The sequence below is a fragment of the Neodiprion pinetum genome, chromosome 1 (assembly GCF_021155775.2).
Source record: "Neodiprion pinetum isolate iyNeoPine1 chromosome 1, iyNeoPine1.2, whole genome shotgun sequence".
Classification (NCBI taxonomy): Eukaryota; Metazoa; Arthropoda; class Insecta; order Hymenoptera; family Diprionidae; genus Neodiprion; species Neodiprion pinetum.
In genome coordinates this window covers 19,478,845-19,600,740 of record NC_060232.1, presented here as the reverse complement: position 1 = coordinate 19,600,740, position 121,896 = coordinate 19,478,845, and the positions used below count along the sequence as shown (strand labels likewise).

General features: G+C 38.7%; 5 protein-coding genes and 1 long non-coding RNA gene across 9 annotated transcripts; 4 read left to right on the top strand and 2 right to left on the bottom strand.

Moving 5' to 3' along the window:
- Window positions 1-1,292: 1,292 nt before the first annotated feature.
- On the top strand, window positions 1,293-33,509 carry LOC124224763 (uncharacterized). Its single transcript, XM_046636968.2, has 5 exons — window positions 1,293-1,432; window positions 20,029-20,096; window positions 20,487-20,557; window positions 21,279-21,555; window positions 33,452-33,509. Exons 2-5 carry the CDS (start codon window positions 20,059-20,061, stop codon window positions 33,507-33,509), a joined length of 444 nt encoding a protein of 147 aa, XP_046492924.1. The 5' UTR covers window positions 1,293-1,432; window positions 20,029-20,058.
- On the bottom strand, window positions 8,543-10,788 carry LOC138190773 (uncharacterized). The gene is made up of 4 exons (XM_069135054.1): window positions 10,630-10,788; window positions 10,356-10,520; window positions 9,005-10,199; window positions 8,543-8,602 (listed from the first exon to the last, which is right to left on the bottom strand). Exons 1-4 carry the CDS (start codon window positions 10,764-10,766, stop codon window positions 8,543-8,545), a joined length of 1,557 nt encoding a protein of 518 aa, XP_068991155.1. The 5' UTR covers window positions 10,767-10,788.
- Window positions 12,361-14,301, top strand: LOC124218755 (zinc finger MYM-type protein 1-like). Its single transcript, XM_046625548.2, has 2 exons — window positions 12,361-12,714; window positions 13,219-14,301. The coding sequence occupies exons 1-2, from the start codon at window positions 12,384-12,386 to the stop codon at window positions 14,286-14,288; spliced, it is 1,401 nt and encodes a 466-aa protein (XP_046481504.1). The 5' UTR covers window positions 12,361-12,383; the 3' UTR covers window positions 14,289-14,301.
- Window positions 33,510-50,519: 17,010 nt separating the features above from the next.
- LOC124218864 (uncharacterized) lies at window positions 50,520-56,124 on the top strand. Of its 4 annotated transcripts, XM_069138080.1 has the most exons (4): window positions 50,526-50,646; window positions 51,036-51,729; window positions 52,567-52,739; window positions 54,070-54,537. In XM_069138080.1, exons 2-4 carry the CDS (start codon window positions 51,210-51,212, stop codon window positions 54,148-54,150), a joined length of 774 nt encoding a protein of 257 aa, XP_068994181.1. In that variant the 5' UTR covers window positions 50,526-50,646; window positions 51,036-51,209; the 3' UTR covers window positions 54,151-54,537. The 4 variants fall into 4 exon arrangements, 2 of the variants coding, with proteins under 2 accessions (XP_068994181.1, XP_046481702.2); XR_006883223.2 differs by lacking the exons at window positions 51,036-51,729; window positions 52,567-52,739; window positions 54,070-54,537 and adding exons at window positions 55,752-55,900; window positions 55,984-56,124 and having other exon boundaries at window positions 50,520-50,655; XR_006883224.2 differs by lacking the exons at window positions 51,036-51,729; window positions 52,567-52,739; window positions 54,070-54,537 and adding exons at window positions 55,752-55,900; window positions 55,984-56,124 and having other exon boundaries at window positions 50,572-50,646.
- An 11,596-nt stretch (window positions 56,125-67,720) lies between these two features.
- On the bottom strand, window positions 67,721-69,413 carry LOC124224762 (uncharacterized). The gene is made up of 3 exons (XM_046636967.2): window positions 69,215-69,413; window positions 68,752-68,822; window positions 67,721-68,031 (listed from the first exon to the last, which is right to left on the bottom strand). The coding sequence occupies exons 1-3, from the start codon at window positions 69,250-69,252 to the stop codon at window positions 67,721-67,723; spliced, it is 420 nt and encodes a 139-aa protein (XP_046492923.2). The 5' UTR covers window positions 69,253-69,413.
- Window positions 69,414-95,881: 26,468 nt separating this feature from the next.
- On the top strand, window positions 95,882-96,481 carry LOC124218933 (uncharacterized). The gene is made up of 2 exons (XR_006883247.2): window positions 95,882-96,028; window positions 96,386-96,481. It is a non-coding gene; the product is annotated as an uncharacterized lncRNA (long non-coding RNA).
- The last annotated feature ends 25,415 nt before the right edge of the window (window positions 96,482-121,896 follow it).

Below are 121,896 nucleotides of genomic sequence, written 5' to 3'. Positions count from 1 at the left end.
ATAGTCATCTAGAAGTCCCGGGCTATCGTGGACTCTAATATTCTATCTCTGTACTAAAATTTGGAATAAGCTCTATGCTTGAATTTACTTTCCTATCCTCGTGAAGTTCGATAACGCTCTCTAGACGAGAAACGCTTCGTTATAAAATTGACGCAGCTCGGCGCTTTGCCGGACAACTGGTCCCCTAGCTGTGATTACCCCTTTACACCGTGACGCAGATCGGCGCTTTGCCCGGCAACTGGTCTAATAATTTTGACTATCCTACTCTGTGACGCAGTTCGGCGCTTTGCCGGACAACTGGTAACCGCTCTTCGTGGTGCGCCAGTTTTATAATCTTCCGGAGCTGTTGTTGGATGATCCTGTCGACGTCATTTCTCTATTTGTGTGTCCCGTTGTGGGTCGTCGTCCTGGTATGCGTTGGTCAGCGTCCGTCGTCTTTGTTTAGTATTTTGAATGCTAACAGGTCACGGTCGCTGTCGATGGTCGTCTCGATCAGCTGTCTGTGTCAGTTGTTGACATGTTTTGTACATGTCACGGGCACTGTTGGTGTTGATGCGAATTTGAACCACTGCCCGTTACATTATATATATATATATATGTATATATATATATATATACATTGTAACGTGGCATTTCGGTTAGGCCTGCCCGTTACAAGAGACTCCTTGAACCCTGGGCGGAATCCAGGAATCAGGGTTTCGAAAATCGAGTCGCGGAATAATCCTAGAGAGCGCCAGAACTGGAGTCACGCACCCGAGCTTCGACAGGGACGAAATAGCGCATTACGAACAAGATATTACAGGCTTTTGGTTTTTTTTTATTTTTTTTTTGAGTGCACCGGCTACCCTCCAGCGACCAACTCCGACGCCGAAGATCTTTCGAGGCAAGGCGAAACCGCGGAGATCTCGCGGGAAGGACACCGAGGCTGCGTAGGGGGAGGCATCCAAGGCGGACGCGATTCCCGCTGGCGGCCGGCGCGCCGCAGCCTCCCCGCTCACCCCGCCTACGCCCAACCGAGGCAACAGCGAGAGACCAGCTAGCGACGAGGGAGCACCACCCCGCCCAACCCCAGGACCCCGTAGAGCTGCGCGGGAGACGACATCGCGATCTAGCCTTAAGTTCTGCGCCGCGTAGCGACGACAGGTGCGCGGCAAGTTGCGCAATCCCCAAAATCGATGACAGATCGATTGTTGCGCATTCTTAGGGTGATGACGTCAAGAAGGATTAGCGTGACGAGATCGGCGATGCGGCCATCCAAGATCACTCGAGTTCTGGCGAGCAATATCGAAACACGTGCGTCGCGAAGTACTCTGTGTACGAGTTTTGGTTGGTTTTGTTCTTCTTGTCGAGTGGAAGGAAGTATCACTTGCGAGGGGAATGGCAACCCGGGACCACGAGGGAGTTGGCCCTTTTGTGGCGTGGATGTGGGGCGGTAAGCGCTGTTAACCTTCTTGCGAGAGAATCTCGAGAGATAATTAGTAAAGGCTTGCCGAGGACAGATAGCCAGTGAGGATTGGCGTTAGCGACTGTACTCGAGATTCTTTAGCCGATACATCTGCTTGGTGACCGTAGCCTGAGTTGCGCGTAAGGAAGTAGCGTTAATTTCGGGTGATCGAGGAGATCGAGTCGAGTCACGGGTTGAGCCGAGACATTATTGCCTCGAGTTTGAGTGTAACTGAAGTCCGTTACACGGGGTCATTTTAACTTCATCCGATACAGCCTCAGTTCTCGTATAGGTCGCGAGCAGTCTCACGGGGAGCATTCGAATTCGCGACCGCGTCCCGCCGTCGCAGAGAAAGCGGAGCTCGGGTGCGCGCTAGTAAAAAGATTCTTTGGTGGAGGATAGTCGCGGGTGACGCGACGAGCCTCGTTTCCGTTTGGTTTTTTTTTTTGCATAACCCGTTAGTATTAAGTGGCGATTAGCGCCATTCTGTAGAGGACGATCGTGAGCAGCGCGTCGGGTCCTATTTTGTTTTTGGTTTTTTTTTTGTGTGTAAATTAGCGGTCACGATTAGTATAGCGACTAGCGCACGTAGGCCGTAGAGGTCTTCTGGATCCCTTAATTTTTTTTTTATTGATTATTTTGTTTGCTCTTTCCTTTTTTTTTAAAGCTAAGCGTTTGCGTTTGGGATTGCGAGGACAAACTTTCGCAGTATTGTTATTATTTTTATTTTTTTTTGTATTATCGCTATTTTGAAATATATTGTCTAATTTTATTGCTGCTTTGTGAAATAACTAGTTGGCGTACGTGTGGCGTATCTCTCTCTACCCAAAAATTACCCCTCCCCTCTCCGCGGTACTGAGCTACCGAGCATATGGTCGCGGTATATCGTATTACCGACTTCGAGGCGTGTTGATCACGCCAGGCGCCCAACAAATTTCGCGGTATTATTTCAGGTTCAGGGGACATCGTGGACGCCGAATTATTGTGCGCGTGGTAAGTTCTCGGTCATCTTCTCCGAGTGACCGAGGAGCGGGAAAAATCCACGTCACAATATGTATATAAATATAAAATGAACTATATTACGTATAACATCAAATAAATTTACGTATGGGTACAATATGTATAAAAATGCATGTACGTATATATATATATAATTTATAGTTCATTTTATATGTTTATATCTTTAACATCTTCCGATCTCAAATTCTCATGTGTGTTGATATTATATCTGCGTAGTCCTCGTTTCTAATATGATCGTTCAAAATAAAGACTCTTTTTTGTTTCACTTTATTCATATACGCACAAATTCATATATTATAATCTCTCTATCTAATAAAAAAGTTCTGAACAAATGAACAGGTAAAAAAGATTATAATAACAATAGTATAAAGAAGATTATAATAACAATAGTATAAAAAAAATTATAATAACAATAGTATACGCATGAAGTTGGCGGTGGGGTGAGATGCCGAAAACAAAACAAAAAGCAGAGATGAGTAGGGAGATCTCCAACGCTCGGCTTTTCGTGATACCAGCTAGATTGGAGCGTCGACGTGACACCTAGGCGGCCACGCACCGAAGGTGGCCCATTTCCGACCTGACACCTAGGCGGCCATGCACCGAAGGTGGCCCACAATCGTGTATAGGTATATAGATATACTCGGTCGCTCGAGCAAGTGGTTGCCAATCGCATCCTTGTCCCCGCTCGCACATATGTTTCCAGGAATGCAAGAATTGGGATTTTTCTTGTTTCAATTATGAATGTCAGTGAATAAAAGTATCTCCAGATTTGATAAATTTTGGATTCAATTAGCGGACGCTGAACCAAAATAATTAACCATTCCCAGCCCGAATACTTATTTTTTTTTGTTTTTAATAAATATTATTTTTTTATTGATATGAAAATATGTGACGCCTGGTGTTCTCGAATATTTGTACACGCAGTCTATGTAAAAATATACGAAGCCAGCTCGATAACATTTATGCAAAATGTGCAATGGGCAAGTGGTTGGGGGAAATTATTTTTTTCTCGAACTGAATCTTCCAAAGAATCATCAGCGAATTCCGAGCAAGCTCCGTAAACATATCACGCAAACGCGCGTACACGGACGTAGCTGTAGCGCAGCTGAGTGGATACCTCATGAGGGTGGGGTATTGCGGGACACGGGTTCGATCCCGAGTCGCTTTTTATTTTTTTATTTTGTTTTTTATTTTTTTATTTTGTTTTTTATTTATTTATTTTTTTCTTTTAGAAGAGAACAAATAATTGAAACAATAAAATACCGAGAGTGAATCGATTTGTTCCCCGTTTTTGGCGCCTCATTTTTTTACTTAATCCCCGCCCCTTTTTTATTACGGGTAACTCAGAAGAGAGAAAATAAATGAAAGTGAGAGTGGACCGACTTTTTTTTCCTTACATTTTTTTTTATTTCATATTCTTACTTAATCCCGCTTTCTTTTTTGTGTTTTTGACAACCGAGAAGAGAAAAAAAGAATGAAAAAAAAAACAATTCCGAGAGTGTGTAGATTTTTTTCCATTTTTTTTTTTCCGTTTCGTTATTTGGTAAACCGGATGAGAAAAAATCTGAAGAAAAAAAATGGAGACCGGGTCGATTGTATAAAAACTCTCTTTCAGCTGTTTAATAATATTACCCCCATTCAGCCGTTTCCCCACCGAAAATCTTGAATCCAATCATTGTTTAATGAGATCATGCACAGTATTTCAAAACCCGTAGAAAAATCTGATTTTTGGAGAAATATTCAAAAATGACTGTACAAAAAGATCAGGCGGGTTCCTGAACATTTAAACAAGAAAATAATTATTCAAAATTAGACTTTTTCATGGCAGCAAATGGACCGTGACTTTCGAAAACAATTGAAGAGGTCGTAAATGCTGGGAAAAAAGTGAAATCACCTTCGCATCCGATGAACATTATTCTTGTTATGAGTCTTATAAAAATGTTAGCTAGCCGCAACTTTGAGGGCAAAATCATGAATTAATTACCGTTACGACTCATGACTTCCGGTCTCGAGGTGAGGTTATGCACTTGATAGCTGGCAAATTGACGTTGCCAAATTAACAAGTAAACTAGTCAAATTTATACTAATAACCATATTTTTTTTCATGCAACAACTAATTACAATAAACTAATTTATCATTTATATTAATTTTTTAATCTGCATATTTTGAGGGGATTATCACATCAATCCGCAACGATAAAAATATACTACAGTTGTTCAATACACGCGTGGTCAGCATAATCTCATTAATGAAGGCGTAATGGGATTTGGGGAGGAAACAAAGTGAAGGTAAAGGCATGTAGAATTGTCAGATGAATGTCCGTAAGAGTTTGTTTTTTCCAAATATTGAAGCACTCATGAACAAATACTATTCAAATTTTTGTGACTGAATAACGTCTGGATTTCACAGAACGTCAATAAGAAAAGTGTTGAAAGAATTCTGTGAATCATACTTTTGTTGATTGTTTAGCCGAGTGCACTATAATTGGAATGAAATTAATAATATTCCAAACTATTCTTGAAACAGGATAATAAGCATGAACATGTAACTTGGTATTCAGCAAGAAAAATTAATGCACTCGTTTCCGGGGGGCACCACGAGAAGGCAATCAACACCACCCCCCGTTCCCGTATTTAAATTTTTGGGTTAAATATAGAAACATTATGTATAGAGCCAGTGATTCGCCAGTTAAATCATTATAGCATGTAAACTAGATAGCCATTAGGGCTATATGCCATTTTCCGATATTCACCCAAAAAATTTATATACGGGTTGAAGCGCAGCTCGCAGAGCCTCTGTTAATTGCCAGGTACGACTTCAAACCAAAAAAAAGGAAATACATGAAGCGCAGCTCATAGAGCCTCTGGTAATTGCCAGGTACGACTTCAAAAAAAGGAAATACATGAAGTGCAGCTCATCAAGCCTCTGGCAATCGCCAGGTACGACTTCAAACCAAAAAAAAAGGAAATACATGAAGCGCAGCTCATAGAGCCTCTGGCAATCGCCAGGTACGACTTCAAAAAAAGGAAATACATGAAGCGCAGCTCATAGAGCCTCTGGCAATCGCCAGGTACGACTTCAAACCAAAAAAAAGGAAATACATGAACCGCAGCTCATAGAGCCTCTGGCAATCGCCAGGTACGACTTCAAAAAAAGGAAATACATGAAGCGCAGCTCATAGAGCCTCTGGCAATCGCCAGGTACGACTTCAAACCAAAAAAAAGGAAATACATGAACCGCAGCTCATACAGCCACTGGCAATCGCCAGGTATGACTTCAAAAAAAGGAAATACATGAAGTGCAGCTCATCGAGCCTCTGGCAATCGCCAGGTACGACTTCAAAGCAAAAAAAAAGGAAATACATGAAGCGCAGCTCATCGAGCCTCTGGCAATCGCCAGGTACGACTTCAAACCAAAAAAAAAGGAAATACATGAAGCGCAGCTCATAGAGCCTCTGGCAATTGCCAGGTACGACTTCAAAAAAAGGAAATACATGAAGCGCAGCTCATAGAGCCTCTGGCAATCGCCAGGTATGACTTCAAAAAAAGGAAATACATGAAGCGCAGCTCATAGAGCAACTGGCAATCGCCAGGTACGACTTCAAACCAAAAAAAGGAAATACATGAAGCGCAGCTCATAGAGCCTCTGGCAATCGCCAGGTACGACTTCAATAAGAGAATACTTAAGCGCAACTCACTGAGCCTCCCCGGGTACGTCTTCACAACAGAAAGTGTCATGAAGCGCAGCTATGGAGCCTCCGGTTGACGTCAGGGTACATCTTCGCATTAAGAGCTTTCGATTCAATTTAAATACCTTTAATTTTTTGTAACTTACTGTTCGGCTTGTGTATAGTACGAGCTGATCCGGACTGTCGTACTGCCCGATTGTTGAATGTAGTCTGAGCGAAAACCTTCACTTTGACCATAAAGCGTAGAAGCTCTATGCGATGCTGAAGGCATTCATCACGTTCGTGAAACCAGTCAGGATACGATCTGGCAGTATCTGTAATAATATCATCTATAAGATTGATCAAAAGGCCTTCGCAAGCCCAGTGCGTCTTCCACAATCGATAAAAAGCTTCGAGTTGCGATCTGACGATGCTTTCGAACTTGTCTGTGGGCCGGCTCAGATATGACACCGATGGCGCATTAGCGTCAGCATGTTCATATTCCCGAAGTTCAGTATTCGCTAGGTGCGTGACCCCAGCGCCACCTTACGATACAACTTACGGTGGCTCTTTTTAGATATTTTACGTGTACTAAATGCTAAATAGATGTTTAAAAAATTAAACAAAGTTGAAAAAAATATTATTTATGTTAAAAATGTAAAATTTTACACAGAGCGCATATTAAATTATAAGTTTTTACCTGGATCAGCTGAAAAAAGTAAGTAAAATTAACACAATAACTAAAACAAGTCTCATGTGAATAAGGTTAAGCAGTGTTAAAATCTGTCAAGAAGTTTATTGTTAAATTAATATTGAATGAAAAATAAGTATTAATATTAAATATATAACAATCTGAAATTATATAAAAAATAAAAAATATTTCATTTTGACATAATTACATATTTACGAAAATATCTAAAATTTTTATTTTCTTCATTTAATTTTTCAGATAAAAATGGAATTTGTGTTAAAAACCGGCTTTCAATCTATTACCCACAATATTATTTTCCAACCACAAACTTTAATAAAAGGTAAAAATTTAGTTCTGGCTGAACATGTGAGAGATGTTGAAGAACATCGAAAATTAAATCAAAGTTATTTAATTAAAGCGCGCGTCATTAGACAAGCATCGGTAAATTCAACGCCTTACACAACATCATTGAATGTAATAACACTTACATACTACAATTATCATTGTTTGGATTTTTTTTTAATTTTATTTTTATTGTTTTAATATTTCAGATTAATGAGACACGACTTGTGACAGATGTCAAGTGTGATTGTGTATACAATCAGAGCAAGAAATGTAAACACATCGCAGCATTAATTTATTTCATCAATAGTGAAAAGAGTGCAACAAAAACAAGTAATGAACAAGTATGGGGAAAACCTAGTGCCCGACAGTTTGCAAAAGATAAATATGCTAAAGGTAAACAATTTGGAGAAATGTTTCCCGCAAAAAGAGAAAAATGTTATGAGGCTCCAGAAATAGATATTTCTCAATTGTTAGAAGAATCTCCTTTACAACAGGTGATGGTAGCAAAAGCTAAAAATACAAATATACATACGGTCAAAAGAGTCATGAATTCATTACTGCAACAAGTCGAAATTAATTTAGAAAAGGAAGACTGTGAACAATGTGCAATTAATTTTCTAATTTCTTGTGATAAAAATACGCAATATAAAACAAATTTTAAGTTAGATAAGAAGTTAAAAGATTTTTACGTCGAAAAAATTGAAATGTCCGAAGAAGATATCATAAAACTATGCTGTGAAACTTTGGGACAATCTACTTGCACTGAATGGTATGCTGCTAGACAACTAAGATTGTCTGCTAGTAAAAACGTGCACAGTATTAAAGTAAGAAAAACTAAAACTATTGAAAGTCTGGTGTATGAAATATTACATCCAAAAAAAATTGATTGCGCTTCTACTAAGTATGGTTTAAATAATGAATCACTTGCAAGAGAAAATTATGAAAAAGTTAATAACTGTACTGTGAAACGTGTTGGTGTCACAGTTTGCAAATTTCAACCTTGGCTTTGCGCGAGCCTTGATGGAGTAGTTGTACTAGATGGATGTATCTCAAAACTAGTCGAATTTAAATGTCCCATTTTATGTAAGGATAAACCTGTGATAAATATAACTGATAATTTGTGTAATGTTAAATATTTAGAACTCATTGATGGTGCCTGGGAACTGAAGAAGTCTGATAGTTACTACACTCAAATTCAAATACAATTGTATGTGAGTGGGATGAATATTTGTGATCTTTTTATATATTCACCAATACCAGGTGGTTGTTGTTTAGTTGAAGTGCTTCGTGATGAAGATTTTTTAAAGAAAGTTATTTCACAAAGTGAAATATTTTATTTTCGAGATTATTTACCAGCTCTTTGTGCGGCAATGACTAAAGAACCAAGTACAGAGAATGATGAAAACATTGATACATCAAATACTGATAGTTGTGCTGAAAATGAAATTTACGTTGACAATAACAATAACAGTGAGGAAACCTCACCAGTGCGAATTTTTACAGAAAAAAAAAATTAATCCATCAGAATAATTATATTAAAATAAATAAGATGTTTTATTTTATATTATTAAAAGTTTATTATATCATTATATTACATTATTTTAATATTACATAAAAAAAGCTTTATTACGTGTTGCTAAAAGTTGAAATATGATTTATTAATGTATATTTTATGCCTAAGAATATGTATTTAATATATAATTCAGTTGTAATGTTAGTACATGATCCAAAAAATTTAATAAATTAACCAGTTCATTAAAAAATATCAATTATTTTGAACCATTAATTATATTCTTCATTTTTTTTTTTGGAAATTATTGGTGGTTGTAAATTTACCAAAACACAGCATACATGTATGATGTCATCTACACAATGAAATAGATTTTCAGGAAATTTATTTAATACTTGATAAAGTCTTAATCGTTGCATTATGCGTTCAATATGAATTCGTACTTTTGCTATGCTGTACGTTTCTTGAGTTTGTTGTGTTGTAAATTCAGATTTTTTCTCTAAAAAAGGTGGCATAACCATTTTTAATTTTTTTCCACTTGCATCGATAAATGTTTTAATTTCCGGAAAACCTTTGTCAGCCAAAACGACGTCACCATCTTCTAGAAGATCTAATAAACCTGATTCAATTGTCATTTGAGAGTCAGATTTACGACCACCAGCTACTTTTGATTTCAAGGAAATAAATCCTCCTGGAGTGATACCTATGAGAACCTTCGCAGTAAAATTTTTTTTATAATGCGAATAACAATAAACCCGATGATCAACATTAGCAGGAATTTCAATATTAAATTCAGTACAATCGATGATTACTCGAGTATCACTGTAATCATGATGAAAACACTCAGGCATCGTTGCTTGAACAACATCAATATCCGGCCAAAATACTAAATTAGCTGTCGTACTAGCTAATTGCTCCAAAATGTCGAAAAAAATTCTTGAAATCGTTGTTCTATGCACGTTAAATAATACGCCAAGAGCCGAAAAAGTGAGTCCTGTTTTTAATTTCATTAAAAATATGAACAGTCTATCTTTGTAACCAATCGTCGATTTTTTAGGAGGTTTTGTTCTGTCTAATAAAAAATTAAAATTATTAAATGTTACACCAGCAAGATCTATGAGTTGCTCGTTTTTTTTAACTGATGAAAATCCTTCAAACATATTGGTTACTTGAGTTTCATGATCAGCAAACGTTCTATGTGGTGTACCGCACTCCTTGTTAACATATTTTTTATTATTTGTAATTATTTTTGACGTCGACGCTTCCAGAATCTCTGTTTGTGTCTCAGCATCACATTTGTTATTAGTGATATACCGATTACAAATGAATGTTTTTGATGAAACATTGGAGGTAAAATATATATTCGCTTCACATGCCTGCTCCACCGTTTGATTCATGAATGTATTATTTTGATCACCTTCAGCTATTTCAGGCGGTTCTACAAAATTCATCACCGGATGTATCTCAGCCGTTGACGATAATGACTTTTTCATTATTCTTCTCTCCATGAAGCGTTTGTGTCTAGATGAATTAATTACGATAACAGAAATAAAAATTAAATTAACTATAATAGGTATTGCTAAATTTTTAACTATACCGATTAATGTGACTTAATTTTTTAGTCGATTATTTCGATTAATCTAAATATATTAATCGAAACTAAATTCTTTTACGTACCTATTCAAAACGGCAGATTCGTTGACTTTACGTCGTCTATAAGCTGATGGAAAAATAGTTGGAGCGAAGTTGGGACTTGATTCAATATCTGATTTTTCACCGCTAATGAAGTGTTCACTGCATATAACATCCATAGGTTTTGGAGACCATAACGATCCATCAATACTTTACAAAAAAAAAATTAAACTATTACATACTCAGATTTCTTATATGATATACACATGTACATGATATTATTCTATAATATATGGTTATAGGTTATAGTAATACTTACTTTTGCCTTTTAACAGCAGCGATCCATTTTTTTCGCTGATTTAATTTCCAATTGGCAACCGGAAACTTATAAAATTTACAATTGCTATTTCGACTTGTATTTTTGCAATCGACTACACAACAACTTTGATGACCCATTTTATTTACTTTATTTAATTTAGTTGACACACGTGTTATTTTAATAGCCTTAAGTAAAAAAGAGCCACCCATAGTTCTATATTGTCCGCAGCGAGCGCTGACATCAGTTCTGTGTCCCCCACTATGCCTTACGCACCCAGCGAATACACCTCATTCGGCGATGACGCTTCCATCGGAGTTTTAACGGTTTCAAAACGACATCGATCGCACGGAAATTTGCGCAGGTTGCGCTGAGCTACGTAACCAGCAAAATAATTGATTGCACAAAGTTCGTAGCTCGGTAACTTCGTTTCTTTCGACGTCTCTGCGTTCGCCATTTCTGTTTCCTGCTCTTGCCTCAGAGCTTCCACAGCATTTTCAACTTCTGCCGTATCCTCGTCGAATTCGGGTTCGCTGGGATCCGCAGGCATACTCTCTGGCGTATCGAAAGCCCGAGCTACCATCGTGCAGGGTTCTATTAAAGCAACCAGTGCCGGCGTTAGGGGGGGCGCGATGGGGCGATGGCCCAGGGCGCTAAATTGTGGGGGGCGATTGGTGGAGGTGGGATACTTCCCCCACCTCCCACCCTCCACCAAACTGGAACGCGTGGTGGATGGTGGGGATAGCTAAATGTTCGAGAGCGGGGCGCGAGGTCGCCGATTTGTATACTTGGTCCTTGGTCTCTTGTCTCGAGCGGCATTCAGCGAAAAAACCGAGTCTACTGGCGGCTCCGACCGTTTACTTAACATTTTAACTTTTGAATGCTACAGAGGACACAACTCTCCGCGATATCGCCTTTCCGCCCTTTCCAAAATAGTTTTTCGAATATCCCAAATCTTGCATTACTTTTTTTCTCCATTCAAAAATACTCCTGCATTTCTCTTTCAAATTTTTTTATACAATTCACAATTGTGAATTTTTCCAGAGTTCTTGTACTGTTTTAAGTTAACTACAATTCCAGGTTATTCCCATGATGATTTCTTAATTTCTTAAAAAATGTCGGATCAAAAGATAAAAAAAAAACCTGCCGGTGCGGAATATCGGAAACGTAAACGGGAATAGGAAAAAGAGTTTCTCAAATCGAAAAAATTAATGAACATTGAAAAATACATTTCAACGACATCGCAAAAAGAGCATGAGTCCGTCGCAGAAAAATCTTACCCTTCCACATCTTTCGGAACGAACGAAAACCAAAACGAAGACAAGTACGGTGAAAATAAGACAACTAATGAATCCGAGCTCTCTCACGATAATCACGGTACTTGCGACGTGAATTCTGATTGTCGGTCATTTATAAATGATTTAGAAAACACAAATTCACAAATAGTGGATTTATCCGATGTAGGGAACTGGCCGGATAATCGGAATGATAAAATGGTTGACCATTTGATAACTGTCGGTCCGACGCAGGTTCAGCGATCCAACTTTCCGAAAGATGAATCCGGTCGTCATTTTACAAGTTCTCAGTATTTCAGAAAACTCCCAAATAATGAGACAATCTTGCGTCGTTGGCTGGTGTATTCACCTTCGAAAAATCGAGTTTTCTGTTTTTGCTGTCGACTTTTCAACAGTGAATTGACATCGAATTTAACATCCGAAGGATTTGATAATTGGAAACATTTGTCTGAAATACTAAAAATGCACGAAAATAGCGCGTTGCATAAAAAGTACTACCATCAGTGGTTTGAGAGAGAAATCAGGTTGAAAAGAGGAAACACAATTGATTGCGAAGAACAAAAATTGATTAGTCGTGAAACTTTGCGATGGAATAATGTTTTGACTCGTTTAATGAACATTGTTCTTTATCTGGCCGAAAATAACATGGCCTTCAGAGGTAGCTCAGACAAACTGTACACACCAAACAATGGCAAGTTCTTGGGATTGGTACAATTGTTGCGTAAATTCGATCCGGTTATGGAGGAGCATTTGAAGCTGGCAACAACAGGCGGCATTTCTGATCACTATTGTGGTAAGGATATCCAGAACGAGTTGATTGATCTGATGGGCGAAAAAGTTACGTCTGAGATTATTTCGCGAGTCAAAAACGCTAAATATTATTCAATTATAGCGGACTGTACTCCCGACATAAGTCACGTCGAACAATTGTCCCTGACAATTCGATTTGCAGATTTGACAGATGCCAATGTCGCTATCAAAGAGCATTTTATAGAGTTCATCCCGGCAAATGATTCAACAGGTGCAGGACTTACCGAAGTCATTGTAAGTATTCTCAACAAACACGGACTTGAAATAGCGAATTGTAGAGGTCAGGGGTACGACAATGGAGCGAATATGAAGGGAAAAAATCTTGGGGTGCAAAAAAGAATTTTGGATTTAAATCCCTTGGCTTTTTATGTGCCATGTGGCTGCCACAGTTACAATCTTGTACTGTGTGATGCTGCTAAATCGTCAGTCAAGTCTGTAAGGTTGTTCGGGCTTTTACAAAGATTATTTACGCTATTTTCTGCTTCAGTGAATCGGTGGAAAATACTTAGTGATCACGTGGAGCTCTACAGTTTGAAAAAGCTAAGCGATACGCGTTGGGAAGCCAAAATAAATAGCGTAAAATCTGTTCGTTATCAAATTTGCGAAATTCATGATGCTTTAGTGACATTGGCTAACTTAACAGAAAAAACCGATCACACCACCTCACATGAGGCAAGCACATTAGCAGAGCAACTGAAAGATTTCAGTTTCATTGTGTCTTTGGTGGTTTGTTATGAAATTCTGTTTCAAATAAACGTTGTTAGCAAACCACTGCAGTCCAAAGATATCGATCTCGGTAAATCTGCAGAAATGCTCGGTAATTGTTGTAATTTCTTCGAAGAATACCGAAAAACCGGATTCAAAAAAGCTTTATGCACTGCAAGCGATCTCGCAAAAGCGCTTCAAACCAAACCAGAGTTTGCACCTGCGAAACGTTTACGACGTATAAGACGTCAGGATGGCGAAATGGCTACGGATGAGCCGATTGAATCTCCAGAGAAAAAATTCGAAGTGGAATTCTTCAACAAGTTGCTGGACATCGGTTTAATGTCATTAAAAGAAAGATTTCAGCAATTGAAAGACTATTCGCAAACGTGGTCATTTTTACACGATATTAAAATAATTCCGGAAAGAAATCAACTCGCAGTATTATGTGCCAATCTTCAGCAAAAACTCACTGTTGGTTCTAATTCCGATATCGACGGAGGCGCACTTTGTGACGAGCTCATAAGTTTGCAACCTTTTCTCCCAGATGAGAATATTTCGTGTATAAATGTTCTCAACTTTATACGACAGCGGAATATTCAAGAACTTTATCCAAATGTATGGATTGCATTCCGGATTTTTGCAACGATTCCGGTTACAGTTGCAAGTGGAGAACGCAGTTTTTCTAAACTAAAATTAATAAAAACGTATCTCCGATCAACAACCTCTCAATCGAGACTCTCTAACCTGGCTACTCTGTCGATTGAAAATGAAATCGCTGAACAATTGGATTTTTCTAGTTCAATTCGTGTATTTGCTGACAAAAAGGCCCGAAAAGTAAAATTTTACTAAAGAACAGCACAAAAAAAAGGAAGAAAGTTATTCAAAAATTAACAAAGTATTAAATCAAAATGAAGAGTAATTAAAATATAAAATGTGCATTGAATTCATGCAAAAACAAATTTTGGATAACAAAAAAAGAAAATCAACAAAAAAATGAAAAAAAAAACAAAAAAAAAAATAAAAAAGAGGAGCTACATAACTTTCTACGTCCACGTCGTTAGCTCTGGGTCACGCTAAAGGAAAGATAGAATTCTTAATACACGTTCACATTGGTTCAGAAAAAAATTAACTCTCGATTTTGATTTCCTTAAGTGGGCGCCAAAATATTCTTGCCCAGGCTGTCAGTCCCTCTAACGCCGGCACTGAAAGCAACGACGTCAGGACATTGTACATTTCCTCTGCTGCCGCTGCCGATGTATTCGGTAGAAAGGATGTGTCTCAGAGACAAGCGAACCATCCGAGCCGTGGGATTTGGGTTGTGACCACCTCGCTAGCGAAATTTCGAGAAGAGGTGTTCGACAGAATCTTGGTTGCACAGTCCGGCTGCCAACTCGAATCCGGGATACTTCTGTTTATCGTCGTATACGTAAGTAGAATAGCTCTTACGAATCGATGACTTTATTCATACGCTCAGCAAAAGCTGCGCTAGCCTGCCACGTTTCCGTGTTGAGCCCGTGCGGATCCTTGCTTGCAGTTGTTATTGCCGCTGCAAAACGGCGGCTCAAAATTTGAAAAGCACGCTTAACGTTCATCGCCTGAAAGGACGATGGAAACAAGTGCGCCTCGGAGATGTGAGAGAGTAGATTCGAGGTAGTACTGCAGTTATCGTATCTCCAAGTTTTTACAAAATCTTCGTACGAAGCGATAATCTGCCCCCTCCAGTACAGTATTTTGTGTGTTCGCAACGTGCTCAAAAGACGTTTTATCAAATGAGGAAAGTCGAATGAAGCAAAGTAATTTCGGCCACCGCTCATAAAGCACGGACTCTCCTCTGACACTTTGAAACAAGAATTGAACAATTTTTGGTTCGAGGGACCCTGATCACATGTCACGAGGTGAACTACGGCTCCAGCTTCATGCAATCGACGGAGGCATTCATCGACCAAGGTATGAATCTCCTCGGCCTTCATGCCAGTCCCGGGAAGAAAATACGCGAGTTGTTGCCGCCATGATTGATTTGCGTTCAAACTGTCGAGGCAAAAAACGAAGACGTAGCGCGCGCGTTCATCCCTTCGACCGAGTGGGCCAAGATCAACCAGACCTTCGATGCAATCGAATTTCTCCGAATATTCTTCAAATTGTTTGATTGTCATCTCGTCCCATTTTAGAGCGCATACCCTATTTTCGATAGGCAACTCTTCAATTTTGACTTTCAACTTCTGGAATATGAAATTGCAGAAGCCGGGTTTTATGTCAACCTCCGAGATCCAATTGCGCACGGTACTTTCCGCCGGAAACATGCATCCTGCATCTCTCAAACGCGTATACGCAGACGCTGAGTAGTAAAAAAGCTGCTTTGCAAGATCTTTTTCTTCCTCCGAATAAGGAGCATTTTTCCGGTGCAATTGGAGCTTCATCATCGTTCTTGCTGGCGGCCGCAAACTCTTCTACTGATCAAGAAAACTATCGAGGGACAATTTTTTTCTCTCCACACGTGCACCTGTCCTCAAAGCTCGTTTCAGCTTCTGACGGAGTTGTCGAATCGTTTTCGTCTTCGATGCATTTTCCCGTATCAAAGCGGCATTTTGTTTACGCAGATGACGCAACACTTTTGCGAGGAGTGACAGATCACCCACACATGACATGTGTCCCTCAGGCGTCTGACATGCAGGGTTACTATCATCGGGTTGCGGTTCTACGCTCATCTACGTGCAATTTTCGTCATCCGAATCAGCAAAGCTCACCACTGTCTTCCTATACTTACGCGCATGCTCCGAAACGTGCAAATCTTCTTCACCTACGCCCGTAGGCACACACGCCGATGCCGACGAGTGAACCGTATCAAAGGCGGACTCACCTGTGCTTTGTACCTCTACAGATTCACAAGGCATAACAAGCACCGTTTCCGTCAAACCCGAGGAAACGGTACCCGCCGTTATGACAGAGTGGTTAGCCGCAAACGCGGAAATGAACGGCACCGGTTCATCGGCAGAATCGTTGAGAATCAACGACTCGAACTCGACCGGGTGCGGCGTTGCGAGAGAAATTGCATCACTTACCATTGTACGGACTGCGCAATCATCCACTGGACCTTCCGCATATGTGGATGAAGTTCGGACTTCCGGGTGGGCCTTCGAATCGTCAACACTCTCGAGAAACATAAGAGGAATCGCATGTTGCGAAAGTCTGTTGCCAATGAACTACATCGGGCTGAAATGCTCCCGGCATAACCCCCACGTCCGTAATGTTTCCGGTGATAAAGTCAGCAAGTACTTATTGCCTGCGATTCCGGAAGAAATGTACCTGCATTAACAAGTGACTCATCTGCGCCTAACCGCGCCGTGTGAATATATTGAATTTGAAACTCGATAGAAGAGTTTTTTTTTCCTACCAAAAGTGAGTTTTGGTGATAATTTTGAGTACTTTGCGATAAGGTAAAAATCAGTAAAAAAAAAACATTCTGCAGATGCGAAGAACATTTTTTGTTGTCATCATAAAGTGAAAAAGTTTGAAATCAATCGTTTAAAAAAATGTTGTTCAGAAAACCTCTAGAAAACTTTATTTTTTCTACTATTAAATTAATGTAAATATATTTGCAAGCAAGTGCAATGATTTTTTTTTTCATTGTCTCTTTTCGAAAATTTCTGTTTTCGAGAATTCATATAGGTTTAATTTCTGATCGTTTAATACCCCGCATACTTCTTAGATGCAACACGGAATATTTCTCCGAACATATATCAAAAATTCACCCTTCACAAGTTTACAGAAATTATAAAAATTGAATTTAAAATGGAGTGAAAATTTTGAACAATTTCATACATGTTTAGAGAAACGAACGAATTCATTCTATAATATAAGAAAAGAATATGAACGGAAATTTGTTCAACAATTTTTTCCCACCATAATTTTTTTACAAGTTTTTGCATTATCCAGAGACACCGCAGACGTTTCTCGGCAGACGTCTGCCACAGGGTAGACGTTTCTCATGATGCATGAAAGCACTCATTTTTCATTTAGGAAATGGAATTTAAAAAAAAAAAAATTTGTATGCTGGATAGAATCGGAAAAAAAATGAAAAAAAATTAATAAAAAAATTAAGAAATAAATGTACCACGCATTCTTCAGTACATCCTTTTTCGCATAGCGTTAGTTATTTTGGATTTCGCTGTTCTCCCAGATTCTTGCAATTTTCCATTTCGAGAAAAAATGCAAATAATTACAATGCAACACTTACCGGTATTTTTTACCCACGCATCAAGGCGGCAATCTCCTGCCACAGGAAATCTGTATAGTTTTGTTCCCGTAAATTTCGAATTCTTACAACCACGGTAAGCGCAGAGATCGCGCGCACGTTGCGGTTTGTTTTTATCCATTTTTGTATGTTTTTCGACGCAGCAAAGCACATACAGAAGCCACTCCCTTATTACGAGATTACGATGTTGAGTATTCGTAACACGAGTTGCGACTGACGATCGAAAAATTGGTAGCTAGATTTGGGGGAAGCCGTGATCGCATACAAAGTAATACATTGTAAACTTCGTCGTTTCGGGATATATTTCGAGATATACATGCAAATTTTCTCATAAATAATTGGATCGAGAGTCTACCGGCGAAGTCGAAGTATAATGCAAAAAACAATAAACCGAGTCGATTGTGATAGAAAAAAAATCAATGAGCTTTCAATTTTTGGATCCAACGTTTTCGGTCGGTAAACGACCAAAGGGGGGTATATTAGGGTGCTTTTTTTTCGACTATTTTTTTTTTCAGTCCCATCAGGAAATTTTTTTGGAAAGACAAAAAAAAAAATTCCCTGAAAGTTTGAGCCCTTAATATTGATATTAAGTCCTAGACCAAGGCGTGTAAAGATTTCCCATTGAAAATACACGGAAACTCGGATTTTTTATCTTTAAATTTCTATAGCTCAGCGGCATTTCATGGCATTGCTTTGACCATAGACAAGTATTTCTCAGAGTTAAACGCTCTACAAAAGCGCCCATTGCGGAAAAGTCGTAACTCACACCGGCGAGGTAGTACGGGCCACTAAACCTGATTTTTCTATGAAATTCGCGTTTTTTCGCATTTATCTCGTAAACGACAAGAGATACAGAAAATTATTATTAAAAAACAATACATGTGTTTTTAGTAATCTCTATTTTCCATTACTGTCAAAACTGTAGATGTATTTTATACTTTATTTAATTTTCCTTGAATTGGCAAAGGTTTTTATTTTTGATTGTATAGGAAGAAGATGTGTGGGGAATTCCCTTCCAATGCCCAAGAATATAGTACACATTTTCGATTATTTTTTCTTTTTTTTCTTTTGGGAAAACATTTTTCTCAATTTCCAAATATCCTTAATTTTTTGGTATTCAAATCGATTCTTGACAATTTTGCGCACAGGTGGGATTTTTTAAATAATTTTTTCCGTAATCCTGAAGATATTTCCTATCTGAGACCACTGTCAATAGGCAAGATTGCGGAAATCATAAAATTCCCTTTTTTTCTGATTAAAAAGAAAATCACTGACCAATAAGGCCACTAGAAGCTCGAAATGAAAATTTGAAAAAATTAGAGATGGTTTTTTATATTCGAAGCCATTAACGTAAAAAATCCATTTAACGACCATCCTAATAGATATATATTGTATATGGGGCATTCCACGTCAAATTTACAACCCATGTTCCTCACCCTCTTCGATTTTGATCATTGTATGATGTTGCAACCACGATTTCAACCGACTTAAAACAGTGTCGGAATTTTTTGCAGATTTCTTTAGCCACCACTGAAATAGAAAAAAATTGAAAAACCAATTCCGAAAACGCTTCTTTTAAAATTCTGAGAAAATTCACACTGATTTTATAATTGAAAATATGATTTGTAAGCACGACACGATAATGGGATCGTATTTTAAATCAGTGTGAATTTGTTCAGATTTTTAAAAATGTCGTTCTCGAAATTAGTTTTCCGTTTTTTTTTAAATTTCACCAGTGGCTAAAAAAATCTGAAAAAAATTCCGAGACCCTTGTGGATCGGTTGCAAGATCCTACTAACAAATTATCAAAATGAGAGGAGGTGAGGTACATTGGTTGCAATTCAATGTGGAATGCCCCATAGATATTAGATTGGTTGTTAAATTGCTTTTTTGCAATTTCAATGTTAGATTGTCGTAGATCGGCTTCGAATATATAAAAAAAAATTTTTTAATCTCTTTCAGATTTTTATTTTGAGCGAAGAAAATTACGGGCCAGCAGGGTCACTAAGGGCTCAGAATAAAAATTTTTGAAAATTAGAGATTTAAAAAAAATATATTTCAAGCTGATCTACGACCATCCAACATTGAAATTCCAAAAAAAGCCATCTAACGACCACCCTTGTGTACATAGTAAAACGAAAGTAATTTTCAGACGAACGGTAAAATCGCTAACCCGCGTACGCAAAATCGTAAGAGTTGAGATAGAATATCCTGTATCAACATTCCAGTATGCGTTGTCGATTAGCATTTTAATCGTTCATAGGACGAAACAATGGCAGTCGTCATAAACTGAATGCTGCAAACAGAATTATCTCATATTCCTTGTCTTATGTACAGACGAATCCTGTTGACAATTTGGCGACTGAGATGGAGGCGTTAAACCGGATCGTCAACCAGGACGAAATGTAAGTACGCGCACAAATCGCTTTGGAAATCCCAAATCAGCGTTTGTTGGTAACCGTTTAACAATCATGTCATCAAATATTCACATCGGAATGTAATAAATTGTGGAGATGCATTTTTTTAAACAAAAAAAAATATTTCCTCAACAACGCTTCCGACAATTTGTTACATACCAATTTCAATTTTTCTAACACGCCGATTGAAGCATTTCGAACAATCTATCGTTTCGGATTGTAGATACGACTTTTGTTTCCATAAATAAAAAAATGTTAAGGCCTCTATGCAGAGTCCCCCTTCCTCAATAACAATTGACCCGACATGTTCGCATCCCGACTTATTCCGGTCTTATTCCCTACACCCCATCTGTACAAAGAATATTTTATTCATTGCAGGATGGATGAAAGTACAACGCCTCAACCTGGTGTTGCCTCGGACAGCGCGGAGGTCCCAAAAACTCCGAATCGTAAGTACTTGTGTGATGCATGCGGTGCGCTTTTTTATTCACCATTTCAATATCGGCATTCCAAACATACAGTGGAGCCTTACACATACATAGCTTACACAGACAATGCTGGAGAAGGTTGTAAGTTTTCCATTCGGTATTGCCAAAGAGTAAGAGGTATAGCAAGCCCTGCTCGCGGATGGATACTTTATGCAATTTGCATATTTAGATTGTTTTTTTAATACAAAGAATACACTTATTTTGTTACCAACTTTAGTAAATCTTCGGCCAAATGTTTAGATTCAGTAAAAGAATCGTCAGAATGCAGTCGTTTAGGGTTGTGGAGTCTAAAAAAAACATTGTACAGTCGCCTGATTTGATTTAGAATTTACTTTTTAAGTCCAGAACTCTAGGCGGGCCCGATCTGGTGATTTTTTATGGAATCTTACGGAAAAGTGGTCTGTCTGGAGAAAACAATTTAAAAAAAATTGTTTCATGGAAAATAGAGTTTACAGGGCCGTCAAAATTATGATGCCAATGTTATTAAAAAGAAGATCGAAAACTACAACTTTTACTTTCAATTTTTTTTTTTACAAATACTTCAAAGAAAGTTAAAAAGAAATCGGGTGAAGTCATATACGACCTTGTGTGGTTTTTTTTTTAATTTTCCACGCGGACCAGCGTAGATGATTGTAGTGGACTGCAATAGGTTACTCTCAGTTGTGTTGTTCTGCTTTTACAGCTACCCCGAACGAGAATAAAAAGAAAAAAAAAAAATTGGCGATGGTGGGACAAAAAAAAGGCCAGGAAACAAAAAGAAAAAACGTCCGCATCTGCGTCAGATACTCCGCAACTACACAAGGTGGCCGAATCCACCTCGATCCAGCGGGACAAGCGAGTGTCTCGGAATCCGCGGTTCCGAAAGACTCGCACCGACGGTCCGTCGAAGCAGACGTCTTCGGACCCGCGGACGACGGAGGAACGAGCGTTAGCAGTGGTGGTGAACACGATACTCAATCGTATGTAACAAAAATTGATGCGGTAAAAATAAAAACCATACAAAAAAGACTAATAATAATAATGATGATATTCCTGATAGTAATAAGAATAATAATAGTATTGGGTAATGACAACATTTATTCTATTTTCTGACGTACGTTCGTTGATTGTTTGGCCAAGTGCACGTCTTCCTAGTGATTGTTCTGTTTGAAATGACAGCACAAGGAGTGGACATGGTGCATTCGACTCCATGTTGACCATTATCCCAACACAACCAGCTTTCGTGCGACATTCTTTACATTGGTCACCCTTTCGTATAGAGCATACGTATTTCATTCGTGGTGCCTACTAAAGAATCCATAAAAAATTCAAGGATATTTTCAGAACATTTTCAGGGTATTCAATGATATTTAGGAAAAGTAGAAATCAACTGCAATGACAATTAATGATTGCAGTTGAATGATGAACGTGGGTGATTCTACTGATTCCAGACACAAGTCAGGGTCCTTGATATTTGATTCAAACTTTTATGGTAATACATTGTAAACTTCGTCATTTCGGGATATATTTCGAGATATACATGCAAAATTTCCCATAAATATTTGAATCGAGAGTCGACCGGTGAAGTCGAAGTATACTGCAAAAACAATAAACCGGGAATATATATATATATATATATATATATATATTAGGCTGATTCAAAAAAAACGGCCAATTTTTTTTTTTCAAAATCCTCACATAAAAACTTCCGAGAAGGTGTGAAAAGAAGCCTGTAAAAAGCAGAGCCCTTAATATTATTATTAAGAGGTCGCGCATCGGGAATTTCTATTTCCCGTTTAAATAACACAGGAATAAATTTTTTTAAATTTTGCAATTTCGTATTTTTGCAACGGCTCATTGAATTAGCGGACCAAAGCATATTTTTGTAGGAAATTTGACGCTCTACAAAAAAGGTCCTTACAAAGTTTTCGATAGTCACACTCCTTCAAAAGTTATTCGAGGTCAAAGTTGAACTTACAAAAAAATTCAATGTTTTTTTTTTTTTCGATGATACTATGAATCTTTTCTTATTATTTTGTTATAAAGATATATTTAATAAATATATCTTACTCTAATTGGGCTTTTTCAATCATTAATTTTCCCATCGAGTCAATATAAAGTTACCTTACAAAAATGCGATGTTAAATAATAAACATGTTGTCATGGAGAATCCATAACTGATGCACTTGACTATTTAAAAATGTAATTTTTCCGAAATCTATCCTCTTCATAACAAAATAATGAGAAAAGATTCATAGTATCATCGAAAAAAAAAAACATTGAATTTTTTTGTAAGTTCAACTTTGACCGCGAATAACTTTTGAAGGAGTGTGACTATCGAAAACTTTGTAAGGACTTTTTTTGTAGAGCGTCAAATTTCCTACAAAAATGTGCTTTGGTCCGCTAATTCAATGAGCCGTTGCAAAAATACGAAATTGCAAAATTTAAAAAAATTTATTCCTGTGTTATTTAAACGGGAAATAGAAATTCCCGATGCGCGACCTCTTAATAATAATATTAAGGGCTCTGCTTTTTACAGGCTTCTTTTCACACCTTCTCGGAAGTTTTTATGTGAGGATTTTGAAAAAAAAAAATTAGCCGTTTTTTTTTAATCAGCCTAATATACGTATATATATATATATATATATATATATATATATATATATATATATATTCACTTCTAAGAGCACGCGAGGATTGATCAGCCGACGCATGATTACGAGAGAGATAGCTGAAATTTTTCTCATCCGGGTTACCAAATAACGAAACGGAAAAAAAAAAATGGAAAAAAATTTACACACTCTCGGAATTGTTTTTTTTACATTCTTTTTTTCTCTTCTCGGTTATCAAAAACACAAAAAAGAAAGCGGGATTAAGTAAGAATATGAAATAAAAAAAAATGTAAGGAAAAAAAAAGTCGGTCTACTCTCACTTTCATTTATTTTCTCTCTTCTGAGTTGCCCGTAATAAAAAAGGGGCGGGGATTAAGTAAAAAAAAGAGGCGCCAAAAACGGGGAACAAATCGATTCAATCTCGGTATTTTATTGTTTCAATTATTTGTTCTCTTCTAAAAGAAAAAAATAAATAAATAAAAAACAAAATAAAAAAATAAAAAACAAAATAAAAAAATAAAAAGCGACTCGGGATCGAACCCGTGTCCCGCAATACCCCACCCTCATGAGGTATCCACTCAGCTGCGCTACAGCTACGTCCGTGTACGCGCGTTTGCGTGATATGTTTACGGAGCTTGCTCGGAATTCGCTGATGATTCTTTGGAAGATTCAGTTCGAGAAAAAAATAATTTCCCCCAACCACTTGCCCATTGCACATTTTGCATAAATGTTATCGAGCTGGCTTCGCATATTTTTACATAGACTGCGTGTACAAATATTCGAGAACACCAGGCGTCACATATTTTCATATCAATAAAAAAATAATATTTATTAAAAAAAAAAAATAAGTATTCGAGCTGGGAATGGTTAATTATTTTGGTTCAGCGTCCGCTAATTGAATCCAAAATTTATCAAATCTGGAGATACTTTTATTCACTGACATTCATAATTGAAACAAGAAAAATCCCAATTCTTGCATTCCTGGAAACATCTGTGCGAGCGAGGACAAGGATGCGATTGGCAACCACTTGCTCGAGCGACCGAGTATATCTATATATACACGATTGTGGGCCACCTTCGGTGTATGGCCGCCTAGGTGTCAGGTCGGAAATGGGCCACCTTCGGTGCGTGGCCGCCTAGGTGTCACGTCGACGCTCCAATCTAGCCGGTATCACGAAAAACCGAGCGTTGCAGATCTCCCTACTCATCTCTGCAAAAAGCATCTAGCAAACAAAACTTTCTTTGACAGCTGTCATCGGCTGTTTATGACAGTCTTTGACAAATATTTTTATAGGTATCTGTTTCTGACACGCAAAAAATAAACATGCAAACGAGAATTATCAAGATGATTCCCGACGGGAATTGTCTTTTTCGCGCGCTGGCGTATTGTGTATACGGCACTCAAGATCGACAAGCAGAGGTGAGACTGAGTATCGTTTCAAATAAATCATAATGGCAAACATGTCAGTAGAAGTACTCACACAAGTAGAAATAGAACTCGACGAGAGTTATATCCCGTAAATCCTTGATTCGGTTAACCACTAAGTAAGGGCCTTCCCAGTTTCTTTGTAGTTTCGGACATCGTCCTTTCTGTCTTCGAGGTTGAAAGAGCCAGACAGAATCTCCGGGATTAAATTTTGTATCCCTGACTCGAATATCATAACGAGTTTTTAATTTGTCTGAAGCCATAGAAATTCTACTTATAGCAAAGCTATGAATTTCTTCTACTATAGGGAAAATATCAACTATAGCAAAATAAGTCGCCAAATGGAATTGGGGATGCATGGCATCGGGGGTTTTGTACATGTGAGTGGATTCGTTTACGAAAACAATCTGAGCAGACCTGCATAGGGAGCCAATAGCAATGTCGGGTTGATCGGAAACAACCGATCAACAGTTGCGGACCTGTCATCAAATCAGCACAAATAAATTCACCTGTCTAACAGATAGTGTATAAGGAAATAGTGAGGCGCGTAGCGCCGAGGTGGGGTTGGCGCGCGAAGCGCGCAGGGGCGAAGCCCCTAGTCGAAATATATATTATAATCGAAGTAGTTACACGATATTTGTCTTTTCATTCCCATTCAACTCTGTCGATTGTCAATAATTATATAGATAGTTCAGAATCGGAGAGAATTAGCTGCACTTAAAAAAAAAAACTACTTGTGTCTACCAAGTTGGTAATATTAAAAAAAATATACCGACTTTTTAAAGAAAAATCTATCCTTTAGAAGCAAATTTATTGCACTCAGGTTCTATAAACTATCCTTTAAATGTATAATATAAAATATCATTACTGTAGATTGAAAATTGGAACGTCGCGTCGTCTCGAAGTCTCTAGAACCTCCGTTGAGCGTGCCGTGAGACGTTCGAGTGACGTTCGAGAGAGTTCCGAAATCGGGACATAGCAGGTTCTAGAGACCTTCCCGCGTCTTTTCTGGGACCAATCCCGGGACGTCACAATCGTAATGTGAGCTCCCTGCGACGTTCAATGGATGTCTCATTACTGTGTGGGATTGTTGAAGAAATATCCGAAAGAAATAGTTGTTATAGAGATGAAGAAGCGGAAAATAGTGAAACCTTATGCCGGCTTGCACTCCAACATATCGATTTTGAAATTCTCCAATAGTTAGGGAGCTGGCTTCCATTTTGGTAAATGATTTGTTCGTTTTTCATATCGATATGAAACATGTAAAAACAAAGGGTACTAAATCATGTGTTCGTGTCGGCCTCTTGAACTGATGGTCAGAATCATCCTCAAAACGTTGAAAATCCAGAGGCAGACATGCAGGGCCCTGCGTTATCACGGGACGTAGTTGTAAAAATGTAAAAAAAAGCTCTACTAAATCATTTGTTCGTCGTTCTAGTTGCATCCATTCGATTCGATAGGACTACCCGAATATAAAAAAAAAGTTGGCAGATATTTTGGTCACTGATTTTGAGGTGTACCATTTTTTGAAGTTCACGCAGAATCAAGGGAAAGTGGGTATTACGGCTATTTTTTTGTTGGTATTAATAATTTTAGTATTATTATATTGTTGAGTGTTTTTTATTGGATCTAATAAATAAAAGAAAAAAAAACAGTTTATTACAACCTCAGAAGACGCAACGTCCCAGCCAAAAATTGTATACGATCAGACTTTTCGTACTTTGTTATTTAATAAAAATCTGTAAAAATTCAACAACATTCGGCATGCTATGAATAACAATCATGAATAATAATACTGCCCAAAAGTTATTAACAAATTGTTTAAACTAATAGTTATTTAACAATTCATTATATATGTATAGGTATATACTGTAACGCTAAATTCTGTTACCTTCGGATGAGGACTTACCGTTGACACTTTGGCGCGATTCTCTACTTATTCACAATATCATACTATAACAAAATCAATTACGTTGGGCGCCAGACGCGTTAGCGTCGATTTTCAAACAATAATACAAATCAATAAAAATAACACAAAACCGTACAAAAGAGATAAATAGAGAACCCGTTGTATGGCTGGCTAGGCTCAGGTACGTACGCGTACATCCCGGTAGAGTCGCGGTATTCAAGGCAGCTAACAGTAATTCCAGAATTAAAGAAAATAACAAAATAAAGAATAAACTCAAGTCAAAAAGAAAATGAACAGGTCAATCGATCATATATTGTCGAGAAGTTTACATGGTTGAGACAGGCAAATAAAATGGTATCGACAGCGGTAGTTACTAAAATAAACAATCGTTGTTCACAATAATTTCGGAAGAATAGCAGTAAACGGTAGCTTTAAAACAAGAGACGGTAGTTAACAGAGAAGTAGTACAGCAAGGAGAGTTCTGAGTACAAACACCTTCTTTACTGACCGAACCGCTCCGCGCAGCCCAGACGCAAACCCGTAAAGGTTACCCCCACTCTCATTAGATAAGACCATGCAACCTTACCGACAGTTGTATCGGTCGACGGTGAAAATCGCACTGCTTTGCCGGCAATTCTTATCGATCGAGGGTCAAAATCGTGCTGTTTTACCGACAATCTCACCGACCAAAGGTCTGTAGTGCTCGCCTGCCAACGGTAGAGGGCGCAGCGGAGGCGAGAACTTTTTTACCGTCCCGCATTCTTTTCCCACGGTAGGACTGCTGATGTGTAACATCAACCACCCCCACATTCTTTTCCCACGTTATCAACCATGTGACATTCCAAAATTAATGGTTCCGAGAATTGTTTGGCTCAAATTCAACGTCGCACCAACACGGTAGGACTGCTGATGTGTAACATCAACCACCCCACATTCCTTTCCCACCTTATCAACCTAGCGACATTCCAAAATTAATAGTTCCGAGAATTGTTTGTCCCAACGTCGCACCGAAATCCTTTGACCGCATACCGCTCGCCGTCGAAACTTGTCGAACGCATTGTTTTGTCTAACCACCTTACCAACCACGTGACATTCCAAAATTAATGGTTCCGAGAATCGTGTTTCACTTATTCGGATGTCGGTTTGATATCAACCACCTCACATTCCTTTCCCACCTTATCAACCACGTGACATTCCAAAATTAATGGTTCCGAGAATTGTTTTTCACTTACTCGGATGTCGGTTTGATATCCAAGGTCGACCGATAGTCGCGGTACAGAGCCATGGATCTGCGGTGTCGGGTTACTATCGCTCTTGGAATGCCAAAAGGTGCGCGCGCATCCGTACAGCTGCCCTATAAAAAGGACGCTCATCACTGCAAACGATTATTACGTCACAAGCTGTCAAGCATACGTGAGGAAAAAGCTCAAGATGGAATCCGCGAAGTGTTTGAGATTGATCGATATTATGGAATCGGCGTTCAAGATTTTATCGGAAAAATCGTCGCCGGCAGAAATTGCAAAATGGATTCGACTCGGAACCCAAAATATCAGGCTTTTGAATAAAATCTTACGCAACAACGCCTCAACGATCGGGGAGAAGACAAGAATTTTGACTACAATTGGAATTCTGAAATCGTTGACAGTCAAATTTCAACAATTGCAGAAAGTGGGTGACGGATTACGAAGCCGACGAAGAAGCGATCGAGTACGGTGGGAAGATTTGGAATCAGCTTTCGAGAGTAGAATTCGAACTGGATCCATCGTCAATTTGAAGCATAAAGATGTGGAGAGATTTCTAGAAGACGCAAAGGTACTAGCTGTGACGAGGCTGAAAAACGCTCTGAAGAAAGACAGGAGCTTGAAAGCCAACGTTATCCTGGCTTGTAAATTTGAACTCAGAAAAGTTGATCGCACGGTGGAAGAGATCAAATTTTTTAATACGAGAAATGAAATCATCCTCCAGACAACGGATATCAACGAATGGTTCATCGAAAACGCGACGGAGCGTTTGTTGAAAAAGGTGGAAGATTTCCAGGAAAAGGATTCGGGCTGGTCGCTGACCGAAATAATCAATTTGACTGTGAATATCAACAAGTACGTGCCACTACGAGGCGGTGTCTTCACATACACACCACTACCCAAAGATATTCAAGATAAGAAGGCTGTCGTCAACATCCGTAACAGCGACTCGTATTGCTTCCTCTGGTCGGTCACCGCAGCTCTGTTCCCAGCCGACAACAACAATCCCAGCAAAATTACTTCGTATCCACATTTCAGCTCAGTGCTACAATACGACGATTTGCATTTTCCAATGTCTTTAGACAAAAACACCATTTCAAAATTTGAGAAGCTTAACGGTCTTTCAATTAACGTTTACGGTATAGATAGTGCGGAAAAACAAAAGCGCAGTGAAATCGTACCCATTTATTTAAGCCGAAACAAGTCTGATAAGCCTACAATCCATCTTTTAGTAATAGAGTCTGAAAACGACGATGACGATGATAGTATGGAAAATATTGAAAAGAATGTAACACATCATTTTGCATGGATTCGGAATTTATCGCGGTTGACAAGTTCTCAAATTTCGAAACGCAATGGTCGTACTTGGTTATGTGATAGGTGTCTATCACACTTTCAATCTGAAGAGTGTTTAACAAAGCACAATGTAGATTGCATGAATTTAAACAAAACCAAAGTTATTCTACCTACAGATGAGGAAAAATACTCAAATTCAAAAATTTCAAGCACAAAGAAACCGTTCCATTCTGCATTTACGCGGATCTCGAATGTTTACTGCAACCCACACATGAAAGTTTTGGGGAAAATAGAATAATTTATCAGAAGCATCTTCCGTATAGTATAGCTTACTATCTGCATTGCGCGTTTGACGATTCGCTTTCAAAATTCAAAATTAATCGTGGAGAGACTTGCGTTCAATGGTTTGTGAACGAGTTAGCGGAATTGGCACATTCGTTGGAAGTTTATTTCAAGACTGTTGTACCGATGGAACCACTAAATTTCAATCAAATCAACGAATTTCACTCAACAACAGTGTGTCACATTTGTGAAAAACCGTTTACACTCGCAGACGTGAAACATCGTGATCACTGCCATTTCACGGGAAAGTACCGTGGTGCTGCTCACCGAGGTTGCAATCTAAATTACCAAAATTCGCACATTATCCCAGTGATATTCCACAATCTGTCGGGTTACGATTCACATTTCCTGATCAAAGCACTGGCCACATCGTTCGAGGGCACAACTGAGCTTCTACCCGTGAACAAAGAAAAGTACATTTCATTTACAAAATACGTCGAGGGGACAGATATAAAGTTTAGATTCGTAGATTCGTACCGCTTCATGCCCAGTAGTCTTGAGAAATTAGCAACGTATCTCGGTGATGATCAGAAATCAATCACACGAAAATTTTATCATAGCTCAGATAAATTTCAGTTATTGACCAGAAAAGGAGTGTTCCCGTACGAATACATAGACAGTTGGGAGAAGCTCGAGGACACACGGTTACCATCCAAACAACAATTTTACTCAAAATTAAATGATCGGGATATATCAGACGACGACTATGCACATGCATGTAAAGTTTGGCAAACTTTTAACGTTCAAACTTTGGGAGAGTATTCGGACTTGTATTTACAGACGGACGTGTTTTTACTGGCCGACGTTTTTCAAAACTTTCGACAGAGCTGTTGGACGACGTACAAACTGGACCCGTTACATTACTACACAGCGCCCGGTCTGTCGTTTGATGCAATGTTAAAATGTACAGGCATCGAACTCGAGCTTCTCACCGACATAGACATGGTTATGTTTATCGAAAAGGGTATTCGTGGTGGTGTGTCACAGTGTTCGAACAGATACGCAAAGGCCAACAATAGATATATGGGAGAGGAATTCGATCCTGAGGTCGAAGAATCTTATCTCATGTACTTTGACGTTAATAATTTGTACGGTGCTGCTATGAGCTTTGCTCTGCCATACAGTTCCTTCGAATGGTTATCAGACTTCGGACAATGCGACGTTCTTACCATCTCGGACGACGCGGAGTTTGGTTACATACTGGAGGTTGATTTGGAATATCCTGAGGAACTGCATGAAATTCATAAGGATTTACCACTGTGTCCGGAGCACTACATACCTCCGATCTCGAATAGTAAGCAACCGAAATTGACACCCACGCTATTTTCCAAGAAAAACTACGTTGTTCACTACCGCGTTTTGAAACAATGCTTACAATTAGGCTTAAAATTACTCAAAATTCATAGAGTTCTCAAATTCAGACAAACCCGGTGGCTCAAAAATTATATAGATTTAAATACCGATTTGCGGAAAAAATCTCACAACGAATTTGAGAAAAACTTTTACAAACTGATGAACAACGCAGTTTTTGGTAAAACTATGGAAAACGTGCGAAAGTATAGAGATGTCAGGCTGATCACGAAATGGGATGGAAGATACGGTGCTAGAGCTACCATAGCCAAACCCAATTTTCACAGCTGCACCGTTTTCGACAAAGATATAATTATCGTTGAAATGAGTAAGACGAAAGTCAAGTTGAATAAACCATTGTACGCAGGTTTCTCCATCATGGATCTGGCTAAAACATATATCTACGATTTTCATTACAATTACATTAAGCAGAAATTCGGCAACCGAGCAAAATTAATGTACACGGATACCGACAGTTTGATTTACAATTTTACCGTCCCCGACATATACGAACACATTAAGGAGGACTTGCACAAATTCGACACGTCTGATTATCCTCTTGACAACGTTTATGGAATGCCTCTAGCGAACAAAAAAGTTCTCGGCTTGATGAAAGACGAGAATAACGGGAAAATCATGCTGGAATTTGTAGGGTTACGAGCTAAATTGTACGCATTCCGAGTCTTGGGAGACGAGACAGACAATAAACGTGCCAAAGGTGTTAGAGGATCAACGTTAAGAAAAATAACCTTCAACGATTATTTGGACTGTGCGTTGAAACGTGAAAATCTATCGTCAAATCAGCATTTGATATTGAGTCGAAAGCACGAGGTATACACCGTAGAACAGCAGAAAGTAGCATTGAGCTGGAATGACGACAAGCGGATCGTGTTTCAAAATACAACCGACACGCTTCCGTGGGGCTACAAGCCTACACCTTAGCTCTATAACTGTACCATGATGTATAAAATATTATTGTTATGTAGGATAAGAACGCTCCGAAATATAAGAAATTGTACAACGATGCATATGTCTGTCGATTGTCTAAAAAATAAAGACGCATACTTGTTGTGTGTCGGATATAAAATAAAGAGGGACATACGTTTTTACAAAAAAAAATTCATTTATTCTGGGGGAACGTTATATAAGCGAAAAGTGAAAACTTCATCGCCAGTCTGAAGCTGTTCTTCTTGCAAATGAGAAGTGCTCTGGAACAACAACGTGAATTGAAGAAACGACTAGAACTGCTCCTCAAGAATATTGGAGAAGTAAAACATCTGCTGAAAATCAGATCTGACCTCAATCAACTCACAAGAGATTTCGAGCACATACAACTCGACCGTAACGATCATGGACTTTTCAAAAATTGAACGAAGTCGCTCGCCTGGAGACACTTCTGCCCTTGAAAAAAGCTTTCGGACCTCGAAGTATACTTCGAATACCGGGTCAGTGGCGTTCGTCGGGTTAAAACGAAATTTGGAGACAAAATCGTTCTGGACTTGGATGACTCTTTCACGATTTTTCTGCCCAACCGACTGACCAAGGCCCTCCACGAAAATGAAGATTTGTTCCAGAAGGTGACGACAGCCAGTAAGGAGATACGGTTGCATATACGCTATCTTGGCGGACCCTACGGTCAACTTTAATTCGTATACGTATAATCTGAGTATCGCATTCGAATATCCAATGTTCTGTGTAAGTCTTACGTTCAATAAACAAAAAAAAAGATTGAAATTATGAATATTTTTTCATTTATCCATCATGTATACCTTTGATCCTACGTACGTTTTGTACCTTGTAGTTGTATCTAGAATTAAGTCTCAAAATCTAAGAAAATGCTACTCCGAACACCACTTAGCAACGATGGAGGGTTTCGAGCTGCGTCATGTAATGTGAACTCTACGATGAGTATTTGGACGGGTTCAGACAAGACCAGAGTGCAAGGTCGGCCGATAGCCGCGGTACAGAGCCAAGGATCTGCGGTGTTGGGTTACTATCGCTCTGGGAATGCAAAACATAACTCGGTTTGAGTACAGCTCGGTCAAGGATGGAGAGCAAGGTCGAATCTTACATAAGCTTCGTATTGAAAAAAATTCTCTCTCAAGAGCTAAGGTGAAGGTATAAAATTATTTCATGAATATTCTTTGAAAAAAACAGTTTTATTACATCTGTCGCGAACAGAAATAATAAAATAATGTACTACTCAGTCATAACAAAATTTAATATGGAAGGTTTAGGTAATAAGCAGGGATGTTTTAAATATATCGTTCTGAGGAGGACCCCCATCACGGCTGAAACGTAAACATAAAAACAGTGTTTTGATGTTCACGACCTTCATATCCAAGAATAATATTATTCAACAATTCACCAAGGTCAAGAAAAATCGTCTTCTTCACTATTCCAGAATTTCCGAATTGCCTGGCTTTTACGGGTCTCAAGATTTTTGAAGTTACAGCATTGTTCAGCTCTGCGGGATCTGCGACATTGCACAGTCTCTTGTTCCGTTTATATATAGATCCCGCAGAGCTGAACAATGCTGTAACTTCAAAAATCTTGAGACCCGTAAAAGCCAGGCAATTCGGAAATTCTGGAATAGTGAAGAAGACGATTTTTCTTGACCTTGGTGAATTGTTGAATAATATTATTCTTGGATATGAAGGTCGTGAACATCAAAACACTGTTTTTATGTTTACGTTTCAGCCGTGATGGGGGTCCTCCTCAGAACGATATATTTAAAACATCCCTGCTTATTACCTAAACCTTCCATATTAAATTTTGTTATGACTGAGTAGTACATTATTTTATTATTTCTGTTCGCGACAGATGTAATAAAACTGTTTTTTTCAAAGAATATTCATGAAATAATTTTATACCTTCACCTTAGCTCTTGAGAGAGAATTTTTTTCAATACGAAGCTTATGTAAGATTCGACCTTGCTCTCCATCCTTGACCGAGCTGTACTCAAACCGAGTTATGTTTTGCATTCCCAGAGCGATAGTAACCCAACACCGCAGATCCTTGGCTCTGTACCGCGGCTATCGGCCGACCTTGCACTCTGGTCTTGTCTGAACCCGTCCAAATACTCATCGTAGAGTTCACATTACATGACGCAGCTCGAAACCCTCCATCGTTGCTAAGTGGTGTTCGGAGTAGCATTTTCTTAGATTTTGAGACTTAATTCTAGATACAACTACAAGGTACAAAACGTACGTAGGATCAAAGGTATACATGATGGATAAATGAAAAAATATTCATAATTTCAATCTTTTTTTTTGTTTATTGAACGTAAGACTTACACAGAACATTGGATATTCGAATGCGATACTCAGATTATACGTATACGAATTAAAGTTGACCGTAGGGTCCGCCAAGATAGCGTATATGCAACCGTATCTCCTTACTGGCTGTCGTCACCTTCTGGAACAAATCTTCATTTTCGTGGAGGGCCTTGGTCAGTCGGTTGGGCAGAAAAATCGTGAAAGAGTCATCCAAGTCCAGAACGATTTTGTCTCCAAATTTCGTTTTAACCCGACGAACGCCACTGACCCGGTATTCGAAGTATACTTCGAGGTCCGAAAGCTTTTTTCAAGGGCAGAAGTGTCTCCAGGCGAGCGACTTCGTTCAATTTTTGAAAAGTCCATGATCGTTACGGTCGAGTTGTATGTGCTCGAAATCTCTTGTGAGTTGATTGAGGTCAGATCTGATTTTCAGCAGATGTTTTACTTCTCCAATATTCTTGAGGAGCAGTTCTAGTCGTTTCTTCAATTCACGTTGTTGTTCCAGAGCACTTCTCATTTGCAAGAAGAACAGCTTCAGACTGGCGATGAAGTTTTCACTTTTCGCTTATATAACGTTCCCCCAGAATAAATGAATTTTTTTTTGTAAAAACGTATGTCCCTCTTTATTTTATATCCGACACACAACAAGTATGCGTCTTTATTTTTTAGACAATCGACAGACATATGCATCGTTGTACAATTTCTTATATTTCGGAGCGTTCTTATCCTACATAACAATAATATTTTATACATCATGGTACAGTTATAGAGCTAAGGTGTAGGCTTGTAGCCCCACGGAAGCGTGTCGGTTGTATTTTGAAACACGATCCGCTTGTCGTCATTCCAGCTCAATGCTACTTTCTGCTGTTCTACGGTGTATACCTCGTGCTTTCGACTCAATATCAAATGCTGATTTGACGATAGATTTTCACGTTTCAACGCACAGTCCAAATAATCGTTGAAGGTTATTTTTCTTAACGTTGATCCTCTAACACCTTTGGCACGTTTATTGTCTGTCTCGTCTCCCAAGACTCGGAATGCGTACAATTTAGCTCGTAACCCTACAAATTCCAGCATGATTTTCCCGTTATTCTCGTCTTTCATCAAGCCGAGAACTTTTTTGTTCGCTAGAGGCATTCCATAAACGTTGTCAAGAGGATAATCAGACGTGTCGAATTTGTGCAAGTCCTCCTTAATGTGTTCGTATATGTCGGGGACGGTAAAATTGTAAATCAAACTGTCGGTATCCGTGTACATTAATTTTGCTCGGTTGCCGAATTTCTGCTTAATGTAATTGTAATGAAAATCGTAGATATATGTTTTAGCCAGATCCATGATGGAGAAACCTGCGTACAATGGTTTATTCAACTTGACTTTCGTCTTACTCATTTCAACGATAATTATATCTTTGTCGAAAACGGTGCAGCTGTGAAAATTGGGTTTGGCTATGGTAGCTCTAGCACCGTATCTTCCATCCCATTTCGTGATCAGCCTGACATCTCTATACTTTCGCACGTTTTCCATAGTTTTACCAAAAACTGCGTTGTTCATCAGTTTGTAAAAGTTTTTCTCAAATTCGTTGTGAGATTTTTTCCGCAAATCGGTATTTAAATCTATATAATTTTTGAGCCACCGGGTTTGTCTGAATTTGAGAACTCTATGAATTTTGAGTAATTTTAAGCCTAATTGTAAGCATTGTTTCAAAACGCGGTAGTGAACAACGTAGTTTTTCTTGGAAAATAGCGTGGGTGTCAATTTCGGTTGCTTACTATTCGAGATCGGAGGTATGTAGTGCTCCGGACACAGTGGTAAATCCTTATGAATTTCATGCAGTTCCTCAGGATATTCCAAATCAACCTCCAGTATGTAACCAAACTCCGCGTCGTCCGAGATGGTAAGAACGTCGCATTGTCCGAAGTCTGATAACCATTCGAAGGAACTGTATGGCAGAGCAAAGCTCATAGCAGCACCGTACAAATTATTAACGTCAAAGTACATGAGATAAGATTCTTCGACCTCAGGATCGAATTCCTCTCCCATATATCTATTGTTGGCCTTTGCGTATCTGTTCGAACACTGTGACACACCACCACGAATACCCTTTTCGATAAACATAACCATGTCTATGTCGGTGAGAAGCTCGAGTTCGATGCCTGTACATTTTAACATTGCATCAAACGACAGACCGGGCGCTGTGTAGTAATGTAACGGGTCCAGTTTGTACGTCGTCCAACAGCTCTGTCGAAAGTTTTGAAAAACGTCGGCCAGTAAAAACACGTCCGTCTGTAAATACAAGTCCGAATACTCTCCCAAAGTTTGAACGTTAAAAGTTTGCCAAACTTTACATGCATGTGCATAGTCGTCGTCTGATATATCCCGATCATTTAATTTTGAGTAAAATTGTTGTTTGGATGGTAACCGTGTGTCCTCGAGCTTCTCCCAACTGTCTATGTATTCGTACGGGAACACTCCTTTTCTGGTCAATAACTGAAATTTATCTGAGCTATGATAAAATTTTCGTGTGATTGATTTCTGATCATCACCGAGATACGTTGCTAATTTCTCAAGACTACTGGGCATGAAGCGGTACGAATCTACGAATCTAAACTTTATATCTGTCCCCTCGACGTATTTTGTAAATGAAATGTACTTTTCTTTGTTCACGGGTAGAAGCTCAGTTGTGCCCTCGAACGATGTGGCCAGTGCTTTGATCAGGAAATGTGAATCGTAACCCGACAGATTGTGGAATATCACTGGGATAATGTGCGAATTTTGGTAATTTAGATTGCAACCTCGGTGAGCAGCACCACGGTACTTTCCCGTGAAATGGCAGTGATCACGATGTTTCACGTCTGCGAGTGTAAACGGTTTTTCACAAATGTGACACACTGTTGTTGAGTGAAATTCGTTGATTTGATTGAAATTTAGTGGTTCCATCGGTACAACAGTCTTGAAATAAACTTCCAACGAATGTGCCAATTCCGCTAACTCGTTCACAAACCATTGAACGCAAGTCTCTCCACGATTAATTTTGAATTTTGAAAGCGAATCGTCAAACGCGCAATGCAGATAGTAAGCTATACTATACGGAAGATGCTTCTGATAAATTATTCTATTTTCCCCAAAACTTTCATGTGTGGGTTGCAGTAAACATTCGAGATCCGCGTAAATGCAGAATGGAACGGTTTCTTTGTGCTTGAAATTTTTGAATTTGAGTATTTTTCCTCATCTGTAGGTAGAATAACTTTGGTTTTGTTTAAATTCATGCAATCTACATTGTGCTTTGTTAAACACTCTTCAGATTGAAAGTGTGATAGACACCTATCACATAACCAAGTACGACCATTGCGTTTCGAAATTTGAGAACTTGTCAACCGCGATAAATTCCGAATCCATGCAAAATGATGTGTTACATTCTTTTCAATATTTTCCATACTATCATCGTCATCGTCGTTTTCAGACTCTATTACTAAAAGATGGATTGTAGGCTTATCAGACTTGTTTCGGCTTAAATAAATGGGTACGATTTCACTGCGCTTTTGTTTTTCCGCACTATCTATACCGTAAACGTTAATTGAAAGACCGTTAAGCTTCTCAAATTTTGAAATGGTGTTTTTGTCTAAAGACATTGGAAAATGCAAATCGTCGTATTGTAGCACTGAGCTGAAATGTGGATACGAAGTAATTTTGCTGGGATTGTTGTTGTCGGCTGGGAACAGAGCTGCGGTGACCGACCAGAGGAAGCAATACGAGTCGCTGTTACGGATGTTGACGACAGCCTTCTTATCTTGAATATCTTTGGGTAGTGGTGTGTATGTGAAGACACCGCCTCGTAGTGGCACGTACTTGTTGATATTCACAGTCAAATTGATTATTTCGGTCAGCGACCAGCCCGAATCCTTTTCCTGGAAATCTTCCACCTTTTTCAACAAACGCTCCGTCGCGTTTTCGATGAACCATTCGTTGATATCCGTTGTCTGGAGGATGATTTCATTTCTCGTATTAAAAAATTTGATCTCTTCCACCGTGCGATCAACTTTTCTGAGTTCAAATTTACAAGCCAGGATAACGTTGGCTTTCAAGCTCCTGTCTTTCTTCAGAGCGTTTTTCAGCCTCGTCACAGCTAGTACCTTTGCGTCTTCTAGAAATCTCTCCACATCTTTATGCTTCAAATTGACGATGGATCCAGTTCGAATTCTACTCTCGAAAGCTGATTCCAAATCTTCCCACCGTACTCGATCGCTTCTTCGTCGGCTTCGTAATCCGTCACCCACTTTCTGCAATTGTTGAAATTTGACTGTCAACGATTTCAGAATTCCAATTGTAGTCAAAATTCTTGTCTTCTCCCCGATCGTTGAGGCGTTGTTGCGTAAGATTTTATTCAAAAGCCTGATATTTTGGGTTCCGAGTCGAATCCATTTTGCAATTTCTGCCGGCGACGATTTTTCCGATAAAATCTTGAACGCCGATTCCATAATATCGATCAATCTCAAACACTTCGCGGATTCCATCTTGAGCTTTTTCCTCACGTATGCTTGACAGCTTGTGACGTAATAATCGTTTGCAGTGATGAGCGTCCTTTTTATAGGGCAGCTGTACGGATGCGCGCGCACCTTTTGGCATTCCAAGAGCGATAGTAACCCGACACCGCAGATCCATGGCTCTGTACCGCGACTATCGGTCGACCTTGGATATCAAACCGACATCCGAGTAAGTGAAAAACAATTCTCGGAACCATTAATTTTGGAATGTCACGTGGTTGATAAGGTGGGAAAGGAATGTGAGGTGGTTGATATCAAACCGACATCCGAATAAGTGAAACACGATTCTCGGAACCATTAATTTTGGAATGTCACGTGGTTGGTAAGGTGGTTAGACAAAACAATGCGTTCGACAAGTTTCGACGGCGAGCGGTATGCGGTCAAAGGATTTCGGTGCGACGTTGGGACAAACAATTCTCGGAACTATTAATTTTGGAATGTCGCTAGGTTGATAAGGTGGGAAAGGAATGTGGGGTGGTTGATGTTACACATCAGCAGTCCTACCGTGTTGGTGCGACGTTGAATTTGAGCCAAACAATTCTCGGAACCATTAATTTTGGAATGTCACATGGTTGATAACGTGGGAAAAGAATGTGGGGGTGGTTGATGTTACACATCAGCAGTCCTACCGTGGGAAAAGAATGCGGGACGGTAAAAAAGTTCTCGCCTCCGCTGCGCCCTCTACCGTTGGCAGGCGAGCACTACAGACCTTTGGTCGGTGAGATTGTCGGTAAAACAGCACGATTTTGACCCTCGATCGATAAGAATTGCCGGCAAAGCAGTGCGATTTTCACCGTCGACCGATACAACTGTCGGTAAGGTTGCATGGTCTTATCTAATGAGAGTGGGGGTAACCTTTACGGGTTTGCGTCTGGGCTGCGCGGAGCGGTTCGGTCAGTAAAGAAGGTGTTTGTACTCAGAACTCTCCTTGCTGTACTACTCAGAGAAAAATGAACGTACGTCGGGAGATGCGATATAATGCAAGAATTTACTTAAAACTACACGTCACTGGGCGACGTGATCTTACCCAAATTGCAAATGAAGCTACGAAAATTATTATTCTGTCAATCAGAAACGAGAGAACTTTACTGCGATCGGTAGAAAACAACGTAACGATAGTTCGGTAGATAATACGACGAATTTACCATAAATTATAACCAGTACGAGAGATTGACATTCATCAACAATTTACATAGTCGGCAAACGATCGACTAGATAGCTTTCGGTATAACTATTCATAAACGGTAGATTCGATAATTTATAATTACTACGGACTTGAGGAATTAAATAATGAATTCCTAAACATAACTTTCGACAGAATACAAAATACAAAATTATGAGAGAGTGAGAATTTCGGAGAGTTTACAAAATAAAGAAATACACTAAATACACCGCAGTACAGAAGAATAATTCGCAGAACTTAATTTAACGAAATACAGAGAAAAGAATAACAGGCAAAAATAATATAAAATTGCCAATAACAATAAAGAAAAAGTGCGGTAATATCTAGGGGCTGATTCTACGCTCGGTTGTACTCCAAGGAACTCGATATATGATACAATAGGCACAAGTATAAATAAAAAATATAATAAGCGATAACAGAAATAAAATATGAAGCACACTACTATTACAAAAAGAGTATGGCATGAAATATGAAGCCAATAGGGCTCAAAATACGATAGAAAGTACAGAAGCAGGCTAATAGTAATTCACAAATAATCAGAAAAATCATAAATACAGAAGAAATAATTATTCGGCAGTTACGAGGTCGCTCAGATACGAAAATAATAAATTACTGAAATCATGCAGTCACACGGCGGCTTACTGCAACTCTAGACCGTGGACCATGATTCACACAAAACTTGCATCACACGATGCAACCAAGAAACAATAAATATAACACAAATGACCGAAATCATGCAGCCACACGGCGGCTTACTGCAACTTTCAGCCGTGGACCATGATTCACACAAAGTCGATAAATACCATAAGAAAGAATAGAAATTATGAGCAACTTCGTAACGATACAATACAGAGGCAGAAGCCTTACCTTGGCTGGTGACTTCAGGCACACAAACTGACTCTAATTTAAATCAAACTTAGAATAATCAAACGAAAGTAGAAAGGAAGGAAAGGACTTGAATTTACAGGAAAAAGTTAACGATAGTGCAACGATAGAGGGTATGAAGAAACGGTAGATAAAATTACGGTAGACGAGAGGAAGAAGAATCGGTAGCTTAAGATGAAAGAATACTCGGGAGGATATGGAAAACACAGCTGTCGCTCAGCAGGTCAAGCGTAGAATAGAAGGAGGTCGTAGTTAGGGATGGGCGATATGCATCGATGTTTCAACTATCGATTGTTTTCGGGGGAAACATCGATATTTTTAGTCGATATTTTTTCTAGGTCAAAATATCGATAGTCGATGGAATGATTTGAACTATCGACATCGTCGAGTGATTTACCTGCAGAGGGTATACTCCTTGAGAGTGTGAATTATAATTTCTTTTTTTATTATTATTATAATTTTTATCGATGCGAGCAAACTAAAAACGCGGCAAACACATTGTTAAACTATCTTATTAGTATAAATTAAATACTTCTTTCTTTGATTATTTTGTGAATTTATATATTATTATTATTGACATGGCTGCTAATAACATTAACGTCGTTCAAGTACCTCGTAAGTACATTTTTTTTTATAATATAAATTATGATATCACTAAATCTGAACTTCATTTTTTTTTACTTTGAAATTGATGTAGTTTAATTAATAACTTATTTGTACTTTGGGTTTGTTTAGATAATGCTGGGGCTAGAAGATACAATTTATATTTCCAAATCGATCAAGAACCTTTGTTTTTGATTCAAAATTTAGATTTTCACACCTATTTACGAATTAAAAGTACGTATAACCTATAAAAATTAAATTTATAGTAATGTTAATAATTAATTATTAAAATATTTTTTTTTTATGTAGCTAATGACCAAGAAGCTTACAACTTTATCCAAAACTTAATTGCTACTGGCCAGTATCCAGTTCAAAACCCAGCGTGGACAGTGCTGTACAGAAGTTTGGACGCAATTGATTTCTCTCCAGTTAATTAAAGTTGTGTTCTCTTATAAAAATAATTGATTACTATAAATTAAAAATAATTTAATGATATAATAATAAAAATAATTATCCACTCATTAATACTTGTATTTATTTTTTTTCTACACAAATTTATCATTTATCATATATCTATTTAAATTTAACCGCGGATTTTTAATTATTCTGCTAAGTTCGTTGGTGTCGCTGCTGAAGCGCATAATAATAATTGAAACATCAACCAATAGGATTGATTGCATGAAAATTTTAAATCTTAACGGTTTTTTCACAAACTCACAGCAAGCCGTGTAATGTAAACACTCGAGTGTTAATTTTAACTTTTAATTAACTCTTATAAGTTTATTAAATACTTGTAGCTCTTATAATTCAACTGAGGCTTTAAATTTAAGACGATGGAGATGGATGACTCTGACGACTGTCAACGTATGTACTTTTGTATAACCTAAAATATCTTGTGTTTATTTTCTTTATTTTTTATACGAATTTTATAAAATTTTTACGTCGTATTATTTTTTTTCTGGAATCTGAAGATACTAGATCATTTCATATGTGGTTTAAAATTAATGATCAAAATTCAGAATCGTGGTTGATTTCCAATCTCAAGACATCAGAATATGTAAGATTGAAACGTACGTATACAGTGGTTATAATTTATACTAATAATAGATTTTTAATAATATTTTTTACATTTACAGATAATGATAAATATGCGTACGAATTTATCATGGAAATCTTGAATAAAGGCAGACCATTAGTTAAAGATAATCTTCCCGAATACATCTGGAAATCGATTGACGATGTAGATTAGTAAGTGAATTTCAATACTCTTTAAAAACATTTTTCCGTCATTTCATACTCATGTACCTGATGTAACTAATCATTATTTTTCCTATTTTCTTTTTTAAGTACTCTTCTCAATTGTCCTGAATTGAATCCTAATGACAAAGGCGACAAAAGTAATGAAACAGTGTCAATTTCTGACAATTTAAATCAGCCTGTCCATCCCAAACTTAATAACCCATCCAGCAAGCCTCTACTATTGAATAATTCTATACCAGTTTCCCAAAAAACAATTTCTAATGACAGTGGTAAATGTTTTTCTCTATCTTCATGCATTTTAATTCATCATGAAGAGTTAATTAAAAAGTCTTTTTGTTTATTATCCTTTCCTAGTTAATGGTTCGTTGAATTGTAATCCTGATAATACATCCAAGTACGTTATATATTTATTTATATTTTATCCAACATCAATTTTATTCTTATCTACTATTTTAGAGTAAAAAATATAATTATGTACATACTAATATATTTTTGCTTTTTACAGTGTTAAAAGTAAAAGTAAATTTTGGGAATATTTTACGCCAATAGACTCAACTTCGGCACGATGTAAATTTTGTCAAACTGTTATTAAAACGTCGGGAAATACATCAAATCTTCGAGCTCATCTGAATTCTAAACACAAAATGTTTATACCAGTAGAATTACAAATAAATACGAAAAAACGTCCTTCTGTTGTGATTGAAGAGCATTCTGATGATTCCAGGGGGCTTGAATGTAAAAAACCGAAAATTCCGACAAAAGTTCAGCAGGTTTGTATAAAATATTGTACTCTAAATTAATTAATAAGACGAAATAACTTAGCATTTATTTAAAAACTTTTTTTCAGAGCAATCCCGTTCTTGATTTATTTAAGCGAGCAAATTCTTACGCAGGTTAGATTTATATTTTTGCTATTATTATTACTATTATTATATATACTGCAAGTGTTTATTCATACTGATTGTATAATTTTATTATGCAGAAGGTGGTCTTGAAGCTGAAAAATTAACAAACTCTCTACTATATATGATAGTAGTTGATCACATGCCTTTCCGTAGTGTGGAAAAAAAAGGTCTCAAGCAGTTCGTAAAGACAGCTAGACCTCAGTACTCTATACCCAGTCGTAGAACTTTAACAAAGTTAATTAATGATAAATATGACGTTTTGAAACTTAAAATAATTCAGGACTTAAATGAATCTGCGTTTTATTCTATCACTTGTGATATCTGGACGGATGTGTCTCAGAAAAGTTATTTAGGAACAACTGTCCATTATTTATCGTCCGATAACTTAAAAATTTTAAGCACGCATCTTTGTGTTAAACCATTAGATTCTGAGCATAATGCAACTTATACATCAACATGTTTATTAGAAATTTTTAATAATTTTAGTTTACTTAAAGATAAAATGACAGCTATTATAAGTGATAGCGCTGCGAACATGATAAAAGCTATTGATAATGTGTTTGATTCTGACGTAGATAATTTGAGCAACGGAAACATTGATCAAAGTAAAAAGAACAACAATAAAAGGCTGCCCTGCTTTGCCCATCGAGCATCTCATATAGTTCCGAAAGCTATTGCAAAAATGCCACATATACAACTTGTGATTGATAAAGTTGAAAGAATTGTCATGATGACAAGAAAAAGTGTTCCGGCTGCGGATGAACTAAGAAGACTGCAAGAACGTGACGGCAAATCGGAAGGAACCATACTTAAGTTCATTGAAAGCGTTGACACCCGCTGGACTTCAACCTATGACATGCTGGAAAGGTTTTTATTATTGGAAGATTACGTTTATCCAGTGACTTCGAAGTGTGCGAATCCACCACCGATGTTAAGCCATGAAGAATTGGTGATTTTGAAAGATATCGTGAATTTAATAAAACCTGTCATGATAATCATAACCGAATTGAGCGGGGATTCCTATTTAACTTGCAGTATTATAATTCCTGCTATTGCGGTCATGAAAAATGAAATAATGCTCTCGAAACCAAAAAACTGAGGATGGAGTTCAATTCAAAAACCATTTACTAAATTCTCTAGATAATCAATTTTATGATATTGAGTCGTATCCAACATTAGCAATTGCAACTATTCTGGATCCTCGCTTCAAGAAACTTCATTTTCAAAGAGCTATGCATGCCGCAGATGCGGTTGAGCACATTCGTAAACAAATGAACTCTAGTATCACTCAGACTTCTACATCTATATCAGTTTCATCTACTGTAAATTTTGAAGCCCAATTAAATAAAAATAATATTTGGCGTCATCATGATCAGCTTGTTGCCAAAACAAGTGCAGTAACTTATTCACTGGATGGTGTGGCATTTGAGCTGAAACAATACCTTACGCAGCCTGTCATTCCAAGAAATGAAGACCCTTTGAAATATTGGCAACTTCTGAAACCTTCCTTCCCAAGTCTTTTCCAAATTGCGATGAAGTATTTTTGTGTAGTAGGAACGTCAGTTCCTTGTGAATGACTTTTCTCTGAAGCTGGAAATATAAAAACTGATGACCGAAATCGTCTTACTGGGAAGAATTTAGATAAGTTACTTTTTTTGAGTAGTTTAACTTCAGAAGATTGGGGATATCGATCTACACTAAGGTACTGAATTATTATCATTAATTTATTATTATATATTTGTCTATTATATAATTAATCATCAGTCATTATCTTAAGAATTCTATTGTGATAGTAGATATAAAAAAATTTTAGTCACTAAATAGTTTAATCACTAAAGTGATTACAAATCAAATTATAATTGTTAATTTAATTATAAATTTGTGTTGTTTTATAAATAAAATGTTTTTAACTCCATCTATGATAAAATTACTTATGTTATAGTATAAATGCTTTTAATTATTTGAATAAAAAATAAATTGAAAATTGGAATTATTATTTTTGTATGTTTATTTTAGAGATAATTATAATTTTTTTAAATTTTCGCGCTCATTTTCAATATTGATATCGACAATCGATGTTTCGATGTTTTTCTAAGAATATCGATGGTTCGATAGCGAAAATTGAAAAAATATCGATAGTTCGATGTTGATGTTTTTTACTGATATCGCCCATCCCTAGTCGTAGTTCGGCTCGCCGATCTCGCGGTTGTCGTGAGGTGATTCTTCTTCTTTGATTGGTTGGTTGACCCCCACCGCAAATAGGCCATCCCCCTGTGGCAAATATTGGTTACGACGTGGTCATACGTTTTCCAAAATTACCGATAGATAGATGTGGCGTAATGTGCTGCTCGCGATTTCGTCGTTGACACCAACTCGTACGATTTTGTAGCTGCTTCGGTTTACGGTCCAGGCTGCCTATCACCGGGGACTTCTTTGACAGAGGCATACACAGGGTGCCTCTCGGCCAAAGTTACCGAGTGGAGAGTGACGCCTCATTGTTCACCTCCACCGGCTTTTTGCACAGACAGTAGCTAGCTGCCTGTACCTGAGGTCGTGCAGTCAGACGGTTGGCCAAACCGTGGACCACGACTCACACAATTAGTCTTTGTCGATAGGAAGGCAGCGTCGATCCTCGGAACGATGGCTTTATCAACCTGAACGTAGTGGTTTGGGGTCGGTCCGGCACCAGGCCGGTAAGTCGGAAGATGGCAGGCTATGGTCTGCCCTCCACGCCATCCTTACGGCATGCGATAGAGCTGGCGGCTGGTTCCTCTTCGAGAAACGGTGCCCTCGGCCGCCGGGAGGATTTTTATCTCCCTGTTCACCGGCAGTCGAGGCGATACGGAAGGTTCGGGTGGATGCTACCCCAGGTGTATATAAAGGTGCACCAAGGTAGCCAGTATAGTCTGATTAGACCGTCGGTAGGCGAAGTCGTCGAGAGCTGAAAACGGTAGCTAGTGGTCCCTCGTTGGTCGGGATCGTTGTCGTCCAAGTACCTTATTAGCTTGCGCCGAAGCGCGAAATAAAGAATTTACAAAAAAAAAATTAGTTAAAAGTAGTTATTGCCTATTTTGTATCGAGTTCGGTTGGAGTACCCTGCTGAGGACGCGTAAACTAGAAATAATAACGGTTGTGTGCCCTTGTGACGGGCGACTTTGAAACGCCACGTTACAACTCCCTCCCCCCAGGGGGAGATCGGGCAGGTCTTCTACCTAGGTAATGTCACGAAGGCTCTTATCAGAAATTATGGAGGCTGACCCGTAAACTGACGAATAAGTGGTTTCGTTGTCCATTGACAACACTAGCCAAAAGAATTAACGGAAATTACGTAAGAGACGGTAGAAACGGAAAACGCGTAAGCTTCGGTAGTTTTTAACGTATGATAGTGTGCGCTAGTTAATAAAATATGAAAAGTATGGTAAAAGATCACACAAAAGGCGAGTCAAGTAATTTAGGCTTGTATATCCGAGCGTTGATTGTTAGTTTTTGCTTTTGGTTCAGGAGTTTTTGCCCTTACCTCAGTCAGTGACGGTTTTTGGGAGAAATCAGTTGATATAGAGGGTTGTTTAGAGTGATCACGAGACAGGTAACGTCGACGGAATAAGTCAGAATCGGAGTTTTTTCGCGGTAGCTTAAATCGGTAGGCAAGATGTTAAATTTCCACGACCGCTCGGAACGGTAGAACTGAAGTAAAGTTTTGACGGTAGCTTAAAACGGTAGAAATGAAGTTTTGCATTTGAGGATAAATCAGACGGTAGAAATAAGGTAGAATTTAGACAATGACTCGAACGGTGAAGGTAGAGTTAAGTTTTCCGATAGCTTAGCGTTACGGAAATGAAGTTAGACCTTTACGGTAGGTTGACGGTATCTGAAGACGGTAGAGAAGTTAACGAACGGTAGATAGACGATAGCAAAAACGGTAGGAAATGTTAACAAGCGGTAGATAAACGGTAGATAAGAAAAATCGGTAGTGAAAAATGAATTTAAGTGGATTTAGCAAAAACTGGAGGGTCGAAATAGAATTTTGAATTAGATGGGCCGAAATAGAATTTAGAAAAAATCTTTAACCGAGGAGGCACTTAGGGTGGCGGATCCTTAAGCTCACGGTGCTGATACGGGCCCGCTAAATGGTTGTTGTCTATTGTAAGAGATAGTTTGAGGATGGGAAGCAGGCTGTGAAATCAACGTAACACCAATTCAACTGAAGAGATATTCAAAAACAGATGTATTTTATTCTTTGTACTTTCTCACGCACGTTCTAAAGATGACTGCCTTTTTGCGAACGTGGCAGTGACCGCAGTCTCTCACACTCTCACGCATGCGCGCTCTTTGAGCTCTCATTGGCTCGTACAGGGTGAACGCACATTAAACTTATCCAATACTTCCACCGTTTATGCGCGTTCCACACACACACTCATACCAATGTTTTCTCTTAGCATACAGAATCGCTCTCTTGGTAGAGCTTTTGTAAAAATATCGGCTTTTTGTTGTTTTGTTTGAACATACTCTATTTTTAGTGTCTTTTCTACAACTTTTTCACGAATGTAGTGGTACCGAATATCTATATGCTTTGTACGTTTATGGAAATCAGGGTTCCTGACTAGTCTAATTGCACTTTGATTGTCCACAAATATTGCAGTAGCATCAGCACATGGATATTCAATATCCAGCAACAATTTTCTTAACCATATCGCCTCTCGAGACGTCACCGAGGCAGCAACATATTCTGCTTCGGTTGTGCTTAGTGTAACTAATTTTTGACGCTGACTCGCCCATGTTATTGGACCACCTGCGAGCTGAAAAACGTATCCAGTCGTTGATCTGCGCGTTTCTGTATCTCCAGCGTAATCGGCGTCCGAATAACCGACGAGCTCGCTTCCACTGCCACGAAACTCAATACCGTAACCAATTGTTCCTGATAAATACGCCAGTATACGCTTTACAGCTCGCCAGTGCTCGTTACTGTGGTTGTTTAAGAACCTGCTCACTGAGTTTACCGCATAGGCTGTATCTGGACGTGAAACTATTGCTAGGAACATTAATGATCCGACTGCTTCTCTGAACGGAACCTTTTCGGCCTTCTCTTCTCCCGCAATTATAGGATTTAAAACTACATGTGGATCAGCCGGCACACTCAAAGACTTTGCATTGCTCATATCGAATTTTTCAATCACACGCCTTGCATACACACTTTGATGTATAAACACCGACCGCTCGCTCCGATTTCGCTCAATTTGCATACCCGCATACACACTCGAATCACCAACCGTGATTTTAAATGTTTTTCCAAGATGCGTCAATACGCGCTCGAGAATCTCATTCGATTCGGCAGCAATGAGGCCATCATCAACGTATAACGCTAAATACACTTTCGATCCGCCTACGTCACCGACAAAAATGCAATGATCTGCATTGGTTTCACAGAACTTGAACTCTCGGAGAAACGAGCTGAACTCGCGGTTCCAGCAGCGCGGCGCTTGCTTTAAGCCATACAGAGACTTTTCTAGTCGGCACACAACACTTTTCACTGAACTGCCCTCGATGTTGAGACCCTCCGGGACTTCCATGAAGATTTTCTCGTCCAGCTTGCCATATAGGAACGCCGTTTGTACATCAAATTGCCCCAACTCGTAATTCTTCTCAGCAACGACAGCAAGTAGCACCCGCACCGAGTCGTACCGTACGACTGGCGCAAATGTTTCGGTGTAATCCACACCCTTTTGTTGCATGAACCCACGAGCGCAAAGTCTGGCTTTGTATCGATGGACGTTTCCAACTGTCCTTTTTTACTCGAAAAACCCATTTTGAGTCGACAGTTTTCATCTTTGGATTTCTCTTGACCAATGACCACGTCTTGTTCACATTATGTGCTTCAAGCTCCTTTTTAACTGCGTCAAGCCACTTCGATGAGTCTACGCTTTTTATCGCTTCCTCATACGTCGTTGGTACGTCATACTCGATCGCGTTGCCCTCGTAACGTGACGGTCTTCGTATTAATCCGCGATCTCTTAGGTTGTGCTGTGGCTCTGCGTGCGGTGCTTGGATAACCAACTCCGGTCTCGCATTGACCGCTTCCTCAACTGCTGGCAGAAAAACATCATCGACATCATCATCCGGCTCTTCATTCGCGTTTCGTTCATCAGCATTTTCTTGTTCAGCCTTGGGCAGCACTATTTCGTCGCACTTATCATCATCTACCGGTAAGGTTATCTTGCCGATTCTTTCGTGAAATACTACGTCTCTCGACACTGACACCTTCTTTGATTTTGGATCGTAGACACGGTAGTTTGATGAATTATTCTCATAACCCAAGAGGATCATTCTTCGCGCTCGAGCGTCGAACTTCGTCGTTTGCTGCTTTGGCACGTTGAAAAATACTTCAGAGCCGAAAATACGTAGATGTTTCAGATTGGGTTTTATTCCCATCCACCCTTCATATGGTGTTGCTCCATTCCGAGCACTCGACGATCCAGCGCGGTTCATGAGATAGACAGCTGTGTTACACGCTTCTGCCCATAGAGTCTTCGAAAGCTCCTTCGCGTGCAGCATCGTCCTGGCGCTTTCAATGATTGTTCTATTGTCACGTTCCACTTTCCCGTTCTGTTCGGGCGTATACGGGGCGGTATACTCACGCTCAATACCACGAGATTCAAGATATTCGTTCATTCTTTTGTTTCGGAATTCGCCCCCATTGTCCGACCGCAACACACGCATCACTTTACCGAATTTATTTTCTACAAGTTTGTCAAACGCACGGAACTTGTCAAACACATCATTTTTGTGTTTGAGGAAATAAATGTAACGGAAGCTCGTTGCATCGTCTTTAAAAATCAGGAGAAATCGCGCACCTCCTTGAGATTCGACGTTCATCGGCCCGCACACGTCTGTGTGAATGACTTCATCGGGTTTCGTGGCTGCGCGCACACGCTCGCTTCGAAAAGCCCGCCGATGCGATTTGCCGATTTGACACGAGTCACAGAAGAATTCGCACGTTTTCGGTAGTTTAACACCTTCCACGAGGCCTTTGTTTACCAGCTCTCGCATTGTACTGCCGTTCACGTGTCCAAATCTCTCGTGCCATCTTTGAAATTCCGTCTTTGCTACTAGTCTAAGAGCCAGCTTAAATCTGACAACACATTCTTTACGGTATTTGAAATTTCGTCCAGTGAGACTTCTATACCCAGTAAACAAGCAATGGGTACTAGCTAAGCCCGGCCGCGGTAGGTTTGGGGTGCCTCAGGTGAGTCAGGTATGAAAATTAAGTAAATTTTTAAAGTATTTTACGGCGTCTGCCGTTTTAATATGTCATAATATACCTCTAGAAAAATTGAAAAATAAATATGGCTGCTGATTTTGAAGGTTGCAACATCCTGGCAGCCACTTTTCAAAATTCGGAAAAAAAAAATCTTTTAAAGTATTTTACGGCGTCAGCCATTTTAATATATTATTTATTGAACTATTTTAAGCCAATATTAAAAATGGCTGACATTTTTTCCGGTTGTAACTATCCGGTTTACAGCGAAACATTACCTGCAGTCTATGCTTAGAAAACATGTGGTACAGTAAGAGTAGTAGTTTATGCTCTCTCTCTCTATCTCTTTAGTCAAACATTTTCTCCTTTCATGTTAGGGCTGAGTGGTGGGGATTTAGTTCCTTTTACGAACACAAAGGCACACCAGGCCCAACGGTTTACGGACAAATATATTTTAGTCAGTTGCATGTTGAAAGTATAGAGACATAATACTGTGAATAGTTTTTATTGCATTTATTGATTGTTAATTTATTTTCCATTACTTTTTCAATATGGCTGATAATTTAAAGTGTGTGATTTGTGCCTCGGAAAAAGACGAAAAAGTGCTTTTATTTTCTGAAGAAACTTTAAAAAGGTGTCAGCGTATTCTAGACTTACGAAAACATCATAACCTAAAATACAAAGATGTAATTTTACCTTCAGATCTTTATGACTGTGGATATCATCGCAGTTGTTATCGGATTTTCACAGCTTTAAAGACGAAGTTTTATGAAAAGAAAGATACAAAAATAAAAGATGTTGCGCCTTCAACATCTCAATCTAATACGTTATCAACGGAATCACTATCTGCTCAGCAGCCGTTAACGTCAACAGACAATTCTATGATTGCTGAAACTGTGACTCAAAATGTTGATTCATCTATAGATTCCTCTGTACTAGACGAAGTTGTAATAGAGGGTAATGATTCTCAACTGGATACATCGTTGGAAGCAGGCTTCGTTAAAGATTCTGATTTATTAAATTCACCAACGGATATTTTAACGGCAGAAAATGAAAGTCCAATCGTAAAAGGTTATATTTGTTTTTTTTGTGAGAAAAAAAATAAAAAATTTCATGGTAAAATAGAAAATTTGCGCAGTTGTAATAAACACCAGTTTGAAGAAAGTATTATGAAGAATCTTAAAATTAATTCAGACTATTACAATGAAATGTTGGATAAGCTGCAGAATATTACGAGTAATAAAATATATTACCATGAAAAGTGCCGAACAGACGCCAGAAACAAAAAAAAATTACAAAAAAGTCCTGTTAAAACATCGTGGCATATTTCCCGTGAATATCACCAAACTGTTTTTCAGGAAATATGCACTTTGATCGAAGAAAATGTAATTAAAAAAGGACGTTGTTATTTTCTTTCATTTCTGCATAGGCAATATATCGATTATTTCAGCGAGTTAAGTAATGATATGGGACATACCTTAAGTTCAGTAATTTCATCACAATATTTAGAAGAAAAAATTCGTGTTCAATTTGCTGGGAATATTCAAATACTACAATCAGGTCATAAAAAAGTAATTGCACCGAAAGGCATCACTTCTATAGATGAATCTTTATTTGCTCATTTAAAAGAAAGAGACATTTTACAAGCAGCAGCCTCGATTTTACATAAAGAAATAATGAACATTGAAAAATCGAAACTCCCAGATAATTTAAATAGTCAAAAATTGATCCAAGGTAAATGTTCAGTCCCATCAAACTTATCAGATTTTGTGGCTTCAGTTATTGGAAGTTATTTTCGCAAACGACAACAAAGTGAGAGTTTCAAACGTCATGTCAATTCTGTGAGCCAAGACTTAATTTATATGACTCACAATGGAAATCTTAAAATTCCCAAACATATATGTTTAGGTATGACTTTGAAAAGTCTCACTAGCAGCCGTAAGGTAGTTGATATCATCAACCGCTACGGACATTGCATTAGCTACAATGCAATTGAAGAACTTGAGACTGAAGCAACATATACATCGACTTCTCGAGCTGGACTGTGTCCAGAAATCATCAATAGAACTGATAATTTGTCGGTGGGTATTGCATATGATAATTTTGATAGATTTGTTGATACGAAAACCGGCAAAGATACTCTTCATGATACAGTAGGGATAATATATCAAAACATCGATCCTACCCTTGAAAATGTTGAAGAAATCGAAGATGTAGATGATTTGCGAGTAATCCATTCTAAAAGACGTCTAAGACGATCTTTTGAAGCAATTGATCCGGAATTACCGTTCTTTCCTAAAAAAAGTAAAATGAGCAGTGGTTTTCAACCTGAAGTTTCTGAAAGAGAAGAAGAAAATATTGTCATCCATGAAGATCTGTACAATCGTATCGATACTGTTTGGATGCTTAGCCATGCTGTACATTTACCAGATATCCCAATGTGGGCAGGTTTTAACAGTGCTGTAACAAAAGATGACAGTCCTCAGCAATTAATTTCTTATCTCACTCCAATTAATGCATTTCCAACAGCTCACCCAGTAGTTTTAGAAACAATGGAGCAATGTATGAAAATTTTAGAAGAAATCAACCAACCTTACATGCAAGTAACATACGACTTGGCTATAGCAAAAATCGCTTTTCAAATTAAAGCCACTGAGACAAGTCCAAAATTTTCCAAGTTATTTATACATTTGGGTTCTTTTCACATCATGCAATCTTATTTTAAAGTTATTGGGAAATTCATTGATGGTCGTGGACTGTCAACAATTATGGTTGAGAGTGAGTTGCTTGCGAGTGGGTCTGTAGCAAGTTTTTTAGATGGCAAACATTTTAACCGGTGTAAGAGGTTACATCCTATGATGGCCTTAGGATTGCAAATTCTTCATTTCCGATCTTTCTTGGAACAGGAAAAAATTGAAATAACTGATGATATATTTCAAGAATTGCAAAGATTAAAATCTTGCCAAACACCAATATTTTTTATTCACGACGAAAAACTCAAAGAATTGTGTGCAAATTATGCTAAATTTGAGGAACAAACTCTCCATGGTGATTTTGGTAAAACTGCTCAGTTTTATATGGTGTACGTAAAGCTTGTACATTATTATTTAACTCTTAGCAGAAGTATTCGTTTGGGAGATTTTGAGTTATTCAAAAATATTTTACCTAAAATTACAAACTTATTTTTTTTATTTAATCACCAAAATTATGCAAGATGGACGGTTACGTATCATTACAACCTTATGAAAGTTGCTTCAACTCATCCAGGGCTAGAAGAAGATTTTAAAAAAGGGTTCTTTGGAATTAAACGTACGGGAAAACCATTTTCGAGGCAGCCGATTGACTTAACTCTAGAGCAAACGATCAATGCGGATGCTGCTAGGCGACTAACTGGAATCACTCATTTGACAGATTCCATCGCAGCTCGTCAACGTTGGGCTCGTAGTCATGATATTCGATCAACTATTATCACCCACGTTTTGGAAGAGATAGGCATTAATAAAAAACAAGATATTTCAGCAGAGTTACAGCCATCGAACATCAAAAAAAATTGCGAGCAACTGGAAAAGTTTGTAAAATCTTTTGATCAATACATCAATCCATTTAGTGCCCAGTTACCTCCGAATCAATTGTTTAACATATCATCTGGTAAAGCTGCTTCAACTCAAGTAGAAGACTTTCTTCTGAACGTTGAAAAGATTGGTGATGATCTTCGCAAAGCATTCATTTCTGAATGTTCATCAGATATTAACCGGTTTGATAAAGCAATCAAGAAAATACCAATTCACAATTTTTCAAGTCAGATAGAAAAAAAAAACCGTGAAAGTTGGAGGAAAAAATCAAGAAATCAAAATACAGCGGGATTTATTTGGACGCATGTTGGGGCTATCAATGGACTATAAGATCGATGTCCTCAGAATTTTATCATATCCGATAACTCCTGTGCCTCTTTCTCTATGCCATCTGGACGGAGGAATTCACAAAACAGATAAGTCAGCGCTTGCTAAATCTCTTGAGGCAAAAATCGACCATGATCCACCAAGTCACGCTGATGTATATTTGATTGACGGTTTCTTTATTCTACATGCTATGAAAGAAGTACCCAGGACTTTTGGTAATATTTCAAAGAAATTTTTGCAAATGATTACTAAATTTTCAGCATCCAGAATAGATGTTATCTTTGATCAATATTGGTACCCTTCCATCAAAGACAACGAACGGAGTCTTCGACATGAAGCACCACTAATTGATTACTCGATTTATGGACCAGACCAAATCAGATCAAGTGACTTTACGAAAGAAATGCGAAATACCAAATTCAAGGAAGCTCTTATTGAATTTTTCACTATACATTGGGCAACGGATGATGTTGCGCCGTTTATTGGAAATAAATTGATCCATTTGAATTTCAAAAATTGTTATTCATATAGATCCAATGACGGCAAAGTCGAGTCAAGTATCGTTGAAGATTTGTGTTGTAAATCTCATGAAGAAGCAGACAGTAAAATTATTTTCCATGCTTGTAGCATTATTGATCAGTCTAATATTGTTATTAGAGGTTCAGATACTGATATTTTAATAATCATGCTGGGCAACATGGTTAACTTGAAAAATCCTTCTTCTCACATTTGGATGCTAACCGGGACAGGAAACAACGAAAGGTTTATTGATGTCAGCAAAATATATACAGAACTTGGTCCACTTTTAGCTAAAAGCTTAATTGGCTTCCACGCTTTCACTGGTTGTGATTTCAATCCAGCTTTTTATAATCGGGGCAAAAAAAAACCTTTCACGTTACTAAAAAATAACGTTGAATTTCAAAAAGCATTCGCTGCTTTCGGTGACATTGGCCTGACTGAGGATACCATACGTGAACTGTGTAATGTTATCCAGAAGTACACTTGCAGTATGTACAATGCTAAAAAATCCATCGATGTTGATGATGGGAGATTTCAGCTGTTCGTTAATTCCTACAAGGCTGTAGATATGAACGAAAATTTTAATAAAAAAGTCCGGAGCTTTGATGCAAGTTTGATCCCTCCGTGTAAATCTGAACTGTACCAACAAGTTTTGAGGACGCATTATATTTCCAGCATTTGGAAAAATGCTCATGCGAATGAGCCCACATCACTGAATCCCCTTGAATACGGCTGGATGGAGATGGAAAACCGTTACGTATTTAAGTGGTTCGAAGGAGACCAACTTCCTTGCTTTGTCAGCGACTTGATTCTAAATCCTGAAGGTAATGACAGCATTGTAACATTTATTGTAACAGCATTTTAATTATCATAAGCTTATTTAAAAATTTGTATTTTATTTTTACAGAATCTGACTTGGAGGATGAAGATGACTTGTCACTTTCTGAAGACGATTCCGAAGATGAAAATTAATTATAAAATATTTCATGATTATTTCATTGTTATAAATTATTTCCAAAAATAAATATATTCTGATATGAATAATGAATATATCTAATTAATGTTTGATTTTTTTTTCCATCTTTATAATAATTTTATATTTGTTAAAGCCTTATAATGAACCTTTTTTTCTTTATTATACACATTTAAAGTAGTAGATCGTTCGTTTCATTGTGTATTTATAAAATTTTTTACATTGACTAATATAATTTTAATGTTATATAAACTTGACGAATGTGAAAATTACAACTGTGAACATACATATGCACGGACTACAGGTAATGTTTCGCTGTAAGCTGGATAGTTACAACCGGAAAAAATGTCAGCCATTTTTAATATTGGCTTAAAATAGTTCAATAAATAATATATTAAAATGGCTGACGCCGTAAAATACTTTAAAAATTTACTTAATTTTCATACCTGACTCACCTGAGGCACCCCAAACCTACCGCGGCTGGGCTTAGCTAGTACCCATTGCTTGTTTACTGGGTATAGAAGTCTCACTGGACGAAATTTCAGATACCGTAAAGAATGTGTTGTCAGATTTAAGCTGGCTCTTAGACTATACGTTTGCTTCGTCGGTTTTATCAACACATTTTACACGAAACATCATGCGGAATATTTGATTGTCTTGTTTTACACCATATGCTACCACGTTTCCGCGATCGCGAATTTCAACCCGATTTCCCGAAAAGAAAACTTCATGCCCTTTCGAGGTGCACTGACCGACCGAGGAAAGATTCTTCTTCATTTGTGGAATGTATAGCACCTTTTCGATTTTTGACGGATGTCACGCGTTGTCGACGAATCTTTCAATGTTTACAGTTCCTTCGCCGACCACTCTGCACTCTTTGTCGTTCCCAAGCGACACGGTACCGCCGTCAGTCAACTCGCGGTATTCGCTGAACCATTCGCGCCGATTCGTGATGTGTCTTGACGCACCGCTGTCGGTAAGCCAAATTTCTTGCTTACTTGCACTGAGCACGGAGTTCACTATACCGACAGGGAGTTTCGTGCTCCCCTCTTTACCGACGTTTACCGACTGATTTTTGCTCGATTTCTGCACGATGAAGGCGTAGTCGCGTGTTTCACTAGAGCCGCTATCGTCTTTTTCTCGCCCTTTCTTGCACTATCTCGCATAATGCCCTTTTCTTTGGCATCTAAAGCATTTCACTTTGTCTTTCGGTACTTGCTTTTTTTTCGAGTCCTCCGCGTTTGTTTTATCGTTTTTTCGCGCACTCTTTGTTTTCGACGCCACAAAAGCTCCCGGAGCTTCATCGTCCACCGACAACCGAATTTCCTCGCGGATCAAACGTTCTTGTAGTTTTTCAAGCGTCTGCTTCTCCTCACGATTTCTTACGCAGTTAGGGTACCTGGGCCCATAACCTGTTGTAAGAGATAGTTTGAGGATGGGAAGCAGGCTGTGAAATCAACGTAACACCAATTCAACTGAAGATATATTCAAAAACAGATGTATTTTATTCTTTGTACTTTCTCACGCACGTTCTAAAGATGACTGCCTTTTTGCGAACGTGGCAGTGACCGCAGTCTCTCACACTCTCACGCATGCGCGCTCTTTGAGCTCTCATTGGCTCGTACAGGGTGAACGCACATTAAACTTATCCAATATTGTCCGCCTTCCGGGGCCGGACCTGGTATCGTTCCATGAAGTCAAGCGCCCAACCGGCGCGGCATCGAGGACATTCCGCCTTGGTGAAGCCGGGCTGTTTGCATCCGTAGCAAAATTTCCGCCTCGGCTTCGTGCACTGTCTGGCCAGGTGCCCCACCTCATCACAATTACAGCACGCCCGGGGGTCGCGTACTACCGGGACGAGCGCTGGTGCTGGTGTAGGTGGTGTAGGTGGTGGCGCTGCTGCGGCCTTAGGCTTGTCTGTGCGGACTTTCGGCGTAAAACCGAAATCCAGCGACTCAGACCGCGGTGGTGGTGGTCTGGCCGTGCTCTTTTTGACGGCCCCGGACTCGGCGAAGGTGACCGTTCGCCGCGGTTTGCTGCTAGCCGGTAGTAGCGGGGTCTCGTCTGATAAACCTTCCAGCTTGTCGCTCACTTCGAAAGAAGAGGCTAGGGAGAAGGATGAGGAGTGAAGGGGGACAGAGGTGAGACAAGCGGGATGGTGACAGTCGGTTCGGTAGCGGGATCGGGATCGCGACAGCGGCAGCAGCACGGCGGGCAGGCAACCGTCTCAGCCGGTGGTGTGGTTTGGACGGCCTGGTCCACGCCCTCTGGCATCTCCCGCACGGTTCCCCGGGCCGCTTGGGCCGATTGAAATGCCCGGTAGTCTTCATCGGCCTCGATGTAGGCAAGATGGATCTCGCGAGCGAGGTCGGGGTACCACATCGGTAGGAGCCCAATAAACTCGGCAAAACGTTCCAGTCGGCGCCAGCCGCGCAGGACATAAGCAGGCGGTGGAACCTCGTCTCTCATGATCTAGTATGTCAAGTTACGAAGGCTAAGTTCTATAGGTCTTTAAGTCTTTTACATGCACTTTCCCCACTACATTATTCCCATCTACCTGTCGTAGTTCAACCACCACCGGAGAGAGAAAACGGGAGATTCGGTAGGGTCCACTAAATTTCGGTGCCATTTTGGCAGCAACATGTTGAGTAGCAGACGACAGCGTGTGCTGTCGTTTTAACACAAGGTCGTTCACAGTGAAGGCTTGATCTCGCCGTCGGAGATCATAGTATCGCGCTTGCTTAGCGAAGGCGTCGTCAAGGTTTTCCGTGACCCAGTCCCTAAGTAGTTGGATATGTGTCATTCGCTCTGCCCATAATTTCGGAGGTGTGGGTTCTATCTCGATTTTATCGGTAGCTGATCGTCGATAGGAATTAATCAGTTCGGGTACGCGGCCCAGATTTAGGAAAGCGGGACTTGTATTGAGTGAGGTATGGTGCGCGGTGTTATACGCGAATCGGAAGTCTGAGAGGTGTCGGTCCCATTCTCGGTGATCGTCGTTCAAAAAGGTAACTATCATGGTCTTTAGAACGCGGTTAACCCTTTCGACCGGGTTGGCTTGTGGATGATACGGCGGTGTCGTGGTATGTTTTATGCCATGGGCCTCCGTAAGTTCCTTGATTGTACGGTTATTAAATTCGGTCCCATTATCTGTGAGTAATATTTGGGGAGTTCCCCACCTCGATAGTATTAAGTCTTTGAAAGTTTCGCTAATCTTTTGTCCGGTAGCTTTTCTAAGGGGAGCGCATTCAATCCATTTGGTGAAGAGATCTTGCATTACCAGTACGTACGCAAAGCCAGATTTACTCGGGGGAAATGGTCCCATTATGTCGGCTGCTACGACGATCAAAGGTTGTTCTACGACGCGCCTTCCCATTAAACCCGCGGGGGCAGTTTGGGTCACTTTACATTTTTGACAAGTGTCGCACTTTCTCACGTATTCGGTAGCGGTATGGTACATTCCGGGCCAATAATAACGGGTAGCTAAACGGCGGTAGGTTTTCTCTATTCCCGGATGACCGGACTGAGGGTCATCGTGAGCTTCTTGTAAAACGGTTTCGCGTTGCTCTTCGGGTATGACTAATTTCCAGGCGTTTAAGCCTTGTACTAACGTGCCGATTAAGGGGTCTGTGCGTCGAACGTATAGGTGACCAGTTTCTACCTTCCAATCCGGGAACTTTCCGGGAGTGTTTTCGACGTCGCGTTTCCGGCGGTCGTACCAGGTTAGTTGATCTGGTACGATAGTGGCGGTAGCTTCATCGGCGGTAGAAAATAAATTTAAAGCGACATCAGGTTCCGGGATGCGGGAGAGTGCGTCTGGCACGTGATTCAAGGCGCCCTTGCGGTATACGGTAGTGAAATCATAGCCAAGTAATTCAAGTGACCATCTAGCTAATCGACCGGTAGGATTCTTTCGCTTGTGAAGCCATTGGAGGCTGCTATGGTCGGTCACGACCGTGAAATGGTACCCTTCGATGTAGGGGCGGACTTTACCGATTGTCTAGATAACGGCGAGGCATTCTAGTTCGGTAGCGGAGTACTTCCTTTCGGCATCCGATAGGGTTCTGCTTGCGTATGCGATTACGTGCTCTCCGTCTTGGTCGGTTTGAGTTAGGACAGCGCCTAGTCCGCAATTACTAGCATCAGTTTGTACGACGAAAGGATTATTAAAATCGGGGCACGATAGCGTTGGAGCGGTAGTTAGTCGATTTTTAATTTCTTTGAAAGCGAGAGATTGCGATTCAGCCCAAGTTCATGATTGGGTTTTTCGCAAGAGCCGCGTCAGTGGTTCGGTTATCGAGGCGAGATTTGGAATAAACCTTCGGTACCAAGAAGCCATTCCTAAAAATCGACGTGGTTGTTTCACCGTATGTGGAACCGGATAATTTACAACGGGAGCTATTTTGTCTGGATCTATTTGTAATCCATATTCGTTAACTAGGAAGCCGAGATATTTAACTTCAGAGCAACAAAATTCGCATTTATCAGGGTTGACCGTGAGGTTCGCGTGTCGGATAGTTCGTAAAACGCGTCGTAACCACTCAAGGTGTTCGTCAAATGTTTTTGTGGCGATGATAATATCACCCAAATAGGCGAAAGCGTATGGGTCCATGTCTGGTCCAATTAAGCGATCTAACAACCGTTGAAACGTAGCCGGTGCTTCGGTTAATCCGTAAGGCATTCGCGTAAAATGAAAAAGTCCTTTACCGGGAACAATGAAAGCGGTTACTTCGCGACTCGCTTGAGTTAAAGGAATTTGGAAATATGCCTGACTTAGGTCGATAGTTGAAATATATCGGGCGGATCGGAGTTTGTCCAGAATGCTGTCCATTCGCGGTAGCGGATACGCGTCCTTTTTGGATGCCTGATTTACTTGCCGGAAGTCAATACAAAAACGGTAGGAGCCATTTGGTTTTTTAACCATTACAATCGGACTTGCCCATTCGCTGTGTGAGGGTTCGATAATTCCGTTAGCGAGCATTTTGTCAACCTCGTCAACGATAGCTTCTTGTATTTTCGGCGATACTCGATACGCTCGTTGCCTAATCGCGGGATGGTCACCTACGTCTATGTGGTGGGTGGCCAAATTAGTCGTACCTATTTTATCGGACGCTGGGGCTATCTCTGTTTTTAGTAAATTCCGTAATTTGACGGTTTGCTCGTCGTTCAGAGCTACAATTCCGTTACATTGTGTATCGGGAGTAAATCGGGAGTGCGTTTTGAAATTTATAAGTTACGGGAGAATTATACTTGAATAACCAGTTAGGTTCTGTAAAATCTACTATTATATCAAATGTGTGAATGAAATCTAGACCTATTATACAATCAAAGCTAAGGGAAGGTATAACGCGAACGTGAATATCGCGGGTAGTCCCTTCCAATTCTATCGGCACGATTACTTCACCCGTGACGTCAGCCTTTCGGCCGGCGGCCGTTACGACTGCTCCGCTATGAGATTTTTGAATTAGGAAACCTCTCGATTCGATCAATACCGAAGTTTTTAAATTTACAAAGGTTCGTGATGAGCCGCAGTCAAATAAAGCCGTTACCCGTAAGTCGCATATTTTGAGAATCAAAAATAACAGTGGTTTCCCGTGAAGCGGGTAGACTGGACTGCAGAAGTCAGTTTGTTCAATAGATGGACCGGTAGTAATATTAATAATTTCGGTAGTATTAATAGTTTCGGTAGTATTATTAATTTCGGTAGTATCATTAATCTCGGTAGATAAAGAACAAGGTCTGACAATTTGTTCGAGCGAGGTTTCGGGCTCTATTGTGGGTCTGGGTTCCGAGGTTGCCCTTGCGCGCGGTTCCCCTGATAGTTTTCCGCACACCGGGTACATGTGGCTCGGGTGTATCCTGTCAATCCGCACGTGAAGCAGAATTTTGTGTGCGGCGCGGTGCACTGTCGCTGATGATGTCCGGGTTGCTGGCAATTGTAATACGCAAATCTGGGACGTGCACGTGCAGTTATTTGTTCGGTAGTCGGTAGAAATGGATTGGAGTCGGTAGACGGAGCGGTAGAAGTTACAGGCGAGTTAACGTTATTCGGGTTTTCATTCTGACGGTAGTGATTCCGGTTGCTGGTATTATTCCCAGGTGGTCGTTGGTTATAACGCGTGTCAAGTCTAGGATCCGGGGGTTTTCTATCAACGTTCGAGTTTGATCGATTTTCTCGAGTAGGTGTTTGATACGCAGCATTAACGTTATCGTTTGGTTCATCCACTAGATTTAAGTTGGCTAACGCGAATCGCGATTGACGGGAGTTAGTGCGTGTTCCGCGATATGCTGATTCCGGTAGCAGTGAGTTTTCGGGAGTCGGTGGTGCTTGATATTTATTATTTGCCGCAAAACTCATCTCCAATTGTCGGGCGGTATCCTCTAAATCATCAAGATCTTCGAGATCTCTCCATCTTATCAACACTTGAAAACGTGGTAGCAGGTTTCGATAGGCGTAGTCCATCTCCTCGTCGTGGGAGAATCGGGGACTTAATCGATTAAAATACGCACGCATATATGTGAGGTAATCGGCGACTGGCTCGTTTTCGCCTTGCGTACGGTTACGGATCTCTTCACGCAATGTAAACTGTAAATTCGGATCACCGAACCTATAACGCCAAGCGCGTTCGAAATCGGAGAAACTGTGCCATTGAGGTCGTTTGCTTCGGAACCAGTATAAAGCTACTCCAGAAAGAAAAAACGGGAGACTGTTAAGGATGTCATTATCGCGTAAATTGAACAAGGTTCTACCCTCCTCTATTCGCGTTAAGAAGGCTTCCGAATCTTCATTACGCGTTCCTGCAAATTTTAGATTCCATTTTCGCATAACCTCGTATAAGGCGAGCGTATTTGGGGTGTTATTATTGAAACGCGGCGGTTGAGCTGTCGGGAATGAGTCGAAAGGTTGCCGCGGCGTGATATGATGGAACGGGGGAGCTTCGCGACGCGGGGTAAAGCTAGGCGGTATCGGGAGGTGTTCTCGCGCAGCGTTTATATTTTGCGTTCGGTGTTCCAGAGGATCTCTGATATCGATAGCCGGAGCGCTGTTTTGGTTTGACGATAAATCATGCGTATTACCGGGAGAAGTATTATTTAACGACATATTATTTTCTGTGCTTATTCCGATTTCACGCGTCGAGTGTGGGCTTTGTCTTTCGTCCGTCGGTATTTGTAAAGACGATGTGCCGGCTTCGGCATCAAGCGCCGTTTTATCGGGAGTAGCGGGGTCAGTCATTTCTCCGCGAGGAATTCGGTAGAATCGGATTAAACGATCTCGTAAAGTCGGTAAAGTTCCTTCTGCTGATAATGCACGCTGTCTTAGCTCGTGACGTAATTCCGCTGCAGTTAATAAATATATCCACGCGTCTTTTACAGACGGCAACGAAGGCATGTATTATTGTTTACGATTTACAATACTGCTTGTAACGAACACGGATGGGCGAGCGACATACACACGGCTGATTCTGAGTGTCAATACGCGGTCACGAGCAAGAAATACGGTCTCACTCGTGAGTTGTCAACAACTGTAGCGGGCGATAGAAAAAATTGTTTTGGGCCGCGCGCTGCTCTCCACGAACAATGCGTCGGCTAGAAGTAAGACTCGCGAGGGATTATACCGTCGTCGGAATAATATCTGTAATCCGGGATGTTCAGTCCGCTGAATATTTAAATATTTTGGGTCGATTGGTCACTCAATATCAACTGTTTTTCAAGATCTCCGTGAATCTTTGTGTTAGTAACTGACTGAATAAAAGCGGGAAGAGGTTTCTTTTGTTAATAATAATTTCTCTCTTTCTCTCTCTCTCTCTCTCTTATTCTCTCTCAAGTTTTCAATTGAATTGTTAACTGAAATTTTTCTGTAGCTGGCGTTTTGTGGCCCCACGTTGTGCGCCAATTTGTAACGCTAAATTCTGTTACCCTCGGATGAGGACTTACCGTTGACACTTTGGCGCGATTCTCTACTTATTCACAATATCAAACTATAACAAAATCAATTACGTTGGGCGCCAGACGCGTTAGCGTCGATTTTCAAACAATAATACAAATCAATAAAAATAACACAAAACCGTACAAAAGAGATAAATAGAGAACTCGTTGTATGGCTGGCTAGGCTCAGGTACGTACGCGTACATCCCGGTAGAGTGGCGGTATTCAAGGCAGCTAACAGTAATTCCAGAATTAAAGAAAATAACAAAATAAAGAATAAACTCAAGTCAAAAGGAAAATGAACAGGTCAATCGATCATATATTGTCGAGAAGTTTACATGGTTGAGACAGGCAAATAAAATGGTATCGACAGCGGTAGTTAATAAAATAAACAATCGTTGTTCATAATAATTTCGGTAGAATAGCAGTAAACGGTAGATTTAAAACGAGAGACGGTAGTTAACAGAGAAGAATGAACATACGTCGGGAGATGCGATATAATGCAAGAGTTTACTTAAAACTACACGTCACTGGGCGACGTGATCTTACCCAAATTGCAAATGACGCTACGAAAATTATTATTCTGTCAATTAGGAACGAGAGAACTTTACTGCGATCGGTAGACAACAACGTAACGATAGTTCGGTAGATAATACGACGAATTTACCATAAATTATAACCAGTACGAAAGATTGACATTCATTAACAATTTACATAGTCGGCAAACGATCGACTAGATAGCTTTCGGTATAACTATTCATAAACGGTAGATTCGATAATTTATAATTATTACGGACTTGAGGAATTGAATAATGAATTCCTAAACATAACTTTTGACAGAATACAAAATACAAAATTATGAGAGAGTGAGAATTTCGGAGAGTTTACAAAATAAAGAAATACACTAAATACACCGCAGTACAGAAGAATAATTCGCAGAACTTAATTTAACGAAATACAGAGAAAAGAATAACAGGCAAAAATAATACAAAATTGCCAATAGCAATAAAGAAAAAGTGCGGTAATATCTAGGGGCTGATTCTACGCTCGGTTGTACTCCAAGGAACTCGATATATGATACAATAGGCACAAGTATAAATAAAAAATATAATAAGCAATAACAGAAATAAAATATGAAGCACACTACTATTACAAAAAAAGTATGGCATGAAATATGAAGCCAATAGGGCTCAAAATACGATAGAAAGTACAGAAGCAGGCTAATAGTAATTCACAAATAATCAGAAAAATCATAAATACAGAAGAAATAATTATTCGGCAGTTACGAGGTCGCTCAGATACGAAAATAATAAATTACTGAAATCATGCAGTCACACGGCGGCTTACTGCAACTCTAGGCCGTGGACCATGATTCACACAAAACTTGCATCACACGATGCAACCAAGAAACAATAAATATAATATAAATGACCGAAATCATGCAGCCACACGGCGGCTTACTGCAACTTTCAGCCGTGGACCATGATTCACACAAAGTCGATAAATACCATAAGAAAGAATAGAAATTATGAGCAACTTCGTAACGATACAATACAGAGGCAGAAGCCTTACCTTGGCTGGTGACTTCAGGCACACAAACTGACTCTAATTCAAATCAAACTTAGAATAATCAAACGAAAGTAGAAAGGAAGGAAAGGACTTGAATTTACAGGAAGAAGTTAACGATAGTGCAACGATGGAGGGTATGAAAAAACGGTAGATAAAATTACGGTAGACGAGAGGAAGAACGATCGGTAGCTTAAGATGAAAGAATACTCGGGAGGATACGGAAAACACAGCTGTCGCTCACCAGGTCAAGCGTAGAACAGAAGGAGGTCGTAGTTCGGCTCGCCGATCTCGCGGTTGTCGTGAAGTGATTCTTCTTCTTTGATTGGTTGGTTGACCCCCACCACAAATAGGCCATCCCCCTGTGGCAAATATTGGTTACCAGAGATGAGTAGGGAGATCTCCAACGCTCGGCTTTTCGTGATACCAGCTAGATTGGAGCGTCGACGTGACACCTAGGCGGCCACGCACCGAAGGTGGCCCATTTCCGACCTGACACCTAGGCGGCCATGCACCGAAGGTGGCCCACAATCGTGTATATATAGATATACTCGGTCGCTCGAGCAAGTGGTTGCCAATCGCATCCTTGTCCCCGCTCGCACAGATGTTTCCAGAAATGCAAGAATTGGGATTTTTCTTGTTTCAATTATGAATGTCAGTGAATAAAAGTATCTCCAGATTTGATAAATTTTGGATTCAATTAGCGGACGCTGAACCAAAATAATCAACCATTCCCAGCCCGAATACTTATTTTTTTTTTTTCAATCAATATTATTCTTTTATTGATATAAAAATATGTGACGCCTGGTGTTCTCGAATATTTGTACACGCAGTCTATGTAAAAATATACGAAGCCAGCTCGATAACATTTATGCAAAATGTGCAATGGGCAAGTGGTTGGGGGAAATTATTTTTTTCTCGAACTGAATCTTCCAAAGAATCATCAGCGAATTCCGAGCAAGCTCCGTAAACATATCAAGCAAACAGACGTACATGGACGTAGCTGTAGCGCAGCTGAGTGGATACCACATGAGGGTGGGGTATTGCGGGACACGGGTTCGATCCTGGGTCGCTGTTTATTTTTTTATTTTGTTTTTTATTTACTTATTTTTTCCTTTTAGAAGAGAACAAATAATTGAAACAATAAAATACCGAGAGTGAATCGATTTGTTCCCCGTTTTTGGCGCCTCTTTTTTTTACTTAATCCCCGCCCCTTTTTCATTACGGGTAACTCAGAAGAGAGAAAATAAATGAAAGTGAGAGTAGACCGACTTTTTTTTTCCTTACATTTTTTTTTATTTCATATTCTTGCTTAATCCCGCTCTCTTTTTTGTGTTTTTGATAACCGAGAAGAGAAAAAAAGAATGAAAAAAAAACAATTCCGAGAGCGTGTAGATTTTTTTCCATTTTTTTTTTCCGTTTCGTTATTTGGTAACCCGGATCAGAAAAATTTCAGCTATCTTTCTCGCAATCATGTGTCGGCTGATCAATCCTCGCGTGCTCTTAGAAGAGAATATATATATATATATATATATATATATATATATATATATATATATATATTCCCGGTTTATTGTTTTTTGCAGTATACTTCGACTTAGCTGGTCGACTCTCGATTCAAATATTTATGAGAAATTTTGCATGTATATCTCGAAATATATCCCGAAATGACGAAGTTTACAATGTATTACCATAAAAGTTTGAATCGAATATCGAGGACCCTGACTTGTGTCTGGAATCAGTAGAATCACCCACGTATCATTAATTGTCATTGCAGTTGATTTCTACTTTTCCTAAATATCATTGAATACCCTGAAAATGTTCTGAAAATATCCTTGAATTTTTTATGGATTCTTCAGTAGGCACCACGAATGAAATGCGTATGCTCTATACGAAAGGGTGACCAATGTAAAGAATGTCGCACGAAAGCTGGTTGTGTTGGGATAATGGTCAACATGGAGTCGAATGCACCATGTCCACTCCTTGTGCTGTCATTTCAAACAGAACAATCACTAGGAAGACGTGCACTTGGCCAAACAATCAACGAACGTACGTCAGAAAATAGAATAAATGTTGTCATTACCCAATATTATTATTATTCTTATTACTATCAGGAATATCATCATTATTATTATTAGTCTTTTTTGTATGGTTATTATTTTTACCGCATCAATTTTTGTTACATACGATTGAGTATCGTGTTCACCACTACTGCTAACGCTCGTTCCTCCGTCGTCCGCGGGTCCGAAGACGTCTGCTTCGACGGACCGTCGGTGCGAGTCTTTCGAAACCGCGGATTCCGAGACACTCGCTTGTCCCGCTGGTTCCGAGACACTCGCTTGTCCCGCTGGTTCAAGGTGGATTCGGCCACCTTGTGTAGTTGCGGAGTATCTGACGCAGATGCGGACGTTTTTTCTTTTTGTTTCCTGGCCTTTTTTTTGTCCCACCATCGCCAATTTTTTTTTTTCTTCTTATTCTCGTTCGGGGTATCTGTAAAAGCAGAACAACACAACTGAGAGTAACCTATTGCAGTCCACTTCAATCATCTACGCTGGTCCGCGTGGAAAATTAAAAAAAAAACCATACAAGGTCGTATATGACTTCACCCGATTTCTTTTTAACTTTCTTTGAAGTATTTGTAAAAAAAAAATTGAAAGTAAAAGTTGTAGTTTTCGATCTTCTTTTTAATAACATTGGCATCATAATTTTGACGGCCCTGTAAACTCTATTTTCCATGAAACAATTTTTTTTAAATTGTTGTCTCCAGACAGACCACTTTTCCGTAAGATTCCATAAAAAATCACCAGATCGGGCCCGCCTAGAGTTCTGGACTTAAAAAGTAAATTCTAAATCAAATCAGGCGACTGTACAATGTTTTTTTTAGACTCCACAACCCTACACGACTGCATTCTGACGATTCTTTTACTGAATCTACACATTTGGCCGAAGATTTACTAAAGTTGGTAACAAAATAAGTGTATTCTTTGTATTAAAAAACCAATCTAAATATGCAAATTGCATAAAGTATCCATCCGCGAGCAGGGCTTGCTATACCTCTTACTCTTTCGCAATACCGAATGGAAAACTTACAACCTTCTCCAGCATTGACTGTGTAAGCTATGTATGTGTAAGGCTCCACTGTATGTTTGGAATGCCGATATTGAAATTGTGAATAAAAAAGCGCACCGCATGCATCACACAAGTACTTACGATTCGGAGTTTTTGGGACCTCCGCGCTGTCCGAGGCAACACCAGGTTGAGGCGTTGTACTTTCATCCATCCTGCAATGAATAAAATATTCTTTGTACAGATGGGGTGTAGGGAATAAGACCGGAATAAGTCGGGATGCGAACATGTCGGGTCAATTGTTATTGAGAAAGGGGGACTCTGCATAGAGGCCTTAACATTTTTTTATTTATGGAAACAAAAGTCGTATCTACAATCCGAAACGATAGATTGTTCGAAATGCTTCAATCGGCGTGTTAGAAAAATTGAAATTGGTATGTAACAAATTGTCGGAAGCGTTGTTTAGGAAATATTTTTTTTTGTTTAAAAAAAATGCATCTCCTACAATTTATTAGATTCCGATGTGAATATTTGATGACATGATTGTTGAACGGTTACCAACAAACGCTGATTTGGGATTTCCAAATCGATTTGTGCGCGTACTCACATTTTGTCCTGGTTGACGATCCGGTTTAACGCCTCCATCTCAGTCGCCAAATTGTCAACAGGATTCGTCTGTACATAAGACAAGGAATATGAGATAATTCTGTTCGCAGCATCCAGTTTATTACGACTGCCATTGTTTCGTCCTATGAACGATTAAAATGCTAATCGACAACGCATACTGGAATGTTGATACAGGATATTCTTTCTCAACTCTTACGATTTTGCGTACGCGGGTTAGCGATTTTACCGTTCGTCTGAAAATTACTTTCGTTTTACTATGTACACAAGGGTGGTCGTTAGATGGCTTTTTTTGGAATTTCAATGTTGGATGGTCGTAGATCAGCTTGAAATATATTTTTTTTAAATCTCTAATTTTTAAAAATTATTATTCTGAGCCCTTAGTGACCCTGCTGGCCCTTGATTTTCTTCGCTCAAAATGAAAATCTGAAAGAGATTAAAAATTTTTTTTTTATATATTTAAAGCCGATCTACGACAATCTAACATTGAAATTGCAAAAAAGCAATTTAACGACCAATCTAATATCTATGGGGCATTCCACATCAAATTGAAACCAATGTACCTCACCTCCCCTCATTTTGATAATTTGTTAGTAGGATCTTGCAACCGACCCACAAGGGTCTCGGAATTTTTTTCAGATTTTTCTAGCCACTGGTGAAATTTAAAAAAAAACGGAAAACCAATTTCGAGAACGACATTTTTAAAAATCTGAACAAATTCACACTGATTTTATGATTTAAAATACGATCCCATTATCGTGTCGTGCTTACAAATCATATTTTTAATTATGAAATCAGTGTGAATTTTTTCAGAATTTTAAAAGAAGCGTTTTCGGAATTGGTTTTTCAGTTTTTTTCTATTTCAGTGGTGGCTAAAGAAATCTGCAAAAAATTCCGACACTGTTTTATGTCGGTTGAAATCGTGGTTGCAACATCATACAATGATCAAAATCGAAGAGGGTGAGGTACATGGGTTGTAAATTTGACGTGGAATGCCCCATATACAATATATATCTATTAGGATGGTCGTTAAACGGATTTTTTACGTTAAAGGCTTCGAATATAAAAAACCATCTCTAATTTTTTCAGAATTTCATTTCGAGCTTTTAGTGGCCTTATTGGTCAGTGATTTTCTTTTTAATCAGAAAAAAAGGGAATTTTATGATTTCCGGAATCTTGCCTATTGACAGTGGTCTCAGATAGGAAATATCTTCAGGATTACGGAAAAATTTATTTAAAAAATCCCACCTTTGCGCAAAATTGTTAAGAATCGATTTGAATACCAAAAAATTAAGGATATTTGGAAATTGAGGAAAATGTTTTCCCAAAAGAAAAAAAAGAAAAAATAACCGAAAATGTGTACTATATTCTTGGGCATTAGAAGGGAATTCCCCACACATCTTCCTATACAATCAAAAATAAAAACGTTTACCAATTCAAGGAAAATTAAATAAAGTATAAAATACAACTACAGGTCCTTCCCTTTATTTCTCTTCTTAATCTAAGTAAATAGACGAGTGTCAAACCTGCCGGTTTTTCCGTACATGTAAAATAATTATGTTATTTACTTACCATCTTGATACCTCGAGAGCTGGCACTAAACTGAACACTGTGAAGCCTCTTAACTGGCTGCCTATATCAGAAAAGGGGAGGGGTCCATACATTGTTGCTACTGAAATAATTTTGTCGTTCCGATCTCGCATCTCTCAAAATTCTTAAGAAATACTCGTCAAGACTGATATAAAATGGGCGTATGTTTTTTTAATGAGGAAAAGTTCTGACAGTAATGGAAAATAGAGATTACTAAAAACACATGTATTGTTTTTTAATAATAATTTTCTGTATCTCTTGTCGTTTACGAGATAAATGCGAAAAAACGCGAATTTCATGGAAAAATCAGGTTTAGTGGCCCGTACTACCTCGCCGGTGTGAGTTACGACGTTTCCGCAATGGGCACTTTTGTAGAGCGTTTAATTCTGAGAAATACTTGTCTATGGTCAAAGCAATGCCATTAAATGCCGCTGAGCTACAGAAATTTAAAGATAAAAAATCCGAGTTTCCGTGTATTTTCAATGGGAAATCTTTACACGCCTTGGTCTAGGACTTAATATTAATATTAACGGCTCAAACTTTCAGGGAATTTTTTTTTTTGTCTTTCCAAAAAAATTTTCGGTCCTGATGGGACCGAAGAAAAAAAAAGTCGAAAAAAAGCACCCTAATATACCCCCCTTTGGTCGTTTACCCACCGAAAATGTTGGATCCAAAAATTGAAAGCTCATTGATTTTTTTTTTTATCACAATCGACTCGGTTTATTGTTTTTGCATTGAACTTCGACTTCGCCGGTCGACTCTCGATTCAATTATTTATGAGAAAATTTGCATGTATATCTCGAAATATATCCCGAAACGACGAAGTTTACAATGTATTACATTGTATGCGATCACGGCTTCTCCCAAATCTAGCTAGCAATTTTTCGATCGTCAGTCGCAACTCGTGTTACGAATACTCAACATCGTAATCTCGTAATAAGGGAGTGACTTCTTTATGTGCATAGCTGCGTCGAAAAACATACAAAAATGGATAAAAACAAACCGCAACGTGCGCGCGATCTCTGCGCTTACCGTGGTTGTAAGAATTCGAAATTTACGGGAACAAAACTATACAGATTTCCTGTGGCAGGAGATTGCCGCCTTGATGCGTGGGTAAAAAATACCGGTAAGTGTTGCATTGTAATTATTCGCATTTTTTCTCGAAATGGAAAAGTGCAAGAATCTCGGAGAACAGTGAAATCCAAAATAACTAACGCTATGCGAAAAAGGATGTACTGAAGAATGCTTGGTATATTTATTTCTTAATTTTTTTATTAATTTTTTTTTATTTTTTTTCGATTCTATCCAGCATACAAATTTTTTTTTTTTAAATTTCATTTCCTAAATGAAAAATGAGTGCTTTCATGCATCATGAGAAACGTCTGCCCTGTGGCCGACGTCTGCCGAGAAACGTAGGCCGTGTTTCTTGATAATGCAAAAAACTTGTAAAAAAATTGTGGTGGGAAAAAATTGTTGAACAAATTTCCGTTCATGTTCCTTTCTTATATTATATAATGAATTTGTTCTTTTCTCTGAACATGTATGAAATTGTTCAGAATTTTCACTCCATTTTAAATTCAATTTTTATAATTTTGGTAAAATCGTGAAGGGTGAATTTTTGATATATGTTCGGAGAAATATTCCGTGTTGCATCTAAGAAGTATGCGGGGTATTAAACGATCAGAAATTAAACCTATGTGAATTCTCGAAAACAGAAATTTTCGCAGAGACAATTAAAAAAAAAATCATTGCACTTGCTTGCAAATATATTTACATTAATTTCATAGTAGAAAAAATAAAGTTTTCTGAACGTTTTCTGAACAACATTTTTTTAAACGATTGATTTCAAACTTTTTCACTTTCCGATGACAACAAAAAATGTTCTTCGCATCTGCAGAATGTTTTTTTTTTACTGATTTTCACCTGATCGCAAAGTATTCAAAATTATCACCAAAACTCACTTTTGGTAGGAAAAAAAAATTCTTCTATCGAGTTTCAAAGTCAATATATTCACACGGCGCGGTTTGGCGCAGATGAGTCACTTGTTAATGCAGGTACATTTCTTCCGGAATCGCAGGCAATAAGTACTTGCTGACTTTATCACCGGAAACATTACGGACGTGGGGGTTATGCCGGGAGCATTTCAGCCCGATGTACTTCATTGGCAACAGACTTTCGCAACAGGCGATTCCTCTTATGTTTCTCGAGAGTGTTGACGATTCGCAGGCCCACCCGGAAGTCCGAACTTCATCCACATATGTGGAAGGTCCAGTGGATGATTGCGCAGTCCGTACAATGGTAAGTGATGCAATTTCTCTCGCAACGCCGCACCCGGTCGAGTTCGAGTCGTTGATTCTCAACGATTCTGCCGATGAACCGGTGCCGTTCATTTCCGCGTTTGCGGCGAACCACTCTGTCATAACGGCGGGTACCGTTTCCTCGGGTTTGACGGAAACGGTGCTTATTATGCCTTGTGAATCTGTAGAGGTACAAAGCACAGGTGAGTCCGCCTTTGATACGGTTCACTCGTCGGCATCGGCGTGTGTGCCTACGGGCGTAGGTGAAGAAGATTTGCACGTTTCGGAGCATGCGCGTAAGTATAGGAAGACAGTGGTGAGCTTTGCTGATTCGGATGACGAAAATTGCACGTAGATGAGCGTAGAACCGCAACCCGATGATAGTAACCCTGCATGTCAGACGCCTGAGGGACACATGTCATGTGTGGGTGATCTGTCACTTCATGCAAAAGTGTTGCGTCATCTGCGTAAACAAAATGCCGCTTTGATACGGGAAAATGCATCGAAGACGAAAACGATTCGACAACTCCGTCAGAAGCTGAAACGAGCTTTGAGGACAGGTGCACGTGTGGAGAGAAAAAAATTGTCCCTCGATAGTTTTCTTGATCAGCAGAAGAGTTTGCGGCCGGCAGCAAGAACGATGATGAAGCTCCAATTGCACCGGAAAAATGCTCCTTACTCGAATGAAGAAAAAGATCTTGCAAAGCAGCTTTTTTATTACTCAGCGTCTGCGTATACGCGTTTGAGAGATGCAGGATGCATGTTTCCGGCGGAAAGTACCGTGCGCAATTGGATCTCGGAGGTTGACATAAAACCCGGCTTCTGCGATTTCATATTCCAGAAGTTGAAAGTCAAAATTGAAGACTTGCCTATCGAAAATAGGGTATGCGCTCTAAAATGGGACGAGATGACAATCAAACAATTTGAAGAATATTCGGAGAAATTCGATTGCATCGAAGGTCTGGTTGATCTCGGCCCACTCGGTCGAAGGGATGAACGCGCGCGCTACGTCTTCGTTTTTTGCGTCGACAGTTTAAACGCAAATCAATCATGGCGTCAACAACTCGCGTATTTTCTTCCCGGGACTGGCATGAAGGCCGAGGAGATTCATACCTTGGTCGATGAATGCCTCCGTCGATTGCATGAAGCTGGAGCCGTAGTTCACCTTGTGACATGTGATCAGGGTCCCTCGAACCAAAAATTGTTCAATTCTTGTTTAAAAGTGTCAGAGGAGAAACCGTGCTTTATGAGCGGTGGTCGAAATTACTTTGCTTCATTCGACTTTCCTCATTTGATAAAACGTCTTTTGAGCACGTTGTGAACACACAAAATACTGTACTGGAGGGGTCAGATTATCGCTTCGTACGAAGATTTTGTAAAAACTTGGAGATACGATAACTGCAGTACTACCTCGAATCTACTCTCTCACATCTCCGAGGCGCACTTGTTTCCATCGTCCTTTCAGGCGATGAACGTTAAGCGTGCTCTTCAAATTTTGAGCCGCCGTTTTGCAGCGGCAATAACAACTGCAGGCAAGGATCCGCACGGGCTCAACACGGAAACGTGGCAGGCTAGCGCAGCTTTTGCTGAGCGTTTGAATAAAGTCATCGATTCATGCAATGCCTATGAGCTTTTGTGCCGAAATCCTGATAAGCGTCCGCTTGCCGACAAGAATCCCGAGATCGAGGAAACGCTAACAGAGTTCGTGAAGTTTTCTTCGGAATGGACGATTGCTGACCCAAGGAGAAACGGGACGACTGAAAATACCTCGCAACCACCGGTAATGAAGAAGGTGCCTTGTCTGAGAGGTCTGCCTCTGACAGTAAGAGCTATTCTACTTACGTATACGACGATAAAAGAAAAGTATCCCGGATTCGAGTTGGCAGCCGGACTGTGCAACCAAGATTCCGTCGAACACCTCTTCTCGAAATTTCGCCAGCGAGGCGGTCACAACCCAAATCCCACGGCTCGGATGGTTCGCTTGTCTTTGAGACACATCCCTTCTACCGGATACATCGGCAGCGGCAGCAGAGGAAATGTACAATGTCCTGACGCCGTTGCTTTGATAGAACCCTGCACGATGGTAGCTCGGGCTTTCGATACGCCAGAGAGTATGCCTGCGGATCCCACCGAACACGAATTCGACGAGGATACGGCAGAAGTTGAAAAAGCTGTGGAAGCTCTGAGGCAAGAGCAGGAAACAGAAATGGCGAATGCGGAGACGTCGAAAGAAACGAAGTTACCGAGCTACGAACTTTGTGCAATCAATTATTTTGCTGGTTACGTAGCTCAGCGCAACCTGCGCAAATTTCCGTGCGATCGATGTCGTTTTGAAACCCTTAAATCTCCGATGGAAGCGTCATCGCCGAATGAGGTGTATACTGAACTTCGGGAATATGAACATGCTGACGCTGATGCGCCATTGGTGTCATATCTGAGCCGGCCCACAGACAAGTTCGAAAGCATCGTCAGATCGCAACTCGAAGCTTTTTATTGATTATGGAAGACGCACTGGGCTTGCGAAGGCCTTTTGATCAATCTTATAGATGATATTATTACAGATACTGCCAGATTGTATCCTGACTGGTTTCGCGAAGGTGATGAATGCCTTCAGCATCGCATAGAGCTTCTACGCTTTATGGTCAAAGTGAAGGTTTTCGCTCAGACTACATTCAACAATCGGGCGGTAGGACAGTTCGGATCAGCTCGTACTATACACAAGCCGAACAGTAAGTTACGAAAAATTGAAGGTGTTTAAATTGAATCGAAAGCTCTTAATGCGAAGATGTACCCTGACGTCAACCGGAGGCTCCATAGCTGCGCTTCATGACACTATCTGTTGTGAAGACATACCCGGGGAGGCTCAGTGATTTCCGCTTAAGTATTCTCTTATTGAAGTCGTACCTGGCGATTGCCAGAGGCTCGACGAGCTGCGCTTCATGTATTTCCTTTTTCTTTGCTTTGAAGTCGTACCTGGCGATTGCCAGAGGCTCTATGAGCTGCGCTTCATGTATTTCCTTTTTTTGGTTTGAAGTCGTACCTGGCGATTGCCAGTTGCTCTATGAGCTGCGCTTCATGTATTTCCTTTTTTTGAAGTCATACTTGGCGATTGCCAGAGGCTCTATGAGCTGCGGTTCATGTATTTCCTTTTTTTTGGTTTGAAGTCGTACCTGGCGATTGCCAGTTGCTCTATGAGCTGCGCTTCATGTATTTCCTTTTTTTGAAGTCGTACCTGGCAATTGCCAGAGGCTCTATGAGCTGCGGTTCATGTATTTCCTTTTTTTTTGGTTTGAAGTCGTACCTGGCGATTGCCAGAGGCTTTATGAGCTGCGCTTCATGTATTTCCTTTTTTTTTGGTTTGAAGTCGTACCTGGCGATTGCCAGAGGCTTGATGAGCTGCACTTCATGTATTTCCTTTTTTTGAAGTCGTACCTGGCAATTGCCAGAGGCTCTATGAGCTGCGCTTTATGTATTTCCTTTTTTTTGGTTTGAAGTCGTACCTGGCGATTGCCAGTTGCTCTATGAGCTGCGCTTCATGTATTTCCTTTTTTTGAAGTCATACCCGGCGATTGCCAGAGGCTCTATGAGCTGCGGTTCATGTATTTCCTTTTTTTTGGTTTGAAGTCGTACCTGGCGATTGCCAGAGGCTCTATGAGCTGCGCTTCATGTATTTTTTTTTTTTTTGGTTTGAAGTCGTACCTGGCGATTGCCAGAGGCTCTATGAGCTGCGCTTCATGTATTTCCTTTTTTTTGGTTTGAAGTCGTACCTGGCGATTGCCAGAGGCTCTATGAGCTGCGCTTCATGTATTTTTTTTTTTTTTGGTTTGAAGTCGACGCTCCAATCTAGCTGGTATCACGAAAAGCCGAGTGTTGGAGATCTCCCTACTCATCTCTGTGGTTACGGCGTGGTCATACGTTTTCCAAAATTACCGCTAGATGTAGCGTAATGTGCTGCTCGCGATTTCGTCGTTGACACCAACTCGTACGATTTTGTAGCTGCTTCGGTTTACGGTCCAGGCTGCCTATCATCGGGGACTTCTTTGACAGAGGCATACACAGGGTGCCTCTCGGCCAAAGTTACCGAGTGGAGAGTGACGCCTCATTGTTCACCTCCACCGGCTTTTTGCACAGACAGTAGCTAGCTGCCTATACCTGAGGTCGTGCAGTCAGACGGTTGGCCAAACCGTGGACCACGACCCACACAATTAGTCCTTGTCGATAGGAAGGCAGCGTCGATCCTCGGAACGATGGCTTTATCAACCTGAACGTAGTGGTTTGGGGTCGGTCCGGCACCAGGCCGGTAAGTCGGAAGATGGCAGGCTATGGTCTGCCCTCCACGCCATCCTTACGGCATCCGATAGAGCTGGCGGCTGGTTCCTCTTCGAGAAACGGTGCCCTCGGCCGCCGGGAGGATTTTCATCTCCCTGTTCACCGGCAGTCGAGGCGATACGGAAGGTTCGGGTGGATGCTACCCCAGGTGTATATAAAGGTGCACCAAGGTAGCCAGTATAGTCTGATTAGACCGTCGGTAGGCGAAGTCGTCGAGAGCTGAAAACGGTAGCTAGTGGTCCCTCGTTGGTCGGGATCGTTGTCGTCCAAGTACCTTATTAGCTTGCGCCGAAGCGCGAAATAAAGAATTTACAAAAAAAAAATTAGTTAAAAGTAGTTATTGCCTATTTCGTATCGAGTTCGGTTGGAGTACCCTGCTGAAGACGCGTAAACTAGAAATAATAACGGTTGTGTGCCCTTGTGACGAGCGACTCTGAAACGCCACGTTACAATACCTACACATATATCTATTGTGACGTGGATTTTTCCCGCTCCTCAGTCACTCGGAGAAAATGACCGAGAACTTACCTCGCGCACAATAAATCGGCGTCCACGATGTACCCTGGACCTAAAACAATATCGCGAAATTTGTCGGGCGCCTGGCGTCATTAACACGCCTCGAAATCGGTAATGCGAAATACCGCGACCATATACTCGATAGCTCAGTACCGCGGAGAGGGGAGGGGTAATTTTTGGGTAGAGAGAGATGTAACACAAGTAAGCTAACGCGTGGTTTGGCCAAATCACTATAAAATTCCAATAATATATTTCCAGTCAGCGATAATACACAAAAATAATAATAATACTGCGAAAGTCGTTCTTCGCGATTCCAAATACAAATGCCTAGATTTAACCAAAAGAAGAAAAAAGTGACGGAACAAACAAAATAATAAAAAAAAAATGGGTGCGTGTACTTATGTACGCGCGTGAGAAGTTATACTTCTTTGGCATCATTAAATAATAAATATTCAACATTGATAATTTAATAATATTTAGTATTAATTATATTAAATAATGATATTTTAATTTATGTATATCAATAAATAATACATACGGATAACTAACCTCAATTATATTGGAGCACTTGAAAAAGTATTTTAGCACAATTTTTTCACTAATATTCACAAATAGTAAATAATATTAATCCAAATATTCAATTTAAATCACTACTGAATATATTTTATTGCCACATATATAATTCGCACTTGTATGAAAATAAAACACGTGTTGTGACTGTAAAAACTAAAACCATGTGGATAAATATTATAAATAAATATGAAAACAGTGATCAGAGGCGACAAGCGTACCAACATTAGCTTTTTTTCGAGACAATGAATTCGGTTGAGTGGGCAACTTCATCCTGTTAATTTTGTGTTACAGTGATGCGCGCGCATCTTGAAATTTCACTCTCATCAGTTTTTCATAACGCGCCTAAAGAAGTATAACTTCAAAAATTTATTCATTCAAATATAAACTGAACCAAAATAATTTTTTTTGTTGACCTTTGTAATTTCGGATTTTTTGGACTCTGCATCCACCACTAATGGCGCGGGAATCATAACGTCGTTCGAATTTGCTGCCGATCCCCTGTCTGAGGCCGCATTTACTCGCCACCCAAAAAGAAATAAACAAAAATCCTGAAAATTCGTATTCGCTAGACCGACAATGGTCCCCTCTCAGAGTTTCGGATGCGTGACCGTTGTCCTGGCGCTCTTTTTCGAAATGAGCCGCGGTCTGCTCCGCGGGCTCCCTAATTTTGGGTTCCGTCTAGGGTTCGGGGAGCCGTGTGGAACGCCCAGTAAAAATGCCACGTTACACTATGTATGCCCCAACTCTCTACGAAGTTATAACGATCTCTCTTTTTTCTCTTCAAGAAAGAAAGACAAACTATACAGTACATTTTATACCTGCGGGACGACAGGTAACAGATTTAGAACCCGAATATTTGAAATATGTTTTTAAAATTGTTCCTATCGATTGCTTGTATGTAACATTAAGTATTTTTATTAACATTTTGTAGGTGCAGAAGTTTTTACTTGTGGCTTGGCGCGAGCGTAGAGTTAAAAAAAAAATTTATATTCAAATGGTCTGCCTTTGGAAAATCAGGGGTCTCGATGTCTGCGTCTGGATTTTCAACGTCTTGAGGACGATTCTGAGCATCAGTCCAAGAGGCAGACACGAACAAATGATTTAGCACACCTTTTTTTTTACATTTTTGAAGCGCTGTCAATTGACAACTCAGCGCTACCATGGTGGCAGACCATTCTTCTGTGGCCCTTCACATTGTTTTTAATCGAACAATTCAGGTCTACCGAGCGAACATTTCATATACACGTTTTTGAATCATAAAAAAAACTTAAAAAAATTTACTAATACAAAAGTCAGAGGTCTGGATGTCTGCCTCTGGATTTTGATCGTTTTCAGGATGATTCTGACCATCAGTCCAAGAGGCAGACACGAACAAATGATTTAGTACACCTTTTTTTCAATTTTTTATGCGCTGTCAATTGACAACGCAGGCCTGTCGTGGTGGCAGACGCGGTCCTTAATGTTTCTTATGGTACAAAATTTGATATTAATAACGTCTGCTAGACGAACAAATCATTTAGAAATTTTGGCACCCAGCTCCCTAGCTATTGCCGTCAGCTGATATAGTCGGCTGAATAGTGTCACTGTGGCTCGTAGAAGAGACTGATTGTACAAGACATTGTACTTGCTTTTCTCCTTCGACTGCTAAAATTCTTCCGGAATGCATTTCTAGTTGGAAGCCACTCTGATCTGCGTTAAATGTATTTGACAATCCGTACGTTCTAATATTTTGCTTTATGTCATAGACAAATTTTTGAATTTGTTGTTCCAAGACTTTTCCATCTTCAATTGTTTTGGATGTAATGAATTTATTAATTTTTCTCGATACGATACGATGAGCTGCTTCGAATGAGTTTATCCACGTACGCGATGCTTTGAAACGAAAATCAGTATGCTCTATTTCTTTTTGAGCACGTAAGGCCCATTTTTTTCAAATCAGAATCGTGCACTATTAAACCAGCATCCACAGCAGCTTTGAAATTTTCGAAAGTGTAACCACAAATTCGTACTAATTTTTCTTTGTATGTCCCCACCTTGTTCAAATTGTGGGCCCACCGGTGCAACTGTGGTATAGATTGCACTTTCTTGAACTTTTGTTTAACACTGCCCAAACCCAAATATCCTTTCTTTCCGCTGCGCCAATACTCAACGGCCCTTAATTTGTACTCGTAAGATAAGTCTTCGTTATCACGAGTGCACGTACCAGGTGAAAGTTCTGGTTCATACAGGGCGTTTGCCCATTCTTTATCTTCAACAATTTCCATTTCCCAATCCTTAAACGGTTCTTCGAAATGCAAAGAATTTTCTTCTACCATTTCGAAACCAATGTATTCGTTCATTGCACTCAACAAAATATTTTCAAAGTTTTCTTTCAACTGTATTTCATCGTTATTTACTGGCGAATCCAGTAAACGCATAACTTCAAAAGTTGCGAGAAGCATTCTAATAACGTTCAAAGGATTTATCTTCGTTTTGATTAATATTTGCAATTTCGTTTTAAATAGTCTCGAATTGTAAGTGACTTTTTTCGTAGTGTAAAAGAAAAATAGCTGACTGTGGCGAATATATTCCGCGATCGCAGTTTTATCACTGCTTCTACGTCGTATTTCAAATCTAATTATGGGAGTGAGTCACAGACTGAACAGAGGTGACTCCCAGATAACACCTTCAAGTAAGGGGGCGGATTACGATAACTATAAAAATATGTCAGTATTTACTTAATTTTTGTGAAAAATATAAGGAATAGATATTTTTGAAATTCGTCTTGTGGTATATTCAATATTAACTAATAAAAAAAATTATTATCCGTAAAAGTTATTCAATCTGTCATTTTTGGCGGCAAAAATAAATAAGTGAATTCTTTTAAACTGTGAATGTGATTCGTATGAATACCGTAAAAAGTTACAAGAAATAAAAAATTGATAAAGTGGTAGAATTTTCAGCGGAAAAATTTGAGTTTTTTCCAATTTTCCTTGCTCAGTTAGGTAAAATCCATTGTTTAAATAAATTTTAAATGGAATGTTTTAAGTATGAATAGAAGAGTCTCAAATTGCCTTCAAATAAAAAAGAAACCATCAAGATTGGATGCATACTTTTGGTCCTATCACTTTCACCAATTATGAAAATGTAATTTCGAGAAAAATCTGTCCATCGTTTGATACGTAGATGTTGAGAATTTAGAGAAAAAACGTATCACTAAGAGAAGAAATAAGGAAAAAAAAAGAATTACTGCCGTTTTATTGAGATTAAATGTAAACATACATAGGGGTAGTTCACCCCCTTAACTTGATTTGCGAGAAAAACGCAAAAACCCATATGTATTATTTTTTTTCGCTCTTCAAAGTGCAATTAAATCCCTCGAGATAGGTGCAAATATTTTTTTTGTTATAACGATTTTATGAATTTCAACTCCTGTAACTTTTTTCCTATGCAACCCCCCGATATGAAACCAGTTGCATTTTTCATCGTTTATCATTAAGGTAATTATCCATTTGGGTGCAGGGTCGATTATCTCAAGTGAAAATAGGTGAAACCTGAAAAGTACCCCTCGAAGGTGTAAGGTGATAAATCCAAATTTTGAATTTATCCGCGGTTAAAATCAAATTCTATAATCGAAGAATTAATCGATCCTCAATTTCTCATTCCCCCCCCCCCCCCCCCCCCCCCCCCCCTCCGATCACACTACCGAGTTCGCTTTCGTGAGCTCGGCCTCTTGGCTCTGGGACGTCGAAGGGACCGGTCGTCCGCTCATCTCTCTATAGTCGACTCAACGGAAACTGGCCAGTAATTAAAACAAGATTTAACGTGGAGAAAATATTGAAATCATCAACTTCGGTGCCGGATTCCAGTCCCAGGGCAGGAGCCAACGTGGGAAAAAACGAGCATCATAGATAAGTCAAAATTTGAATAATTGTTTATTCAAAAATGTCACCGAACTCCGAGACAAAACAGAGAACGATGTATAAATTGGGATGAGTGTGTGTGTATCTGTATGTGACTGTGTGTGAAAATATGTGCCTCATATGTTACATAAAAGTAAAAAAAATTTGAATTGATCTTACAAAGGTCTCAACTTCAAAGGATAATTTCACCCCCTAGAAACGTTTTTCCGCCGATAAAAAAAAATACGTGTCTCTTAGGTTTTGATGTAGCATAACATATATAAATTTCATCAAAATCGAAGGATGTCAGTGGAAACACTTTCCTTGTAAGTGGCCGGAAGCATTCATAATGCAAAATATGTCCGAAAAATTGACAATTGCAGTTTTTGGAAGAAGTATTTACTCGCTTTGGGTACCCGTCTCACTTAGTAACTGATAATTTTGCAACTTTTAAAGGAGAAGCATTTTCTAACTTTGTAAAAAGGGGTGGCATCAGGCATAGCACGTCACCACCTCATTTTCCGGCTACTAACGGATCTGCCGAAAATCTGGTGAAAACGTTCGAGAGCAAGGTATATTGTTTGTTGAAAGACGGATTTACACTGTCAGCAGCTATTAAAAAATTCTTTTAAAATTAAAACGCCTGCGAGTTTAATGTTTAAACGCGAATTAAGAACTCGTTTTTCCTTGTTGCGTCCACCACCCCTCGAAGAAAAAATTTGCGAATATCAACAGAAACAATGTCACCGTGAGGAAAATAAATTTCTCTGTCGGAGATGCAGTTATGTCAAGGGATTATAGAGGGGGGAAGACTGGCTGGACTCCAGCTAAAATATCCAAAATTATAATTCCAGTCGTAACTTATCAAGTGTCAGTAAAAAATGAACCACCTTAGACCCGATACACAGATCGATTAATAAAATGTGAACTAGACGTATTAACGACAGAAAATCAATCTATTAACGAGTCCCCCTCGAACCAAAGTGATCCGGGTCTAAGGCGTTCGGAGCGCATTGAACTTCGAACCACTGCTACAACGGTTAATTGTAAGTAACGTATTTCGGTTTACGAATAAATCCGGGAAAGTGTGGAGTCTGAGACTAAGGATACATTGTATGTATGTATATGGATACACACACCTATGTGTGTATACCTAGGCTGTGTACACGTATCATCCGACGATAGGTGTAAGTTAGTTGTACGTCAGCGTTCCTGACGAACGCACCAAAATAAATAGATATCCGTAGAACACATTATCGTACATAGTTATTTATCAGACCCTACAAACATATTAGGGCTGGAGTAGCACCGTATTATAATCGGAATAAGGAGTGACATCAGTCGCGAGAGAATCGCGACTGATGCGCGTCCAAGCGGCAATCGGAGAAACTTGAAAGTATGAACTTTAAGAAGGCAATTTTTTGAGAATATCAAAATATCATCGATGTAATTTATCGCGAAATTCTCGAGATTGTTTTTCGCTAATACGTCACTCAGAATTCTCTGAAAAATTGCCGGAGACGATTTTAAGCCAAAAGGCAAACATTTCCATTGCCAATACCCGTTTTGGGTTATAAACCCGGTTTTATATCTATCTTTTTCTCTAATCGGGATTGACCAGAAGGCCGAATTTATATCCAATTTTGAAAAAATTTTGCAATCCCGTACTTGAATTAACAGATCGTCAATAATTGGGAATGGGTGGCATTCTGGTATAATTATTTTATTCAGTTCGCTATAGTCTACGCATAACCGTGACTTTCTCCCTTCTTCTTTCTTCAAAACAAGAGTTACCGGAGAAGCGAACGGACTAGTCGAGCGTTCAATTAAACCTACTTTCAATAATGATTTTATTTGTGAATTCATTTCTTCGTTATCCGCTATAGAGCATTTGTACGGTTTTCGCGCAATATATTTATTTTTGGTAAGCTTTACTGACGCCTCGTAGCCTGTTACTTTGCCTACTTCGAATTTGTCTTCTGTAAACAGCTCTTTGTGTTTATTCCACACGCGTTCCAAATAGCTCTCACTGTTTACAATTATGTTTGTTGACATAGATTCTGTTTTCATATTCTCATGTAACCGACATTTCTTTGTATCATTTTGAAAAATTTTCAAATTTTGATCCTGACACAGTTTAAATTCTTTAATTGCATCTAAACCTAACAAAATGTCATCCTGAAAAGAGTCACTTTTTACAATATAAAAACATATTGTATTTGAAATATTAAAAATTTTTGTTTTTAGATTTATTGAGCCTAACGTATTCGTAGTGCCTGCAAATGTATTGAGTTTATTTACCCCACTTATTTTTTTGTTTAATTTTAATTTTACCACTGTATCATAATTTATTATCGATACGTTTGCTCCCGAGTCATATACCGCAACGACTGGAGTATCCTCGATACCTATTGTTAATCTGATAAGTGGGGTCGCAATCCGTTTTTTGATTCGTCAGAAGACGCTACGCTGTCTTCAATATTCGTGTTATTTATTATTCTTATTTTATCATTTCTTGTTTTCTCTTTATCATAGAGTTTTAACCTGCACACATCTTCTGAGTGATACCTGTTTGGAAATCCTTTTTTGAAGTTATACTTCTTTAGGCGCGTTATGAAAAACTGATGAGAGTGAAATTTCAAGGTGCTCGCGCATCACTGTAACACAAAATTAACAGGATGAAGTTGCCCACTCAACCGAATTCATTAAGTCTCGAAACAAGATGCGCGCGCATCACTGTAACACAAAATTAACAGGATGAAGTTGCCCACTCAACCGAATTCATTGTCTCGAAAAAAAGCTAATGTTGGTACGCTTGTCGCCTCTGATCACTGTTTTCATATTTATTTATAATATTTATCCACATGGTTTTAGTTTTTACAGTCACAACACGTGTTTTATTTTCATACAAGTGCGAATTATATATGTGGCAATAAAATATATTCAGTAGTGATTTAAATTGAATATTTGGATTAATATTATTTACTATTTGTGAATATTAGTGAAAAAATTGTGCTAAAATACTTTTTCAAGTGCTCCGATATAATTGAGGTTAGTTATTCGTATGTATTATTTATTGATATAAATTAAAATATCATTATTTAATATAATTAATACTAAATATTATTAAATTATCAATGTTGAATATTTATTATTGGTTTTTTAATATTTACAAAATAAAGAAATAAATTTAATAGAACGTTTAATAAAAAGTTCGTGACAAAAATTTAATAGATTATTTAAATATAATGTAAGACATCCGTTATTTGTTTTATTGTTTTTTAATGATGCCAAAGAAGTATAACTTCTCACGCGCGTACATAAGTACACGCACCCATTTTTTTTCTATTGCAGTCGGAGCATGGTTTTTTTTGGATTTATTTTCCTCTGGGATTTTTGTTTTAATTTTTTTCTCTACAAGACCTTCTGACTGATTTATGAGCGACATTAATTTATCAATTGTATCTAAATCTTTTCTATTTATGTGTGCATGAATTTTTGCTGGTAAACCCAAAACAATTAAATTTATTTGAGTGTTTTCGGATATTTTAGAATCTGTGTCTAAAAGCAGATTTCTTTTTTTTAACGCGTACTCTAAAAGCGACCCATTTAAATAACGAAATTCGTATGCATACTTTATTTCTGGCCACCCTATCACGGCAAAAGTATCTAAAAAAGAATTTTTCCAATGCTCTCATGGCCTTGTGATCCTATTTATTTTCAAAAAGCTTTGAAACCAGTCAAGGGCCTCTCTGTCTCTGCGTAATTTTCTTCTCTACATTTTAAACGGGTGCACTCGCTCACGAAAAGATCCATAAAAATAGCCGCGTTCTGGTTTTTTACAGAAAATTTTTCCAGAATCATGTTTTTTACTCGTGACGTTATCTTTTCATGCGGAAAGGTTTCAAGGTTATGGGTCGGAACGGGACTGGGATCACCATACGCCCGACACTCATCCAAATAAATACCATCGTAACATACATTTCCCTCTTCATCTAAGTATTGCCCTTCAAGTTCATCTACTAGCGAAATCCACACCTTCCGGAACTTTCCACGTGTTTTTACACTCTTGACTATATTTTTCACGATCTTTGTTTCGAAAGTTTTGGATGATTCTCTTTCGTTGAAAAGTGTTCCGGGAATTCATAAGTCGTATCCTCTCCTTCTAAATGAATTGTGCGAACTCTCAAAATGGTGGTTCTTGCGTCAGAAGCAGCAGAATCTTGCTCGAACCACAGCCATTGTTGTTGATTTATAGGACATTTCCTTTATCTTCGTAGTAAGGGCGACTTTGTTGCCGATAAAGTACTGTGGTTGATGTTGGTAATAACTGTAATATATTTACACTATTTACACGTATTCAAGCGATTCAATAATTACAATAGAGGAAGGTGCCCAGGTTTACCTGAATCAACAACAAGTACTTATTATAATTATTAATTTTGCTTAATTATACACTTTAGCGCTAAGCGCTATGAGCCTTTTACGTTATCAGCGTGTTTCTGTCTGTATCACGCAGTTTCGACTCATGAGCGCGACGACCGCGTGTCCCGGGCTTGGTAGGTGTGCCGAGCGGACGACCTCTGATATGTCGCACTGTAGTTTGGGCTAGTCTCAAACTTACACACATATATACAATATTGAAACGTTTCGAGTTTGTTCGCGGGCTGAATTTCGTGAGGTAACGTAGGAGATTTCGCGCAAGCTCGAATGTTATATTAATTTTAAGAGTTTCCTGTCTCTTGGATAGAGCTGCAGGATTCGGTCTCTGGACTCGGAAGGAAGGTGGAGAATGATTACTTGTCGATTATTTGATGAAGTCCTGGAAGAGCTTGAACAGTTTGACCGTTTCAACTTGGTTTTCGAGATAGCCTCAGAAGTTGTTTCCTCACCCTCATTTGCAATGGCACGAATGGAATAAACCCGTCATCACAGGCCGTGTAAACGGTTGAGGGTCAAACTTGATCTGTGTGTGTGAAGCACGCACAGATCGATCGCTATGAGTGGTTGACTCGTGATGCGAAAAATTTGTTTCCAGAAAGGAAGTATTTAAATAATAAGTAAATGTTTCGTTCCCGGGAGGCGGGATGAGAGACAGGATGTGAAGTTTTGAATTTATTTTCCTTGTGATCTTTAAGAAATTTGTGGTAATTTAGGAAGAACTAGCTCTTTCTTATTTAATTTGATAATAATTAGGTTTACCTACGGCAAGACTGAATATTATTTGCGTGATAGCATGGTGGTCGGAAGGACGGTATTCGACAATGCGGGATCGTCGTTGACAAGTCGGTTTTGATATTGATAATGATTCGTTTAGTTAGTACTAACAAGGAAACGTTTTCAGGTGTCCCCCTCCGATTTCGATGAAACTCTGGTTTGTTATAGAGGGTCGAAATCGATGACATACGTATTCTTTTTTATCGGCCCAAACTCATTTTAAAGGGATGAAACACCCCTCCAAAGTTGACCACCTCCCAAGATGATTTTTCTGTTTTGCATACAAGGAGGGGATTTTGATAACTAATAATGATAGTGATAAATACCTTGTCAAAAGTGATGAAAAACACACTTCGAATATTATCAAGAACTCTTTATTTTAGGGATTAACTTGTATATACAAAGTTCATTTTTTACATTAGAAACAAGATGTTCATCAGAGCTCAATGAATCCAACAGCACTGTGCAGAGCATGCAAGAATACAGAATAGGTGCTTTCGATTTTTTCCCAAAAACTGAATTCTTATCGACTTTTTTCCCAATATTGCGGATTATGTCTAGTATTTAGCCATGAATCATTGAATAACATTGTTTGAGGCTCGCATTCATTCTGGCATCGCTCTCTTATCATTTTACTGTTTTATCATTTTTTTTCAAGAAACGTAAATATTTTTCATTTCAAGCAGACTATGAACTACTCGAAAATTCGATGTGTGTCATATGTAAACAAGTCATATCTCTACTTGAATTAATTCTATGGCACAGATATTTTTTTTAACGATTACGCGTATCTTTCGGATATTTTCAATATGAAAAGTCGTGAGACCATTCAGTGCTTGTTAATACGTTAATAACAGAACTTCGAGCAGTTATTGAATTTCTTCTCACGTTTACAATGAAAGTGAATCCAATAAACGTTATTAAACTTCTGTGGGCAGCATTTGAAGTAATGAATATACCCGAGTCCCCGTTAACAAATGATGAACGCGAAATAGTATCGAACTTCGAAAACATTTTATTACAAAGCATGACAGAATATAATAGTGTGGAAATGATTGAGGAAAATTCTCTTGACTTTGAAGAGCCCTACAAAAATCTTGAAACGTTCGCAGTGGAAGATGCAGATTTTCAGGTGCCTTCCGAAGGACCTGAAGATAGCTGTTCCGAAGATGACGAACCTTTAAGTTTCGATTATAAAAGAAGAGCTGTTGAATATTGGCGAAGTGCAAGGAAATTGATACGGTTCGTCATAGATACAAAAAAGTCGAATCAGTACGACAATTGCGTCGTTGGGCACACCAAATCAACCAGGGAGGGACATACATGGAAAAATTGGCTCGCATATCAGAGTATACATTGCAGAATATGAAAAATGCCATTGACGCAGGCTTGATTGTTCATGATACGGATCTGCGAAGATGGGCTTTACAGGCCCAAGGACTTATCAGTCATAAGGATTTTCGATTTAAAGCATCACCAACGTGGTTACTTCACTTTCAAAAGATCCATCGCATTACTAGCAGAAAAATCAATAAATTCGTCACGCGAATATCACTGGAAAATAGTGAATATTTACACAAGAGTGCTGAAGAATTTTTGAAAAGAGTTGAACCTTATATTTCCGAATATGGATTACAAAATATATATGATTCTGATCAGAGTGGTTTCCAAATAGAGATTCATTCTGGACGAACGTTAAAAGAAGAAGGAACTAAACAAGTGTCGTGCATAGTACAATCAGTAACTTCAACAACGCACAGTTATACTATACAGCCTACAATTTCAGCGGACGGAAAATTATTATCTCTTTTATTTATTGTTTTAAAAGAACCATCCGGAACGTTCGGACCTATAGTTCAACAACATTTATTCAGACCGCCAAATGTTTTCATCACAGCTTCCAAATCAAGAAAACTTACTTCAGGTATAATAATTCTTGTTTCGCGCTGCATACATTCAAACAGTATTAATCACAATGATTCAATACAGAGCATTTCAAGATGTGGTTAGAAGAAGTGTTTATCCCAAAAGTGGGACCAAAGAGTCTACTTCTAATTGATTCTTAGAGTGGGCATTGTTCTAGAGTTGTGCAAGAGACAACACCCCGAGACAAAAAGTTGACGACTTTATTGATACCGAAAGGAACCACTGGAAAAATTCAACCTCTCGATGTTTTCGGCTTCCGTATATGGAGAAATTATATTCGTCATTTTTCAGACACCGTAGTTCTTCTTGATTATGATTTAAATTTACATTTAAGGAATAATATAATAAAATTACAGTCTTTAGTTCACAACCAACTGTCATCTTCGCGATATCATAATTTGTTTCGTTATGCGTGGCATAAAAGCGGGTTCATTGCAAAGAAACCTGATGAATTTGATAACCCCGTCGATTTTGCATTTGGACAGTCATCTCATCCGAATTGTGAAATCGAAGGTTGCACGAATGTCGCAGTAATCAGATGTTCTTGGTGTAAAAAATCACTTTGCCTACAGCATTTTTTTGATGAATATCATTATTGTACCGACTATCATCCATAAAGCGATTTGTAGATAAACTTGGAACTTGTTTTTGTTTAAAGGGTGTGGCCACGGTAGAGGAAGTAGAATCATGTGCATATTCAACAATTTTGTATTATATAAAAACGTAATTTATTTACAAAACTATTTACAGGTGTATTTAGTGTATGAATCAAAGTAACAAAAAAAAATTACTTTATTCATTTTTTCAATGCAAAATGGCTAATAATCACTACTTGTTTTTTGTTTATCTTTTTCCCAGCCCTTACCCCTCAAATATCTGTGCCATAGAATTAATTCAAGTAAAGATATGACTTGTTTACGTATGACACACATCGAATTTTCGAATAGTTGATAGTCTGCTTGAAATGAAAAATATTTACGTTTCTTGAAAAAAAATGATAAAACAGTAAAATGATAAGAGAGCGATGCCAGAATGAATGCGAGCCTCAAACAATGTTATTCAATGATTCATGGCTAAATACTAGACATAATCCGCAATATTGGGAAAAAAGTCCATAAGAATTCAGTTTTTGGGAAAAAATCGAAAGCACGTATTCTGTATTCTTGCATGCTCTTCACAGTGCTGTTGGATTCATTGAGCTCTGATGAACATCTTGTTTCTAATGTAAAAAATGAACTCTGTACATACAAGTTAATCCCTAAAATAAAGAGTTCTTGATAATATTCGAAGTGTGTTTTTCATCACTTTTGACAAGGTATTTATTATTGTCATTATTAGTTATCAAAATCCCCTCCTTGTATGTAAAACAGAAACATCATCTTGGGAGGTGGTCAACTTTGGAGGGGTGTTTCACCCCTTTAAAATGAGTTTGGGCCGATAAAAAAAAAATACGTATGTCATCGATTTTTACCCTCTATAACATACCAGAGTTTCATCGAAATCGGAGGGGGACACCTGAAAACGTTTCCTTGTAAGACAGAATATTATTTACGTGATAGCATGGTAGTCGGAAGGACTTAAATAATAGTTCGGTTTACCTACGGCAAGACTGAATATTATTCGCGCGATAGCGTGGTCGTCAGAGGGACGGTATTCGACAATGCGGAATCGTCGCTGACAGTTTGTTTCAATATTAATAATTATTCGTTTAGTTAGTACTAAGACAGAATATTATTTACATGATAGCATAGTAGTCAGAAGGACTTGGATAGTAGTTCGGCTTATGTATGGCAAGACTGAATATTATTTGCGTGGTAGTCAAATGAAAGGGAATTCTACGCAAACATACCGTCACCTGTATCAAGACATCCAGTCGCAATGACAGAGACTCTCTACAGGTTCAAGTGCCCTACCTATGGGTCAGAGGATTGTGAGACGATCACCGTATCTGAGCTATGAGGTCAGACGCAATGCTGTTTTTCACTCAGACGCGGCTCCCTAATACCTAAGGACTTTTATTGAAAACAAATAAAATGTTTAATACGTTGAATGCCCTCCTTTGATGGGGAGTGGTGTTTGAGGAGTCCTGGAAGGACGACTCCACGTCTCCTGATCGTAGGTCGTGTCGTATCTGGCTCCTCGTAGACGTGGGATGCTCCGTCAATATATGCACGGATAGGTCCTCGCGTTGGACGATTCGTTGATCTACCTTGGTGTATGATACAATAGATGATAGATCTCGAGCCACATTTGCGCTCGTATTTTATACTTTCTTATTGTCTAGTTTCGCAGTTTTCGGGGATAGAGATTGGCCGTGTCCCATGAAGAAGGGGCACGGTAAATCGTGTGATTTGGTTAGTTTACCGGTACGTGGTAGGGTTATCGAGTGTGCAGTGAAATTTAGGCTTGTCACCACCAAGCACAATATTTGGGGGCACGCGTTGAACTTCAGGTGCCGGTACGGTAGCCAGGCGTCCCGTCACAATATATATATATATACATATATCCTATATTCCCTATATATATATATATATAGGAAAATATCAGCGAAAATGGGTGAGATGAAATTGCACTTTTGCAAATTGCATCTTTGCCCCTCGAAAAAACCGAGAATAACAACGAGTTCTATATTCACGCCCAATCATCTTGAGTCTTTCGTCTAATTCTTTCGATCAGTCGAATTTTTAAGTTCGAGATTATCTCTCTATCTAATAAAAAAGTCCTGAACAAAGAAAAAGAAGCCTGAAGCCTTTAATAGCAACAGGTAAAAAAGATTGTAATAACAATAGTATACGCATGAAGTTGGCGGTGGGGTGAGATGCCGAAAACAAAACAAAAAGCGTCTAGCAAACAAAACTTCCTTTGACAGCTGTCATCGGCTGTTTATAACAGTCTTTGACAAATATTTTTATAGGTATCTGGTTCTGACACGCAAAAAATAAACCTGCAATCGAGAATTATCAGATGATTACCGACGGGAATTGTCTTTTTCGCGCGTTGGCGTATTGTGTATACGGCACTCAAGATCGACACGCAGAGATGAGACTGAGTACCGTTTCAAATATAGTTGATAATTGATCTACATTTGCGGGTTTTATTACAGGTAATGAGTCAAACGGTGCCGTGATTAGGTCACTTGGTGATTACAAATCACATATGAGTAAAATGAAATTTACGGGGGAGAAGCAGAATTAGCTGCAGCTGCGGACATGTTTAAGATATGTTTAATCGTGTATCGCGGAGAACAAATTCATCCACACCAAATCGGATCCCAAGATGAAAGACAATTCTCGCTACTCGGGAAACTCGCAAATAAACAATTAAATCTACTCTGAGCTCAGACGAGCAAAGGAGAAGATCAAAATTTTTCATCAATAAATGAGATTCGAAGTCAACTTCGAACTGAATTTAAAGTGAAAAATGTAAAATAAATTTGTTTGATAAAAAAAAGGATTAATATCAATTATTTGTACTCATAAACCAGACACAGTAGACTCTATATCTCTATATGTAGATATACGTAAATAAATCTGAAAATAATAACTATAGCAAAATAAATCGCCAAATGCAATTGGGGATGCATGGCATCGGGAGTTTTGTACATGTGAGTGGATTCTTTTACGAAAACAATCTGAGCAGACCTGCATAGGGAGCCAATACCAATGTCGGGTTGATCGGAAGCAACCGATCAACAGTTGCGGACCTGTCATCAAATCAGCATAAATGAATTCACCTGTCTAATAGACAATGTCTAAGGAAATAATGAGGCGCGTGGCGCGCAGGGGCGAAGCCCTTAGTGTATAGGAAAAAAAACCTTAACATAGAATTATGGAAAATAAACAGGGTGATTATATATTTATTGGCAGAATTAATGATTACAGAACAAAATTAAAAATTACATAATGTCAATATTCTTACGTAATAAAGAAAATGTCACCATCCCATTAATTTTTTTAGAGCTAGATTACGTACTTTATCGAGGACGATTAAATCGCTCGACGTACACTCAGGTTGTGTCTCGAACCATGTGTACGCTGCTATAATACCCGTTAGGGCACCCTGTGCTGTATCTGGTAGAAATTCTTGCTCAAATTGCATCCCTCCCAATATCTTCGTGCCCTTAAAATATTGATTACTATAACAATTCTCGATTTCGTCCCAATTCTCGTTTTTGTCTGAATGCTCGTTTTCGTCCCAATTCTCCTTTTCGTTCCAATTCTCGTTTTCGTCCCACTTCTCGTTTTCGTCCCACTTCTCGTTTTTATCCGAATGCTCGTTTTCGTCCAAATGCTCGTTTTCGTCCCAATTCTCGTTTTCGTCCCAATTCTCGTTTTCGTCCAAATTCTTATCGTGGCGAGAATCCTCGTCATTCCTGCTAGTAACAAACGCCACGATCTGATCATCGTTGAGTACTTCCGATGTTTCGTTATCATCGTCTTCGCGTTACCATTCTGCGATGTCAAGATTTGATACATTGACATCTGGAATCAAGTTAACAGTTGCCTGCAGAGATTCATTTGTAACATCAACAATATCTTGTCCCATAAGTGTTATGAGACAAATTAAGTGATTCCACGCTTTTTGAAGACTCGATGACGTCACTTCTTCCCACGCAGCTGCGACCATCTCGCAGCAGTCTTTGAGAGACAACTGTTTTATAAATTGTACCATCGGTATATTATCGCTAAGCAGAAGGCGTCGAACGAGAGATGGTTTATATATTCTTTTGGCTGTCTCTATCACGCCCTGATCCATAGGCTGTATTATGGAAGTTACGTTTGGAGGAAAATACATAATTGCAAAGTCTTTATCAACAGCGTTTAGCTCATCAGCAGCGGGGTGCGATGGAGCGTTATCGAGTAGGAGCAGCACTTTTCCACGTTGATCTGAATTTTCTTGTTTTTCTTTCACTGATGGAATGTAAGATTCGTTGTACCTGTAAAAGTAATCAAAGATCCGTGCGTTAAATTACTTTCAAAAATCAGTGTGTGAACATTTTTCTAATATATTTTTTAATCATTATTTGATGTGTTTAGAATTTTTTTTTTTTAGTATAAAGGACAAAAACCTTGAATTTTATTTCAGGAAAAATATAAAAAAACGTAAAAGATGAAGTGGTTGAGCAACGTAAAGACTTTTTTAAATATCTTCTAAAATAGAAATCAAAGTTTTTGCACTTTATTCAACAAAATGCAGAACCATGGGGCACGGATTAAAACATTTCGAGCACAAAAAAACTATTATTGAAAATAATGTTTCAATTTTGGAGCAGTATTTAAGGACGTTGCCTACCGAGCTCGCGCTGGAACTTTGGCTTCCCGCGCGACCGAGCCAGGCGGCCAAGGGGAAGAGTGGGCGGGACTTAAGTCTATGCCCCTCGCGTGCTATGGCCCCCCCACTCTGCACTCCGTTGGGACCAGGCCGCTTGCACTTGAACGTTCTGAAGTTCTGACGTGCGAGGAATATAACTGGAAGCCCGTATGAGTTTCGCGTGGCTGATGAGATTAGGATACGTTTATCCAAGGAGAGGTTCGCACGTATATATATATTATTTCAAATATTTATTGCTTATGCAAATAATAATAAGTTACAGAAATCATTGAATAATATTCGAGTTTTCAAGAGATCTATTGCATAACTCGTTGCAGTAAAGTGAAAAATATTACAAGAGAAATTACCCGAAACAGCAGTTAGCTAATTCATGACTAAATACTAGGATGGGCGATATCAAGCAAAAGATCGATTCTTAGAATCGATTCGAATTGATTTTGGAAAAATCGATTCATCCAAAAAATCGGATACAAAAGATTGATTTTCAGAAGATTGATCGTTATTTTTACTTTTTAGTTTAACTGGAAACCGGTAGCTATATTGGAGATTCAAAATCGTGTCACAGAAACGTAGTACTTATTCAACAGTTTTGATATTTAACAATAGTTTGCTTTGTGTCGTATTTGTTTATCACAGCAATAGTTCTCATATACATATTACACAAATCCAGCCGACTAGGTGGGAAGCTTTTTTTATTAGTTGTGATATTAGATTTATTCAGCGCTAGAAATTGGTCGATTCTTTTGTATTCTCAAACCTATATTATTCATAAAATACAGAACACCAAAATAGACTTGCAAAACTTTTTTTAAGGTAGTAGCCCGGTGTGACGGGTTCAAAAAATCGATTTTTTTTTTTTACATTTTTCGGAAGAAAAACATCTTAAAAATATGCTATAAAAATTTCAGACATAAATTTTAATTATTCTTAAAGTTATAGCTAAAATAAGAGAGCGCGCCGTAGTGTGTATGAAAGCGTGTGTATGAAAGCGTCGCTGTCAAATCTGTTGCTAATATTGTGCTTAAAAAGCCAACTGCAAAGAAGCCAGAACTTTACGTAGAGCTCTAAAAGCTGCTGAAAATGACAACTTTGAGGAAACGGAAGGACTGCTCTATGCACCAGGCATAGCTGATTAATGTAAGTATAATTTTATTGAAAAAAATCTGTTGTCAAAACTTTAAAAGCGTTTTTCTCAAAACCATGTTTTCGAAAGTTCGGGGAATCACTGACTCAAAACTATTCAACCGATTTAGCTAAAAATTTAACCCGTTATTCTAGACACACATATCTAGATGCCGAACCTTTAAAACATTTAATTTTTTAATTATAAACTATTTTATTTAAACAATTTATGAAGAAAAAAAATTAGATTTTGAGAACTTTTTTCACAAGTCCGCCATTTTGTTTTTGTTTTTTTATTTTTATGTATATTTAAGGTTCGGGACCTAAAATGAAGTCTACAGAATAATAATCTCTTTGAATTTTTTATTTCAGATGACTTTGGAAGGCTGTGTGTTTCCCCGAACCAACTCATCTTTTCTTTGAGGACTCCATATTGACGTCAAAAATTTTAAACAAATTAATGTAAAATTAACTTCAAAAAAATTTTTTTATATACTTCAAAACACCAATAAAGACATGTAAAAACTTTAAAACGATAGCATTTTATTTACTTTTTAAAAAAAAATCATGAAAAAACGTCTAAATTTCGGTCGTCACACCGGACTACTACCTTAATTGAAGAACCTAATCCGATCTTTGCAGTCTTGGAATCGATTCTAGAAAAAATCGATTAGTAAAGTATCAATACAAAAGATCTATTTTCTCGACCCAAAAGTTCGATTCTTGAGTGAGTCGATCTAGAATCGCGCATCCCTACTAAATACATTGCTATCATTGACCCAGGTCTCACCACGTGGGGGTCGCTGCGATGAAGAGACCAACCCTATGCCGTTCCAACCTCTCAACCATTCCAGGAAAAATTAAAAGTGTTACATACATCAATAGATATTCAAAAGAAAATTATTAAATCAAAAAAATTGAGTTACACATGCAGGAGTATATTAGAAATTGATAGATAAGGCGTATTGAAAAATCAGCAAAATCTATGGTACAAAACATAATCAAAAGTAATGGCGCGTCAATAAATAAAATATATAAATTCGATCGCGTGGAATACCATACTTTTCGCTTTCTGTTATGACGTTTCTTTGGAATAACAAGTAATTATTATAGAAATAAAACGAATCTTCAAAATAAACTGTTTCAATGAATATTATGGAATGAAAGATGCAAACACCCAGCAAGCGAATATGAAGGATCATTATTCAGAAATTCATTAATTTCTGAACTTGAAAACATAATGTGAAAGCACGTTGTATCCGTGCCAAATTTCGAATAGGCTTTAACTGAAAAATGAAAATTTAACAAGCAGGATACACATGCGAGGCTTGATTCGTAATACAACAAATAAAAAAATGGCCTACACACAAAGAAAACAATCCTTGAATCAAGAATTAAAATATTCTTGAATCAAGTGCTGAGTATTCTTCATTCAAGAATATGTGATATTTTTATTAAAAAAATAGCATACTCTTAATCTAACAAATAAAATATTCTTGAATCAAGAATAGTTTTCTGTGTGAGAGATTATTGTGAAATAGTTATGTATAAATGAAAGGAAAAATATACAAATATGTAAAAAAGTCTGTATAGTTACTCGTTAGTATTGTCGGTTGTCATTTTCTTTTTCTTACTGTTGAAATGGAGAACATCTAACTAGTTATGACTAACTAGGTTAGACCTAGTGACTTTTGTATTGGGCCGTTGGCTCTCTCTATAAATATATCTCTCCTCCGTACTCGCGAAAACTCAACGTGTGTGCTGATTAATCTCTCCGTTCACAATACTATCCCGCTCATAATTAATTCCGACACAGAGCACAAATCCCAACACTTACGGATGGAAACATCAGTCGTTGAGTTTCTTGATTTGACCGCAGAATTTCTAGCTTCAATTATTTGAGGAGGGTCGCGAATCGGAAGTTGTTGAGCACGTCTGGAGTCTACTATTGCTGGCAAAAGGCAGAAATGAAAAGAGTCAGCTAATTTATTTTCCATTTGTAATTTCCAAAAATTGTCGTCGCGAATAATTACGAAATAGCACCACTTCGTTTTCGTAATGTGGAAAAGACCCGAACATAACTGATAAAGCTGAATCAGTGCTGGAATCAAGTCTCAGGTTGCATGGAGCTGAATAATTGGCTCATTTCGAAACGTGAATGTAGCGTACCGGACGTTGCTGGCATTAAAACTTTACTGTTGAAAATAAATGATAAGTACTAGTTGGGTGGACATGCCACCAAAGCGCGCATCTCTCAGACACCAAAGAATAACTCTACAGTAATCACGTGACACACGCCGACTTCGATGTCGTGTGCGCGTTTCTAATCTTAAGGTTTAGTTGTATACTCTATGTCGTCCTTCTTCCGGTTCGTTGTAGTCACACGAGTAGGCTTGTGTATTGTTAGAGAGAAAAATAATCCGCAGTAATAAATGTAATCACGAATATATTTTTGAATAAAACCACTTATAACAACAGTTACGCTGCGCTGCAACAATGTCTTCGATAGCACGTCATGTTTTCAATTCATTAGTGTATTGTGCATTGACCTTGGCCAGGAGATGTCAAATATCACAATCAAATAGTCAGTTAGGTAGATTAGTGTGCGGTAAAAGTCATCGGTAAGTTTGTAATCGTGAGTGAACGAAAGATGGAAAATGATTTTTGGAAGAATAGGTTGACACAACACACATTGAGAAAGGGACGGTAAATAATAATTCGAAGAGATTGTTAGGAAAATACGGTGTTCTGAATTAATAAATCGTGCATGTTAGTTAGTCAGTCTGAAAATGAAAACTATCAAGTCTACGTAAGCAAACTTGATGCCATTCTATTTACCTCAACCTCTCCCGCTGATAAGCCGCGAAATTTTTCCAACCTTGACCCTTTTTCTTACTTTTCCATAACACTTTCCTTATCTCAGTCATAGCGAATGACCGATGAACACTTATCGAGGAGTTTTAGATACTTTACTAATATTTATTGACGAAGAACATACCGAATAACGCTCACGGCTCGCAGTGTGAATTACGGGTTTGCACGTGTTAAATGCAGACTGCTGCTACGGCTGTTAGTTCGTACGACGGGCGGCCTAAGCCAGAGATGTGGTTAGCAAGCAATCGCTTTTCGCGGCGAAAATCCGCTGTTTCATGCTTCAGCTCGTGCAAGTTTTCTCGCAACTCTTGAGTTCGATTTTATTGCTCTTAGTCCTAAATTAAAAGTGAAGGATGTATCTGTGCCGTGTATTTCGTAGAATGGTGAAAAAAAAAATTATTTCTCGTTTTATTACAACGGGAAATTTGCTCACTTTCAGTGCTGTTTTTTACGACTCTGGAAAAAAAATTTGAAATTCGGAAAAATACAGGGCACAGATTACTCCTTCGCCTTCAAAATGCTTCTAATAGAAGTTCGATATCTTTATAAATGACGGAGAAAACTTGCATCGCGTGAAAGTCTGCAAGCAGCAGTTCCGCCGGGGGTAGGCAACGTCCAAGGTGCCGCTGACCTGGCATGTCCTATATATATTTCCTGACGTCAGAAGCGGGGAAATCGCCCGCACAAATCCTGATAAAACGGGGGTATGAATCTGACTGGGAAAATTTTTAAAAGATAGCTTGAATAAAATTGTACGTCTGTATCTCAGTCACTACTATCGCAGATCATTGATAACGTCTAATAAAAATAATGATGAACTCAATAAAATCACGTCGCGTCAAACATGGCCGATCGGGCTAGCGACTTGTTGAATATTCACCGTTTGTACGATATCAGAATTTCTTTCACTTTTGCCAGGGAGATACCGACGTAAAAAAACACACACGTAATCCGGGAAAACCTATAGCACCAGTCAGTTTTCTGTAAATATGTCACGATTTGTGCGGGCGATTTTCAGGTGACAGGAGCCCGTTCTGATGCAGGAGAAGTCTGTAATATAGTTCAACGTTGAACCTCCAGAAGCGCTGTAGTCGACCGAAGCGGTACCAGATGGTAAAACGACATGGTAATACGCACACGCCCTATGTTTCTGCTAAAGCAACAATCTGCAGTGCCGACGAGAGCATAGGCTTTTAGGTGGATACGAAAAAATGTACAATTCACTCAGAATAACCGTTAGATTTTGAAACTCGTGCATATCATAAGGCATCGTTTGGAAATTGTAACATCAGTTCACAATCGCGGTAACTATTCGTAATCGCACGTAGCCCGACTGTATGTGAACGAGGCATTCCATGCGAAACCGACCAACCCGTGACCCCGACCAATTTCGATTCTATCGAAAATTTTACACTTTCTTGTACCTGCCAAAAGCAGTCTTTCTGAAATATTTTAGATGTTTGTCTCAACCCATCCAAACACCTTAAATTTATCAAAATCTCGCACAATTTTTTTTTTAAATGCTCATGGCTTTTCCAAAACCCGATATTAAATTAAAATACTGTTTCTTTTCTCGTTTCGAGTCGTAGTTCCGCAAAAAAAATTATTCTATTTCATTTTATTGAAGGGTTTTGGGGCATTCTACATCGAGTACGCACCACTTAAATCTGCCTTTTTTCATCGATTTGATAGAAAATCATTAACAAAAACGAAAATACCTATCCCTTAATTCCTGTTCGTCGAAAAGGCAGATATAAATGGAGAATAATTGACATAGAATGCCCCATATACGCTCCGGATATCCTCATCTAATAGTAGCATCGATGTCCGCAAAATTGTCATACTTACAGATTATTGACCGAAAGATTAGATGCGGCAGTAAAATAAATACCGAAATTGCAGGAAACACGCAAGTATAGGCGTGAGGGTTGTAACGTGGCGTTTCAGAATCGCCCGTCACAAGGGCACACAAGCGCTATTATTTTTAGTTTACGCGTCCTCAGCAGGGTACTCCAACCGAACTCGATACAAAATAGGCAATAACTACTTTTAACTAATTCTTTTTTGTAAATTCTTTATTTCGCGCTTCGGCGCACGCTAATAAGGTACTTGGACGACAACGATTCCGACCAACAAGGGACCACTAGCTACCGTTTGCAGCCCTCGACGACTTCGTCTACTGACGGTCTCATCAGACTACACTGGCTACCTTGGTGCACCTTTATATACACCTGGGGTAGCATCCACCCGAACCTTCCGTATCGCCTCGACTGCCGGTGAACAGGGAGATAAAAATCCTCCCGGCGGCCGAGGGCACCGTTTCTCGAAGAGGAACCAGCCGCCAGCTCTATCGGATGCCGTAAGGATGGCGTGGAGGGCAGACCATAGCCTGCCATCTTCCGACTTACCGGCCTGGTGCCGGACCGACCCCAAACCACTACGTTCAGGTTGATAAAGCCATCGTTCCGAGGATCGACGCTGCCTTCCTATCGACAAGGACTAATTGTGTGGGTCGTGGTCCACGGTTTGGCCAACCGTCTGACTGCACGACCTCAGGTACAGGCAGCTAGCTACTGCCTGTACAAAAGCCGGTGAAGGTGAACAATGAGGCGTCACTCTCCACCCGGTAACTTTGGCCGAGAGGCACCCTATGTATGCCTCTGCCAAAGAAGTCCCCGATGATAGGCAGCCTGGACTGTAACCGAAGCAGCTACACATCGTACGAGTTGGTGTCAACGACGAAATCGCGAGCGGCACATTACACCACATCTAGCGGTAATTTTTGGAAAACGTAGGACCACGCAGTAACCAATATTCGCCACAGGGGGATGGCCTATTTGCGGTGGGGGTCAACCGACCAATCAAAGAAGAAGAATCACCTCATGACACCGCGAGATCGGCGAGCTGAACTACGACCTGCTATTCTACGCTTGACCTGTTGAGGAACAGCATCGTTCTTCCGCATCCTTCCGATAATTCTCTCGATTTAATACCTACCGATCCTTCTTCCTTTCATTCTACCATTATCGTATCTACTGTTTTTCCATACTCTCGATCATTGCACTACCGTTAACTTCTTCCTATAAATTCAAGTCCTTTCCTTCCTTTCTACTTTCGTTTTATTATTCTAAGTTTAATTTAAAATAGAGTCAGTTTGTGTGCCTGAGGTTAACCGTTAAGGTAAGGCTTCTGCCTTTGAATTGTACCGTTACGAAGTTGCTCATAATTTCTATTCATTCTTATGGTATTTATCGACTTTGCGTGAATCATGGTCCACGGTTTAAAGTTGCAGTAAGCCGCCGTGTGGCTGCATGATTTCGGTCATTAATATTATATTTATTGTTTCTTGGTTGCATCGCGTGATGCCAGTTTTGTGTGAATCATGGTCCACGGCCTAGAGTTGCAATAAGCCGCCGTGTGACTGCATGATTTCAGTAATTTATTATTTTCGTATCTGAGCGACCTCGTAACTGCCAAATAATTACTTTTCTTGTATTTATGATTTTTCTGATTATTTGTGAATTTCTATTATCCTGCTTCTGTATTTTTTATCGTATTTTGAGCCCTATTGGCTTCATATTTGATTCCATACTCTTTTTGTAATAGTAGTGTGCTTTATATTTTATTTCTCTTATTGCTTATTATATTTTTATTTATTTTTGTGCCTATTGTATCGTATATCGAGTTCCTTGGAGTACAAGCGAGCGTAGAATCACCCCTAGATATTACCGCACCTTTTTCTTTATTACTATTGACAATTTTATACTATTTTTGCCTGTTATTTATTTCTCCGTATTTTGTTAAATTAAGTTCTGTGAATTATTCTTTTGTATTGCGGTGTATTTTAGTATATTTCTCTATTTTGTAAACTCTCCGAAATTCTCTCACTCTCATAATTTTGTATTTTGGTATTCTCTCAAAAGTTATGTTTAGGAATTCATTATTTAATTCCTCAAGTACGTAATCATTATAAATTGTCGAATCTACCGTTTATGAATAATTCTACCGAAGGCTACCTAGTCGATCGTTTGCCGACTTGGTAAATTGTTACTGAATGTCAATCTTTCATACTGGTTATAATTTATGGTAAATTTGTCGTATCATCTACCGAACTATCGTCTCGTTGTTTTATACCGATCGCAGTAAAGTTCTCTCGTTCTAATTGACAGAATAATAATTTTCGTAGCGTCATTTGCAACTTGGGTAAGATCACGTCGCCCAGTGACGTGTAGTTTTAAGTCAACTCTTGCATTATATCGCATCTCTCGACCTACGTGCATTTTTCTCTGTTAACTACCGTCTCTCGTTCTAAAGCTACCGTTTACTGCTATTCTACCGAACTTTTTGTGAACAACGATTATTTATTTTATTAACTACCGCTATCGATACCATCTTATTTGCCTGTCTCACTCATGTAACCTTCTCGACAATATATGATCGATTGACCTGTTCATTTTCCCCTTTTGCCTGGAGTTTATTCTTTATTTTGTTATTTTCTTTAATTCTGGAATTACTGTTAGCTGCCTTGAATTCCGCCACTCTACCGGGATGTAGGCGATCGTACCTGTGCCTAGCCAGCCATACAACGGGTTCTCTATTTATCTCTTTTGTACGGTTTTGTGTTAATTTTATTGATTTGCATTATTGTTTGAAAATCGACGCTAACGCGTCTGGCGCCCAACGTAATTATTTTGTTATAGTTTGATATTGCGGATAAGTAGAGAATCGCGCCTAAGTGTCAACGGTAAGTCCTCATCCGAGGGTAACAGAATTTAGCGTTACAGGGTTTAGGGTTGAGATAAAAAATTGTGCTCTTGAACAGACCATTATTTATTTATTTACAGCAAATTTGGGGGGGGGGGGGGGTGGGCCGGTTGATAATCGTCCGAGCCTGTTTTAAAGATTACCCTAACACATACGCGAAATTGTTTTTGAACCGGATGTGTTTAACAATACTAGAAATACATCCCGCAAAAAATCTATGTCATTGTACATACATACAATTACTGCATACAACGGTTCAAGATTCGTGGCAAATATTTTACAGGGCCGATCCTTGTTAAAATTCTGATGAAGATTTGCTTGCCAATTTTTTCTGTTTTTAATTCTCAACAAATAAGGATTTCATACTTTATTTACTTCGTTTCATTTGTCAATTACGCCTAGTTCTGAATGATGCTACGAAAATTTTTTTTTACATCAGACGAACTACCTGAAAGTTACTCATTAGGTGGAAATCGTTATAAAACTACATACCGTGACTTCTCGTAGATGGTATACGCTACGGATAAGCTAGCGAGTTTTGGGTTGGTTTCTGCATCGTATACGGCCTACGAAAAGTCGGGGTATGTGTTACTGCTGTACATCAAAGTCCGGCACAATCCTATAATATTTCACAGAAATTTGGAACTCTCGAAGGAATCAACTTCTTCGGATTCCAAGTACTATCCCTCACACGCCACTGTCCCCACTAGCCGCGTGGCCGTCGCTTCTGCGTTTCCTCGCGTACCGTCCACATCCACTTTTCGCGGCGAACGAAGCAAACGCGAGTGTTTTGGTAATTTGCCGTGTCACAAGTTCTAATCACGTGCAAATTTTCACGCGGCCAGTGTGTATACATATATTTGTTACAAACAAAAATAATCTTGTGAGTGCAACAATGGATAAGTTACGTCCCACGGCTGAACCGAAAAAAGGTTTAATTTGACGCGCCGACGAACGAATCGTTTGTTGCGATGGTAAGTGTTTTATACTGCAAATTTCTGTTATGCAATTATAGATATCATTTACAAGAATCCTGCCAAATCTGCACTTGCTATGCAGGGTGATTCGTAATTCGCAGCAAATACTTGACAGGGCGAATCCTTGTCAAAATTAGAGTCGAAAGTTCCTAAGAAATTTTTCGGGAAAACGCCTTTTTTCATTCAAAGAAAAGGAAATTCAATTTTTTCGGATTTCTGTTTCGATCAACCTTTTAATTTCTTGGGTCATCGTCAGAATTGATATCGAAATTCCCCGGTTAATTTGTAAATAATTTTGTACGAAAATTTTTTTCTCACAGCTGTCTCGCAGGGGTCACTGGGAGTGTAAATTCAAAATGGCGACCAAATCATGCTTATGCGTATATTCGAAAAATGGTTTTTTTAGGTTAAAATGGTTTTTCTTGAATAACTCGGCCGGTTTTGATTTTACAGAAAAACCGTCGGAACAAAAGTTGTATCAATTTTGATTCTCTACAAGTTTAGTTCTTACAGTTTTTCTTCTAGGATCAATATTTTTGGAATTAAACCTGAAAAAGGCGACAAATTCGACATATTTCCATTATCTCGTTTATTTTCAACTTAATGGCATAAATGAATAGCAACAAACTTGTTGGGAATCAAATTCTGAACAACTTCGGTTTCCATCTTTTTTTCCAAAAATCGATATTTTAGGAATTCAACCCGAAAAGGAAGGATTCTCCGTCAACTCGGCCACTTTTTTTTCAACCATCTCAGATCCGCCCCATAATTGGTCACATCAAAGTACTACTAGAAGTTACTCTGCGTGAATTTTTTCAGATTTTTCAATTCATTATTTGAGAAATTGCCGTTTTTTTCAAATGAATATACACTACCGTTCATAAGTATGGAAAAACTCGCCCCAGAGTGTTCTCACTGTACCCATGATGCTCATTGTATTTCTACGAAAATGTGTACCGTTGAGGAGTGGGGAGGGACTTCCAGCATTTTCACAGTATAGAAAAAAAATGTAGAAAACAAATCGTCTTGTTTACGTTTGCTTCGAAACAGTGGCGTTCGAAAGATCGTCGTTTTGTTGACATTTGTTTCGATCGTCGTTTTGTTATACATTTTTCAAAATATTGAGTAACCAAATTGTATACGTGTTTCAAATTTTCTTTTCTCTGTTCTCTTCATATATAATCATTTTGATTTTTTGTTAGGAGTGTGCAGAACATAAGAATTGCTGAATGCTTCGTCGCGAATACCACAATTTTATCGGAGCCTAGATTCGAATGCTCGGAGAGTTCAATTATTATAATCGTACGGTAATTTTCTTTTCCGATAATTGGAGAAATTTACACGTGTTGACATATACCCTAAGTACGATGCAAATATGCGAGAAATTTCAAATCCTAAGGAAAATAAATATTACGACTGTTATTATTTCATCATGTAAACCATAAAAAGTCAGTTGGGACGAAATTTAGGTTCTTGAGTCAGAAATATCATTCTGACAAAATGTGACCGCGTATTTTCCAAAACAATGAAAGCTTTTTCGAAGTGATATGTGAGCATAAAAAGTCAAAACCTATTTCTACGATTTTTTTTTCCGGAAGCACCGAGTCATTCAATTTTGTTGCAAAATGAGCGCGCAGCAAACTTGAAGAATCAATATCTCATCTCCTGTTCTACTTGACGTAGAAAAATTATTCACAGCACATTCGCGAGCAGAGAGGATAAGCTTTCGTAGAAAACTTTGGTTTATCCGGAAACATTGAACATAGTAATTGTTATTAACGAACGAATTGTTTAATGGTACCATTTTTTGGCGAGGCTTCTACCATTTTATACATTCTGTAAAAAATCTTTCCGATTACAAATAATCCGTCGGGTTTGACGAGGAATTTTCCATTCATATTCATTCCGAATGACCATACATTAGATATCTGCTATCGGTAGTAAAATATTGAATACGGTGAAATTTAGAGTGATTCGTAAAAAATGAATATCTTAATTTCAAAAGAATTATCTCAACTTTTCGGATTATTCAAGATGATCAAAATTTTTAATCACACTATTCCATTTCGTCAGCTTCGACCATTCAGTTTTAACATTTTTGGGTATAGTGAGATGGCGCCGACACATGGCTGTAAGAGAACAGAAGAGGACCCATGTATTTGTATGTGTCCTTATAAGATAAGGAGGGGAGGACACGAATTCTCTGCCAAAGTATATTTTTATCGACAAGTACTAATCATGTTATGGATTCTGCATTGAAAATGCGAAACAACCAAATGAACACGCTTATATTTTACAGGATAATCCGTCGTAACCGTTGGACGGACGCAATGTCACATGCCGCGAGGATATCTTCATGGAGTGGTGAACTATGTTCAAATTACATTACTTCGCAATGGATGTTAGAAACTCCCATCAACCGGGAGAAGGAACTGTTTCGTACAACCCTCAGCTTCACAGTTACCTCGAATCTCAGATACTATTTCCTTGCATTTAATATTTCAGAGGGTATAAAAGTAATCCTCAACGTCGATGTCAATAATTGTTTTATAAATCCATAGTAACATGAATAAAGTGTTCCAATATTATATATAATCATTTTTTGAAACCCTTTTCACTAGTAAAATAGCTTCGAACATAAAATTATTTCATTATTGTCAGTAGAGTTGTGTGTAACAAGCGATGTACAATTTCAGAATGATTCCGATACAGTAATACCCCGAAGTTACGCTATGGGTCGTTCCGGCATTGACGGCGTACGTCGAAAAAAACGTAAGTCGTGGTGCACGTTTTATACAACTGTATAATGTACATATATATATATGTATAAATACTCACCAGAGATAATCATGTATGTACCTCATAGAAAACCTCTGAAGAAGAATGAGAAATACTCTTTATTTTGGAAATACAAAATGTTCGAGCACAGTCGTCTGCCGACACAAAGATTTTTTTTTCTCGCGCACAGTCACTATCCGTAGACTGAGCGAATAATCGAATACAATGTAATGCACGGACGGAAAATAAACATGACCATTCAAGTTTGCGACAAGGAGAAGCGGAGTTGGGCGGGGGGGGGGGGGACGACCGATGGCGTAACTTCATAAAACGAGACCACAACGATTCGTACCCGTTTTCTTTCAATAGTATTTTTCGAACATATTTCCAAATATTTACAAATGGTGAATGGTGATATTTATGAAATCATTTTGAAAATACTTCGTGCTGTGTAAAATTAATATTGCTCGATATGTTTTAATGTACATGGGACATTCTTTTACAACCAAACACCTTTGTGACCGACACATTTTTGATTCAGCTGAAATTTTTTTTGACGAGTTCTATACCGACAAAATAGGGATACGTATTCGAGGATTTTTTATTTCACGTATTTCGTAAAATAGAGGGGATCGAAAATTTGATAATTTGGTGTTTTTTGGCTTGGAAGACTCACTTTCAAAAATTCATAAGGCCGGTTCTATTTGAGCTGGAAAGTTCGTTTTTTTCATCTCAAAGCTAATGAAATGAATTTTATTACAACAATTCTTTCGTTAACGATTATTCCGAAGTTTATACTGTTATAAACAATTAATATGTTTCGATCGATTTTTAAAAATTGCCTCAACCTCGTAGCGAGTTCTTAGCACAACCATCGTATTCTACGTCAAATTTTTTATCCATAACGTATTTTGAATTGATGGAGAATACGATGGTCGTGCTGAGAACTCGCTACGAGGTGAAGGCAATTGCTAAAAATCGATTTAAACATATTAATTATTTATAACAATATAAATTTCGGTTGATCGTAAATGAAACAATTGTTGCATTAAAATTCATTTTATTAGCTTTGGGTTGAAAAAACGAACTTTTCAGCTCAAACAGAACCGGCGTTACGAATTTTTGAAAATGAGTTCTCCGTGCCAGAAAACACCAAATTATCAAATTTTCGATCCCCTCTATGTTACGAAATATGTAAAATAAAAAAATCCTCGAATACGTATCCCTATTTTTTCGATATAGAACCCGTGAAAAAATTTTAAGCTGCATCAAAATTGTGTCGGTCGATTTTTATCTAAATCTCTCCGATTCGTCAAAGAATGTCCCACATTGAAGGGTGTTTCACGGAACAATAAATTGAATTTGCTATATTCACCGTAAAACCATCAAAATAATCAGTTCGGTCGTGATGCAATCGCTACACACATGACGTCATCATTTGCATGCAAAATTCGGGTCAATCCTGTTGGTATGGTTACCGACTCAGATTCAGGCCTCTTACCGACCGCGTTTTGTCTAATATTGTGTTGCGCTACACCCCGGTGGAGAGTACCACCTTCGAATGGTTTGAAACCGAGGAAACTTACGCAGAGGGCGCTTCGAACGATTACAACTTTTAGATCCAGGTCAGCGGCACCTTAAATCGCACGAGTGGTGTCAATGCCGAAATCACGAGCAGCACATTACGCTACATCTAGCGGTAATCTTCGAAAACGCATGACCACGCCGCAACCAATATTCGCCACAGGGGGATGGTCTATTTGCGGTGGGGGTCAACCAACCAATCAAAGGGAAGAAGAATCACCTCACGACAACCGCGAGATCGGCGAGCCGAACTCCGACCTCCTTCTATTCTACGCTTGACCTGCTGAGCGACAGTTGTCTCTATTCGTGGTCTCCCGATTATTCTCCCGTTTTGAGCTACTGATCCTTTTTCCTCTCGTTCTATCGTTACTTTATCTACCGTTTCTCCACACCCTCTATCGTTGCACTACCGTTAACTTCTACGTATAAATTCAAGTTCTTTCCTTCCTTCTTATTTTCTTTTGATTATTCTAAGTTTTATTTTAAATTAACCTCAGTGTTGTGTGCCTGAGATCATCCGTTAAGGTAATGCTTCTGCCTTTGTATTGTATCATTACGAAGTTGCTCATAATTTCTATTCTTTCTTATGGTATTCATGGATTTTGTGTGAATCATGGTCCACGGCTCAGAGTTGCAGTAAGCCGCCGTGTGACTGCATGATTTCGGTCGTTAATATTGTAATTATCGTTTCTTGGTTGCATCGTGCGATGCCAGTTTTGTGTGAATCATGGTCCACGGCTCAGAGTTACAGTAAGCCGCCGTGCGACTGTATGATTTCAGTAATTAATTATTTTCGTGTCTGAGCGACCTCGTAACTGCCGAATAATTATTTCTTTTGTATTTATGACTTTTCTGATTATTTGTGAATTCCTATTAGCCTGCTTCTGTATTTTCTATCGTATTTTGAGCCCTATTGGCTTTACGTTTCATTCCATACTTTTTTGTAATAGTAGTGTGCCTTATATTTTATTTCTGTTATTGCTTATTATATTTTTATTCATTTTTGTGCCTATTGTATCGTATATCGAGTTCCTTGGAGTACAACCGAGCGAATCAGTAGAATCAGCCTCTAAATATTTCCGCACCTTTTTTTCTATTGCTATTGGCAATTTTATATTATTTTTGCTTGTTATTCTTTTCTCTGTATCTTGTTAAGTTAAGCTCTGCGAATTTTCCTTGATTCTTTTGTACTGCGGTGTATTTAGTGTATTTCTTTATTTTGTGAACTCTCCGAAATTCTCACTCTCTCATAATTTTGTATTATGTATTCTCTCGAAAGTTAGGTTTAGGAGTTTATTGTTTAATTCCTCAGGTCCGTAATCATTACAAATTATCGATTCTATCGTTTATGAATAATTCTACCGAAAGTTATCTAGTCGATCCTTTACGCTACAGATTTTGTAAATTGTTAATGAATGTCAACCTCTCGTACTGGTTATAACCTATGGTAAATTCGTCGTGTTATCTACCGAGCTATCGTTACCTTGTTTTCTACCGATTGCAGTAAAGTTATCTCGTTTCTAATTGACAGAATAATAATTTTCGTAGCGTTATTTGCACCTTGGGTAAGATCACGTCGCCCAGTAACGTGTAATTTTAAGTAAATTCTTGCATTGTATCGCATCTTCCGACCTACGTTCATTTTTCTCTGTTAACTGCCGTCTCTCGTTTCAAAGCTACCGTTTAATTCTATTCTACCGAAATTATTGTGAACAACGATTGCTATTTTATTAACTACCGATGTCGATACCATTTTATTTGCCTGTCTCAACCATGTAACCTTCTCGACAAGATATGATCGATTGACCTGTTCATTTTCCTTCTGACTTGAGTTTATTTTTTATTTCATTATTTGCTTTAATTCTGTAATTATTGTTAGCTGCCTTCAATACCGCCACTCTACCAGTTCGTACCTGTGAGTACCTGAGCCTAGCCAGCCATACAATGGGTTCTCTATTAATTTTTCGTACGGTTTCGTGTTATTTTTATTGATTCGTATTATTGTTTGAAAATCGACGCTAACGCGTCTGGCGCCCAACATAATTTATTTCGTTATAGTTTAATATTTTGAATAAGTGGAGAATTGCGCCAAAGTGTCAACGGTAAGTCCTCCTCCGAGGGTAACAGAATTTAGCGTTACACTACATAAAATAATTCTACATTTGCAATGGAAATAATCATCTATGATTTATTCCAGAGGATATGGAGAAGTGTTGTGGAGAATGTTTTTATACAAAACATTTTTTTGAGAAATATTTTTCCACAAATTATGTTTTTCACAACCCACATTGAGAGCGATCATCGATACTAAAAATTATACGTTTCATCGTCAATTTCGTACATTTTTATTCAATTCAACTTTATTTGATCTAAATTGATCGAACTAATTTGCGTTAAATTTATGTGTGTGTTGAATATGTGTTGTGTCAAACAGGTTATGCGTTGCGTGTGTGAAATATACTGTAGAAAAATTTCATTACACAAATATTTTATGGAAAAATATTCTATCGAGCTTTTCTCTTCTGGAATCGTTCATGAAGGATTATTTCTGATGCGAATCTTGAATCTTTTCTGTAGAAAAAAAGTTCCGTAGAAGTGTATTACTGTAAGCGAGTTTAAAGAACACATTTTTTAGGAAAATTCCACTGTAGAATGGATTTCCGTAAAACAGAACCGCATTCATCGAAGGGACGCAATTCTCTGATCTAAAGACTCTATAAACGGTCAACTTGACTATGTCGTGCCCCGTCGCCGAATCTAGTGCTTTAGCCACATCCTGCACGATAACTTTTCTGAATTGTTTAATTTTTTTGACCAGGGGTGCCCGGCATTTCAACAATTTGGAGCAAAGTTACTGGTTTTACAGCACCTTTGTTGACAGCGTCTTAAAACTTTCGCATCCGTACGGCGTCTTAACAGATAACGTATCGCCTGTTCACGAGCCGCTACCGCAGCAACTTTGTTACACGCACCCACAGCAGACCTGGTTAGTTTCCTGATTTGCTGGTACATCATTCGCTTGCTGAACTGATAAGAGAAGACTGACTGAACAAACCTACATTATTTAGGAATAATTTATTGAGTGTAACTTTTTGGACGGACAAAAATCTAGCAGGAACATGGTTTACCGCGAATTCAAATGATCAGTATTTACTGATTATTTAGATCATCAATCGATGATTTCAAGAAATGTGTCATTCAATACCGCTGAAATAAGTTCAAAGTATTCCGTATTTCATCAAACTCGTATTTATTCCACACCCTTTGTGTACAAAATCTCATGCGACTGCACAGCAACTCGGGAGTCAGTTGTTATAAACAACGCGCTTCCAACTACAAAATTGGGTCATATTCTTATCAGCCTCGCTTGCGTATACAAGTAACAATAAACTCTTGAAAACCGGCACTTTTCAGAGCCAATAACTTCATTGTTAAACGATGGAGTATTCTAATCGTGAAATGTATGTTGTGGTGCTGATGATGGGAGCGTGCAACAACGTTGCAGGGGCAGCAGCTCGTGAGTACGCAGTTTGTTTTCCAGTAAGACGACATCCGGATGCGAAAACTTTCAGGCGATTGGAACGGAGTCTGTTAGAAACTGGCACCTTTGTCCCCAACCGATCAAACGCAGGACGTCCGAGATCAAGACGGACGGTCCAGTTCGAGGAACGAATTCTGAAGGATGTGGCAAGGACGCCCGATAAAAGTACACGCGGTTTGGCAGCGGAGTACGAAACGGACAACTCGACCGTCCACCGAGTATTACGATCAAACGATTTGCGACCGTACCACACCCAGAAGGTGCAAGCGTTCCACGGGCCCGACGGTGCCACGAGACGAATGTTTTGCACACGGGTTTTGCAACAAACCGAAGCGGACCCGTTGTTCGTATTCAATATTTTGTTTACGGACGAGTCAAATTTTGATCGCGATGGAGTATTCAACTGCCACAACATCCATCATTGGGCCGAAGAAAACCCACACGATATTCGGAAGTCGAGAAACCAGGTTCGTTGGAGCCTCAACGTGTGGGATGGCATGATCGACGACGAGTTGGTGAGCTTACTCGATAATGCTTGAATACAGATATTACAAATTTCTATCGTCTCGTTGGCTTGATTTTAGAAAATTCAGTGAAAATCCGTTTTACTGATGTTGAGACAAACAACCTCGGTAAATCAGTAAAATCAAGGTATGATTCATATTAAATATTAGTCAAAACTAATCAATGATTCGACGAGCATTATGGATTTATTATGCAACAATTTACTAGAGGGTAATTCTTGCTACAGATCGGTTTCTGCGTTTTACCAGCAAGGCTAGACGGTGAAACGTATCGGCAGTTTCTTGAAGATCGGATTCCAGATCTTCTCAAAGACCGTCCCCTTGAACGCCGAGCGGTAATGTTGTTTAAGCATGACGGCGCTCCGGCACATTTCAGTGCCCGCCCGCACTCGTCAATTTCTGAACGAACGATTTCCGGATAGGTGGGTGGACCGTGGGGGTCCGATCGCTTGGCCGCCGAGATCACTCGATCTGAATCCTCTAGATTATTGCCTTTGGGGTCTGATCAAAGAATTCGTCTACAAAGATCCACCGAATACTTTGGAAGCCCTGGAGGTAAAAATCGTAGCGGCAACGGCGACGGTGACGCTGGAAATCGTTCACGCAGCAATTGGCCAGCTGGTCCAACGTTGCAGGCTTTGCCTGCGAGAAAACGGCGGACACCTTGAACAATTTCTGCACCGGTGAGGAGTCATCAAAATCGGCACTTTTTAGAGCCAAATACAAAACGGCACTTTTCAGTGCCACAAAATAATTTTGCAAAGACCGATTGGTCATCATCAGTAACGAAGACGAACGAGAGTGCCATCCGATGTTTTTCATTTCGTAACTGTAATATCATCGATTCATCGAACTTAATAGAACTTACGTTTCCAGAATTAAGGTGCAGCGTTTTTCCGTGATTAGGAGTGGGAAAAAAATGAGATTTGTTCATCGAATATCGTGTTTGATTGTCACATCGAGTTACGTTTCTTTTCCCATTCATAATTTATCATCAAAGACGTACTCTGCAGTTGAAAAAAATGTTATGAAGGTTTTCGTGGGTTATCTAATATAAATTCCTAACGCGTTGTCCGATGAAAAATACGTGTTAAGTAAATGAATTATGAATAATCTGCCAAAAATTTCGTGATGTTTCTCTTTCCGACTGTGGGGTACTACTTTGACGATATTTTTAATGAAAATTAAAAATTAATTGTAAGTCATCCAACAGAAATTTTGAAATTTTTTATTTTTTTTGTTCGCTTTTACTGCGGCACCCGTTTTTCATGCGAAATTATGTATGAAAAAGCACAGCTCGGTACGACCACGAAAATGATCTTTTCGGTGAAAAATCGAAACACCGTGGCCGGTCATTATTTCCCAGGGATCTTGATTTCATGACGCACATGAAAAATGAATATCTGAGGGTTTGATGATATCTTAATTCGCTTGAAAGATAGAATTTGTGAAACGGTAATGGGCTATTCCGCGTCAACCGGATCAGTCATCTCTCAGATATTTTTTTAATTTGGCATGTGGATTGTGTAGGGGGAGTTAGATTTTTGTGCCAAAGCGCGAATCTCATAATGCAAAATTCGATTTTTTATTAACAATAACAAATTAGACTCCCATTTTTTTCAAAAATTCATAACTTTGGCAAAAAATTAGATACAATATATTTTTTTTTTCAAATTACGCGGAAAGATCCATAGAATTTAAAAAAAAATACGAAGTGGTAAAAAAAAGTTGTTATCAATTGTTTATTTAACAATTAATTTTTCAAAGATTTTTAAAACAGTGACTGACACCATCAAAAAATTTTTTTTAAATTCTGACATGTTCCTTGAACCTTACTACAACCTGTGAATTAATTCCAGAGGGGTGTTTTTCTTCGTTTTCGAGTAAAAAATCATTAAAGGTGTCGATGCGCATGAAATTGCGGCGCGCCGAGTCTCTACGTAATGGCGGGCGGCCGGTTGCCGTCCACCGCTACCCCGCGGTGGCGTCGTAGCGTTATTTTAGTCATTTTCACGATGTAGGACATGATTGAAGAATCTGAAAAAAATACTGTACCTTCACAAGGCCTGCTCAAAGCGATAAGTGAAGTTTCAGGAATGTGTTTTTCACCGTTTTTTTATTACAGAGATTCAAAATAACGGTTACACACCATGAGAGGGCACATAAATGATAATAATTACATAACTTGCTACTTATTTTAAAATAAAAACACATTCTTGAAACTTCACTTATCGCTTTGAGCAGGCCTTGTGAAGGTACAGTATTTTTTTCAGATTCTTCAATCATGTCCTACATCGTGAAAATGACTCTAAAATAACGCTGCGACGCCACCGCGGGGTAGCGGTGGACGGCAACCGGCCGCCCGCCATTACGTAGAGACTCGGCGCGCCGCAATTTCATGCGCATCGACACCTTTAATGATTTTTTACTCGAAAACGAAGAAAAACACCCCTCTGGAATTAATTCACAGGTTGTAGTAAGGTTCAAGGAACATGTCAGAATTTTAAAAAAATTTTTTGATGGTGTCAGTCACTGTTTTAAAAATCTTTGAAAAATTAATTGTTAAATAAACAATTGATAACAACTTTTTTTTACCACTTCGTATTTTTTTTTAAATTCTATGGATCTTTCCGCGTAATTTGAAAAAAAAAATATATTGTATCTAATTTTTTGCCAAAGTTATGAATTTTTGAAAAAAATGGGAGTCTAATTTGTTATTGTTATTAAAAAATCGAATTTTGCATTATGAGATTCGCGCTTTGGCACAAAAATCTAACTCCCCCTACACAATCCACATGCCAAATTAAAAAAATATCTGAGAGATGACTGATCCGGTTGACGCGGAATAGCCCTAATAGGTTTTTTTAAATTTTTTTCTCAGTTCTTGAACTACAATAACACAATAGTAGCTGTTTCGGAGAGAAGCAATAGCCCGTTTTTTGTACATCACGTCATCGGCGGACGAGAATTCAACACCTAAAAAATAATCATTATGTGACTCTGACACAGAATCAAGTTTCTCTTTTACCTGAGGATGACTCTTACGAATCCCGATGTTTCGGGATGGCAATTGTTTTTACAGTTTCAGTCTATGGTCATTTATCGACGACCAGTGGAGCCAGGCAGCCGACGATCTTACCTTCAATAGTATTTTTAGAGGCATGCCCGTAAAGTAGGTGCTTCTAGGGCTGGGACGAAGATTTCCGTACGCGCCAGAACGAGTTAAACGGCTCGCACCTTCAGTTCGTATTGAAATCATCGTACGAGTCAAAAACATTTCACGGACGGGCCACGTACAGTATTTTCTTCTAAATTGTACAGTGAAATTAATAGAGATAAATACCGATTACTTTTGCCACAGCAGATTTTTTATTTTAACGGACTGTAATCGAATTCCTTTGTAAACTTGTCCGGTAAATTCAGCAGTATGTTCAGTGAATTTCAAATACAGTATAACAAATGCCTACCGAATTTTATACAATACTACATAATTTAATGAACTCGAAAAATGCTTTTCGTTCTTCCAACCAAGTTGAGAAGAGTGAAGAGATATGAAATTTGATTGCAAAAAAAAAAAAAAAAAATGCTGAAATATTCTGTTAGGACTAACAAACTTTTTATTCGGCCACACTTTCGCGTGGGAAATGTATTTGTGAGGGGCATAGTTGATTAAGCATGCGAAAGTGCACTCTCTCGAAACGAATTCTGCGAATTTGTGGTGCACTGAAAGAAATGTAATTTGTTATAGTAACTAGAAGAAATCAGTAAAACAGGTATCGTTAAAAAAAAACTGTTTGAATATTGTTGGAATTACGAAGAACGAGGTACACGTAATCATTTTGCGCTATTGTCGATCCTTTTTTTGGTAATTGCAACGCAAAATCAATTTGTTCGGTTTACTGTACTTTTTTAATTGAAAAAGGCTTTAGAGTTAATTTATTGTTGCACAAAGCATTAAATTTTGACAACAGTTACAAGAAAATGTAATAACAGTGATCGTAATGAAAAAGAATAGTAAGGGATACTAGACTTTCTGGTAACAGCTAAAAAAGTAATTTTCATTTTCCACCTAGAACTATAATATTTTTCGATTGTGGTAAAGAATGAAAATAGTTAAGAACTGAACGGTAATCGGAGCTAAAAATTTCTCTCAGTGTGGTAAGTGACTGACCCTTACCAAATTTTAGCCTGCCAGCTCCATTTGGCTCGAAATCAGCGCATAAAACGTGATTTTCAGTTTTTTCACGATGACTCCGATATTGCTACTCAGAAGATTTGAAATAAAAACACAGACCCAGCAGCCGTGTGTACATATCGAGAATTTCATTTGGATTTTCCTTTAAGAAATTCCACCTTCTAAAAATTTTTGAACATTCAGATCGCTGGTTTCCGATGGATTTTAGAAAGGCATCAGTTTCTTCTTTTTACCGTATAAATATTTGCTGTGATGTGATCTTCCGTAATTTTTTTCGATTTTTCGCAATGGTGTGTCAGTAGTAAAAAAAATTGGTAACTGTCATTTTTCAGTATTTTATTGGCATGACCGCAAGATAAGGGTATAGTCGAACGAGTGGGTTGAACGTGCACTTACACGTAATGATTTGCGTACTGCGTTACGTTCTGGAATAAAAAATAAGCTGGAATTAAAAAAAAAGCGTTTAACAAATATGCAATAACAAACTAGATTGTAAAGAACAAACGCTCCTTATACCATTCTTATTTTCTCGTTGCTACCTACATTAAAACATCGAATCAGAACTAGAATATCAAGAAAAGATTGTTCTACACGTCGGATGAGTTTCAGAACATGGCATTGAAAATTCACTGAATTTATGACAGCAATTAAACAACACGCTCGATGTCTGTGCCTAGCGGCAATTCACAAGTAAGCTAACAATGATTTGTGATTTTCGTATATGTCTAATTTGAGGGCAATACGATGGACAACTTTTGTGGGAACCGTTTTCCTCTAAAATGAGCAAAAAAAAAACCACGCTGAATTACGCAATTTTGAAATATCTAGAAAATATTGTCGGCATTTCTGGAATCATTTTTTAGGGCAAACTTACAGATCTTGTTACTTGGCATCTAATTAACCAGTCAAAGAATTGCCGAGCCTTAGTTCCTTGTCGAATGACGTCATGTACGTTCCGACTGGACTACTCGACTGATGCGGACCGATCTAACGAGTTCGGTGCCTTATTTTATGGCATTATTTATACCCCGGAGCCTCGGCTAATCAAGGGCCGGACCAACGACATTCTATCGTGCTTAGGATAAAATTATTTAGATTTGATAAAACCACCGTGAGAAAAACGAAAAACAAAAAACAGATAAATACTATACAAAATCGTTGGAATAATAATTTCACATCACTGAGTTTGTATGAATTTTTCTTACGATACGAAAGTTCACGTTCACGAACTAGCTTGAAAAATTAACAAAGGACAGTTGAATTGGGCTGATAAATTATTGAATGAAAATCAGCCTTTCTTTCATGTGACGATTGTCACATCAATTCAACTGATGAAATGTAAAATGGTCAGGCTCGTAGAGTCTGTAATTTGGTGGGTATACGGAATACCTGCTATACGTACGTAATCCTCGCATACTTAATCATTGCATCTAAATAAGAAATCAATCGTCACCCGAAGTTTAACTGATTTGTCGTTCGTATCGATACGGTGATTTCATAAGATCTTTTATCGACAGTCAACAATCCACGAATAAGCTCAGGCAAGGTATAAGTCGAGGGGGAAATAACTTAACATTTGATTGCCACATTAATTCCGCAGATTGAAATAAATCAGAATAATTCATTTGATGCAACATAATTCTGTTATTTCAGATTAATTCAACTAAATTTAACTTTATTCAAGTGAATTCTTTTAATTCAATTAATTCAGTACTTTTACCATCAATTCTCGATAATACACTTTGATTCTAGTGAATATCTGAATAATTTCAATTGATTCCTTTTTGTTTCTTCTGTTAGTTCAAATCAATTCATTCAATTCGATTGAATTAGTTTTTTTCGCAAGAATTCTCGATAACTTACCCCAATTCACGTCAATGATACATTCCGTACTACGATATGCAGTTACTATTAATATTCTTATCATAGTAGTTACTATGATTACTACGATAGAGACATGGGGAGACCCGAGATTTTTCGCGTCTCTGGAAATTTCGAAAAAAGAGCTCGTGAATAAACGGGCACAATTATTGCACGCTGAAAAGATCATTCCAGCACAAATTGAAATTAGTTGAATTTAATTCTCTGTTAATCCCGATCAGTTCCAGAAATCGACTATTAAGTCTCCGTTAATTCCGTTAATTTTCATTAATTCAGGTGATTCTCTGTTGGTTCAGGTGACTCCCATGAATTCAAGTAATTCTCATGGATTCAAGTAATTCTCATTTATTCAAGTGAACTATCAAATAATTCATAGACTATTGACACGTTAATCCGACAAGTTACTTCTCCCTCCGTATAAGTCTACGTCTGGTCGTTCGCGTAGTCACTAATAGGTAGGATAATTCTTGCACAAAGATGGAACGAGTTATGTACTTTGAATACGCTCAAGCGGCCTGAAGTTGTTGAATATTTGCTTGTCTGTTGTCATTATTGTATTATCGTACCGTTAAAGGAATCTTCTTTCTACGCTGATTGTTAGGGATGTACCTTACGTGTAACGCATGCTTGATTGCATAAAGTCAGAATTTAGAATTCCGAATTCCAAATTCGCTTCCGAAGGTTCGTTGAAGTAAATTATAATTCCAGGTACAATGAAATAATAATCAATGTAGAATTTTGAATGTATAAGAGGTAAAAATGACTACGAAACGTTCCAATAAGTTTATGTCTATGGTCAACGTTAAAGTATTCGCCTTTATTCGTATTTTTCGCCAGAATATCCCGGTTTTGATACAAGAATATCAATAAATTATCATTTTCCGATAATAAGTTATTACCGGAGTGGTCGGTTAATGATTACACAACTCTACATAAAAATTTGTCGCCCGTTTCCTAAAATTTATTTTATGATTTTTCTTCTCATTATGCTCCAAAATAAAGGAAAAGTACCCATATTCCATATAAAGTTTGCTTTTGTAGTAGTTTCTTTTCAGTTATCGTAGAAATATTAAATAGTTCTGGTACATTTAAAAATACGGCCAAAAAAAAAAAAAGGTTGGAATAGTTTTAAAGCAGTAATCTCTGGATTTTTAGGGAATAACAAAGATGAAAATGACCAAGATCTTGTTGAAAATATGTTAAAAAACTTTATAACCATGGGTTGCAGAATGTTTCTAAAAGTACATATGCTGCATGCTCATTCAGATAAATTTGAAAACAACATAAAGGCGTACTCAGAAGAACAAGGAGAACGTTTTCATCAAGATATTATGAACTTCGAACAACGTTATCAGGGCCAATAAATCGAAAATATGATGGGTGACTACATTTGGGGTTTAGTGAAAAAAAGTACTTATGAACATGAAAGAAAAAATAATAGAGTTCACTTTCAAACTTTTTCCCACTATTTTGTAATTTGATATGATAGTAAAAGTTAATGAAAATTACATAAATTACATATCAATATATTTGTTTCGAGTTATGAATAAATAAAAATTTTAACTATGGATTTTCTAAAATACTCTTCAACCGTTCTCCAGGATAGAAAAGCAAACTTTTTCAGGGCATATGTATTTTTTTCATCCAACTATCGATAAATCTATCGAAATTTCATACCCTCTTATCAAAGTCAAAATTCGTGTAGACCTGTGTTATTCACAGCTGATTCATTGGATTTGGATGGTGAAATTTATCGAGTACCAACCGATCGAGCGAGCTATAATTTTTCACCAGATTAACCGGCCAAATCGCTTAATCACATTAACCAGCCAAATCTGTTGATCAAATCAACCGGCTCAGTCGGTTAACGGGTTGAACCGAGAGCACATTATCCAGGTCCACTAATTCAACCGGTTAAACCGACCAAATTGTGCAACAATGATCTCGATAATTTCAACATGTGTTGCTACTCTGGATCCGCATTACTAATAAATCGGATGTGTAGATTAATTTAAAACTAGTGAAAAATTTTTCTTGCAAGTATCCTAAAAATAAACAGGAAGCATTATTTTGACGATTTTGAGCCGGCTTGATTGGGTGAGTAATTATGGAAGATGTGACGAGCGCGTCAATTCGTTGACAGTGATATTTACGTGCCTCCGTTATCACGGTACGACGATTCGGCGTATCTTATAACGTGGAATCTTAAATTTTCCGATTCATTTTGTGATTTATCCTGATTTTCATTCGTAGATGTGTGTTTCGTAGCATTGTCAAGCTGAGGATGCGCTTCTGTTTGCACAAACAAGTGTGCGCCCATGGATGTGCGGCCGGCAGCGTGTGCCGCGGCAACAATACCGAGGTCAGCGCCCGAGAAGCGGTACAGCAGCGAGAGAGGGGAGGTGCCGATATTTAATTCGTAAACGAATAATAATAATTCACCCAGACGAACAAAACAGCAATTTCCGTGGCGGCAAATCTAGATGAAATGGTGCACTCTGATTGGCCTAGCGCTATCGCTTGTAATTCAAAAACTATGTGTCGGACGAGCTTCCGGAAAAGAAATTCTCGGTTGGATGTTAACGAGGTATCATGCTGGCTAGTCCGTGGGAGGCAATTTAGGGACACCCTGTATATAATTATTTTTTGAAACCCTTTGCACTAGTAAAATAGCTTTGAACATAAAATTATTTCATTATTGTCAGTAGAGTTGTGTGTAACAACCGATGTACAATTTCAGAATGATTCCGATATGTCGAGGAATA

Bases quoted from the DNA above. Each gene is read 5' to 3' on its own strand.
- LOC138190773 (XM_069135054.1), bottom strand. From the start codon at position 10,766: ATGGGTCATCAAAGTTGTTGTGTAGTCGATTGCAAAAATACAAGTCGA. The intron at 10,200-10,355 runs GTACGTAAAAGA...TAATTCATCTAG, and splicing joins GAATCTGCCGTTTTGAATAG to ACACAAACGCTTCATGGAGA. The intron at 8,603-9,004 runs GTAAATTTACAA...TTTCATTTTCAG, and splicing joins TACATGTATGCTGTGTTTTG to CACAACTATCAGTATTTGAT.
- LOC124218755 (XM_046625548.2), top strand. From the start codon at position 12,384: ATGCACGAAAATAGCGCGTTGCATAAAAAGTACTACCATCAGTGGTTT. The intron at 12,715-13,218 runs GTAAGGATATCC...TTTCTGCTTCAG, and splicing joins CATTTCTGATCACTATTGTG to TGAATCGGTGGAAAATACTT.
- LOC124224763 (XM_046636968.2), top strand. From the start codon at position 20,059: ATGGAGGCGTTAAACCGGATCGTCAACCAGGACGAAAT. The intron at 20,097-20,486 runs GTAAGTACGCGC...TATTCATTGCAG, and splicing joins ATCGTCAACCAGGACGAAAT to GATGGATGAAAGTACAACGC. The intron at 21,556-33,451 runs GTATGTAACAAA...TTTACGTTTCAG, and splicing joins GGTGAACACGATACTCAATC to CCGTGATGGGGGTCCTCCTC.
- LOC124218864 (XM_046625746.2), top strand. From the start codon at position 54,748: ATGAAAGAAGTACCCAGGACTTTTGGTAATATTTCAAAGAAATTTTTG. The intron at 55,901-55,983 runs GTAATGACAGCA...TTATTTTTACAG, and splicing joins CTTGATTCTAAATCCTGAAG to AATCTGACTTGGAGGATGAA.
- LOC124224762 (XM_046636967.2), bottom strand. From the start codon at position 69,252: ATGGAGGCGTTAAACCGGATCGTCAACCAGGACAAAAT. The intron at 68,823-69,214 runs GTGAGTACGCGC...TATTCATTGCAG, and splicing joins ATCGTCAACCAGGACAAAAT to GATGGATGAAAGTACAACGC. The intron at 68,032-68,751 runs GTAAGTACTTGT...CTGCTTTTACAG, and splicing joins GGTCCCAAAAACTCCGAATC to ATACCCCGAACGAGAATAAG.